This window comes from Pleurodeles waltl, chromosome 1_1, assembly GCF_031143425.1.
Source record: "Pleurodeles waltl isolate 20211129_DDA chromosome 1_1, aPleWal1.hap1.20221129, whole genome shotgun sequence".
NCBI lineage: Eukaryota > Metazoa > Chordata > Amphibia > Caudata > Salamandridae > Pleurodeles > Pleurodeles waltl.
In genome coordinates this window covers 421,141,324-421,285,502 of record NC_090436.1, presented here as the reverse complement: position 1 = coordinate 421,285,502, position 144,179 = coordinate 421,141,324, and positions in this window count along the sequence as shown.

Sequence of the window (144,179 nt, the reverse complement as noted above, 5' to 3'; positions counted from 1 at the left end):
ATAATATATGCAAAGAGGGGATCGCTCCATTAGGGGGGGCGAAAAAATGGTGCAGCACCACTTTTCTTGCACCCCTTAGTGCCCCCATGTGTGCGCCATATCTAAGATACAGCGCACCATGGCGGTAGTTGGGGAACTAGCATCAACATTTTTGACGCTAGTTCAGAGCTTTGCAGGATTAGCGTAAAAAATGTAGACGCTAATCCTGCAAAGCCCATTGAGGCCCATTATGAATAATGGTGTGCCTCCTTTTAATACCTGCTCTGAGAAGGCATTTAAAGTGGCGAAAAAAATTACGCAAAGAAATCTCTTTGATTTCTTAGCGCCATTTTTCAGCCCCCCTTGCACACATTATGCCTGACGCAGGCATAATGTGGCACAAGGGGTTACAAAGTGGCACTGTGCATGCATTGCACCACTTTGTAAATTTGGCGCAGCAATTTTGGCCGCGTTGGACCACATTAACGTTTTAAAAAATGACGCTAATGTGGCGCAAGGAGGCACTCGGGGCTCTTAAACCTGCCCCATGGTTCCAATGGTTCCTGAAATATTACATTATCACTGCAACACATCCACCATATTTAAAAATTACGGGCAGAAAATTTCAGGCTGGATCAGCTATGTCTACCCAAGCTAAATTACTTCTCTAATGATCCAAAAACACTAATTAAAAATGAAAATCTCTGGACAACTATTTTTTTACGGAGGTATATCAGGGGACCATGATTAACAAGGAAATGTACTTGGTGTTCTGCAGTTCTTCTGCATGCCCCACTGCACACACTCACACACTCATTTGAATATAGAATTATAGATGGGTAGCTGTGATTTACAGAGATGGTTTTTACAGAGGGGTTCTGAGTGACATCAAATAGACAACAACTGCAAAACTCAAGTTGTCTATGAAAATATCCCTGTAATTCACTTTTTACCCATCTATGATTTTATGTCATATATGGCCCTCAAAACCAACCCCTTTCAGAGCAGAGGAGTAATGGGAGAGGAATACAAACATGGCTTATTTTCCATGTCCAAATTATAAGAAATAAATTGGCCTCCTGCCACTCAGCCCCACCGCTCTCTGTGCCCTATCCTCCAGAAACTGTGAAAACGCAGCTCTGATAAGTTCTTAGAAAGCCCAGTCAGAGAAGCCTGGAATTACTTTATGATGTATCAACAACTTTTGTTAGCAACTGTTACTATATCATAGCACTGAGTTGATAGATTTGAATGCAGCCTTTCACACTAGTGCCTCTCTGCCAGCACCATACATAACATATATATATTCATTGAAAAAACACAGCTAAAGTGCAATTATGGTGAAGACAAAATACTGAAAATCACTGCATAACAAATGCCATGCTCATGACGTTATCCTTGTGGTAATAGCTGACTTCCCAAATGTTTTACATGATATCACTAGTGACGACACATTACCTTACCATCTACATTACGAATGAAAGCTATAGATACAGTTGATCTCTTTGTGTGTGCTGTAATTCTAACATCTTGCAAAGCCATTTTCCTCATTATTATAACACTGGGAGGCCTAAACATTGCATTTGGTGTGTGAGTTTTGGTTTGTACATCAAAACAACAAATTTACCTTCTTTCTCTTGTTATGTACTGTTAGAAATGGGGTCTTTGGTTGGCAGTCAGGTTACCCCCTGTCTAAGCAAGGACCCTCACTCTAGTCAGGGTAAAAGAGAATCGCCCTCAGCTACCCCCACTCACCCCGATGGTAGCTTGGCACGAGCAGGCAGGCTTAACGTCAGAGTTCTGGGTGTAAAGTATTTGTACCAACACACACACACAGTAACTCAGTAAAGACACTACAAAATGACACAACACAGATTAGAAAAATAGGAAATATTTATCTAGATAAAACAAGACCAAACCGACAAAAATCCAACATACACAAGTCAAGTTATGAATTTTAAAAGCAAAAGAGTCTTAAATCCTTTTGTAAGCAGGTAAAACACTGTTAGGTTTGAAAAGTACCTTGGTAGCGTCAAAATAACATGCACAGGCCAGTGTGCGTCAAAAAACGTAAGAGGTGCGTCGATTTCTCAACCGCCAGTGAGATTGTGCGTTGTTTCTCTTTCTCCGATCGGGTTGGCGTTTTCCTCTCCGCAGGAGAGCGATGTGTCGATCCGGGCAGCACTCGGGTCTGATCAGGCGTTGCGTCATTTTTCTGCGCCCAGCAAGGTTTGCGTCAAAAAACCTGTCGCAAGCGTTAGCAAAGCCGCACTCTGTGGGTTGCGGTGTTACCATCCTCCGTTAGCAATGTGGCGCATCGTTTCTCCAGCCGCGTGCGTCAATCTTCCAGCCGTGCTGCAGGCTGTGCTGCGATTTCAGCCACGGAGCCTGGGGTGCATCATTTCTTCAGCCGTGTCTCAGAGGTTGCATCGGAAATTTACCCTCATGGTGGTCGGCGCGTAGATTTTCAATCTTGGTCTGCCAGCTTCACCTGTCAAGGCACTAGGAACTGGATAGGGCACCACTTGGCAGGGCAGGAGTCTCAGCAGAGAGTCCAGGTGCTGTCAGGGGAATTCTTTGATGGCCCTGAGACTTCAACAACAGGAGGCAAGCTCAGGACAAGCCCTTGGAGATTTCTTCACAAACAGGAATGCACAACAAAGTCCAGTCTTTGTCCCCTTTCACCAAGCAAAAGCAGCAACTGCAGGATAGCCCCACAAAACACAGTCACAGGCAGGGCAGCACTTCTCCTCAGCTCTTCAGCTCTTCTCCAGGCAGAGGTTCCTCTTGATGTCCAGAAGTGATCGAAAGTCTGTGGTTTTGTGTGTCCTTCTTATACCCATTTTGGCCTTTGAAGTAGGCCTACTTCAAAGGAAAGTCTCTCTTGTTTGTGAAATCCTACCTCGCCCAGGCCAGGCCCCAGACACACACCAGGGGTTGGAGACTGCATTGTGTGAGGCAGGCACAGCCCTTTCAGGTGTGACTGACCACTCCACCCCTTCCTCCTAGAACAGATAGCTCATCAGGATATGCAGGCTACACCCCAGCTCCCTTTGTGTCACTCTCTAGAGAGAGGTGCAAACAGCCCAACTGTCAAACTGACCCGGACAGGGAATCCACAAACAGGCAGAGTCACAGAATGTTTTAAGCAAGAAAATGCTCACTTTCTAAAAGTAGCATTTTCAAACACACAATCTTAAAATCAAATTTACTAAAAGATGTATTTTTAAATTGTAAGCTCAAAGACCCCAAACTCCACAGTCTATCCGCTCCCAAAGGGAATCTAAGCTTTAATCATATTTAAAGGCAGCCCCCATGTTAGCCTAAGAGAGAGATAGGCCTTGCAACAGTGAAAAACTAATTTGGCAGTATTTCACTGTCAGGACATATAAAACACGTTAGTATATGTCCTACCTTAAATAATACAATGCACCCTGCCCATGGTGCTACCTAGGGCCTACCTTAGGGGTGTCTTACATGTAAGAAAAGGGAAGGTTTAGGCCTGGCAAGTGGGTACACTTGCTAAGTCGAATTGGTAGTTTAAAACTGCACACACAGACACTGTAGTGGCAGGTCTGAGACATGATTACAGAGCTACTAATGTGGGTGGCACAACCAGTGCTGCAGGCCTACTAGTAGCACTTGATGTACAGGCCCTGGGCACCTCTAGTGCACTGTACTAGGGACTTTCCAGTAATCAAATATGCCAATCATGGAAATCCAATCAACAATACAATTTACACAGAGAGCATATGCACTTTAGCACTGGTTAGCAGTGGTAAAGTGCTCAGAGTTCAAAAGCCAACAACAACAGGTCAGAAATTATAGGAGGCAGGAGGCAAAAAGATTGGGGGTGACCCTGCATAAGCAAAAAAAAGTCCAACATGTATGAAGAGAAGCTATTGGCCTGATTCAAGAAACGCATTATGGAGTACATAACATAGCACTTTAGTAGAACTATTTAAGACCAACCAAAATGTAATTCAGAAACCTATGGCTGGAGAGCTCCACCTCTCCCGTCTTTCCTGTGTGGAGATATTTGCTCTGGAAATCTCCCTGCACTCATAAGTATAGGATTTAGTAGTAAATATAGGAGGGACAGGGAGGAGTGGTGGGACTTGAGGGAGTAATTTGTACACAATTGGTGGGGTTAAGGGAAATTTAAGCAAGGGTTAGGGAGGGACATGTCAATGCAAAACAAACATTCACATAGAAGTAAAACAGTTACTGTTTACAAGATACACTTCTAATTCTAGTACAGCTCCAATAGCGAAACAAGCATTGGTAATATCAAAAGGTCTGGATTTGAAAGAATGTTTTATGGTATTGTGAAGCATTACAAGTAAATAGCATGGGTATGAATATGTATTTGTGTGGAAGCATAATACTGTAGAGACATATTTGTATAGGTAAAAAAATCATGAGACCGGTGCTCTCTCAAACCAGACCTGGCAGTCAGTGTAGGCTAATGACTGCCCTCCTTCAATCTGTGCTGTTCCTGAGAAAAACAGCAAAAAATATCTAGTTATTAAAGACACTTTTGATAGCATTGTAATGTCATGCTTGTTCCCCTGAAAGTTCATGCTCAGGCAGCTGGATAAACAAAATGATCACAGATGAGTGGAGAGCAAGCACTTTATTGTGGAAGAACACAACTTCTGCCCAATCAAAACATGTACTCCTAGCCCCAAATGTGGGTGGAGCCAAAGCCCCTCTCATGGTGAGCCTCACATAATTGTATGTTGATAGGTGCGCTGTCAAGCCACACCATAAAAAGATGAAAGTGGGCTTAAATGTGCTCCAGACCAGTCTTAGAGTAAATAAACCACACATGTTCAACCCTTGGTACTGCAACACACCCCCATAGAAAACAATGGAGACTGGCTACAACACTAACACCCATAGAAAAGAATGTACACTAAATGAGGTTTAATTGCCATTATATATATATATATAAATATATATATATATATGACTTGATCATTCATTTACTTTTTTGTAAATATTTTGATTGATGGTAATACTTTGAAACATACAGCACTTATATTGTTCAGTTATTTTAAAGTGATTTTGTCTATATTGCGTCAGCAGTTTTCACAGTCTGAAAGCAACATCAAACAATACTTACCAAGAACAAGTCTCTGCAACCACACCTATTTTGTTGTTGAATTTTTATGTCTTCATTGACTGCACATTTTGCTCTTGGATATGGGCTATCGGGTTAGGGGGCGTCACAGTTTCTACGGGTGTGTGCTTAAATGTTGAACTTGAGGGCTAACCCCCACCTGCTGTTATCATTTTATGTTTACTCCTCTGCTATTATGTCTAATTCAGGAGTGAGGGGCATAACTCCATCTGGGATCCCACCAGTTGGCAGTGAGGGACTCAGCTTCCCAGCATTTGGGACTCCAGCATATATAAGTTCCATATCAGGGTCTGCCTAGTATCTGTTCAGCCGGGTTTCTCACATATTTTCTTCAAATCTGTGCGTAATAATGTGTTCTGAAGAGTGTGAGCTGTGTCATTCCTATTGTGCCTTGATTCATTAGAAAAGGTAGCATTTTTAGCCTTTGCCCATAAAAAAAATTCTGTCCACCAAATGAGGATGTGCGGAGCATTGGTAAATGTCCACATCCTAGCTGTGTGACGTCTGTGCTATATAAACACATCTACATTGTTTTCTTCTTTTTTGATCTGACTGTCAGGCAAAGTGAACATGTCCCGGGATGCACATGTTTGGTCTTTTGGTTATTTTAATGGCCTCTTCTGTAATTGTAGCCCGCTGCCAATTCATAACTGAGCATGACCACATCATTGGAAAACCTTTCATTTTGGGCAGGTGTCTGACACTCCAGGGACTACTCTGTGTAGCCTGTGTGGGCTTAGATATGTCATATGCTGGATACTGTGGTGGATTACTTTAATCTGCCGTTCGTGGACTCTGCTGCTGGGGATGCGAGGACTCTCTCCGTTTGGAGTACAAGTCTTTTTTTATGTGAGTACACATTTCTCTCAATGAGTCAAGTTGCATTTTAGACATCCCTTATAAAGCCCAGTGTGTTAACTGACTGTCATATTTCAAAATCTTAGTTACGGATCTTGGGGCCAGATGTACCAAGAAGGCCTTTTGCGAGTCGGGAATTGCGATTTTTAAGAAATCGCTAGTTCTGATTCGCAAAATGCAATGTATCACATTTGCGATTCGGTAATAGCGATTTCTCAAAAATCGCAAATGCTATTACCGAATTGCAAATTGCGATACCGGCCCCATTCGCACCTGTAGGCCCATATTTGTGAATTTTTTGCATTTCCAAAATTGCGATTTCTTAACTGGGAATCGCAATTTTGGAAATGCAAAACCCCAGGGTGCTGGGGGCCTAAGGCCCCCTCTGCTGCACCCCCAAAAGTTTTTTAGGACATGTAAGGTGCACACATGCCAAAAGGGCATGTGTGCTTTACATGTACATTTGAAAAATGCATTTTAAATGCATTTTTAAAATTTGCACATGGTTACCACCAAGTTTAACTTAGTGGTAAAGAGCGATTCCTTAATGCCCAATTCGCATTAAGGAATTGCTTCTTACATGTGCTTAGAAATCGCAAATAAGGAATCCTTATTAGTGATTTCTTATTTAGGAGTCGCAATTTGTGACTCTCTAAACAGGGTTGCAATTTTAAGGAATCGATATTTTAGCGATTCCTTAAAATTGCTTTTAGAATGCCTTTAATACATTCTGAAATGGCTTTTTGCATTCGCGAAAGCAAAAAGCTTTCATACATCTGTCCCTAAGCTCCCAGATCAGCATTTCTTTTTGCAACTATGAAACTCCAGCAGTTGGAATCTGATGAAGCGGCCACTACTACAAAGCGCATGTCTACTCAAGAAGCAGTTGATAAACAGCTAATTGCTCTTCAAGATAGAAACGATGATCTGGGAAAAATAGTTAAACATTAAAGTTCTCTTCCAGGGGATCCTCATCAATAGTCATAAACATTGAATATTCCCGCCCTTGTGCGGGGACATTCAATGTTTATGACTTTGATGAGGATACCCCTGGAAGAGAACTAGGATTTACAGGTAAGTAACTTATCCTGATGGCAGTATCTGAGGGTGCTGATGTGGGGGCAGGTTTTTTTAAGATCCGTATTATTCAGCTATTGGTCTGTGTCATTTCCAATTGGACCCTTCAGTATGAAACATAACAAATCAATCAGATTGCATTTTGTTTAAAAATCTAGGGTGAACTTGATGTATTGTGGTAATTTCTTCTTAAAATAACATATGCTTAAACTAGCACATTCCATCACACCGGCAAACCAGAGGTCTCTCCAAGATATTTAGGTCTCACATAAGTCGTGCAGTAAGAATAAGAGATGGATCCAGAATAATGATAATTTTGAAGGCCTAAGATTTGGGTTTCATGGTATATCTCCATCAGTCCCTTTCATTAAAGATTTGAAAGGCACTGCACCTTACTCCCTTTTTCTCAGAAAATGTTGTCTTGAAATGAGTAGCCAAGATATGAATATTAGAAAATGTTATTGATTTGGAGAATGGAATGGGGCTGATAATATCAGGTCATGGAAGGTGTTCATGAGCTTTCAGAGTCATTGCAGGAGGACCCCTCAGTAGGTAAGGGTCAGGCTATATTTCAGAAACGTGAATGTTCAAACCTTATTCTCAGTTAATATTTTCAATAATGGAAAAGAATATCTGTAGGGAAGAGGATAGAATGATTATGGAAAGTTTATTGCAGCACATGTTTGTGATAGAGCAGTCCTTGCTCTGTTTGCTCTAGTATCATTTCTAATCTGTGACAAGATGACATTGTGCATGTCCAGTAAGACCGGATGCAGCTTGAAGTGATCAATCACTATGCAATATTGGTACATTCATGGGTTAGCTAGTTAAAAGAAATAGGACACCGTCCACGAATAATTAAAGACTCCACAGGCATATACTTTTCTCTTATATGGGTCACATATATAGCCCTTTGGTAGTCATATTTTACAGTTTTCAGGAAGAGTTGTGTTCAACAGAGTAGCCATCTAGTTAGCCACAATTTAAATGGATAGAATTTACATTGTCTAATAAATTGTTCAGATTGATTGGCAATTGCAGCTATACAAAATGGAGAAACCAGAACAAAGTTGCCAGTTGTTATAGTCTCTATTTACATGGTGCATCAATTTCTGCTAAATAGAGGTTGCTACTATCGTTTCTTATGCATCCCTATTATATTGGATGGACTTTAATGTTTTACGATGAATAACAAAGTGAATACAATGCATAATTACCATAAAACCTGGAAAGGAATTTCACCCATCATTAAGGTCTACCACTATGGGAAGAAATCGATAGGTAGCTTTGCATTGTGGTGAAATCATCATCCATATTTTAAAATATGTACCTGTCATTAACATGGATGTAGGATGTTCAATGTTCTTAGGATCAGATACAATACTTAAATGTTTCTCCTACCTTGTCATCCTATATTGAGGGCATTTATTGGCTACTGTTTGGAATATTAGAACACCTCATATTCAAGCAGTCCTAAGGATCTCCTGCACAGTCTCCAGAGGGACCAAAATGTGGCAGTTAAGGTAAACATGTAGATTCTTTAAAAAAAAATAAAAAAAAGATTACATTTTGTTCAGTACAACTATGAAAAAATGAGCGCCATTTAGAATATCTTTCGTACCACCCCAGTACAATGGAGAAAACATAATAAACAGTAACCTGTGTGAACTAACTACCCCTCCCACCACCCTCCTCCAACAGCTCAGACATTTGCCAGCCAGCCTCAAAGCGAATCAACAGGAAAGAATAGAATCAATGGCTTTGTTACAATCCACCTCAAATCAATGCCAACCACCAATGCCCTTCTTGACTCTTGACTCCTGCCCTCCCCCAGCAGTTCCAGAGAGTAGTATTGCATCCATTCTCCCCACAACTGCAAAATTTCTGGGGGCACCTGTAGGAAAGTACCATCTTGCCTAGCATGTTACCCCCATTTTTCACTGTATATATGTTGTTTTAGTTGTATGTGTCACTGGGACCCTGGTAACCCAGGGCCCCAGTGCTCATAAGTGTGCCTGAATGTGTTACCTGTGTAGTGACTAACTGTCTCACTGAGGCTCTGCTAACCAGAACCTCAGTGGTTATGCTCTCTCATTACTTTCAAATTGTCACTAACAGGCTAGTGACCAATTTTACCAATTTACATTGGCTTACTGGAACACCCTTATAATTCCCTAGTATATGGTACTGAGGTACCCAGGGTATTGGGGTTCCAGGAGATCCCTATGGGCTGCAGCATTTCTTTTGCCACCCATAGGGAGCTCTGACAATTCTTACACAGGCCTGCCACTGCAGCCTGAGTGAAATAACGTCCACGTTATTTCACAGCCATTTTACACTGCACTTAAGTACCTTATAAGTCACCTATATGTCTAACCTTTACCTGGTAAAGGTTAGGTGCAAAGTTACTTAGTGTGAGGGCACCCTGGCACTAGCCAAGGTGCCCCCACATTGTTCAGAGCCAATTCCCTGAACTTTGTGAGTGCGGGGACACCATTACACGCGTGCACTACATATAGGTCACTACCTATATGTAGCTTCACAATGGTAACTCCGAATATGGCCATGTAACATGTCTATGATCATGGAATTGCCCCCTCTATGCCATCCTGGCATAGTTGGCACAATTCCATGATCCCAGTGGTCTGTAGCACAGACCCTGGTACTGCCAAACTGCCCTTCCTGGGGTTTCACTGCAGCTGCTGCTGCTGCCAACCCCTCAGACAGGCATCTGCCCTCCTGGGGTCCAGCCAGGCCTGGCCCAGGATGGCAGAACAAAGAACTTCCTCTGAGAGAGGGTGTGACACCCTCTCCCTTTGGAAAATGGTGTGAAGGCAGGGGAGGAGTAGCCTCCCCCAGCCTCTGGAAATGCTTTGTTGGGCACAGATGTGCCCAATTCTGCATAAGCCAGTCTACACCGGTTCAGGGACCCCTTAGCCCCTGCTCTGGCGCGAAACTGGACAAAGGAAAGGGGAGTGACCACTCCCCTGACCTGCACCTCCCCTGGGAGGTGTCCAGAGCTCCTCCAGTGTGCTCCAGACCTCTGCCATCTTGGAAACAGAGGTGCTGCTGGCACACTGGACTGCTCTGAGTGGCCAGTGCCACCAGGTGACGTCAGAGACTCCTGCTGATAGGCTCCTTCAGGTGTTAGTAGCCTTTCCTCTCTCCTAGGTAGCCAAACCCTCTTTTCTGGCTATTTAGGGTCTCTGTCTCTGGGGAAACTTTAGATAACGAATGCAAGAGCTCATCCGAGTTCCTCTGCATCTCTCTCTTCACCTTCTGATAAGGAAACGACCGCTGACCGCGCTGGAAGCCTGCAAACCTGCAACATAGTAGCAAAGACGACTACTGCAACTCTGTAACGCTGATCCTGCCGCCTTCTCGACTGTTTTCCTGCTTGTGCATGCTGTGGGGGTAGCCTGCCTCCTCTCTGCACCAGAAGCTCCGAAGAAATCTCCCGTGGGTCGACGGAATCTTCCCCCTGCAACCGCAGGCACCAAAAAGCTGCATCACCGGTCCCTTGGGTCTCCTCTCAGCACGACGAGCGAGGTTCCTCGAATCCAGCGACTCTGTCCAAGTGACCCCCACAGTCCAGTGACTCTTCAGCCCAAGTTTGGTGGAGGTAAGTCCTTGCCTCACCTCGCTGGGCTGCATTGCTGGGAACCGCGACTTTGCAAGCTACTCCGGCCCCTGTGCACTTCCGGCGGAAATCCTTTGTGCACAGCCAAGCCTGGGTCCACGGCACTCTAACCTGCATTGCACGACTTTCTAAGTTGGTCTCCGGCGACGTGGGACTCCTTTGTGCAACTTCGGCGAGCACCGTTTCTCGCATCCTCGTAGTGCCTGTTTCTGGCACTTCTCCGGGTGCTACCTGCTTCAGTGAGGGCTCTTTGTCTTGCTCGACGTCCCCTCTCTCTTCAGGTCCAATTTGCGACCTCCTGGTCCCTCCTGGGCCCCGGCAGCGTCCAAAAACGCCAAACGCACGATTTGCGGCTAGCAAGGCTTGTTGGCGTCCTTTCAGCGGGAAAACACTTCTGCACGACTCTCCAAGGCGAGAGGGATCAGTCCACCAAAGGGGAAGTCTCTAGCCCTTTTCGTTCCTGCAGAAACCTCAGCTTCTTCTGTCCAGTCGAAGCTTCTTTGCACCCGCAGCTGGCATTTCCTGGGCATCTGCCCATCTCCGACTTGCTTGTGACTTTTGGACTTGGTCCCCTTGTTCCACAGGTACCCTAGATTGGAAATCCACAGTTGTTGCATTGCTGGTTTGTGTCTTTCCTGCATTATTCCTCTAACACGACTTCTTTGTCCTTAGGGGAACTTTAGTGCACTTTGCACTCACTTTTCAGGGTCTTGGGGAGGGTTATTTTTCTAACTCTCACTATTTTCTAATAGTCCCAGCGACCCTCTACAAGGTCACATAGGTTTGGGGTCCATTCGTGGTTCGCATTCCACTTTTGGAGTATATGGTTTGTGTTGCCCCTATCCCTATGTTTCCCCATTGCATCCTATTGTAACTATACATTGTTTGCACTGTTTTCTAAGACTATACTGCATATTTTTGCTATTGTGTATATATATCTTGTGTATATTTCCTATCCTCTCACTGAGGGTACACTCTAAGATACTTTGGCATATTGTCATAAAAATAAAGTACCTTTATTTTTAGTATAACTGTGTATTGTGTTTTCTTATGATATTGTACATATGACACTAAGTGGTACTGTAGTAGCTTCACACGTCTCCTAGTTCAGCCTAAGCTGCTCTGCTAAGCTACCATTATCTATCAGCCTAAGCTGCTAGACACCCTATACACTAATAAGGGATAACTGGGCCTGGTGCAAGGTGCAAGTACCCCTTGGTACTCACTACAAGCCAGTCCAGCCTCCTACATTGGTTGTGCAGTGGTGGGATAAGTGCTTGAGACTACTTACCACTCTTGTCATTGTACTTTTCATAAGAGAAAAATATACAAAACAAGGTCAGTGTATATACACATAGCCAAAAAGTTTTGCATTTCCTCTTTTCACTCTTTTCTAAGTGCTGAAAAGTACTTCTAAACTTTCAAAAAGTTCTTAAAAGTTTTAAAAGTTTTTTTCTGTCTTTCCAAAAAGTTCTGAAAACTTTTGTCTCTTTCTCTATCACTTTAACTCTCTCTAAAAAATGTCTGGCACAGGCCAAAGTGTTGATCTGTCCAAACTTACATATGACAACCTTAGCTGGAAAAGAGCAAGGAGTCTCTGTATAGAGAGAGGTTTGAGTGTAGGGAAGAATCCTGCATTGGAACTGTTAATTAACATGCTTAGAGAACAGGATAAGGCCAGAGGTGGCCCATCTGTTGAAAAAGTACCTAATAGTTCCCAATCTGATTCAGGGACTCCCCCAGGAAAAGATTCAGGAAAGAAACTTCCTAGCCTGCCCATTACTAGACAATCTAGCATAGATGGTAATGATGTTGAGCCACACCAAAGAAATAGTGTTGTCTCACATCATAGCAAAAGCATTTATTCTCACCATACTGGTAGTAATGTTTCTGTAAACCAAGCTGTTAAGTTGGCTTCTGTAAGGGACAGGTCTCCTTCTGTTCATTCCCATCATAGCTCTGTTTCTAGAAATGTCCCTCCCACCAACCCTGATGACAGAATGTTAGAGAGGGAACTCAATAAGTTGAGGGTGGAACAAACCAGACTGAAGCTTAAAAAGCAACAGCTGGATTTGGATAGACAGTCTTTTGAATTAGAGAAGGAAAGACAGAAGTTGGGTTTAGATACCCATGGTGGCAGCAGCAGTATTCCCCATAGTCATCCTGCAAAAGAGCATGATTCCAGGAATCTGCACAAGATAGTTCCCCCTTATAAAGAGGGGGATGACATTAACAAGTGGTTTGCTGCACTTGAGAGGGCCTGTGTTGTACAGGATGTCCCTCAAAGGCAGTGGGCTGCTATCCTATGGCTATCATTTAGTGGAAAAGGTAGGGATAGGCTCCTTACTGTGAAAGAAAATGATGCCAATAATTTCCAAGTTCTTAAGAATGCACTCCTGGATGGTTATGGCTTAACCACTGAACAGTACAGGATAAAGTTCAGAGAGACCAAAAAGGAGTCTTCACAAGACTGGGTTGATTTCATTGACCATTCAGTGAAGGCCTTGGAGGGGTGGTTACATGGCAGTAAAGTTACTGATTATGATAGCCTGTATAACTTGATCCTGAGAGAGCATATTCTTAATAATTGTGTGTCTGATTTGTTGCACCAGTACTTGGTGGACTCTGATCTGACCTCTCCCCAAGAATTGGGAAAGAAGGCAGACAAATGGGTCAGAACAAGAGTGAACAGAAAAGTTCATACAGGGGGTGACAAAGATGGCAACAAAAAGAAGTATGGTAAGTCTTCTGACAAGGGTGGGGACAAAACTAAAAATGAGTCTTCATCAGGCCCACAAAAACACTCTGGTGGGGGTGGTGGGTCCAAATCCTCCTTTAATCAGAACAAGGAAAAGAAACCATGGTGCTATTTATGTAAAATAAAAGGCCATTGGACAACAGATCCCAGTTGTCCAAAGAAAGGCACCACAGCTCATACCACTACAACCCCTACTGCTACACCTAGTGTCCCTACTAATAGCAGTGGTGGTGGGAGCAAACCTACTAATAGCCAATCCAAGGGAGTAGCTGGGCTCACTTTTGGTAATTTAGTTGGGGTTGGTCTAATTAGGGAGACCACAGAGGCTACTTTAGTCTCTGAAGGGGCTATTGATTTAGCCACTTTGGTTGCTTGCCCCCATAACTTGGAGAAGTACAAGCAACTAACCCTAATAAATGGTGTTGAGGTCCAGGCCTACAGGGACACAGGCGCCAGTGTCACAATGGTGATTGAGAAACTGGTGCACCCTGAACAACACATACTTGGACACCAGTACCAAGTAACCGATGCTCACAACATAACACAAAGCCACCCCATGGCTGTTGTAAATCTCAACTGGGGGGGGGGGGTAACTGGTCCAAAGAAAGTTGTGGTAGCTTCAGATTTACCTGTAGACTGTCAATTAGGGAATGATTTGGAGACATCAGCTTGGTCAGATGTGGAGTTGGAGGCCCATGCAGCAATGCTGGGCATCCCAGGGCATATTTTTGCTTTGACAAGGGCTCAGGCCAAAAAGCAAAAAGGACAGGGAAGCTTGGATCCTGGAACAATGGACCAAGTGCTCCCTAAAACTAGGGCTAGTAGAAGCAAACCACTTCCTACTATCCCTCCCTCTACAGTGGATTCTACTTCTGAGGAAGAAGAATTCCCTCCCTGTGCAGAACCTACACCAGAGGAGCTGGAAGCAGACACTGCTGAGCTTTTGGGTGAAGGGGGGCCTGCCAGAGAGGAGCTGAGTGTGGCACAGCAAACCTGTCCCACATTAGAGGGTCTCAGACAGCAAGCTGTCAAACAGGCTAATGGGGATGTCAGTAACTCTCACAGAGTTTACTGGGAGGACAACCTCTTGTACACTGAGCATAGGGATCCTAAACCTGGAGCTGCCAGGAGATTAGTGATTCCTCAGGAGTACAGAAAGTTCCTCCTAACACTGGCACATGACATTCCCCTAGCTGGGCACCTGGGTCAAATGAAAACTTGGGACAGATTGGTTCCATTGTTTCATTGGCCTAGGATGTCTGAGGACACAAAGGAATTTTGTAAGTCCTGTGAAACCTGTCAAGCCAGTGGCAAGACAGGTGGCACTCCAAAGGCACCCCTTATCCCACTGCCTGTGGTTGGGGTTCCCTTTGAAAGGGTAGGGGTTGACATAGTTGGCCCCCTTGACCCTCCTACTGCTTCAGGCAATAGGTTTATCTTAGTGGTAGTGGACCATGCCACAAGATATCCTGAAGCAATTCCTTTAAGGACCACTACAGCTCCTGCAGTGGCAAAGGCCCTCCTGGGCATATTTTCCAGGGTGGGCTTCCCAAAGGAAGTAGTATCAGACAGAGGAAGCAATTTCATGTCTGCATACTTAAAGGCCATGTGGAAGGAGGGTGGTGTAACTTACAAGTTCACAACACCCTATCGTCCACAAACAAATGGACTGGTGGAGAGATTTAATAAAACTCTCAAAGGCATGATTATGGGTCTCCCTGAAAAACTCCGCAGGAGATGGGATATCCTTCTACCATGCCTCCTTTTTGCCTACAGGGAGGTACCCCAGAAAGGAGTGGGCTTCAGCCCCTTTGAACTTCTTTTTGGACACCCTGTTAGGGGTCCACTCACACTTGTAAAGGAGGGTTGGGAACAACCTTTAAAAGCTCCTAAGCAGGATATTGTGGATTATGTACTTGGCCTCAGATCAAGGATGGCTGAGTACATGAAAAAGGCCAGTAAAAACCTTCAGGCCAGCCAAGAGCTCCAGAAGCAATGGCATGATCAGAAGGCTGTTTTGGTTCAGTACCAACCAGGGCAGAAAGTGTGGGTCTTGGAGCCTGTGGCCCCAAGAGCACTCCAAGATAAATGGAGTGGACCCCACACAATTGTTGAAAAGAAGGGTGAAGTCACCTACTTGGTGGACTTAGGCACTGCCAGGAGTCCCCTTAGGGTGCTCCATGTCAACCGCCTGAAACCCTACTATGACAGGGCTGATCTCACCCTGCTCATGGCAACAGATGAGGGACAGGAAGAAGACAGTGATCCTCTACCTGATCTCTTCTCTTCCACAGAACAAGATGCTCTTGTGGAAGGTGTAGTTTTGGCTGATTGTCTTACTGCTGAGCAGAAAGATAATTGCATAAATCTCCTAGGACAATTTTCAGAACTCTTCTCTACTGTGCCAGGCACCACTTCTTGGTGTGAGCACACTATAGATACTGGAGACAGTTTACCTGTCAAAAGTAAGATCTATAGGCAGCCTGACCATGTCAGGGACTGCATAAAGCAAGAAGTTCAGAAAATGTTGGAACTAGGAGTGGTTGAGCACTCTGACAGTCCATGGGCTTCTCCTGTGGTACTGGTACCAAAACCCAATTCTAAAGATGGAAAGAAAGAAATGCGGTTTTGTGTAGACTATAGAGGTCTCAACTTGGTAACCAAAACTGATGCTCACCCTATACCCAGGGCAGATGAGCTTATAGATACACTGGCATCTGCCAAGTATCTAAGCACTTTTGATTTGACTGCAGGGTATTGGCAGATCAAATTGTCAGAAGATGCTAAACCTAAGACTGCATTTTCTACCATTGGAGGACATTACCAGTTTACTGTAATGCCTTTTGGTTTGAAAAATGCACCTGCCACTTTTCAGAGGTTGGTGAACACAGTCCTGCAAGGGCTGGAAGCTTTCAGTGCAGCATATTTGGACGATATAGCTGTCTTTAGCTCCAGCTGGGATGATCACCTGGTCCACCTATGGAAAGTTTTGGATGCCCTGCAAAAGGCAGGCCTCACTATCAAGGCTTCAAAGTGCCAGATAGGGCAGGGTAAGGTGGTTTATCTGGGACACCTTGTTGGTGGGGAACAGATTGCACCACTTCAGGGGAAAATCCAAACTATTATTGATTGGGTTCCCCCTACCACTCAGACTCAGGTGAGAGCCTTCCTAGGCCTAACTGGGTATTACAGGAGGTTCATTAAGAACTATGGCTCCATTGCAGCCCCTCTTAATGACCTCACATCCAAGAAAATGCCTAAAAAGGTATTATGGACAGCAAACTGTCAGAAAGCTTTTGAGGAGCTGAAGCAGGCCATGTGCTCTGCACCTGTCCTGAAAAGCCCTTGTTACTCTAAAAAATTCTATGTCCAAACTGATGCATCTGAATTAGGAGTAGGGGCAGTCCTATCACAACTTAATTCTGAGGGCCAGGATCAACCTGTTGCTTTTATTAGTAGAAGGTTGACCCCTAGAGAAAAGCGTTGGTCTGCCATTGAGAGGGAGGCCTTTGCTGTGGTCTGGGCTCTGAAGAAGTTGAGGCCATACCTGTTTGGCACTCACTTCATTGTTCAGACAGACCACAAACCTCTACTTTGGCTAAAACAAATGAAAGGTGAAAATCCTAAATTGTTGAGGTGGTCCATATCCCTACAGGGAATGGACTATACAGTGGAACATAGACCTGGGAGTAGCCACTCCAATGCAGATGGACTCTCCAGATATTTCCACTTAGACAATGAAGACTCATCAGGTCATGGCTAGTCTTATTGTCCTTCGTTTGGGGGGGGGGGTTGTGTAGGAAAGTACCATCTTGCCTAGCATGTTACCCCCATTTTTCACTGTATATATGTTGTTTTAGTTGTATGTGTCACTGGGACCCTGGTAACCCAGGGCCCCAGTGCTCATAAGTGTGCCTGAATGTGTTACCTGTGTAGTGACTAACTGTCTCACTGAGGCTCTGCTAACCAGAACCTCAGTGGTTATGCTCTCTCATTACTTTCAAATTGTCACTAACAGGCTAGTGACCAATTTTACCAATTTACATTGGCTTACTGGAACACCCTTATAATTCCCTAGTATATGGTACTGAGGTACCCAGGGTATTGGGGTTCCAGGAGATCCCTATGGGCTGCAGCATTTCTTTTGCCACCCATAGGGAGCTCTGACAATTCTTACACAGGCCTGCCACTGCAGCCTGAGTGAAATAACGTCCACGTTATTTCACAGCCATTTTACACTGCACTTAAGTACCTTATAAGTCACCTATATGTCTAACCTTTACCTGGTAAAGGTTAGGTGCAAAGTTACTTAGTGTGAGGGCACCCTGGCACTAGCCAAGGTGCCCCCACACTGTTCAGAGCCAATTCCCTGAACTTTGTGAGTGCGGGGACACCATTACACGCGTGCACTACATATAGGTCACTACCTATATGTAGCTTCACAATGGTAACTCCGAATATGGCCATGTAACATGTCTATGATCATGGAATTGCCCCCTCTATGCCATCCTGGCATAGTTGGCACAATCCCATGATCCCAGTGGTCTGTAGCACAGACCCTGGTACTGCCAAACTGCCCTTCCTGGGGTTTCACTGCAGCTGCTGCTGCTGCCAACCCCTCAGACAGGCATCTGCCCTCCTGGGGTCCAGCCAGGCCTGGCCCAGGATGGCAGAACAAAGAACTTACTTCCTCTGAGAGAGGGTGTGACACCCTCTCCCTTTGGAAAATGGTGTGAAGGCAGGGGAGGAGTAGCCTCCCCCAGCCTCTGGAAATGCTTTGTTGGGCACAGATGTGCCCAATTCTACATAAGCCAGTCTACACCGGTTCAGGGACCCCTTAGCCCCTGCTCTGGCGCGAAACTGGACAAAGGAAAGGGGAGTGACCACTCCCCTGACCTGCACCTCCCCTGGGAGGGGTCCAGAGCTCCTCCAGTGTGCTCCAGACCTCTGCCATCTTGGAAACAGAGGTGCTGCTGGCACACTGGACTGCTCTGAGTGGCCAGTGCCACCAGGTGACGTCAGAGACTCCTGCTGATAGGCTCCTTCAGGTGTTAGTAGCCTTTCCTCTCTCCTAGGTAGCCAAACCCTCTTTTCTGGCTATTTAGGGTCTCTGTCTCTGGGGAAACTTTAGATAACGAATGCAAGAGCTCATCCGAGTTCCTCTGCATCTCTCTCTTCACCTTCTGATAAGGAAACGACCGCTGACCGCGCTGGAAGCCTGCAAACCTGCAACATAGTAGCAAAGACGACTACTGCAACTCTGTAACGCTGATCCTGCCGCCTTCTCGACTGTTTTCCTGCTTGTGCATGCTGTGGGGGTAGCCTGCCTCCTCTCTGCACCAGAAGCTCCGAAGAAATCTCCCGTGGGTTGACGGAATCTTCCCCCTGCAACCGCAGGCACCAAAAAGCTGCATCACCGGTCCCTTGGGTCTCCTCTAAGCACGACGAGCGAGGTCCCTCGAATCCAGCGACTCTGTCCAAGTGACCCCCACAGTCCAGTGACTCTTCAGCCCAAGTTTGGTGGAGGTAAGTCCTTGCCTCACCTCGCTGGGCTGCATTGCTGGGAACCGCGACTTTGCAAGCTACTCCGGCCCCTGTGCACTTCCGGCGGAAATCCTTTGTGCACAGCCAAGCCTGGGTCCACGGCACTCTAACCTGCATTGCACGACTTTCTAAGTTGGTCTCCGGCGACGAGGGACTCCTTTGTGCAACTTCGGCGAGCACCGTTTCACGCATCCTCGTAGTGCCTGTTTCTGGCACTTCTCCGGGTGCTACCTGCTTCAGTGAGGGCTCTTTGTCTTGCTCGACGTCCCCTCTCTCTTCAGGTCCAATTTGCGACCTCCTGGTCCCTCCTGGGCCCCGGCAGCGTCCAAAAACGCCAAACGCACGATTTGCGGCTAGCAAGGCTTGTTGGCGTCCTTTCAGCGGGAGAACACTTCTGCACGACTCTCCAAGGCGAGAGAGATCAGTCCACCAAAGGGGAAGTCTCTAGCCCTTTTCGTTCCTGCAGAAACCTCAGCTTCTTCTGTCCAGTCGAAGCTTCTTTGCACCCGCAGCTGGCATTTCCTGGGCATCTGCCCATCTCCGACTTGCTTGTGACTTTTGGACTTGGTCCCCTTGTTCCACAGGTACCCTAGATTGGAAATCCACAGTTGTTGCATTGCTGGTTTGTGTCTTTCCTGCATTATTCCTCTAACACGACTTCTTTGTCCTTAGGGGAACTTTAGTGCACTTTGCACTCACTTTTCAGGGTCTTGGGGAGGGTTATTTTTCTAACTCTCACTATTTTCTAATAGTCCCAGCGACCCTCTACAAGGTCACATAGGTTTGGGGTCCATTCGTGGTTCGCATTCCACTTTTGGAGTATATGGTTTGTGTTGCCCCTATCCCTATGTTTCCCCATTGCATCCTATTGTAACTATACATTGTTTGCACTGTTTTCTAAGACTATACTGCATATTTTTGCTATTGTGTATATATATCTTGTGTATATTTCCTATCCTCTCACTGAGGGTACACTCTAAGATACTTTGGCATATTGTCATAAAAATAAAGTACCTTTATTTTTAGTATAACTGTGTATTGTGTTTTCTTATGATATTGTGCATATGACACTAAGTGGTACTGTAGTAGCTTCACACGTCTCCTAGTTCAGCCTAAGCTGCTCTGCTAAGCTACCATTATCTATCAGCCTAAGCTGCTAGACACCCTATACACTAATAAGGGATAACTGGGCCTGGTGCAAGGTGCAAGTACCCCTTGGTACTCACTACAAGCCAGTCCAGCCTCCTACAGCACCCCCATGTTGGCATAGGTTTCTGCTACCATCCATGGCCCGTTTCCACTCCTGGATCGTTGGGCTATCACTCACCCCCCAGTACTGGGCTACGTCCCTCTTGCCCACTACAAGCCCTAGGCCACAGAATAACATCTTGGTCCTCGGCAGTTTGACATCATTAGGGATCCCCAGGATGATACATTTAGGGTCCGGTGGGATCTAATCTGTATGGACTTTGCGAAGTTTCTTGACTCTTGACAACTGCCACCCAATAGGTCTGGATCGATGGGGAACTCTAGATGGTGTGGAAATAGGAACCATCTCTGCTGTGGCACGTCAAACAATGTGGGTCTTGTGCTTTACCCATTGTGCGGAGTTTTCACCTATGGTAGTACCCCCTGTGAAGGACTTTGAATTGTAGTAAGCGTAGTCTTGATTTTATCGCAGCTTCCCTCGGGTCCATTAGGGCCACCTCTCAGTCTATGGGCCTGATTTAGATGTTATCTGTGTTACTGCCAAGCCATGTTGGCTGCGGGCCAGAGAAGACCATCAAGCTGGTGGTGTTCCGACCGCGGTATTTAGATGTTACAGTCCTGCAGTCGGTGTACTGATGGCGGTTCGCTGACAGCAGGAGACCACTGCGGGACCCAGTGGACGTCATACAATGGCAGTGGCCATGAAAGGGAGGTAAGTGACACACACACACTGTCCCTTAGCCATAGGTGCACCCCCGCACGACACACTACACAACACCTACACAATTACCCATTGCCAGTCCCACACAACACAATCCATACATACTGAAAACATACATTGAAACACATCCATGACACAATGCACACACCAATGATATTGCACCCACACAGCACACAATCACAACAAACAACAAACTCAGCTACAAAAACACTCCCACACCTCACCTAGCCAATCGCACTGCATACACACATACACAAATTTACTCACACACTCACCTTGCAGCACAACATGTACTGGTCCCAGGCAATGTGCACACATGGACACAGTTGACAGGTGTGAATGTGCCATCATTGTGATGCCAGCATTCATTTGACAATGAATACTGGCACAATAATGACAGATGTGTATGTGTGCACAATATGTTGTGTGCCAGTGTGTCCCCACCCATGTCTGACCTACTTGTGTCCCTGACATATGCAAATCACAGTGATTAAAAAACTTAGGCCCATATTTATACTTTTTTAGTGCCGCATTTGCATCACTTTTTTACACAAAATCGGCGCAAACTTACAAAATACAATTGCATTTTGAAAGTTTGCGCCAAATTTGCGTAAAAAAACGACGCAAATGCGGTGCTAAAAAAAGTATAAATATGGGCCTTACTGTGACATATATATGTCTACAGTGGTCCACACCTCCCACGCAGTTCCCACCCAACCTACCCTGGCAATGCGGCGTATCTACCTTCTAGTCCATCAACGTAAGGGGGTTGTGTTTTCTCTGTGGGTCGGTGGCAGCAGCGAGGGCAGGTGGGGTCCAGTTGTGTCCGGTTGACGACGGGGAGGGAAGTGGTAAAAAGGAGTTTTTACCCCGTCCCTCCTTCCCCAATCCACCAACTAAGTAGTGGAGGTCGGACTGCCTATTTTTCCTTGTGGGTAATGCACATTTAAATCTCCACTGCTGGAAGGCTGACTGCGGCCCCACTGGCATCCCCTTTTCCCTTTCCTGCCGTCAAAGAGGCTGATGTTTCTTAGCGGGGATGGCAGTTGGAATGCAGTGTTTTATCTATGTGACTGCCAACATCTAAATATGGTGGGCAGACCGCCGCGTTGGTGGGTGAGTTTACAGTTGTAAAGTTGTTGGTGGGACCATTACTGCCAGCATCTAAATCAGGACCTCTATCCTCCAAGTCTCCCATGTATTTCACTCATTTTACTTGTAATCTAAGTAGTGTCAGGCATGTTATTATTGAGGGTTTTGTAAGTGAGGGAGATCACACCCTTTCCAATTCTTCTGTGCGTAAAATTCTTGTAGGCCAGCCCCAGAAAGTCCCTCAGCCTGCCAAGCAGGCAGTACCTGTGCATACTTCAAAACTGATTGGTGTTCATTCCATATTCACGCTGTAGTGAGGAAAATGGCAGTAAGCCCCCATTCTCCAGCAGATCCTCAATCCTAGAGATTCTCAGAAGATCCCAGCTCTCAAAGCCCCATAGTTTTTTTATCCCCGGGAGCCAAGCCCCCTCCAATAGAAGTGTGACCCTTGGGGTCTGCAGTGACAACCTATACAGCTCATTGCTCTCTCCCAGGCCACCACTTAGGTGGCTGGGAGGAGATGCTGGATCCCCTTCCCCCATACAAGTAATTTTAGAAAGGACTGCACCTCCCTTTGTGTCCTCTCAAGCCGAAAGGTGGGATGATCCCATGGGGCAAACAGCCAATCATTAATATTATTGAAATTGGCTGCCCAATAGTATGCCACCAAGTCTGGGAGGGCCAATCCACCATTGTAGGGGTTGCACTGTAGCATTTCCAGGGCAACTCTGGGGTATTTTCTGTCCCACAGGAAGGTTCACAGGTCACCCTTCAATTTAGTAAAGACCTTCGGGGGAATCTTGTAAATTGTGTTCTGCAACACATAAAACAGTTTTGGAATCAAGATCAGCTTAAGCATAGTTATCTGCCCCAAATTTCGCTCAAAAGAGAGATCCCTCTGCAGCATCAGTAATATACCTAGCTATGTAAACCCATCCTCTGCTTGGATCAAGCTGCAGGGGAGCAGGGATGTTCAACCCCACCCCTTGGGGGGTAGTTTACTGACTGGTCCCAGTTCATGCTATATGCAGAGTATCTGCCATATTCCTCAAACAGGTGGAATAATAGAGGGAGGGTCGTGGACAGTTTTTGTAATATATAGGAGGATGTCGTCAGGGTAGAACAAACTTTTCTCCTAGTCTCCAACTACTCCCGCCCATCGAAAACCCATGACCCCAGAGTTGTTCTGAATGATGTAGGCCAGTGATTTTATGGTAAGGAAGAACAGGAGAGGGGGCAGCCCTTCCTTGTGCCCCTACAAATAGGAAAGTCAGAGGGCAACTTTCCATTAACTTTAACTGCTGCCACTGTTGTTTGGTAGAGTAACCACACCAATTTGTGATATTACTCCACCAAACTTTGTTCTAGAAAGGGCTAATTCACCGCATGAAATGCCTTCTCTGAATCCAGCGCAAGGAGGGCATGAGCCTCCGGCCGGTAGCAAATTTCGTTCAGCCAATTATCTGCCCACCAAAAATTATTTCAAGTAGACCGGTCGTGCATGAAGCCTGACTTATTCCTGTTGATCAAGGAGATGACCTTTATGAGTCTGAAGGCCAATATTATCCGCAAGATTTTGACTTTGATAGTGAGTAATGAAATTGGACGGGATGGGTCACTCTGCTATTTGGGTTTACCATCCTTTTGTAATACCATTATGACTGCCTGCCAGAGATCTGGTGGAAGGACACCCTGTTGGCCCAACTCCAAGAACATATTCAATAAATGGGGGCCAAGTAGGCTCACATATTGCTTGAAAAACTCTGCAGGTAGCCTGTCGGGGCCAGGTGCTTTATTGGACTTTAACTCTGCGATGGCAGCCTGCACCTGCTTTAATGTAATCCCCACTACTAACACCTCTCACGCCTCTGCGTCTAGCATGGGAGTAGTGACTGATGGCAGGTAATGGACTATGCATGACATGTCCTATAGAGGCTGGACTTTGTAGAACTGCTTTAAGTGGTGAGCAAGCCCTCTGCAATGGAGACGTCTGTCTCAAAACTGACTTGCACGGTCCCGTTGCCCGGGGCACCCATCTGGCCTCTACTTTCTTCCTACCCAGCCATGCAAGGAGCTTCCCGGCTCTATAACCAGAATCGTAGAGCCTTTGCAGCATGACAGCACTTGCTTCTTCACTCCTTCCTGAGCTTGCTACTGATGTTCTGCCCTCAAGAGCTCCAGTTGCCTAAGCCTGGGGGAATCCATCTCCAGACCTGGGTCCTCTTGAAGCTCCAAAAGTTTGTTCTCCAACTGCTCCTGGGCGCCCACCTCCCATCTCCTCCTTTGGGCAATCAGGTTCTGGTCTCTGTCCTGAAGGACAGTGTTATCAGCTTCCCAGAGTGTCTCCTTGGATTTAACTGAAACTTCATTCTCTTTAAAGTAGAGCTCGGAGTCCACCAGTAACCCAGTGGCCACCTCCCAGTCTCTAAAATCCCACGCATTAAGGGGTAGACTTAAGAGCCCCTAGCACCTCCTTTCGCCACATTAGCATCTTTTTTTTACTCTAATGTAGCCCAACAAGGTCAAAATCGCCATGCCAAATTTACAAAGTGGTGCAATGCATGCATTGCGCCACTTTGTAACCCTTTGCGCTACATTATGCCTGCACCAGGTCACGTGTCAACCCCACCTCTTGGGAGGTAGAGTAATGACTGGCACCAGTTCATGCTATATGCAGAGTAACTACCATATTCCTCAAACAGGTGGAATAGTAGAGGGAGGGTTGTGGACAGTTTTGTCATATATAGGAGGATGACGTCAGCGTAGAGCAAAACTTTCTCTTAGTCTCCGACAACTCCCACCCATCCAAAACCCATGACCCCAGAGTTGTCCTGAATGATGAAGGCCAGTGATTTTATGGTAAGGGAGAACAGGAGAGGCAACAGCCCTTCCTTGTGCCCCTACAAATAGCCACCTGCTCAGAGCAGGCGTTAAAGGGAGGCACACCATTGTTTACAATGTGCCTCAATGAGCTTTGCAGGATTATCATCAAAAAAAATTACGCTAATCCTGCAAAGCTCCGAACTAGTGTCAAAGATTTTGACACTGGTTCCCCTAACTACCGCCATGGTGCACCATATCTTAGATGCGCGCACACATGGTGGTGTTAGAGGGGTGCTAAGGGGCACAAGAAAAGTAGTGCTGCACTGGGGACAGTGCCACTTTTCTTAAATCAGGCCCTAAGTCTCCAGCCTATATCATCCCTGGCACCCACCTACCCATTTTCACCAAGAGGAGGCAGTGGTCGGAGAGTCCCCGGCTACATATTCTGCCTTATGTATGGCTCCAACCTCCCCAGCTGGGGCAAATATGTAGTCACCCGGTTAGCCCTAGAAAAGTACGAGTAACGCCACTCATTGGGGTGTGCCCGTCTCCACAGGTCTGAGAGGCCTATGGTGTGAACAAAGTGTGAAAGTAGAGTAGTTTAAATGGACCTCCCTGGTGTCCTGGTCCTATTCATTTCTATTGCCATCACATCGTTAAAGTCCCCTCGCATGATGTGCATTGAGGAGTTTACCTCCAACAAGATTTCGGAGAGCTTTGCCATTGTGTGGGCCTGTAACCTAGGTGATGCATATACGCTAAGTAGAGTGACATTGGTCCATTCTAGGAGTCCCCGGACCCCCACATATCTGCCAGAAGGATCTACTAATGTTTTAACCACCTGGAAGGGGGGGTTCTTTCTAACCAGTATGGCCACCCGAGGTGTAACCAGCATGAACCAGAGTGGTGTAGGCCCCCCTTTCCAGGAATTTACACGGTGCCCCCTTAAGATGGGTTTCCTGTAGGAGCACCACATCTGGTTGCAACCTCTGAATGTATTGGGCCACCAGTCCCCTCTGGACCTTATCACCCAGACCTTTCATGATCCAGGAAAGGACCCTACTAGCCCTGGTGTTGGGTGAAGGAATCCCAATTGAGGATCCACTCTCAGATCTGCCTCAGGTAGCTGACATGACTCTGGTGACTGGGAATTTGGTGTAATGGCCTGAGCTGCAGACTTCAGAGCTGGGGTAACCAGGTTCGAGTCTCAGTGTCGGCTAAAAAACCTGTGATTCTGGGCAAATCACTTAGGGCCTGATGTAGAACTTGGTGGAGGGGAATACTCCCACAACCCACAAATGTGATGGATATCGTGTTCGCTGTATTACGGACCCATTATATTCTACGGAGATCGTAATATGGTGGAGGGAGTATCCGTCATGTTTGTGATATAGTATTCCATCCGCCAAGTTCTAAATAAGGCCCATAATATTCCCAGTGCCTGCAGTTCAGCGCCTTGAGACCCTCATGGGTGATTTGATGCGCTTTACAAATCTTGGATTGTTTTATTTTTTATTTATTTATTTAATTTGGTACTTAGGGTCCTGAACTAAGCCACATAATGGCTGGTGTGTCAGGGTCTGCCCCTTCCGAACCATGAAACCCCTAAATTCCACACCATGTGTCCTCCCCTCCCCTCATCCCACCCCACCATAACCCCTGTGAGTGTATGCCCCCATGATACAACTAGTGCTACTCAACAGGGTAAACAGGGTAATAGAGAGGTCTGAAGCCCTCCCCCACCCCTTAACTCAGCCATACCAACACATTAAACCCCAGCTCAATCAGCAACACCTATACATAGTGTTCCTGCTGAGGTGACCTTCCCTGCCACATCTTGGAGATCCTCTGAGTACACTTTGCCCCGTTTCACCTATAGGGCCTCCCAGGAAGACTGTATCACTAGGAGAGGGGCACCTTTGTTTGGCATGAGTGTGGAGTGACCATCGGCAGTGGTGTTATGACTTTTGTGTAGTGATCCAGCTTCTTCATGTGCAGGGGTTTGGGTTTCTTGTCTTTAGCCATCCCCTTAGCTCAAGTGCTTCAAGCAGTATATCTCAAGACAATAAAGTATCCACACAGTTATGTGGGGTCCGAAGCAGGACCCAGAGGGTTGAGCATTATCAACCCCCACAGCTCACCACAGTATGGTAAACTAGGCCGAAGGTCATCAAAGGAAGGGTAACAAGGGGAATCCAGGCTTTCAATCTGGCCAGATCTGTGATCAAGTCATCCAGTCATCCTCACCACGTGGACATGCGGATTCCAGGCTGTGGCTCAGAGATCAGGGCCCCAGTCACAGTGCACAAGGGAGGCGCGGTGTCACTGGGACAGCAATTACTCCTTCTCCTATGGCTCCCCCCAGGGCGTAAGTCACTGGTCATAGTCCTTCATCCGGCCCTCAGAAGGATCCAGCTGTGCCTCTGCCCTTAGGCAATGTGGGATGCTCTCACCCGGGTACCGTCCACACCCACAGCAAGACCTCACCTGTGAACCCGGTTCCCTCCCCTCAAGGGCTCAGGTGGGCCCCACCAATTACCAGCTTCAGAGTACCAATATAAATCTAGGCCTAGAGGAGGGGGGAGAGGGAGCCAGGAGGCATAGAAGAATGTGACCACACACCTTCAGGGCCCACACAGGACCATGATCTCGATTCTGCTCGCAGCACAGGCCCACTCCAGCAGCCTCCCCTCCTCATATCATCCGTGTGAGCTAGGCCTCACTACTCCATCATTCCAAACCTCCGCCTCCCACTTTCTAGAGTCTACCTCCAGTCCCCAATGGAAATTGGCAGAGGAGCTCGGAGCACTGCACCATGAGGCCTCGATCCCACATCTCCAGCGACCTAATCACCTCAGATAAATGTAGGCTCGGCAGTCGACTAGAGCTCTGCCCACCCACTGTAAGGCCTTCAGAAGCTCTCTCACCTCTCACCGAGTGACCCGCTGGGGACATAAGCGTGGTCCCCTCTTCCAAGGGGTACATCTAGGCTGCAGTCCTCTGGCAGGATTTGCCCTGGGCGGAACTTTCTCAGTGGTCCGTGGACTGAAGACATAGCCCCTCATTATAACACTGGCGGTAAATCCCGTTTACAGCCACGCTGATGGCCGCCAACTTACCATGGCGGATATCCGTTCACCATATTATGACACACACACACCAATCCGACAGAATACAGACACAAATCCGTCAGACTAAAGGTCAGTGATAAACTGGCGGTATCAAAACCTACACCATTAAGCCAACAGAACAACGCCCACCACATTATGACCCACGAATCACCATGGTGGACATTTAATGGCGGTAAACCATTGGCAGTACACACCGCCGCGCTCACAATGGACACCCACATACAAAACAACACCACATTGGACAATTCAAACAACACACACCTGACACCCATAGACACACCACACCCACACCACTATAAAATACACACCCACCTTACCCACAACCCTTTACTAATACAAATCTTTGCCACCAGAGACCCACCAATACCACTGACTCAACTACATACACACACCACATACACCCATACATACCTCACGCATCCCACTTCACACACCCCAACACATTACCCAACACACCCTCACCAACACACATCACATAGCACCCATGGCACCACAAAGGCTCCCCCGTTTCACTGAGGAGGCGTTAAGGGTCATGGTGGAGGAAATCGTCAGTGTAGAGCCACAGCTGTTTGGAGCACAGGTGCAGCAGATATCAATAGCAAGGAAGATGGAGCTATGGCAGAGAATTGTGGAGAGGATGAACGCCATGGGACAGCACCCAAGAACAAGGGATGACATCAGGAAGAGGTGGAATGACCTACAGGGAAGGTACGTTCCATAGCAGCGAGACACCAGCTCGCTATCCAGAGGACTGGTGGTGGACTGCCACCTCATCCCCCACAACTCACAGCATGGGCGGTGCAAGTCTTGGCAATACTGCATCCTGAGGGCCTGGCCGGAGTCAGAGGAGGACTGGACTCTGGTAAGTCAACTTCCAAATATTATCACCCCCCATACCTGCATGCTATCACATACCCTCACCCTCACTCCCATCACTCCACTCCAACCCACACACTCCACCATCACATCTCACTAATCCCAATCTCGAGCCCTGCATGCTGTACCAATGCATGGACATCCCTCACAGCCCTGCATGGCCACTCATCACTAAAGCATGCACAGCGTAGAGAATTAACAATCCCACTATACACCAACATACGCAAATAAAAGCTGGCAGGGCAACACCAACCATAGAGGGGAAGCCAGGGATGTACGATATGTCATACACATTAACCATAACACATCATTTACATCCCCACAGGTACCCCAGCCAATGTCACCGGAGAGGAGGTGCCAGCACTATCCAGTCCCCCAACTGAAGAGGCCCAGAGTGATGACTGTAACTCTGGTCTTCAGGATCTGGACGATCTACCTGGGCCATCAGGGACCACTGGACAGCGGGATACCCAAGCCCAGTCACAGTCCACCACAGAGCCTCTCTCATCAGGAAACAACACCACAGCACCCACCCAGCATCCCCAAACCTCTGTCCCCAGGACACGTCAATCGGCAGTGTGCCCACCTCTACAGAGATCCCAGGCCACACCTAACACACAAGACAACCAGGGACCTGGGGTCAGTGGCAGTGGGCATACGTTTCAGGGGACAGAGGGACAGGCCACCAGAGACAGTGGGAGGACTGCTGTCCGCCAGGGGGAGGACAGGACCAGGGAACCGACTCTAGGAGGCACTCTCCAAGATCCTGGGAGCCTATCAACATTCCCAGGACACGATGGGCCAGACCCTAGACAACGTGCAGGAGAACAGGCGGCTGCCGGAGGGACAGTACCAGGGGATCAGGGAGGACTTGCAGGCCATCAACAACACTCTGATCTCCATAGCAGGGGTGCTGGCAGACATGGGCAACATTATGAGGGAGGCAGTGTCACACTAGCCAGTCATCTGAACAGCCTTCTACTTCCGCTGCTGCTAGTGGCCAGGAGGCCCCGCCACAGGACTCACAGGCCACCAGCATCCCTCCCCCTGCAGAAGGTGAACCACCCTGCAAACATTCTCTGTGATCCAGACAGATGCCAGAGACACTTGCCAAGACCCCCGCCAGGAAATTAGACTCTCCTGATTGTTCCCCTTGTGTCCCACTCAGTCACCCTGTCCACCTTGAACCGCCATTGCTTCCCTTCCTATGTCCCCTTGGACAATGCACCTGTGCTACAAACAGACTGGAACAGTCCCCTGGACTTTCCTCCATCATCACCCCATCCCATTGCACTTTCCCCTCTATATATTAGCACTTCAATAAACACCCTTTGATACAAATCGATTTCGAGTATGTCATGTATTTCAAAGATATGGATTGATTGAAACAGGTACAACCATTGCAAATGAACTGTACATAGAATGAGCATCGAATTAATGATCTGTAGCTGGCTGTTGGGATCACACCAGGAGTATTTGTCAAATCACCAACATCTGCAAAATGAATAGCCAGAGGGAACAGTAAGTGGGCATAGAAGTTGGAAATACCAATGCCACACAGAATACAACCAAAGTAATTGAAATGGAAAGTTGCACTGTCTCAGCTGTGTGTCATTGGAAGTACTGATGGAATACAGATGTTCTGTTGTCCTCATCCTCTTCCTCTGCCTCCTCATCCTCACTGTCCACAGGGTCCACTGCTGCCACAGGGGCATCTCCAGTCCCCTCCTCCTGCAGAAAAGGGACATGACATCTGAGGGCCAGGTTGTGCAACATGCAGCATGCCACCACTGTCTGGCAGACCTTCTTGGGTGAGTAGCACAGGGATTCACATGTTAGATGGAGGCACCGTAACCTGGCTTTCAGGAGGCCAGAGGTCCTTTCTATGATCCTTCTGGTTCAGCCATGTGCCTCATTATAACGTTCTTCTGCCCTTGTCCTTGCATTCCTCATAGGGGTCAGCAGCCATGATAGGTTTGGGTAACCAGAGTCACCTGCAAATATTGAGGGACAACATTTAGCCACACACTATCCTATATGGCCAACACCATAGCCATACACCAACATATACTGGGTGAGAACTAGGGCTCGCCTATTAGTCACACCCTGTGCCTCTGTAGTTGGGCCATCACATTTGGGATGCTGCTATTCCTCAGGACAAAGGCATCATGCACCGACCCAAGATACTTAGCATTGATGTGGGAGATATACTGGTCCGCCAAACACACCATCTGCACATTCATTCGATTCCTGAACACCTGTTTATTCTGGGGGGGGGGACAAATGCAATATGTGTTCCATCAATCACTCCAATTATATTGGGGATATGTCCCATTGCATAAAACTCGGCCTTCACAGTGGCCAAATCCTCAACCTGGGGGAATGCAATGTAGCTGCACATGTGTTTTATCAGGGCAGACAACACTCTTGTCCGCACTTTCGAGAACATTGGCTGTGACATTCCTGCTGCCAAGCTCACTGTCACTTGGAAAGAACCAGGTGCCAGATGTAGGAAATTCCGGCTTTGCGACTCGCAATTTGCGAGTCACAAAGCCGGATGCAGGATGGTGTCCCTGACACCATCTGCAAGTCGCAAGGGGGTCGCGAAGGCCCAACTCATTAATATTAATGAGGTGGGTCGCAATTTGCGACCCCATTGTGAGTCGCAGCACTCACAGGGATGGTGGCCTGCTGGAGACAGCAGACCACCATGTCTGTGACTGCTTTTAAATAAGCAGTTTTTTTTTTGTAATGCAGCCCGTTTTCCTTAAAGGAAAACGAGATGGATTACAAACTAAAAAATTAAACGTGTCAGTTTCATTTTTTCAGGTCCATTCACAAAGGGGAAAGGGTCCCATGGGGACCCCTTCCCTTTTGCGAATGGGTTACCACCAGTGTGACACTGGTGGTAACAGCGAATTGCTTTGCAACTGCGTTCGTGGTCACAAAGCAATTCTGCATCACGATGCGACTCACAAATAGGAAGGGGAACACGCCTTCCTATTTGCAACTCCCATTCCCATTTTGCGAGTAGGTAACCAGGTTACCGACTCGCAAAATGGGAATGGGCATCGCAATGTGGCTTTTGCGCCTCGCAAACAGCGATTTTTGCTGTTTGCGAGGCGCAAAAGCCTTGCTACATCTGGCCCTAATTGCCAGGAAATGGAGCACTGATAGCACTTGCACAAGAGGGGGGATCCCAGTGGGATGACGGATGCCAGATATCAGGTCAGGCTCACAGCTCTATGATTGTGGCCCTGTCCAGTCTATATGTGAGTATTGTGTGCCTGTCCTCCAGTGTAGCCAAATCCACCAGGGGTCTGTACACGGGGGTATGTCTCCATCTCCTATTCATCTGCAGCGGTGGGAATCTAAGGGACAAAAGAGTGAGGAGGCTGCCACAAACTGAACAACGGAGCCACAACAGTAGTCTGCAATCTGTAAACATGTAATGGGTCAGTTCAGTGATTTGTCCAGTATGTGCCTATTTCTCCGGTGAAGCAGCATTTTTCCATAGCCCTGCCCCCCCTGAAATGACGTCCGCCTATCGTGTGTGGAGGGACAGGTGGAAGTGAGGTAATGTCGCTGACATTGTGCGCCATCGCGGGGGGCGGTCGGGAACTGTCGTGCATTTCATCATTCCTTAAAATTGGGCCCTATGGGGTACAATGGTCAATGGTGATCTACGCCGGTGGTGACGGTATGCACCGCCGCGGACGTGACTGCCATTTTGTATCTGATTCCTCACTTGTTTCCTGACCTTCCATAGGAGAGGACCTACACTGCATGTGCTGCTGTGACCTGTGTCTGGAACCTACCATGGCCCGTGTGACCGGGGAAAGGGCCCCAGACTTCACTTCTGAGGAGTTGGAGCGACTGGTGGATGGGGTCCTACCCCAATATGGACTGCTGTATGGGCCTCCAGACCAACAGGTGAGTACACTGTGTGCACGATGCATGTGGCATGAATGTATGGAGGTGTGTGTGAAGGCATCGTGTAAGGGGGAGGGATGTCCCCTTGGCTGGGTACACGTTGAGTGCAGGGCTATGTGTGTGCCAATAGTGATGGAAACGGGTATGGTGGGCCATTCCTGCTACAGGCTGGACTGTTTGTCTAATGCTGTTCTCCTGTCTGTAAACTTCGCCTCTGGGGATGGCCTCCCAACAAGAAAAGTGTGCCCGTCAAACCCTGAACCCCTGGTGGCCCGCATACTGGCGGTGGCCTATCCAGAGCTGGATGGGCACTTGAGGGCATCACAGCAGCCACAAGGGGGTGAGTACATTGGCCCTAGGCCAGGCCAGACATAGCAGCGTAGGTTCTCTGGTGGCTAAGGGTCTGAAGGGGAAATACTGTCTACCTAGCTTGTAAGCATCCACCACTGGTCATGGCTGCATGGGTCCCAGGTGTGCTGCAGTTGGCGGTGTGTGCTCCTCCTCATGCCTTGGTGGCTAGCAATAACACTGGTAGTGCAATGCATAGTGTGTAGGCCTGTTCCCTGTGTGTGAGGTTGCTGTGTACACCAATGGTGGTGTTGGTGCAGTCATTGACCCAGTGTATCCTTTGTCTCTCTTCCCCCCTTTCTTGTTTTGTCATCCTGTCCTTATGTGCATTAGCATCATCTGGCGGAGGAGCAGAGGCACCGGCGACAGAGGGAGCTGCATCCCACAGGACTCAGGAGGCAGAGTCCACTGACACTGAGGGCACCAGTGGGACGGAAGGCGAGGGGAGTACCACAGCGGAGACTGAAGGGGACAGTATAGACTCAGACACCTCCTCTGATGGGAGCTCCCTGGTGGTGGCGGACACCTCTGTGACCACCCCAGCTACAGGTATAGCCGCCACCCCCGTACCAACACCGCCCTCCCAGCACCCCCTCAGCGAGATGCCCGTGCCCGCTCACCCAGGAGGGTGGGATCTCCTTCGCCCCAGGCACCTCAGGCCCTGCCCCAGTGAGCCCTGCTGCCCTGAGTGAGGAGGCTATTGACCTCCTGAGATCCATCTCTGTAGGGCAGTCAACCATTGTGAATGTCATCCAGGGGCTGGTAGCCCAGATGCATCAATCTAATGCATTCCTGGAGGGCATTCACAGTGGATTGCTGGCCCAACAGAGATCGATCCAGGCTCTGGCCTCCTCTCTGATGTCAGCCATTGTCCCTGTTTCAACCGTCCCACCTCCAACTCCCACTTCCCAGTCCCATTCTCCTCAACCCCAACCCATCCCAAGCACACAGCCAGACAAGCATGCACACAGGACAACACCAAAGAGTTTCACAGGCAAACACAAGAACCACACTTCATCCCACAGGCACTCACACAAACACCATCCAGTTGCAGACATAACAACATCCACTATTTCCACAGTCTCCTCCTCCTCCTCCACCTTCCACCCAGTTACATCCACACTCAGACCTTCATGCACTACATCATCATCCACTACCTGCATCATCACCACACCAAGCAGAACACACACCTCACTGGCAGACACCTCCACAACTCCCATGCACACGTCCCCTGTGTCCTCTCCCACTCTCTCTGTCCCCCCTCCTAAAGTACACAAACGCAAGCACTCAGACACCCAACAGCCATCCACCTCACAACAGCATACAACCCATGCACCTGCACCCAAATCAAGCAGACAAACACCTCCAACAACCACTCCCTCATCCTCCACTCCAATTTCTTCTCCCTCTTCCCGCCCCAATGTCCCTAAAAAGCTTTTCCTTTCCATCATTGACCTCTTCCCTACCCCTCCCCCCGTCCTGCACGTATGGCCAGGGTATCAAGAACCCAGCCAAGCACCTCAGCCAAGCAGTCCACGGGCCCAGTATCATCAGCACCTACTCGTGGTGGATAGGATTCCAGGCCACAAATACTGAAGGGGAAGGAGTCTGCACCAGCCAGCAAAACGGGAAAGGAGCCTGCACCAGCCAGCAAAAAGGGGAAGGAGCTTGCACCAGCCAACAAAAAGGGTAAGGAGCCTGCACCAGGCAGCAAAAAGGGTAAGGAGCCTGCACCAGCACCTGCCACAGAGCCCCCACCGCCAGCCATGGTTGTGCAGCCATCAGTGAGTGCAGAGGCTGCGCATGAGCCTCCCACAACCACCATCACCACAGTGCAGCCATCGGAGGGTGCAGGGGTTGAGCAGGAGCCTCCCACTACCACCACAGTGCAGCCATCAGAGGGTGCAGGGGCTGAGCAGGAGCCTCCCACAACCAGCACCACCACAGTGCAGCCATCTGAGGGTGCAGGGGCTGAGCAGGAGCCTCCCACTACCACCACCACCACAGTGCAGCCATCAGAGGGTGCAGGGGCTGAGCAGGAGCCTCCCACTACCACCACCACCACAGTGCAGCTGTCACCGCCGTTCGACGCCATTTGATCCAGCATGTTGCCCCCTCCAGAACCAGTGGGCAAGTCACCCACTCGAGAAACTGTGGCCTTGCACTCCCCAGGACTAAGCACAGGGCATGTTGCCCCCTCCAGAACCAGTGGTCTTGTTTCCGCATCCTGCTGAGGTCCCCCTCCTTTCCCCTGAGGTGCCTGCTTATTTGCCAACTGATGCCCCTGCAGTGTTCTCTCCGTATTGGTGCAGATAATGAGTGGGGCCTTGGACTTTACCCTGTGGCCTTGTGGCCCCTGTGAACTGAGGACTGGGCAGTGTCCCTTTTTTGTACATTTGTACATATCTGTTGCATTGCCAAATCTAATTATTAATTTTGATGCTGATCTTATTATAGTCACTTTAGTCAATTCCTGGTGTCCTTGCATTATTCAGCCGATTTACGGGGATAAATTGTGTTTTTGGTGCAGCTGGTTGTGTGTATGGTGTGTGTGTATGGGGTTTGTGTTTTGTGTGTGTGTGTGACTTTCATTTTCCTCCCCCCCCTCCCTTGTGTGCTAGGCAGCTGTACTCACCATCGTCGTCTTCGCTGGTGTTGGTGTTGGTGGTGGAGCATAACATAGAAGATCCTCGGAAAGACTTGCAGTTCTGGTTCCATTGCGGCGTGGTTCTTCCCTGTGTCTCCAATGATGAGTCCTTTCACTTCTGAGCTCTGTTTCCACCAGGCTTTTGATGGCTTTGGTACCGCCCCAGAAAAGGTGGCGGTTTCGCATGTCATAATATGGTGGGTGGTACTTTGTCTTCCGCCTGGCTGTAGGCGGCTACCGCCCTGTTGACTGTTGTTTCTGCCCTGGCAGTTGTGTGGTACATTGGCTGTCTTTCGGAGATATCACTGCCATGGTCATAATTTGGCTGTAGTTACTGCCAGCCTGTTGGCGGTATTACCGCCACTTTATCACAGACCGCCAGGGTCGTAATAAGGGCCATAGTCTCATCCACCGGCCGCAACTGTTGTCACTGCCTTGCAGCTTGGAGGTCCGGTCCACCGTGGCCCATCAAAGCTACCCGACTGTCCAGGCAGCCCAGGCTCGAAATATTGCTTGTCAACATCAGCAGTGGCAAGGATGGATCAGGATTTAGTAGGGACCAGTGTGGAACTCACTTCAGGAGCATCTGACCCAGTCACCATTTTAGCCATGCCCCCTGGAACATGCAGATTCGACCGTCACCCCTTTATTAAAATCTCTTCAATGGTTAGTAAATTAAATCAGAGCAGGACTCAAACAACCCTGGGCCTCATTTACAACAAACTGTGCCTCCCTAAAGACACCATGGTAGCTCTTTATTTAGAATACAGTGCACCACAGCAGTCTTTAGCACATCTGCGACAGAATTTCTGACGCAGTTGTGGTGCTTTGCTAGACTAGGATCAAAAAAAATTATGCTAGTCCAGCAAAGCTCTTTAACGCCTGCCCTGAGCGCCATTCCTTCAGCCCTTTTTGTGGGGGAACACCTCCCTTGCATACATTATACCTGGCACAGGTATAATGTGGCGCAAGGGTTTATAAACTGGCACAATGCTACCATTGCACCAGTTTGTAAATATGGCATGGGGTTAGGTACTGTTCTGCGATGCCGCAGCAAGAAAAAATGATGCTACGGTGGCACTAGCGGCTTGTAAATAAGCCCCTCTGTTTTTTATCATTCTGTTTCTAGCTGTGTGCAGCTTTTGAGTTATAACATACTCCTCCGTTAGATGTCCAGGCAAGTTCTATGTTGCTTCATGAATCTCCTTTCTACCCTCAATGAATTGCATCATTATACATCTTACTTTTCATAGGAGAGTAACAATAGGATTTTGCCAAATATTTTTCCTAATAACAGATGGCCTGTTAAAAACTAGTTGAATAACAAAGAAGCACAAAATCCTTTCACATGAATGTGTGCTATGCAAGTAACCACCCTAACTTTAACTAACCTATCTAACATATATCACATATTACCCCGAAGGATATTCTGCTGCTCATCCTAAACTGCCAAATATGAGATGATATTTGTCTTAGTGTAATGAATTTAACTTTGCAGGTCCTTCTGTTTGAGAACTGTGGCTACTTAATGACTTAAAACTGTAACCTTTCTCACCCATAGTCTGACAATCAGACACACTGCAGCATGCCTGTGAGAAATTGAGTTACTGGTTGAGGAGGGTTAAAACCTATTCAAGTAGCAACCACAATCATTGTCAGTGTGAAGCACAATCAGACCCCAACCTGTGCTCAACCGTCTGGTGGCTTGGCATAAAGCAGTCAGGCTTAACATAGAGGCAATGTGCGAAGTATTTATGCAGCATGTCATACAGTAAGAAAGTAAGGATAATAGAGTACAATTTAATAAATAAATCAGGACCAAAACAACAAAAATCCAATCAGTAGAGATGGGTCGGATAGGGGGTCCAGATTAGTCCTGCTATAAAGTCACCTTCTCAGTCCAGTGCAAAGAGCCCCGTTCATGGTGAAGAGGGCAGTGAAGAGCAGGGCAGCATCGCAGACTGTCCCCGATGTAGTGCGAACAGGAGGCCTTGCGTCATAAGCGGTCGTCTCCATAGTAAATAGCAAAGATTCTGTTGTCATCACAGGCGGCCGAGCTGGAGCGGCGCAATAGGGAATGGTGCAATAGAACGTTTCAAGTACAGGTTGCCATTGTTTGAAATTACCCCTTTTAGTAATTCATGCCAAATTTCATCTTTAAAAATGTAGGAAAAAAACGTAAAAGCTTGTTGTTCCACCAATAGTTCTGTCATTCCTCCATAACTGCTATTTATTGGAGATGGTTTGGATAGCACCAAATAACTTCTCACGAGTGAATGATTGCCCTAAACAAAGACCATATAATAATGATAATGATTATTACTATTATAATAATAGATTCACATGCTTTGTACCACACTGCCCCTTTTGAGATCGGCTTTATTCCGCACTGCCCCTTTTCAGACCAGCTCAGGCTGGCTCAGCTGGTTGAATAACGGCAGCTAGAAATTGTGTGTGTGGGGGGGGGAGGTAGGTTTTGCTGCTGCTGGGAAAACTCGGCACAACAAATAGAAGCACTCTGATGAGGCCCTATAGTTTCTATGCTTATCAAGTTACACAGAGGGAGAGTAGTAAATGTGAACATGTGGGCTGTCATTAGCCTGCACAATGAAGACAGCCATCTTGTTCAGCACCCTCAAATGGAATGCAATTGACATCAGTCTATTTACATACAATCAGTCCACGTGCACTCAACCTTCATCATAGGTACTTTGTATACATGTCCCAGACGTGATAAGAGCTAAAGAGCCATGGGGTACTCAACAGAAGTTTACAGCGGAAAGATGACAGGCAGATCCCCCAGATTTTCCCGGGTAAAATAGCCTGTACTGCTGGCTACAAAATATGTTTCCACCATTGTCAGTCTCCACAAGGACTGGGTAGAGAAGCCAATAGTCACTCTCTGAAAAAGAGGGTACCATTTGGGCGCCCATCATGGCATCAGAGTCCACCTCCGTTGTCTGGCAGCTGGTTATTGTTATTTATTTATTCTTTATGTTGTAGTATTACATGGCATGGATTACACCCAATGAGTGGCAGAGCACTGCACATAAGAATAGCTCCAATACATGAGCACTTATGCTCCGGTACATTTCATTTGCTGGTGACAGGGTGTAGCATTGCAAGTTATAATCTGTCTTGAAGTTAATGATCCAATTCCTAGGCCAAAAAGAAGGTTCCAAACAGTAGGATGCAGGTCCCAGGGCATGTGCTCTGACCCTTTGATAGGCAGCAATAGTCCGTCACTGTGAAGCCACCACTAGTTCTGTCAGGCTCACCTGCTGCCCCGGTAACCAGGTGTGGCGCAATCCAGGTTGCGGTCCAGCAGACCTGGGCCCCACATAACTGCAGATCGAGGCCCCCTCTTGAAATATATGGTGCAGGTTTTCAGCCTCCTTTGCTGGCGAGAGGTTAGAAATACCCCTAAGAGTATGAGAAAAAGAAGTTGATAGGGAACAACTGGCAATTTTTACCTCAAATATGGAACTGCATTTTGGGTAAAGTTGCAAAGTTCTGGGACCTGAAGTGCAACTTAGGTTGCACCAAGGAATGCTGTTGGCATCCCAGTTCATTGCTAGCCCCTGTGGTGTGCTCCCAAGTACCACTGTGAGGTGAGGCAGCGGAATCATAAGTGTGACACTGGTGGTTCTGAGCGCCACAGTTTAAGTTGATCGGTGGGACCCAGAAGCAAACGATTAGGCTGTGTGGAAAGTCACACCACCATGCAGGAAGCCTCTAACTGGCGGGAAACAGCGAGGGTCCTCCCACGTTACAGTTACATTTCGAATTTTTCAGGGTTTGGAAGGTTAAATGAGAGTATGCCCAGTGGCCTCACAGCATGGTCAAATTCACTGAGGGAAAAAGGGCACAGCTGCACCAATTTCACAAAGTCAAGCTGATAACTTTGTCCGAAAAATTAGCCTGGAGAGAAATTAGATTGAAAAAGGTGAGCATTGAGTACGTTTTCTTGGACTTAATTTCTTCAGAACTCTCTCCTGTATGCAAAGCAGCATAACAAAAGCAATTTCTGGAGAAGTTCCACTGAACGTCTTTACATTGTGCCCACTCAGACGTCCTCTTTGCAACCATGTGCTTGCAAGACTAAGATGTGGAGCAAAAGAGGAGCTTTTTAACAACAAATGAATGTGCTTAAATAGAACCATTGCACCTGTTTCGAGATGTATGGTTTATTCGTATTCATGACCCAATGGCAAGCTGCTTTCTTTCTCTTCTATGATGATTGGTAGTTCAGTGGAACTGATGAAGCAGAAAAAGAAAGGCTAACAAACATTCATATATCATGTAACAAAATCGTATAAGGCAATGTTGTAGGAAAGTACCATCTTGCCTGGCATGTTACCCCCATATTTCACTGTATATATGTTGTTTTAGTTGTATGTGTCACTGGGACCCTGCCAGCCAGGGCCCCAGTGCTCATAAGTGTGCCCTGTATGTGTTACCTGTGTTATGACTAACTGCCTCACTGAGGCTCTGCTAATCAGAACCTCAGTGGTTATGCTCTCTCATTTCTTTCCAAATTGTCACTAACAGGCTAGTGACCAATTTTACCAATTTACATTGGCATACTGGAACACCCTTATAATTCCCTAGTATATGGTACTGAGGTACCCAGGGTATTGGGGTTCCAGGAGATCCCTATGGGCTGTAGCATTTCTTTTGCCACCCATAGGGAGCTCTGACAATTCTTACACAGGCCTGCCACTGCAGCCTGAGTGAAATAACGTCCACGTTATTTCACAGCCATTTACCACTGCACTTAAGTAACTTATAAGTCACCAATATGTCTAACCATTACCTGGTAAAGGTTGGGTGCTAAGTTACTTAGTGTGTGGGCACCCTGGCACTAGCCAAGGTGCCCCCACATTGTTCAGGGCAAATTCCCCAGACTTTGTGAGTACGGGGACACCATTACACGTGTGCACTATACATAGGTCACTACCTATGTGTAGCTTCACAATGGTAACTCCGAACATGGCCATGTAACATGTCTAAGATCATGGAATTGCCCCCCCAATGCCATCCTGGTATTGGGGAGACAATCCCATGATTCCCCGGGTCTCTAGCACAGACCCCGGTACTGCCAAACTGCCTTTTCAGGGGTTTCACTGCAGCTGCTGCCAACCCCTCAGACAGGTTTCTGCTCTCCTGGGGTCCAGCCAGGCTTGCCCCAGGAAGGCAGAATAAAGGACTTCCTCAGAGAGAGGGTGTTACAACCTCTCCCTTTGGAAAAAGGTGTTAAGGCAGGGGAGGAGTAGCCTCCCCCAGCCTCTGGAAATGCTTTCATGGGCACAGATGGTGCCCATTTCTGCATAAGCCAGTCTACACCGGTTCAGGGATCCCCCAGCCCTGCTCTGGCGCGAAACTGGACAAAGGAAAGGGGAGTGACCACTCCCCTGACCTGCACCTCCCCTGGGAGGTGCCCAGAGATCCGCCAGTGTGCTCCAGACCTCTGCCATCTTGGAAACAGAGGTGCTGCTGGCACACTGGACTGCTCTGAGTGGCCAGGGCCAGTAGGTGACGTCAGAGACTCCTTCTGATACCCTCCTCCAGGTGTTGCTAGCCTATCCTCTCTCCTAGGTAGCCAAACCTCCTTTTCTGGCTATTTAGGGTCTCTGCTTTGGGGAATTCTTTAGATAACGAATGCAAGGGCTCATCAGAGTTTCTCTGCATCTCTCTCTTCACCTTCTGCCAAGGAATCGACTGCTGACCGCGCTGGAAGCCTGCAAAACTGCAACAAAGTAGCAAAGATGACTACTGCGACCTTGTAACGCTGATCCTGCCGCCTTCTCGACTGTTTTCCTGGTGGTGCATGCTGTGGGGGTAGTCTGCCTCCTCTCTGCACTAGAAGCTGCGAAGAAATCTCCCGTGGGTCGACGGAATCTTCCCCCTGCAACCGCAGGCACCAAAGAACTGCATCACCGGACCACTGGGTCTCCTCTCAGCACGACGAGCGAGGTCCCTTGAACTCAGCAACTCTGTCCAAGTGACTCCCACAGTCCAGTGACTCTTCAGTCCAAGTTTGGTGGAGGTAAGTCCTTGCCTCCCCACGCCAGACTGCATTGCTGGGAACCGCGTGTTTTGCAGCTACTCCGGCTCCTGTGCACTCTTCCAGGATTTCCTTTGTGCACAGCCAAGCCTGGGTCCCCGGCACTCTAACCTGCAGTGCACGACCTCCTGAGTTGTCCTCTGGCGTCGTGGGACCCTCTTTCGTGACTTCGGGTGAGCTCCGGTTCACTCCACTTTCTAGTGCCTGTTCGGGCACTTCTGCAGGTGCTGCTTGCTTCTGAGTGGGCTCTTTGTCTTGCTGGGCGCCCCCTCTGTCTCCTCACGCAATTGGTGACACCCTGGTCCCTCCTGGGCCACAGCAGCATCCAAAAACCCTAACAGCGACCCTTGCAGCTAGCAAGGCTTGTTTGTGGTCTTTCTGCACGGAAACACTTTTGCACGACTCTTCACGATGTGGGACATCTATCCTCCAAAGGGGAAGTTTCTAGCCCTTGTCGTTCTTGCAGAATCCACAGCTTCTACCATCCAGTGACAGCTTCTTTGCACCCACAGCTGGCATTTCCTGGGCATCTGCCCACTCCCGACTTGATCGTGACTCTTGGACTTGGTCCCCTTGTTCCACAGGTACTCTCGTCAGGAATTCCATTGTTGTTGCATTGCTGGTGTTGTTGTTTCTGGCAGAATTCCCCTATCACGACTTCTGTGCTCTTTGGGGAACTTAGGTGCACTTTGCACCCACTTATCAGGGTCTTGGGGTGGGCTATTTTTCTAACCCTCACTGTTTTCTTACAGTCCCAGCGACCCTCTACGAGCTCACATAGGTTTGGGGTCCATTCGTGGTTCGCATTCCACTTCTAGAGTATATGGTTTGTGTTGCCCCTATCCCTATGTGCTTCCATTGCATTCTATTGTGACTATACATTGTTTGCACTGTTTTCTATTGCTATTACTGCATATTTTGGTATTTTGTACATATATCTTGTGTATATTTGCTATCCTCATACTGAGGGTACTCACTGAGATACTTTGGCATATTGTCATAAAAATAAACTACCTTTATTTTTAGTATATCTGTGTATTGTGTTTTCTTATGATATTGTGCATATAACAATAGTGGTACTGTAGGAGCTTCACTCGTCTCCTAGTTCAGCCTAAGCTGCTCTGCTAAGCTACCTTTTCTATCAGCCTAAGCTGCTAGACACCCCTCTACACTAATAAGGGATACCTGGGCCTGGTGCAAGGTGTAAGTACCCCTTGATACTCACTACAAGTCAGTCCAGCCTCCTACAAATGTGATTTTAGAAAAGAAAAATAATGTGTGTAGAAAATGTGCCCACGAAGTAGGTTGCCATTAGTATAAACGAGCTTGATTAATCATGAAGAATCGACAATGTAGTAATCCGTCATAATTGCAGATGTATTTTATGATTTTCTCGTTAAAACTGTTATATGCTTAGCTTACATTTAGCAGAGGCTTTGGCCTAGTTGCCTGGCCTCAATTTTAACTGCGTAGTTTTCACTTGTATTAACAAAGACATGTTTTAAACTTTAAAAGCTGTATTTTTCCAGTAGAATGACTAATACACTTATCTCAAAAGTTGCGTGCTAGGCAAGTTTCATCCCCTTTGAAGCAAGGTCAGTTTCTGCAGGTGCAGACAATAAAGACACTGATACAGAATTAATTGGCAAACTTTGTTGCTACTTGTGTTCCAAAACTCCAAGGACACCTTATGCGTAAGTGAACATTGAGAAAAGGACACTATTCATTGGTTAAAGAGAAACCACCCCATGGACCCTCCAATGGAAGACCCTGAAGAATTTGGAACGTTTTCTTACTTAAACCCACCGGACAAAGAGAATCCAGCCATTTTCTTTGATGCCATTTTGAAGCCAGATCTGAGAAGCCATTTTGATGACACTTTGATGCTTTTTCTCTATCCCAGAGAGGGACTTTAAAGAATTCTCACCCTAGAGACTTTAACTTTAACTTTACCCCGTCTTGCCCATACGATAACTTTTGCCCCATTTTCCTTGCTGTTACAAGGAAAACTTGACTTAAACTTTGCCCCTTTGAAATCTGCCCCATGCTGATCGAACCGGTACCTGAAGGACGAAGACTTACCTTGAATGCTGATTGTACTTGGTAATTATGAAAGAATAAATGTATTATTCATTGTATTTTCCTTCTTAGGTACCAACTGCTTATTTTGACAGAGCCTAAGCTAGAAGTTTTCTAAATTTATGTTGGTTAAATTCTTTTGCATGAAGCCCCACATGCCAATGCTAATCTGAGGTTAGTTGAGGTATTCATTTGATGCACCATGCTGAATTGAAATCTTGTTATGCTGACCAATGTATGCAATTAGTCAAATTCAGTTACTTTTATTGGTGATTTGCATTGCTATAACCGAGTGCATTATAATTCAGATATTGCATAGATTGCGTTTCTTCCGTCGTTATGGACAGCTAGTAATGTTCGTATATGTATATCATTTGATTTTGAGACTTACTTATATTGTATTAGCTTTGTTAATATAGGGAAATAAACTCATTAACCTTTAATAAACAGGTGTGGTTATTCATGACTGAAAGGTCATGGTGTGTCTAATTACTGATTTTCAGTTTAACTAATTAGTTGCTTGATTACTAATCGAGTATTGGTTATTGGTTATAAATGATTATTTATTTGAGGGATCCGACAATTCTTTGGATGAGGAGAGCTCAACCCGGTCAAAAGGTTCACCGACCTCCGGCGTGTCCAAGCATAAGTAATATATAAGGACTGGACGCGCTATCAGTAGATGGTAGCAGAGTTTGATGGTTTGGCCCTTCGGGACTCCATCCGAACAATAGACGGATTCAAGTTAGAATTTTCTTTGATAAAACAAGTTGGAGAGATGATGTTGCCCTAAATCCCCAATGACTTTCCTGGAATCTCGGAGCTTGCGAATGGAGGAAATGGAGGTGTGAGAATGTTTTCGGCGTTTCTAGTGACGGTATGAGTGAAGTTAGGGTTTTGCGCTTGCATAGCTCATGCTGCAGATGAATTGTGAAGCTTGTGAGGATTTTAGGGGGTTACGAACTCCAATTAAATTTTTTAGAGGAGTGGTACTCCAAAGTGTGAAAGTAGGGAAGTCATTGAACTTCACGTGTGTAGCGCTTTGTGCAGAAAAAATTGTCCACGTGGTTGTTGATGTTGAGATGGGCCCTGCGAGGTCAAGAGACTCTGGAGTATGTTGAAAAGTGTATGAGACACTTGATTGATGTTGTAATTTGTTCGGTTTAATAGGTTGATCGGGCGTGGTCAACAAGTCGGTACGAATGTTGAGGAATAAAAGAACATTTTCGACTTTGAGATTTGACGAATTCTAAGGTGCACTAGAATAGTTCATTGAGCAGTTGAGAGTAAAGTTTGCAGGTCAAATTTTGCTTGCGAAAGTGGGAAGCCGAGAAAGATGGAATAACTGCAGAGGCTAGTGAAAAATCCCTAAGGTTTCTGAAGCAATTGTATTACCTTCCTGTAGTAAACCGACAGATTTGTTTTCTTCTTTTTGGTTAGTGCTCGCGATATATTGCAGAAATTAGTTTTGAGTGAAGCTGAATGAAGACGGACAAGCCGCGAGACTTTGTCAGCCGCAGTGTGTGAGTGTGACGTCACTAGGAGCCGCGCTGGGATAGGTTGGTTGGTGAGAAGGGTTGCGCACGAATTGAACGCAGTCCGTGAAGCGCAATTGGTGGGGAAAGGCAAGCGAAGAGTATTCCGGGAATTAAAGTCACTTATTGATTACATTTTGAGAAAATAAAGGACGGAAAGATTAAATTTTTCAAAGCATTTAAGAGTGCTTTGAGGGGAGATGTATACATTAAAGCAAATGTAGGAGAAGAAACACCGCCTGAGGGTACACCAGCTTACATCGTAATTGAAGAAAAGGGTGTCGCACCATGTCTTTGGTTAAAGCAATGGTGTAAATTAACAGAAAAGCATGGAAGTGTAGCGTTTCCTATCCATGGGACGTTTAGTTTAAGAATCTTGGAGAATTTAAGATTTGCGCTATATGACATGAAAATACCTCCAAGACCAGCACAGTTTGAAGCATTAGCAATTTGGGAACAAATGGCTAGAAGGCAACTACAAAAGAAATTTGAGACAAGAATAAGAAAAGTAGAAAAGACACTAGCGGATGCTAGATGTGATAGTACTCAAAAGGTTTGGAGATCAGATATATTGCAGGGAATTAAATTGTTTCCAGCAATTACTGACGAAGCAGAGATGGAAGGAAAGAAAGCTACTCATAAAACAAACAGGAGTCAGTCCAGAGATAGAGAAAACAAGAGAAACTCGAAAAGGTCAGACGAATCAGACGACGAGGAGTTCATTCTGCAATTGCTAAATGACCGTCCACCACCATATGTGGAAAACGAAAATGGCCCAAGCACTAGTACTGCCCCTCCAGAACCAATACAGGGTACTGTTGCCCCGAATTTGAGAATATTGCAGAGGCAAAGTAGTCCCGATATGCCTTTTACACCAGAAATACCACAAGTTCAGAGAATATATCCTGACATGACTAAACTGAAACCTGTTAATGATTATCAGCCACAGGTTCAAAGACGCTTTTATGATGAGCATAATTTGGAAATGACTTCTAATTTAATGGTGCAGGGAGGACAGAATTACCAAAGACCGACATTGATTCAAACCGAATCGACACAAATTTTGATGCCTCTAAAACAGACGCAAGAAGTGCCAAAGTACATTCAAACAGCAGAAACGCAGTTAGACATGCCAGCAATGATGCACCATAATATGGGAATTAATATGCCACAGAATTTGGGTAACAGACAGAATCCGGATGCAATATCTTTGCCTATCACTGTAGGTCCGCCAGTACCATTATATATACAGGCAAAGCCAAGTGTATGCGATCAAGGTGTAATGACGCAGAATGAGACAGGAAAAAGATACATAGAAAATACCCAAGAAACGACTCCCGTAGGAACACTGTCAAACAGATCTGGGTCTTTGTTGGAATTTAGTCCAATTCCAATATGTGTTCCGTCAACTGTGGTAAGGTCAAGTCCACCACTGATAGTACTGCTAACTACAAAAACAGAAATATTACAGAAACCATCAGTAGACGTAGACGTAGATGCCACATTAATGGGACTAAACGCACAACAGTTAACACAATGGTTGAACAGTCTGAATTCCCCACAGAACACAGCCAAGGGGAAAGGAGAAGAATATTTGAATCAAATAAGATTGGGCATGGAAGCAGGTGAACTCGTAGATGGAACAATGGGTTTGTACAGGTTAGAATCATACACAGAAGAAGAGCTGAGATACATTTGCCCTAGAATTACAAGAGAAGTAAGCAGCATACATAAGAGGTTACAAGAAATTGCAGACAGACACAAAATAGACATAAATAAAACCAAGCATTTGAGCAGAAGTTACAGGTTAGACTTTGAGACAAAAGATTTTGAACACATGAGGTCTGCAGGAATGAAAACACACCTTAAAGAAATATTGCAAAGCGCGCAGGTTTGGAGATGTTTAGACAAGTGGGAGAGTAGGTGGGTTAAGAAAAAGGATAAGAAGAAAGAAAGTACCCCAGATCGGAATGAGAAAGTACAACAGAATGATGATCTTATAACCATGTTACCAATGAGAGAAACAGCAGGAGGAAAACGTATCCATGTACCATGGCACAGGTGTGACATTCAATCTTTTACGGATGATTACACTAAGTTAAGAGAGAAACCGATCGAATGGTATCAACAAACAGATAGATTTGTGAAACTTGCAAAATGTCTTTGGGAAGACCTGAATACTTTATTCGAAATTGTAGTTCCGGCAGATTTGTGAGAAGATTGTAAAAGGGCTGTAGATTGGCCAACAAGTGAACCGGAAAGAGATAAGGACACAGGTGCACCATCGCCTAGGTTAATCAGCATATACCATAAAGTGATTGAGTATTTGAAAACAAAAGTTGCGTCGAAAAATGTAGATTGGCAGAAAATTGACAGAACAGCACAGGAGGTTAAGGAGTCGATACATGCATACTATGAGAGATTGTTGAAAGCATTTAAAAATTACAGTGGCACGGAAACGATTGAGGCAAAGGACATGCTCCATTTTGTATTCAGATTTGTGGAAGGATTGAGACCCGAAATTAGCCAAATGATTAAAATGCATTTGATTTGTTGGCAGTCAAAATCGATCGATGAAGTGTTGAACTATGCAAAATACTGCAGTGATGAAATTGAGACAAAGCAGAAAAGGTTGAAAGAAAAGGTGATGGTGATGCAGATTAGAGCAGCTCAGACAGGTTTGCAAGGTTTCCAACAACAGTTGCCGCAGCAGCAACAGCAGGGAAATGCTATGTTTCAGCCACAGATGAGATGCAGAGGCCGAGGAGGTTTTGTGAATAATGGTCCTGATTTAAATACTGTTGTGATTCCTAATGGTATACAGGCAATGAAGAAAGTGATGCCATGTCACACGTGCGGAATCGTCGGACATTGGAAACGGTAGTGCCCAATGTTGGTGCAGGAAGGTGTAGGTCAGCAAAACAATGATGTCAATACATTTCAGAATATGAGAGGACCAAAATTGAAAGGTCCAAACCCAAATTTCCAAAATAATGTAAATCAGATGCAAGGTCTACAACCCATGCAACAACAGCAGGTGCAAATGCCCTGTGTACAAATGGCACAATCACAGCCAATGCAACAGCAGTTTCCTATGGTACCTAATCAGCAAATGCAAGTACCCTTAGCACCAATGAGTGCAACAAGTAATGCTTCCTCAACAGGTAACAGGTCAAGGAATGAATCAAAGTAACACAGTACACCAATTCCTGTTACACAGTGAGAATGGAATAAACAATGAATGGGAGAATGAAAGTTCAGATGAGGAGGGAAATTGTATGATTGCAGCATCTTTGGAAGTTGATCAAAAGGGACCATATGTGGAAGGAAGAGTTATGGGTCACAGCGTTTCATTTTTGGTTGACACAGGAGCTACACGCTCTACAGTTAGAAGTATCGAAGTACCAAATTTGCCACTTTCAGGGAGAACAGTTCAAGTAGTGGGAGTAGCAAATCGGTATCTGACAAACCCAATTACAGATCCAGTGCAAGTCAAAATTGGTAACTTTCAAGGGTTACATAAATTTGTGGTGTGTGACTCAAGTCCGACATCCTTATTAGGGAGAGATTTATTATGCAAACTAGGATGCTCGATTATGTGCTCACATGATGGAATTACAATTCAAACAAACAGTGATGAGGAAAAAGAGGACAGTTTAGAAGAAGAAGAAATGGAAACTGTTGAAGAAGAGTATCCCCTGATTACTCTTTATCCTATGCTCACTGAAGCAGATATTCCAGCTGATTTACAAGAAACAGTTGAAAAGGAAGTGTGGGATATGACAGGGAAAGAGGTAGGATTGGTCAAAGGAGCAGAACCAGTGAAAGTGACTGTAAAACCTAATGTAAATTTTCCTCAGACTCCGCAATACCATATGTCACAAGACACTCTCATGAAAGTCGCCCAACTCATTGACGAATTTGTGAAACAGGGAGTACTGAAAGAAGTACTAAGTAGTCCATGTAATTCACCAATCATGGGACTAATAAAACCAAGTGGAAAGGTCCGAATTGTTCAAGATTTGAGAAAAATAAATGACATAATAGTCAAATGTTGTCCCGTAGTACCAAATCCAGCTGTAATAATGTTTCAAATTCCCTGTGATGCAGAGTGGTTCTCAGTCATTGATTTGTCACAAGCATTCTTTTCTGTGCCTCTTCATGAGGACAGACAATTTCTCTTTTGTTTTAAATTCCTGGACAGAGTCTACAGTTGGTGTCGAATTCCTCAAGGGTTTTCGGAGTCGCCATCAATTTTCAATCAGATTCTAAAGAAAAATTTGGAATCATTGGAATTACCTTTTGAATCAACCTTAGTACAGTATATTGACGATTTACTGATTGCATCCAAAACAGAAAATGACTGTACAGTTGACACTATTGCCCTACTGTACCATTTGGGAAGGAATGGATACAAAGTGTCTCCTTCGAAATTGCAATTCTGCCAAAAGAAAGTGAAATATGTGGGTCACCAAATAGGAAAAGGGTCGAGAAAAATAATGAAAGAAAGAATAACGAGTGTACTTCAAATGAGTCCACCCAAAACGAGAAAAGAGGTGAGAAAGTTTTTGGGAATGGTGGGCTACTGTCGCCAATGGATTCCCAATTTCTCAACTCTATCCAAACCTTTACTGAAAGTGACCCAGAAAGATGCGCAGGATGAAATAATGTTGAAAAGAGATGAAATGGATGCCTTTATTGAATTAAAGGAATGCATGTGCAGAGCTCCAGCTTTAGGTATGCCTGATTACACAAAGCCTTTCACATTGTTTTGTCATGAACTTGATGCATGTTCCTTGTCTGTCTTGACTCAAGCCCATGGTGGCATAAACAGACCAGTAGCATATTTTTCAGCTACTTTGGATCCAGTCGCAGCAGCCTTACCAGGATGCTTGCGTGCTGTAGCAGCAGTTGGTATGAGCCTAAATCAGAGCGAAGGAATAGTGATGGGACATCGTTTAACAGTTATGGTCCCTCACTCAGTTGAAATACTTTTGACACGTTCCCGAACACAGCACATGACTGGTGCTAGGCTTACAAGGTACGAGACAATAATTTTGGGATCACCTAATGTGCAGCTGAAAAAGGTGCACTACGTTGAATCCAGCAACTTTGTTTCCCAGTGAAAATGTTGAAATTGAAAATGCTGATGATATTGAGCATGACTGTCTTCAAGTGACTGAGCTAAAAAATGGTGAAAGGACCCACACAAAAATGTCAATTAGTCAAGTTCAAAGTTGTGTTTATTTTAAGGAAGAACTGAATATTTATACTTTCTTTTTCAACACGTAGATAGTTCAATCGGGATACTTGGAAGTAACAGCCAACACGTGTTTCGCCCCCTGATGGCTGTTGAGCCAGGGCTTTCTCAAGGCAGTAGTCAGATGCATAGGAGTACTTCAATGGTATATAAAACAATTCATCGATCGTAGATAAGGTAAAGTCTTGTTACGTGTCCCGTAAGTGACTGAATTTTGTACCAAACCAAGACCTGATATCAAAGATACTCGATTGGAGAAAAATGATCAAATTATTTTTGTTGATGGTTCATGTTTAAAAGATGCACTAGGAATATTGAAAGCAGGATATGCTGTATGTACAATAACTGGTGTTCTAGAGGCATCTTGGCTTCAAGGAGTTTATTCTGCACAGGTAGCGGAACTAGTAGCCCTTACTAGGGCTTGCCAACTTTCCGCATTAATGAAAGTCACCATATACACTGACAGTCAGTACGGATTTGGAATAGTGCATGATTATGGACAATTGTAGTCACAAAGAGGCTTTATGACCTCTTCAGGATCACCAGTGAAAAATGGTGAAAGAATAAGAGAATTGTTACATGCTATCCAGTTACCAGGAGAAGTAGAAGTGGTAAAATGCAGTGCTCACTCGAAATCACAAGACTTTGTTTCTTTGGGAAATGGATATGCGGATCAAGTCGCAAGGTTTTGCGCATTGAACTGTATATTGCTCAGAGACTAATGGAATTTGATAAGTGAGCCAGAACTTGAACCAAGTGAAGCCTTTGCTCTAAAAGTTGTAGACACAATCGAAGAATTAAAATTCCTACAAAATAATGTTAGTAAGGATGAAAAACTCTCATGGAGTAAATTACAATGCGTAAAAAAACCAGATGATTTATGGGTTTCAAGTTAAGGGAGATTGGTTTTGCCAGACAGTCTTTTGACGCAAATAGCTAGGCTGTACCATGGACAAGCACACATTGGAAGGGATGCCATGATTAGATTATTCAAAATTGATTGGTTTAATCCCAAATTTCACCAAGTTGCTGAATCAGTTTGCCATTGTTGCATTATTTGCCAACAAATGAACGCAGGGAAGGGAACCGTAGTAAATTTGAGCCATATTGGAAGAGCAGGTGGGCCGTTCAGCAGAATGCAAATGGATTTCATTGAGATGCCTATGCATGCAGGCTTGAAATATGTGTTGGTGATTGTTTGTATTTTTAGTCACTGGATTGAAGCATACCCTACACGCAGAAATGACAGTCTCACAGTTGCAAAACTACTCTTGAGAGAACTAATACCACGTTTCGGATTCCCGATCTCTTTAGAATCAGATAGGGGAAGTCACTTCAATAATGAAGTAATAAAATTACTATGTGCAGCACTGAACATTGAACAAAAATTGCATTGTAGCTACTGACCTGAAGCATCAGGACTAGTGGAGCAAATGAATGGCACGCTGAAATCAAGAATGCCAAAAATATGCGCATCCACAAATTTGAAATGGCCTGACGCGTTGCCCTTGGTGTTAATGTCAATGAGAAACACACCTGATAGATAAACTGGACTATCACCACACGAAATTCTCATGGGCAGCGTCATGAGAGTTCCAGCAGTTCCTGCAAATGCTCTTGTAAATATTACAGATGATATGGTATTGGACTACTGCAAAGGTCTGGCTGATGTGGTCCGCTCTTTTTCTCACCAGGTGGAGGCAGCCACCTTGCCACCGATCCAAGGTCCAGGACACGCCCTGAAAGCAGGAGACTGGGTTGTGATAAAGAAGCATGTGAGGAAGTCGTGTTTGGAACCCCGTTTGAAAGGACCTTTCCAAGTGATTCTGACAACTACCACCGCTGTGAAGTGTGTGGGAGTTCCCAACTGGATTCACGCCAGTCACACGAAAAGGGTGATGTGTCCCACAGAAGAGGAAATTGAAGCACTGAAGTTACCAACAGCTGACAGGAAAGTACCAGACACTGAGACAGAACGAAGAGAGCCTGAAAGCGAACAAGAAGAAATTGAGACAGAAGAAATATTCTCTGAGGAAGACAAAGTCGATCCTTTTGAGGACAACAGAAAAGAAGCCTCGGGAGGTGACAAAGATCCTATCTCAGGTGAAGAAGCAGGAGAGCCTCATAAGAGGAGGGCTTTCCCAGAAGCAGACGATACAGGAAAAGAAGGAGAAGACCTGACTGATCTCCCAGGTGACGGAGACAAGACAGAGCAAAGTGAAATTGTTCCAATTCTTACAGAACCAATTGCAGGTCCATCAGGTGAAAACAACACGAAACGGAGACAAAGCGTATCAAAGACTAAAGAAACATTGAACGAAAACAAATGGCCAAAATTGAAGGAGAAGAGAAAGGAAGTGTCTATCATAACCACATCGAATGAAGAAAAAGACACAGCCAAACAACAAGACATAAGCGAAAGGGAATCGAAAGGAGATGCAAAATTGAAAAGGAAAAGAATACCGAGCAGAAGATATTCTGGTCCAGAATGGGCATACACAGCCACTAACGATTGGTCAGACGAATTTCTATCTCTTAGTCTTGAAAACGAAGAAGCAGAACGACACTTTGGTACTTGAACAGTGACATTTCATGAACATTACCGAATAAGACATTGATAACCGATTTTGAGACAAAGCTGCTAAACCGATAAGAGACTAAGCTGCTAAAGAAAACCGTGTGAACTTTGACCTCGTTCATCCTTTTTTTTATATATATATATCTGCGAATTTGATTTGATAAAGTGTCTTCAGCTTTCTGATTCTATATAGATCATGACAGACAATACTACACAAGGACATAAAATGAAATATTGTAAATACATGTGTATAGGTCTAATAATTGCATGTGTACTAATAATTATGGCAATAATTCTTGGAATGCATGGAGGGAATGAAAGAGACGCGAATGATGCTTCTATTTTTAAAACTGCTACTGAATTAACTCCTTTGAAGAAACTCGAACAAGACGAAAAATATTTACACGACAAGAAAGAACTTTCTTCTAATGTCTTCTATCGCTTGCTGAATGAATATGTTGAGACAATGGACGCGAAATATTGTTATGTATGTACACAAATACCTACATCAGTAATAGAAGGGGTGACATATCATAGCATGCCTCTTACGTATGGAATAACATGTAGTTTGTTACTAACCAGATTTTATGGCCAAGAGTATATTCAATACTTCTATTCCAATCATGATGTTGTATTTTCATATGTCCCCATAATTGAGTACTTGAGTAAAGTAGCAAGAGATTATTATATAAAATTAGTTAGGGGTTTCTTTGAACCATTATCACCTTTTTCCACAGTTCACGCTCATAAAGAAAACCTTACATGCTTGCTTTCACCCGTAGAGAAAAGCTTTTTAGATCACACTGAAGATAGAAGGAAAATGGTAAAGGAAAAATTAGAAAAAGAATTACATAAAAGGACATCTGTAGATAACTAAGCTTTTGCTGCAATAAAGACACAAGGGAAACTAGCTTTAGACGCAATACATATAGGGAAACTTTGTATATATAGACCTAAATCATACTATGACACAATCTTTGTAGGAACGAGTGAATGTAAACACGTGTTTTTATTCCAGAGTAAATGGACGTTCATGTTAAATGGCCTAGATCCAGCTACTCCGGGAGTATATTATATTTGTGGACTTAATGCCTATTATCGTCTTCCAAAAGGATGGTATGGGAGATGGTATTTGGGAATAGTATTTCCAAAGATTTATCAACTAGACGACTTAAAGAACTTTCCAAAGCTGTCTGAATTACATCGTATTCAGAAAAGGGAGACAGCTTCTGGTGTGGTAGGAGACATATTTGGAGCAATGATTCCTTCATTGAATTGAATTCATGAATGATTGAATTCAATCAAAATACGAAAGTTGTCTACTATTGTGGATAAAATGCTAACAAAATTCTCAGGAGCAATGATCCTGATGGATACTGAACTTGCTGCAGAAAGAGCTATGACTCTTCAAAATCGGCTTTCTTTAGACATTCTTTTAGCAAAGAATGGCGGCGTTTGCAAAATGCTTAGTGCACGTCACTGTTGTTCATATATACCAGACAACAGTAAACAAATTAGAAATATGCTTACGAATTTAACTAATGATAGTACAGATTTGAAAGAATTGAAAGAACCAGGAGTATGGGAAAAGGTTGGAAAAGGATTTGCTTCCGTGGGAAATTGGCTCAGCAACATTTGGAACGGAATATTACTGAAAATAGTAAAAGGGATATTAATAATATTAATTTGCTTAATAGGTATTTGGGGAATATGGAAAGCTATTAAAATATTAAAATCAAGAAACAAGAAACAAGAGAAGAATAGAAAAGAAAGAACAAAAGAGAATGGTAGAAATTTACAGGGAAAAATCAAAGGGAGTGAAGAGAAAAAGGGAAATGACTGAAATGTCAAATTACTAAAACAGACTTTTAATGAAATAAAATTTGTGATGGAAGATTTAATGTGATGACATAATTAGTCATCAGAGGAGGGATTGATGAAGCAGAAAAAGAAAGGCTAACTAACATTCATATATCCTGTAACAAAATCGTATAAGGCAATGTGATTTTAGCAAAGAAAAATAATGTGTGTAGAAAATGTGCCCACGAAGTAGGTCGCCATTAGTATAAACGAGCTTGATTAATCATGAAGAATCGACAATGTAGTAATCCGTCATAATTGCAGATGTATTTTATGATTTTCTTGTTAAAACTGTTATATGCTTAGCTTAAATTTAGCAGAGGCTTTGGCCTAGTTGCCTGGCCTCAATTTTAACTGCGTAGTTTTCCCTTGTATTAACAAAGACATGTTTTAAACTTTAAAAGCTGTATGTTTCCAGTAGAATGACTAATACACTTATCTCAAAAGTTGCGTGCTAGGCAAGTTTCATCCCCTTTGAAGCAAGGTCAGTTTCTGCAGGTGCAGACAATAAAGACACTGTTACAGAATTAATTGGCAAACTTTGTTTCTACTTGTGTTCCAAAACTCCAAGGACACCTTATGCGTAAGTGAACATTGAGAAAAGGACACTATTCATTGGTTAAAGAGAAACCACCCCATGGACCCTCCAATGGAAGACCCAGAAGAATTTGGAACGTTTTCTTACTTAAACCCACCGGACAAAGAGAAGCCAGCCATTTTCTTTGATGCCATTTTGAAGTCAGATCTGAGAAGCCATTTTGATGACACTTTGATGCTTTTTCTCTATCCCAGAGAGAGACTTTAAAGAATTCTCACCCTAGAGACTTTAACTTTACCCCGTCTTGCCCATATGATAACTTTTGCCCCATTTTCCTTGCTGCTGCAAGGAAAACTTGACTTAAACTTTGCCCCTTTGAAATCTGCCCCATGCTGATTGAACCGGTACCTGAAGGACGAAGACTTACCTTGAATGCTGATTGTATTTGGTAATTATGAAAGGATAAATGTATTATTCATTGTATTTTCCTTCTTAGGTACCAACTGCTTATTTTGACAGAGCCTAAGCTAGATGTTTTCTAAATTTATGTTGGTTAAATTCTTTTGCATGAAGCCCCACATGCCAATGCTAATCAGAGGTTAGTTGAGGTATTCATTTGATGCACCATGCTGAATTGAAATCTTGTTATGCTGACCAATGTATGCAATTAGTCAAATTCAGTTACTTTTATTGGTGATTTGCATTGCTATAACCGAGTGCATTATAATTCAGATATTGCATAGATTGCGTTTCTTCCGTCGTTATGGACAGCTAGTAATGTTCGTATATGTATATCATTTGATTTTGAGACTTACTTATATTGTATTAGCTTTGTTAATATAGGCAAATAAACTCATTAACCTTTAATAAACAGGTGTGGTTATTCATGACTGAAAGGTCATGGTGTGTCTAATTACTGATTTTCCGTTGAACTAATTAGTTGATTGATTACTAATCGAGTATTGGTTATTGGTTATAAATGATTATTGATTATTGATTTGAGGGATCTGACAATTCTTTGGATGAGGAGAGCTCAACCCGGTCAAAAGGTTCACCGACCTCCGGCGTGTCCAAGCATAAGTAATATATAAGGACTGGACGCGCTATCAGAACCAATCACGATTGAGTAACGACAGCGGGGATAGATCAGAGAGCATGTTTTTCAAGCTTCCAAATGAATAAACACCTGCTTCCATGGTGAGACTTGTGACTTCCATTTATTCCAAGGACAGCACCCAATTCCTCACACAAAATATAGACACACATAACGAGGGACCAATGTTATGGGTTTTACTGTAATTCTAAAAATAGAATGTTTCCCCTGGTGATGCATGCAGGACTCCATGGGAGCACAGAGGTCTGCAGGCTGAAGAGGTCTTGACCGGCCTTTCGTTATTTCCGTGTATTTACTTATTAAACCTCAAATTAATACAATCAATAAGTGATTCCTCTACAATGAAGTTCACACAATTTATGTGTGGATTACCATATACCATCAACAGCTAAGGCAATATCCAATGGTTTCAAATGTTCAATTTATTCTTGTTTCCCCCAACCTTTGGCAACATATAGGACAGGATGTCCTGAATTCAGGGGTGAAGGAAAAGGCAAGGAGGGTCAGGAGTCACAAGACCAACACGTCTGAATAATAACATGCAACAAAATTAACACATTAGAACCACGAGCATTCCTAACTTAACTTATCATACATTTGAGCCAGTTTAGCAGGTTTAAAGTAAACAATGAAATAAGATATCTTGGGCCAGATCTACAAGAAAGTGGCCCATCAGTTCTGATGCGCCACTTTTCTTGCGCCGCCCTTAGTCCCCCTAACATCGCCATTGTAGCACTGTATTTACAATACAGCGCACACTAGCACAATGGTGTCTGAATTCATGACGCTATTGTGGTGCTTTGCTAGATTAACGCCATTAATCATGGCGCTAGTCCAGCAAAGCACTAGGGAGGCCCATAGGTTATTATGGACCTGTCACTTTAACGTATGCAATGTGCAGGCGTTAAAAATGATGGAAAAAATGACGCAGTGAAATCTTGTAGATTTCACTGCGCCATTTTTTGCGGCCTCCCTGCCTTGCGTACATTATGCCTGGGGCAGGCATAATGTGGCACAAGGGGTTACAAAGTGGATCACTGCTAGCACTTGCAAGCATGGCGTGTCAGAAATGCCTTCCTAACAGCACATTATCGTCAAGGGCTTTGTAAATCTGGCCCCTTGTCTCAAAGCAATAAAGAGAAGGGGTGTTATTTAAAGTTTGCGGATGGTCAGCCTGGCCCGCAGATGAGCAGACACAATCGTCTCCATCTTCCCGGTGAAAGACTGCCCACCATAATTAAAGATCCCCCAAGACAGCTGTAGATCTCTACATCTTCAGTAGAACTGTAGTTCCATTGATGTTAGTGAAGTGCACCTTGGGAGGATGGTGAGTTTACTCTTTATAAAAAAAAAAGTCAGTTACCCCATTTTGCAGGAAGTTTTCTCCCTGGGTATGTTGGCCATTGAATGATTTTGCTGCCGGGGACTGCCGTGAGAGTCATGGTGGTCCCTGGCAGGGGAACCTATTGAAGGTTCCCACTACGAATAAGGTAGGATGTCTGACCCTGTGACCTGAAGGCTCCATGGTGCATAGGCATTATTGCCAGAGATTTTAGACGGCAAAGACTCTGGAGGATCCACTGTTGGAGAACCAGTGCTTCGATGACTACATAGAGCACTATTTATGCCAGTCCTGCCTAACTAAACAAACCCCAAATATGTTAAATATGGCGATCTATTTGTATTGTTTGTTCATCAGACTTATATTCTTAGGCACCTTATCAGAAACAGGAAGAGAGACAGCAGGAATGACTGGCAGGGATTCATAACCCAAAGTTGATGAAGGTGACATTTGCAGCGCTTGCTTTTCAAAGCAGCATGACAATCGTAAGAATCAGCATAAGTCTAATCATCTTTTATGACTTAATGAAGACCTTTATTAAGAAGTATTACCTACCTGAATTTCTATACACATAATTAGTCTCTGTTGCATATTGATTCAATTGTGTTATGCATGCTTTGACTTGCTGTCAGAAAAGCAACCTAGGGATTCAGACATGGACCATTATAAGTAAAATGTGAGCGGGCCCATAGGACCGGTCCAGCTGTTTATTAAATACCTCCTTTGGCCTGGCCATCATTAAACTGCATTTAACAGAAGATACATTGTTCCAAGAAACAATACAGAAAATCTTTCACGTTACCCGAATCGCAGGAATAGTGGGACCTCTGGAATTGAACAAAGGGGGATCGTGAGGTCTCTGTGAATAGTTTTCTTAAGCCATCACTCACCTTCTGTAATGTTTCTATCTGAGTTACTCTGTTTTTGACACTAATCATCAGCTTGGGAAGTACTTGTGACAGAAGAGTTGCAAGACTGTAGGAGGGACAACTGCATGGAAGGAGGCAAAGGGAGAGTCGCTTACAGTAATCAGGACAAAGATAGGTAAATACAGGACAGTTTATGAAATAGGAATCTTAACTTTATTACTGTTCCCAACCAGTGAGGTACTTTTAGAAAGAATAAAAGAATGAGGTAATTTCTGTCACTGGTGTATTGTTTAGGACAGTGGTTCCCAACCTTTTGGTTTCTGTGGACCCCCACTTTAACATTAATGGAACCCAGGGAACCCCACGGAATCATCATGGGAATCCGGGGACCCCCGCCTGAGTCATTACTGGACGCTGGGGACCTAATTTGTCAATATTTGTTAATATTTTTTAATTTTCTAGGCTCTCGCGGACCCCCTGAGAAGGATTTGCGGACCCCCAGGGGTCCCCGGACCACAGGTTGGGAACCACTGGTTTAGGATATACCCATCCATTATCTCAGACTGTGCTGCTATGTGTGTTGCATACTCATGTTACCCGATGGTCTCAAGCGGTTGTGTGACACTACAACATATGCATTTACCACGCATGCCTTTTCCCACACATCATTTACCATGCACTGCAATTACCACACAATGCCTTTACCATGCATGCCTATAACACACAATGTAAGTTAAGGTAAGTTAAACACTTACATACACACACACACATATATACACATGCCCATATTTATATAAATATATATATATATATATATATATATGTATATATATATATATATATATATATATATATATATACGTACATGTATATGTGTGTGTGTGTACATGTGTGTGTATATGTGTGTGTTTAAGTGTTTAACTTCCTTAACTTACATTGCATGTTGAACACTTGCATATATATGTGTGTGTATAAATGTAAATTTTTTACATTTTATTTTGGGGGGGAGGCCTCCAAACCCCTCTATTTTTATTTTTTTGATAAACATTTTTTATTATTTTCAAAGGGAAGGGAAAAAAAGAAAGGGTACAAAGCAAGGGGCGCATGCATCTTACAAAATGTTTATCATTTCCATCTTCATAGTAATGTTTAGACAGCATTGTTGTTGTTTGAGGGGCTGACAATTGTTGTAGTAGCCTTCCATGCCTCTTTACCATATTACAATCATGCAACAATACAGTATTTTTAGTATTTTTAGCCATGTGATCTTTCTGGTTTATGTCAATAATTCTAACCATCGTCCCCAGATCTTTCGGATTTTTTGTGGGCATCCTCTGGTTTCGAATACTATTTTCTCCTGGTTAGCACACCAGTCCACCCCTCTCTTCCATTTTTTGAGAGATGGGCCCCCAGGGAGACTCCAGGCTGCTGCAATGTCTCTTTTGGCAACTAGCAATGCTGTGGCTACTTGGGCGCGTTTTGCACGTGTTCCATCCATTTCTTCCTAATAAAGTACATTTCGCTGACTTGTGTATATCCTGCCCCAGGGCTCTTTCCAATTCCTGAAATACCCCATCCCAGTACTTCTGTATTATTGGGCAGGTCCATACCATATGGAAGAAGTCTGCTGGGTCGCTCGGGCATCTTGGGCATCTGGGAGAGGGGCGGGCTCCTATTTTGTTAAGTCTGGATGGTGTCAGGTATGCTTCGTATAGGTAATAGAATTGTATTACACGGAATCTAGTTGACACCGCCAGTACCTTGGGTGCCATCAGGGCTTCTCTCCATTATGCCTCTTCCAGGGTTCCCACCCAGGTTTCCCACTTGGTCCTAATTGGGGCTAGTTTATCTGGAATGTTATTAATTAGTGTCTTGTAAATTTGAGAGATGCCTTTCCCTTCTAGGTTTCCCATAAGTAGTTTGGCTTCGAGTGAGTTAAATTTTGGCATATGGCCTGTGGTGGGCAAGTGTATTCTCAGGGCGTGTCGTAGTTGGAGGTATCTGAAGAATTGTGTCGCGTTTAGTTGAAAATCTGTCTGGAGTTCCTGAAATGATTTCATGAATTTCCCTTTCCATATGTCTCCCACCAAGGAAATACCTATTCGGTCCCATTCTGTAAATCCCTTTAGTGCAGCTGAGGCGCTCAGCCATTTCCCTCTCCATAACGGGGTCTGGAGGGTGAAAATGGTGTTCCAGTTGGTGTACCACAGAGCTGCTCGCCAAGCCAGGAAGGCTGCCTTAGTTACGTCCTCCATATCTCGGGGGAGCGGCGAACCGTATAGCATGTCAAGAACACAAGGGAAGCCCAGGATTGTCAGTTCTGTTTTGTAGGCCGGGTCGTCCCAGCCCCTAGTGAACCAATCGTGGATCACAATTAATTGGGTGGCCAGATAATACAGATAGGGGTCTGATGCGCCTAGGCCACTGTCATATACTCCTTTCCGACAGTGGTGTATTGCAACTCTGTGTCTGGCACCTTGCCAAAGGAACTTCCCTGTGATACCTTTGAGGTTTCTGAACCAGGAGTGAGGGATAGGAAGGGGAAAGTTCTGAAATATGTATAGTCTTGGTAGGATCATCATTTTATATAGGGCCACTCAGCCCATCACGTTTAGTGGCAAGGTTTGCCATTTCTGTAAGTCTATTTTAATTTGTGTTAGCAAGGGGGATAGGTTTTTAGCCCATGTCATTTCAGGCAGGAGGGATACCCAGATACCTAAATATTTGAAGCTGAGCCTACGCAGGGGTATTGTGCTTTGCCAGTCAAAGCAATCACGTGAATTCACCAACAGGATCAGAATTGATTTAGTAGAATTCATCTTGAGTCCTGATATTTGTCATATTTTCGTAAAAGATCAAGACTTCTTGGGCCGGTTATGTTGGGCTCCTCCATGCATAGCAAGACATCGTCAACGTACAGTGATATTCTATCCTCGTGAGAGGGGCCCCATCTCCACCCGTGGTAGATTGCGTCGGTCCTGATCATCTGGGCCAAAGGCTCGATGGCCAGGGTAAACAAGAGAGGGGACAAGGGGCATCCCTGCCGCGTTCCCCTGCGGATATCAAATGCAGAGGACAGTGTCCCGTTGACTTGCACCCGAGCCGTAGGGTTAGTGTACAATGCTTGGACCAATCGACGGAATTGTGTTCCAAAACCTGTGCTTTGGAGCACCAAGAGAAGGAAGCCCCAATCAACCGAATCGAATGCCTTTTCGAAATCGATGAGCAGGAGGGCAAGGTTTCGGGGCAGTCGGTGTCTCTCCGTCAAAGCCACGTGTAGTCTGAGGATGCAGTGCTGTGTACTACGGGTTGCCATAAACCCACATTGATCTGGGTGTATTAGTTGCAGCAGGACCCTTTTGAGACGAGTGGCAAGGATGGATGCAAAGATTTTAATTTCAGTGTTTATTAGTGATATTGGTCTATAATCTGCACAGTGTGGCGAGGGGGGTTGGGTTTTGGGGAGCACCACAATCGTGGCAGTGTCTAGCTCCTGGGGGGAGGACCCTTTTTCTCTGACTTCCGTGTAAAGTCGCAACAGGTATGGGGTCAGTTCTTCCATGTATGCCTTGTAATTCTCCGAAGGGAACCCATCCGGGCCTGGCGTCTTGCCCGTGCCTAGAGTTGAGATTGCTTCTCCAATTTCGTCTGCCCCGATGGGTTCTTCCAATATTTGTATTTCTACCATGGGCAGTTGTGGGAGGGGGGTCCCTTCTAGTGTTTGGCGGGCCTGATGTAGGTATATTTGTGTGGATGCCTGGTATAGAGCAGTGTAATATTTGGCAAAGGCATTTGCAATTTCGGAGTGCCCTGTAACCAGGGTGGTTCCCTTATCATAGACTTCGGGGACAATTCTGGAGGCATGTTGATGGGAAATTAGCGAGTATAGCATTTTGCCGGTTTTATCCCCCCACCCATATAATCCCCCAGTGTTTGCCCTCCATATGTGTTTTGCAGTTTCTAGGGAGTGGTCTCGGATTACCTCTCGGATTAGAAGGAGTTGCCTCCTTTGCTTCTCACTTGGGTTTGTTGTGTTTTGGTTTTCAAGGGCGATCGCCCGAGTTCTAGTTGTGTGATTAGTTGGGTTTTGGTGCGTTCTTGATTTCGTATCAGATTTTTCGCTACCCCTCATAGTACCGCTGTACCCGCTGCCCATAGAGTGCCTGTTGAGGACACTGATCTTTCATTTAAGTGAAAGTATTCTGTTAATGCCTGTTGTATTTGTTCCCTGTATTGTTTGTCTTGAAGGTACCATGCATTTAGTCGCCATATCGGGTGGAGCTGGGTTCGGGGCTGGCCCAGAGTAAGCCGGAGTGGAGCGTGATCTGAGATCCCTCTTGCTAGAATTTCCACGTGTGTAAGGGCTGCACATTCAGTGCTTGGGAGAAGCACCAGGTCTATTCTAGATTGGGAGTCATGAGCTGCCGAGGTGTGAGTGAATTGTCGCTTTCTAGGGTGCCATATTCGCCAGGCATCGCATAGCCCTGTCGCTGAGAGCCAACCATTGATTTCTGTCGCTAATGTGGACCTGTGTGTTGAAATTGGTCCAGTTATGTCAAGGGTTGGGTCTGGGGTTGCGTTGAAGTCGCCACCTAGTATAGTACATCCCGGGGGTAGGTCAGAAAGGAGTGTGGTGAGTGCTTGGAGTGGTTTGCTGATCAAGGACGGAGGAGTGTAGACACTGAGTATATTAATTTTGGCTCCTTCAATTTTGCCGGTGAGGGCTATGTATCGACCTTGTTTGTCTCTCCTTACCTGGATGTGTGTCATGGGGAACGTGCGGTGTAGTATTATAGCTACCCCTCGTGATCCGCGTTTAAATCCTGCATGATACACTCTGTCAAACCCGCGGCGGGCCAGATAGGGGCAGCTATCACCTAGCAGGTGCGTTTGTTGCAGCATAAGTATTTCTGGTCGATATCTCTGTATATATGAGAATATTGCGGTGCATTTGATTTTGTCAAGGAGACCATTGACATTCCATGAAATAATCTGTGTCTGGCTCATGGTGGATGGGTGGTTTTGAGTAGAGTTTCACAATGGCTGACTTTGTTTTTAGTTAAGGAGGCATGCATTTTTGAGGGGCTTACGTCTTGTTTTCCCTTTAGCTGATTTTGCGCCTCAGTTGTGTTAATAGTGTTTTTAAAACCCTTGCTTTGTGTGTTAATTAACAAATAAGAACATGAACATTGCAGTAACAGAACCGATTGAACAGTGGCCTTGGAAACTAGGCCTGAACCCCTTTGCTCCCCAACTCCCTCCCCTCCCCATACTTCCCCCCAGAAGCATCTGTCGCCCATAGACACCTCACTTCTATAACTGGTGAGGTGGTTTTCAACTGGTGGGTTGTGGTACTGGTGGCGGTGGACCCCTCCGTAATGTCGGATCATCGAAGAATGCATAATGAATAGTTAGTAGGTGTTCAAGTTCGGCCTTGCTTTCACTCATCGGTTCAATTTCAATTTCCCCCCTCGGGCAGTTTTTGGCCTGTGGTTTCATAGAGTCGGGCTGCGGGATAGATCTGTGTCCTCAGGTGTGTCCCTTTGTGTCTGGGTGGCCCTCCGTGGACTCCGGTTCTCTGGAGTATTTACAGAGTTTTCGGGCGACCGTGATTCCCTCTGTCCCGGTCGGCGAGTCCCCATAGGGGAGCTCGAGCGAGATCCGTGTCTGTCCTTTCTTCGCTGTGAGCGAGTGCGCCGGCACCGACCGGGCGGTCGCCCTTTTGAGTGGGTTGGCATTGTTTTGGGTGTGGCCTTCGTCCCGGTTTGTCTATGTTCAATGGGATCTCTTCTGTCAACCACGTCCAGGCTGTGTCTGGCTGTTCAAAAAAGTGTGTCTTGTTTTTATAGATCACCTGGAGTCTCGCTGGAAACAGGAGGCGGTATGGATATCCATAGATCTTAGTTTTTGTTTTACTTCGATAAATGACCGGTGTTGTTGTTGGACTTCATATGTGTAGTCTGGGAAAAGGAGGACTTTGGTTCCATTATAGAGAAGATCTCCTTTGGAGCGTGCCTCTTGCAACACCATATCTCTGTCTTTAAAATTAAAGAGGCGGATTATTACCGGTCGGGGTGGGGACCCTGGTGGGGGTCTGGCTTGCAGTGATCTGTGGGCCCTTTCAATCATAAACCATGGTGTGAGGTGGTCTGTGGGCACCCAGGTTTTAATCCATTCCTCCAGGTGGGTGGCCAGGGATGATTCTGCAGTGGTTTCAGGGAGCCCTACCATGCGGAGGTTGTTGCGTCTCGATCTGTTCTCGGCATCTTCGGCTCTCCTGTGTATGTCCGATGTGCGCGTAGTTAGCAATGAGACCTGGGTTTTAAGAGCAACTATCTCATCCTCTGTTGTGGAGATCCTGGATTCGGCTTCTGTGATTCGGCCCGTGGCGTTACGCAGGTCTTGTCAGACCAGGGCAACATCCACCGTAACCTCTCCAATTTTGGATTCGACCACCACCTGGGAGGCCTGGATTGCCTGAAGGATTGCTGCCAAGTCGCCAGATGTTGTCTGCGGTTCGCCACCCTCCTTTGGTTTCGGGTCTTCCAACCGGGGGCCTGTCGTCCCTGTAGTGAACTGGTCTATGCGAGTTTGTGCTGTTGCCTGTTTGGCAGATTTGTCTTTGCCCATGGTGTTTGGTGTTGGTCTTGAGCTTACAAGGGCCGCAATGCTCGGCTGGTCATATGTTTTATTGAAGTTGTCTTGTTTTACTTGAAGGCCAAATGATATTCTCAGGTTCGGAGCTTTAGAAATTTATAGTGCTTTAGTGTCTAGATTATATCCTTATTGTTGTTCGGGTCAGCCTTCAGTTTTGTGGTATTTTGAATTATTTGCAAAAATGGTCTTGGGTCTGATCCCTTTCGTATTTTAGGGGGATCGTGAGGCCAGAGGGAGAGGAGAAGACATTCTCAGGAGGAGGAAAGGAGTCGAGGAGGGTCTGCCCCCCCCCCCCGGATATGCAGTGCACTGATTTGGAGTTGGGTCTTCCTCCCGATGAGAGAGCAAACGGGGGGAAAGATTGTGAGGTGCAGTTGTCTCGTCACCTTATGGCTTTGGTTCTGCGCCCTATTCTCCACGCACTCACAGCATTTTATGGCCTTCTTCCCATCGCGTGCCTCCTCTCAAGGTGATTCTTCGTGATGACCCGTTTGTCCTTTCATCTTATGTGGCCCGCGGATTCTCTGTTCTTTAATTTTTTTATTTATGGGTGGGGGAGGGACCTCCAATCAGTGTCTGGGTCCTATGCCGGATCCATGAGCTCTGACTTCGAGGAGGCCCAGTCTCGTGCAAGGGTGCCATTTTCAGCGTATCCGTGATATCCCCGCTTTTCGGTCCCCAGCTGCGGCTCACCTTTCAGGGTTTTTGCAGAGTTGTATAATCTCGTTCGGCTCCCTCTGTGCTCCACCATTGGTCACTAGCTCCACGTTGCCGGGGTGCCACAACACCCCAGCCACGATCCCAGGCCGGAGACCGCACCTTCGCCGGGTGCCGCCTCCCAGCCCGATTTCGGATTTCCCTGCCGCCGGGGCGTCACCCGGCCCCAGCCCCGATCTTAGGCCAGGGGGATATTCCGCCCTTTCTTCAGTCTCTGCCGGCAGCAGAGCGATGTCAGCAGGGGAGAGGGGGGAGGAGGGGACAGCGGGCCGCACGGTCATCGATCCCTGGCCAGGGGCCCCCTTCAGGCTGATCCCGGGCGCCGCGCCCCAGATCACCGGGCACACCTCCTAACGCCGGGGACCCATCGCCAGGCACCCAGGTGTTCCGGACCGCCGCCGACTTCCCGTTCTGGGCATCTCGTCTCCCAGCCTTACTCCCCAGCTGCCATCTTGGCCTGCTGCGATTCCGGCCGGATTGTCCAATATCAGGGCCGGGGAGGGTCGGAAAGTTTGCCGCTGGTGTGGGGGTGAGACAGCGGGACCCTCAAGGATCGATCGCAGCACCGATGAGAACAGATGGCCTTTCCCTACTTTAGGCAGATGACGCAGGGGTCCGGAGCACTACTAAAGTGCGACCTCTATCTTGATGCCTTGGCCACGCCCCCAAACCCCTCTATTTTACCTTACCAACCTATACCACTACCCACCCCTAAAATGTAAACCACCCTTACCACCAATACCTTTACCCATGCCTAAACTCTAAAATACTCTTACACACTCTATACCCCTACCAAACCCTAAACTATAAAAATACCCTTAACACATTATACTCCCATCTGCCCATAAACTCCTAAATACTCTTATCACCCTATACCACTATCCACCACTAAACCCTAAAAGGACCCTTACCACTCTATACCCCTACCTACCCCTAAACCCTGAAAATAGCCTTACCACCTTATACTCTTACCCCCTAAAAGCACTGTTACCACCCTATAACCTTAGCCACCGCTAAACCCTGATTTATGTATTTATATGTGTATATATACATATGTATATAAATATATATATTTATAATCAATATAAATGGGTGTATATTTACACACACACACAGACACACACATACATATATATATATATGTACATATATATATATATATATATATATATATACACACACATACACACATATGTATACACACACACACAAACATACACACACATATATATATATATGTATATGTATATATATATATATATATATATATATATGTATATATATATATATATATATACATATATACATATATATATATATACATATATATATATATATATATATATATATATATATATATATGTATATATATATATATATATATATATATATATATATATATATATATATATATATATAAAATAACATCTCAAAGCCACACCATTTCAACTTCAATAATCCTGGTCTGGTTTAAAAAGAAGGGCGGGCAGCACAACCAGAGTCCAAACCAATTATATTTTATTTCATCTTATTCTCCAGTGCAGGAAACAACACGAGTGGTGACGCATTTCAGCCGAAGCCTTAGACTGGCCATAGAGTTGCTGTCAATCCAGAGTGCTCTTAAAGGAGAACAATCCCTTACTCCCAACACCAATAAATGATGTGCAAAAAAACAACAGAAACACTGTGAAATACAATTGCTTAACAGTTCCTCCATATTGGAGAGAAGCCCACAGAATATAAACAACTAGATGTCATACAAGATTTCTTGTTCAACGTGTTTCCTCTATGTTATAGTACATATTCACCTTCTCTCTCTTGACAACCTTCCTCTCGTTCTTTAACACATAATTCCTTTATTTCATACCATCTAATTTTCATTTATTTATTTATTTATTTTGCATGCTCATATCTCTGTTATGAATTTTCTGAAGTGAATATGCAGCCATGTTACCAATCATACCTACTCCTATTCACTCTATTCAAATCGTGCATGCCCACTTTGTTAGTCATAGTTCATAAGGTGCATTTGTGCCCATCATAAAATTGTAAAACTTCATACCTCTGAGAGGCATTAGTAATCAATACAGAGGGGCCCTAATACCTTCTATTTGGAAAGTACCAAGTCATATTTATATATATTACCTACTGGCCGTTACCAGTAGGTAGTTATAGGTCCTAGTTTCCAAAGGATAAGCATTTTTTGTTTTGCTAAATCTTCACAAAATTTTCAAAACTAAAATGACAGTTGGTTCAGCTGCTGTCGGTTCAGCTGCTGCCTTGAAAGTTTTGGAGTGATCCACTAAGGGGGGGATCCAAAACATGTTTTCCCCATGCAATTTCTCTTAGGAATTTTGAACACGACTACAGCCTAAACCGCTGGACGTAACTACATCACATTTGACAGAAAGCTAGCTCTTTGTCCAGAAAGCATCCTTTTTGTGATTTGGTGTAAATCTGTTTAGTAATTTTTGAGATATTGAAGGAAAAAGAAATATAGCTATATAGGGACATGGATCCTTCGGGTATCCAACAGTCCCTGTGCTCATATCTGATTGACTGCCAAAACTTCAACCAGAAAGTGTTGCAGCCATTTTGGGACTCGGCTGCAGCTGAGTCAAAAAAAAAACATTAAAAAGAAAAGGCGGCAGGGTAGGAATACCTTAACTATTTTGTCTTGGTGCTGGGGATCCCCCTGGACCCTACCGGGGCAAAAAGTATTTTTTAAATGGTGGACTTGCAAATTTTGCAGAAATGAAAAAAAATAAAGTTTGCTTGTTCTTCACTTAGCCCCGAAGTGGGCCGTGTCCTGGGGCATGCAAAAACTCGAGAAAAGGAGGAGGCACACGAGGCTCCCCTCCAAGGGCATTGTTGAGCACTGGGGACCATCACCTCCCCGGGGCTACATAAAAAAAAATATAGGGGGGGGGCGCAGGAATCCCCCCGGACCCTGGGAACCACCACCTCCATGAGACTTTTTGAATTGTAAGGAAGGTGGCTGCACAGACCCCTCTCTTGGGGCTTTCAGAAGCTCTGGGGCCCACCAACTCCCAAGGGCTACAATAAATGTAAAGGAGGGGGTCCGTGTGGATGACCAGTCCCAGAGACCATCTCGTCTCTGGGGCCAATTACTATTTTACAGGAAGGGGGTTGGCCATGCGGCCCCCTTTGAGACCATATATTGTCCCAGGGACCACCACTTCCACCTGGCCAGCCCACCTCCTGGGGCCATTAATGACCCTGGGAACCCCTCCCTCTCAGAGCTGGCTACTTCTATCTCTTGAGGTGTCCACCCTCTGAAGATAGATGTTTGCTTTTACTTGGAGGGAGCAGATGTGACAGCTCCCACCGAGCAAAAGCAAACACTACAGGTCCTGCAGTCAGGAGGTATCAAAATGTTCCTGCTTGCTGGAAGCGGAGTTTTCATCTCTTTCCCTGCCCTCAGACATGCGGGCAGGGAAAGAGATAAACGTATTTGCTCCCGTACGCAGGGAGCTGCATTTCCGGAAACTCCCTGCATGCAGGAGCAATGCCAGCTCCACAAAAGAGGCAGGGAGCTAGCTGGGACCACGGGACCCTTAGGCTCCTCCCCGCAGCCCCCAAGAAGTTTAAAACAAAAAAATGGGAAGCACTTACTGATAGAATTAAAGCAGGTGTTCAAGTTGAAGATCCAAATCTGTAAAGTGCTAATCATCCGAACTTCTTGCACATGGTTGAGGTAAAGCAAATGTTTTTTCTCTGCATTTCCATCTTGAAAAGTTATCTGATGAAGATACTCAATGAACAATCACATTTGCAAAGTTACAGACACACAAGGTCACTGGAGACATTACCTTGGCGTTTTTTACGCAGTTGTAGTATAGGATCTTTACTTAACATATACCAAACAAGGCAGCACTTACTAATTAGCAAGTGGAAGGTAGTCCAGTTGGGTAGATAGTCTGGACAAAGCGGTGGCCTTGTTTTGGATAAATGTGCAGGGCAGGATTCATTCCTGCATGATGTCATTTCACAGAGATCAAACCTCAACGGGAAGTCATTACATGTATAAAAAACGCAGGTGCCCAAGTTGAAACTCCACTTCTGTAAAGTACTAATCATCCTAATTTATTGCGCATGGTTAAGGCAAAGCAAATGTGTTTTCTCTGCATTTCCATCTTGATATGTTATTTAGAATCTTTGATGGAGGTGTTTGCATCCTTGCTTTTTTCAAGCAAAATATCTCATGTAGAGACTGTGATGAGTGGGTTCTTTCTTGTCATGTGCTGCTAAGACCAGAGATCATGTTCTAGCTTTTAAAAACTGCAAGTATGTAAATTGGCCTAGAAGCCTTGTCCTTTTGGCCCCAGCCCTTATATATTAGTGGTATGCACATCTTCCTGCTATTTTCTCAGTATGATATACAGCTTATTAAAAGGACCCCCCCAAGCATGTTTCCTGCCGATTTTGGAGATGCACTCTTGATGCACAGGAATATGATCACATCTCCACCAAACAGAGAACGTCATGAGTGGTGTTGTGTTGGGTGGTTATATGGGGTAGGTGCAGGGACTGGCTGCAGGCCATTCTTTGTGGCCAACCCCTGCCATGCACGGTTGAAGGCTGTGTGTGGCATGGGGTTGGGTGGTTATAGGTTGTAGGCCACACCGCCTGGCCACAGGCCAGGCCCTGCAGTCAATCCCTGCTGTGTATGGTCGAGGGCCGTGCATGGCACGGGATTGGGTGGTTATGGGGGGTTGGTTGCAGAGCCTGAGGCCAACCCACACGCCGAAAGGCTGTGGTTGGATTAATGTAAAGTAATAAAAATTACTTTACATTTTAAAAAAGCATAGAAATTCACTGAAAAAACAAAGGTTACAGGGGCAATATAGTTAGAAAATAGACTTGAAATATTTTTAGAAATTCACTTAAAAAACCAAAGGTAACATGAACATTATAGTTAAGATGACATTTCAAACATACAGAACCATAGAAATTCAGCTGTTACAGTTAGAACTACTTCAAGTAACTATAACTCGTGCCCTAAGGTAACTATAACTTGCGCCCTTGCCATGCACTGCTAATTACTCCACATATTACATCTGTCATGACATCTTCTGTGGCATCACTGAAATTATCACTGCAATATTTTCAATAAAATTATTAATAAGGAAACTGTGCATGGCAATGGCGAAAGTTATAGTTGCCCTAGGGCACGATATATATATCCTAAGGTAACTGTAACTTGTGCCTCCACCATGCACAGTTTTCTCATCAATAATTTGATTGCAAATGTTACAGTGATATTATCAATGATGTCACGCAAGATGTCATCAGTGATGTAATATGTGAAGTAATTAGCAGTGCATGGCGAGGGTGCGAGTTAGAGTTACCTTGGGTCATGAGTTATAGTTATTTAGTTTTTTCAGTGAATTTCTAGGTTTTTTTAACATAAAGAAATATTTTATTATGATACCTAGATCCGACCACCACTACACAAGGCCTTCAGATGTGCGCGGTGGGTAGTTGGCTTCACGGCCTGTGACATACCCTGCAGCCAAACCTACACTGTGCACTGCCATTGGCCACTAAGCTGGGCAATGTAATTATTGTTTCTCTTTGGTTGATTGTTGTGTTCTGAGCACTTGCCCCTCATTCTGCCTCCCTGAGAAGTCTTTGACTGCTCGCCTTCATTAACATGACAGTAACATGCAGAAAAGGTTGTACTAGGCCTATTTAGCAGAGCGTTGCAGGGCAGACCCCTTCCAGGACACAGTGATAAACTACCTCAACCACCAATCTTGGGGTCCAGTAGCCCTTATCTGCCCCGTAGACCCCAAAGAGGATCTGGTACATTTTTCAGAATTCTTTCTATGACGAGTTATGCTGATGCTAACCATTATTGGGCTCTGCGATGGTGCAAAACCCTAATATGTCGCTGCCGATGAGTGTTATCTGAAGCAGTACAAGACTTCAATTTATGTTTTCCTAATGTGTAGTAACTATTTTCTGCTTTAGGTATGTAAAAATATTAAATCATCTAATATCCAATGGTTAAGTGTGTGCAACGGTTAGAGCATTGTTAGTAACATCCATTCATATAAAAGAAAAGTCTTCATAGTTCTGTTTTACACTCCCCCATTAATAAGCCAGGAATTAAAAGGCATTTAACAGTTAGAATCTGTCATTTCTTTTATTATCAGAGCCCAAAAGCCTAGTTTTGCTTCAGCTGTATTACAATCCATGGCCTCGAGAACAATTATACTTGGCTTATGAGACAATATCAGTTGTTAAAAGTTTCTTGTTTGCACCTTTCGCAAAGGTTTATGGAAATACTTCATTTTCGTTTCATCTACTTTAAAATCTTAATTCTTGTGGCATTTTATAGGACATATATTTTTGTTTTGCAATAAAATTCTTATGCAGAGAATATATTTGGTAAAGAACAGTGTTCTTTTACTCTGCAATGTCAAAGAGCAAAAAATTGCAGTAATACCCCAACGTTTTGTGAAAATTCTACATACATTTGCCAACATTAAATATATAGCGCAAATATGCAAGATGAATGAATTGCACACCATGGGTTCCGTTTGACTGGGTTGGGTTCCATTAGTGTGAAAAGTATTTTGTTATGTGGAGAAATACAAAGGCAACCCAAAACATATTCTAGACAAACTGCAAAAACTGAAAAATTCACAAAACTTCATTTTTGATTATTGGAAAACTTTAGAAATGTTCTCCGTATGCTCTAGGACAGTGTGTATCCCCTGACCTTCCAAAACCTCCAAACATCCAAACAGAAGTCATGCAACTACATGTGACAAGCCTTGATGGCTACATCATTGCAGCACACATCCGCTTTTCCTGCTCCCTTCTTTAATTTCCTAGAATAGTTCTCTTCCGAATTGCCAAAAAAATATATTAACAATATTTGGTAGAAGTTACATTGCTTCGAAGTGTTGGCTTTCCGGTCCGCAGTACTCTGCGGCTCACACTCTGTGAATTGCATATGTTCGCCATTTACATTCCCTGTGCTCACACTGCTCTTTTATTACAGAAGGTCTGCCTCGTGCAGGTGCCATGCATGAATGTCATTTTCAATTTCGGAGCGAGGCTTGGAGCGCAGCTGGAGTTTGCAAGTCACAACCGGTTACATCTGCTGCGTGGGTTTTTGATTGCCAGAAACAATTGTAATTACAATTACCCTAGTGTGTGATTTTTATTTTTATTACTGCAAGAGTGCATACTGGTTTAGAACCTGATCACCTGTGCTTCCGGAAATATTTAAAAACAGAATTGTTCAGACTGGCTCTGGACTGAATCCCGGCAATGAAGAGTATAGTAAAAGAGTAATAGTTGGTGGGACGCAATAGTCCTTCTCTCTTTTGTATATTCCTGCTCTCCAGAGTAGCCTTGGAGTGATGCGTAGTGCTCGTCAAAGCTCAGTGGACAGAGAAATAAACTTCCCTGCGCACTGGTTCACAGCTATGTGTAGAGGACGAATGTCCACCAACATATTCGAGCAAAGACCACCCATTGTTGAGGTGCTGTCGTCTGGGTGCTCTCCAGTGGAGGTTGTATTAAGAAAATAGAGCAAATTCGTTTTTTGAAACACATTTGACATTTTTGATTGAACAAATCAAGTTGGATTTAATTCATACCGCTAGAAAATGTGCGTTTTTGGATTCGTTCCCATATTTTATTTTCAAAATGAACACATTTTTCATATTCTTGGTTTAAACAATAAGGATTTTGGACAATCTTCTAAAAAGATGAAGTATGGTCACCCCAAATATTTTGTCAAATGGGGGACGTACTGCAGATGAAGTGCAACTCTTCCAATGTAGCTGTTGACTTGGTGTCTCTAGACAATGAAAGAGCTCCAGTCCATGCAATTGGGATGACCCAGGAGGCCTCTGTGATGCTCCAGCATAAGTGAACAAAGCTCTGCTACTGCCAGCTCGTGCGATCGATGCTGGTGGCATAGGTGGTGTCATCACCCACACATATTCCATAGCTGACAGAATGAGAGCATGTAGATCTCAAATTTCGACTCCATGGTCAACTCCAAATGTAAGAGTTATACTGTTGATAAGGTAAAAAAAAAAAACTATCCCCTTTCGAAAGATGCAAGTCCTAAGCCCCAATACTAATTCTTTCAGCCGAATGTCTCTGGACTGCGCCTTCTAGAATGACCTATAAACTCAGGTTACATTGTAGGTGAGGTTATGCACCGCCATTCAAAGGCCACATTTCTGCTCCCAGGCAAACAAAGTACATATCGATGTAACTTTTTGAATAGGGGCACGACTGTTGCCCTGAGATTGCCCTACTGCTCTATGTGTTAATTCTGAGCTGAAACAGAAAAAGAGCATATCAACTGCCTGAAAATAACTGTATGAGATCTAACGTGTGAAGTAGAAACTCTCTTCCTTCCAAAAACACTTTTCAATACCTGAATACCACCAGTATATTTGGGTGGTTGGGGGTTTAACCGGACCCTTTTAGCCTTCCTCCTCACATTCCAAATGTGCTTCTGTGGCCTTTGGTTTCTTACACCACTAAGAGGAACCTTCTCTAACCATCTTAAAAATAATGTATGACAAAACTAACCTAATCGGTGAGTAGTACCTTGGTCCAGCCTAATCTTGTCGGGGGGAGGGGGGAGGACAGAATGGTTCGGAAAAAGAAAAAACACTCTGTTCAACTCAAACTCAGCTTAGCCTCTACTTCGTAGTCTCCCAATCAGTGATAAACAAAGGTATTTTGGAAGTTCAGAAGTAGAGAAAATAGAAGATATCTCCGACTCGGAGAAAGTAGACTCATACGCAAACACCTGTTGATGAAAAACATAGAAGTAGCAAAATCATGGATAACCAGTCCTCATTGTCTCTTTCCCCATTGCGTGATACTCCATGTGTTAATTCCCACAGATTGAAACATAAGTCCAAAAATCCTATGAATGAACCCATCTAAACACGTCTGGGAAAACTATCACTGTTTGAAACTCTTGCTTAACCAAAAAAAATCCTTCCTAACCTTCTTCCTACCAACACTATGCTGGTCGCTTATCTACCAAATGATAGACAGTACCCTAGCCACAAATCACGTTATCAATTCCCTCCAAAAGTACTCAAACAGACTACATTTCAAATAACACTGGAGCGTCTATCATCACTATTGGTAACATGTAAACCCAAAGGCAGATGAAACAACAGAGATATCAGTTTCAACTACCCAGGGGCATATATACAAGCAGCTTGGGCCGCCGGTGCTTCACTTTTTTGATGCGCAGGCTGCAGGCCCATATCTAAAAGGCCACACAAAGCTACTCTGCATGGCTTTTCATGGCCTTGTAGCTATGGAGTAAGGCAACGCAGCGCAAGTTGCTGCATTGCCTTACTCTGCCTCAAAAAGGTGTTCTATGGGTGTTGCAGTGGCTTTTTCCATGCAAAACCAGTGGATTTTGAGGCATTCCCAGATTCACAAGGATTCGTAAACCAGGGAAGGCGTACTGAGGAGAATCAACATTATTTCTCCTTGTTTGTCCCCTTTCTATGTGTGCTGAATTCTGCAGCACACATAGAAGGAGGAAAACGCTACCATTGATTGTTTTTATGCAGGAAGGTATCGCTTCCTGCGCAAAAACAACAATCATTCTTAAAATGCAGACACCCTTGCACCATGGCATAGCAGCTAGTTATGCTCCAACGCAGTGGAAGAGGATAGGAATGTGTTGTATCTTATAGATACGGCAAGTTCCTGCCCTTTTCTTTTGACGCAGGGCAGCACAGCAAGAAGCCTTGTAGCGCTGCCCTACGCCAAAATATTGTAAATATGCCCCTCAATTTATATTAACCCTTTTGCTGCCAGGCCTTTTCCCCTCCTGTGTCGAGCCTTTTTTTGGCTATGTGGGGCAGTTTGCGCTTAGGCCCTCATAACATTTTGTCCACTTAAACTATCCACGCCAAATTTGCGTCCTTTTTTTCCAACATCCTAGGGATTCTAGGGGTACCCAGAGTTTGTGGGTTCCCCAGGAGGAGACCAAGAAATTAGCCAAAATACAGCAAACATTTCTTTTTTTTCAAATATTTTTTTATCAAATACACAACTTCCTATTTTTGCAGGGGGGGGGCACCTGAGTTTTTTTGGTCCTGGGCTCAGCAGCCATCTAGGGAAACCCACCAAACCCAGACATTTCTGAAAACTAGACACCCTAGGGAGTCCAGGGAGGTGTGACTTGCATGGGTCCACCAATGTTTTCTTTCCCACAATCCTCAGGAAGCCTAAAATTTAGCTAAAAAAATCTAATTTTTCACACATTTCTGTCTTGGATCCCTGCACCAGGACAAATTTCCTACCGCCCAACGTTCCCCTCAGTTTCCCGGTAAAAATTATACCTCATTTGTGTAGGTGGGCCAAGTGCCTGTGACAGGGAAGAGACAAAAACATGTCGAAATTGAGGGGAAACCAATGCAGGTTAAAAATGGCAGTTTGAAAAAAACATTTTAGGGTGACAAGTGCAGCAGAATTTTTATCGGTATAGATGAAACAATGCTGGGTGGTAGGAATTTTGTGGATTCCTGCAGATTCCGGAAGGTTCCATCACAAAAACGTGGGAAAAATGTGTGATTTCCAGCAAAGTTGGAGGTTTGCAGGGCATTGTGGGCAAGAAAATGGTGCGGGTGCATGTGAAGCACACCACCCTGGAATCAACCAGATGTTTAGTATTCAGATGTGTCTAGGTCTGGTGGATTTTTCTACATGGCAGCATCCCAAAGTCCAAAAAGTGCAGTCATCACCATTCCAAGTGGGACGATTTTGAGAGTTGGCCAAGCTCTCATGGCCCAAATGTAACACCAAAACCCCAAATAATCACATTTCCTCTTGCTTGCCGTGGGATAAGATGTACGGGGGGAGAGCTGAAATACTGTTACCCCCTTCAGTTGGGGTGGGAGCATAACCAGGCCCATATTGGTTGGTAGCCACCACCCCACTATTTTTTTTTTTTAATTCCGTGGCATCTAGTAGACTTTCTGCCCCCCCCTCGGGGTGTGGATCGGAGGTAATTGCCCCATATGCTGGTGGGCAGAACAACTTTGGCCCTATTTATTTGGGGTGAGGGTATGGCCACACCCCCACCCTCTTATTTTGAAAAAAAAATCTTCCCTGGTCTCTGGTAGACTTTCTGCCCCCCTTGGGAGCAGATGGACCTCCCAAAAATAGGCCGATCTGCCCCCAAGTGGGGCAGATATGGCCAACAGTAATGTGTCCCCATGAGGAGCGACCCTTGCCCAAGGGGCTGCCCCCAAACAAAACACACACATACACACACACCATTCCCTGGTGGCTAAGAGGTCCCCCCCCCCCGGGGGCAGATCGGCCTAATAGAAATAGCCGATCTGCCCCCAAGGGGAGTAGAAATGGTCTAAAATAAATTTGTCTCCTGCCCCCAGGAGAGCTCCCCTTGCCTAAGGGGTCGCTCACCTTGCATGAAATTCTCAAAAAAAATCCCCGGTGCCTAGTGGTTTCTGCCCCCCTTGAGGGCAGATCGGCCTAATAGAAATAGGCCAATCAGCCCCCAAGGGGGGGCAGAAATGGCCTAAAATAAATTTGCCCCCAAGGGGAACGACCTTTGTCTAAGGGGTCGCTCCCCTTGCGTGAAATTGATGAAAAAAAAAAAAAAGCCCCGGTGTCTAGTGGTTTCTGCCCCCCTTGAGGGTAGATTGGCCTAACAAAAATAGGTCGATCTTCCCCGAAGGGGGACAGAAATGGCCTAAATACAATTTGCTCCCCAGGGGAGCGACCCTTGCCTAAGGGGTCGCTCCCCATTCATAAAAACATAAAGTAAACCAAAAAAAATATTTCCCTGGTGTCTAGGGGTTTCTGCCTCCCCTGGGGGCAGATCGGCCTAATTATAATAGGCCGATCTGCCCCCAGAGGGGGCAGAAAAGGCCTACAAATATTTTGCCGCCCTGGGAAGCGGCCCTTGCCCAAGGGGCCGCTCCACTAATGCGCAAGTATAAAAAATAAAAAAAACCTGGTGTCTAGTGGTTTCTGCCCCCTTTCGGGCAGATTGGCCTAATAAAAATAGGCTGATCTGCCCCCAAAGGGAGTAGAAGTGGCCTAAATACAATTTGCCCCCCAGGACAGCGACCCTTGCCTAGGGGGTCGCTCCCCATACATAAAAACATAAAGTAAATTAAAAAATATATATCCCTGATGTCTAGAGGTTTCTGCCCCCCCGGGGGCAGATCGGCCTAATCATAAATCTGCCTCCAGATGGGGGGCAGAAAAGGCCTAAAAATATTTTGCCCCCCCCTGGGGAGCAGCCCTTGCCCACGGGGCTGGTCCCCTTATGAGTGAGTCTGAAAAAAAAATCCCTGGTGTCTAGTGGGCATTTCTGCTGCAAAATCGTATCGCGATCGGGCAGCAGAAATGCTTGCAGAGACATGAAATGCTCCTTTCATGCCTCTGCCTGCCACCTCCTCCCGAGTGGAAGAGAAATGCTCAGCATTTCTCTTCCGCATCACGCTGGAAGCATGCTTCCAGCGCGATGGGAGGTGACCTCTGATGAGGTCAGGACTGATGAGAGATTGCGTGCTGATGTCATCAGACGTCACTGGGGTGGGGTCGGAGGTGGTTGGGAGTGGAAGGGGAAGCAACTCTAGCGCTCCCTCCGAGCTCGGGTGCCGGGACGTAATGGTTACGTCCTCGTCACAGAAGCACTGTGCCGCTGGACGTAACCATTACATCCCCGGCACAGAACCAGTTAAAACAAAACAGAATCTCGCATACCCACACCATTTACAGTAAGGCATTTTTGTTGCCTCCAGGGTTGCCTTCTTCAGAATGGACATAACAAATAGAATTTGAGGCGACAGAGGTCTTTTCATAGAAATATCTTTAAATGGAAGTTTTTCAAGGAGCCTAACGTTCAATGATCCAAATGTTTTGTAATGGAAATAAAGCCTAACTCCAAAACTGTCATCACCGCATTGCTGGTCAGAATAGCCTCTTTCTAGAGGAACTAGTGGAATTTGTCCTGCTTAAAAATTTGTAAGAATCCAATTATATTTTATTTGCTGATTTAAACATTCAGGCCCTCATTACGAGTTTGGCAGTCCAAGGACCACCACGGTGGAGGTGGCGGTCGCACTGCAGCAGGCCCGGTGGAGAAGACCGCCGTATTATGACCCTGGTGGTGTACCCGATGGGATACAGCCAATAGACTGGCAGTACCACCAGTGTGGACGGACTGCCGTGGCCAGAGGCAGGCATCTCCCGTCCCCAAGCATATTATGAGGTTTCACACCGCCAGGATTTCTGACGCGGTCGGACTGCCACCAAAACCCTGCCGGAAACGAACACTAAAAGGAGACACTCACCTTCAGGAACACAGACACAACCGGAGCCGCCATGGAACATGAACTTGAATTCTTCCCACTGCTCCTAATCGCCCTGCGACTCTAAAACCACCGACGGCGACAAAGTCAATAACTGTAAGTACACCCACCTAGCACACACTAGAGGGAAAGGCATTACTACACACCCACACACAACACACACACACCCGGGAAGGCTAGGGATGGCCAAACACATGCAAACTAACACCCGTGCCAACACACATACACACAAACATACACACATGCACAAACTACACACAACACGGTCAACATGCACATGCCATCCACACACCACCCCACACAAACACATCACCACCAATGTCTAAACCAAACATACACAACAACACAGACTCACACAATGACATCACTACCACAAACACACAAAAGCATTGGCAAGGAACAACACTGCACACCTCCACATGAAAGCACATACTGACGGCAAAACGTAACAACCACATACAACCAACTCGTACCAAAACACTGCCACACAACGTGTCAGATGTCACACCATGTCCACACAACACACATGACAAATCCATCACCACACACATGCACGCACACACAATAACCACACAATGCCACACAACACAATCACATACATCACACCGAGTATAATGCACAAGGAAACCACACAACACATGCTGCAACACAATCACATCACATACACTAAACTAACACAAACCAAATCGTACTAATTCAACACATCCATCACAAAGCAAAGGCAGGACACGTATGTCTCCATCGAGACCAACAGGCAGTTGGCCAATATATATTAGGCATGTATAAATACAACTTATCAAAAAGTACAGAATGGGCTAACTGGCCAGTCCAAATAGTCCAAGTGCCACCAGGCACATATGACACTTGTGAATGCCCCAACTTGACTGCTGACTCAAAGTGGCCTCCGCATGGTAGGGGCATCAAGGGGGCAGGCAGGCACCTCATGGTTGATGGGGTGGTGATTGGGTGGGGTTGGGTTTGGAAGGGGGGGCCCTTGGGTTTGGGGGAGGGGCTAGGGTTTGGCTTTCGCCTTAGTGTGTGGCTCTTTAGGTTTGTCCTTGGAAGGGGGGAGCTTGGGTTTGGGGAAGTTGATTTATTTTCAGGGGGAGGGGCATGGGCAACACCAGGGGGTGCAAGGGAGGATTGGGAGGTGGAAGGGCTGGGGCCAGGGAGGGACACAGTGTGCTTTGGGGGATCACAGGGTGGGAGGGTGGTAAGGAAGAGGGAAAACGCATATAGGAATCTTTTCTTAGGGACACAAGGGCAGTCATGGGAAAAGTGTTTGGGATTGGAGGGAGAGGGAATGGTTGTGAGGTGTGTCCATGTAGATGTCTTGGGTGCAGTTGCATGGGTGGAAGGCATGTGTGTGCTGGGTGTCTGTTGGGTGTGGTACTGCGGGCATGTCGGTGTCTTAGGAGTAGGGGGAGGAGGCGCAGGGAGATGCCATGGTGAACGGGTGACTCTCTGTTGGGGTGGTGTCTGCAGGTAAGGTGGATGTGCTGCATGTGGGGATGTTGGTAGTTGTGGTGAGTGCGCATGTGGTGAATGTGGTGGATGTATGCGGGTTTGGAAGCGTGGTGACTGTGGGTATGATGGGACTAGTGGCTGGATCAGGGAGTGTTGGTGTTATGCCAGCAGGTGTGAGTGGTGTAGTGTCTGTGAAGGAGGGGATGGTGTGAGGGTCAGTGTATAGAGTGGATGTTGTGTGTGCAGGTGGGTGTTGCCTGTGTGCATGCCAGTGGTGGGTCTTGTGGTGGCTGTGTTTGTCACTGGGAACCATGTCTGTTGAGGTGGATGAATGGTGGTCTGACTATGTGCTCTGGATGGGTGTGGGGAGAGGGGTATGGGATTGGGCAGAGGTAGCTGGAGGGGGGACGGAAGAAAAAGGGACACTGGCTGCCATCAGCGAGGAGGCCAGAGCCTCAAAGGATCTATGCAGGCCAGACAGGGCACTGTGAATGCCTTCCAGGAATGCATTGCTCTGCTGTGCCTGAGCTGCCAGTATCTGGATGGCATTCACAATGGTTGTCTGACCCACAGAGATGGACCTCAGGACATCAATAGCCTCCTCACTGAGGGCAGCAGGGCTGACAGGGACAGGGGCAGATGTGCCTGCGGCGAAGGAGGGCACGGGCAACTGGGTGGGGAGCAACAGGGAGGGCAGTGCTGGTAAAGGGGGGTGGCAGACAAGGCTGGTGCTGGGCTGGTCCCAGATGGGTCTGCCACCTCCAGGGAGCTTCCATCGGAGGATAAATCCATAGATGATGCAGATGACCCCATCTCCCCGTGGCACTCCCCTTGCCCTCCGTCCCACTGGTCTCCTAGGCTTCGCTGGTATCAGCCTCCTGGGTCCCATGGGCTGCTGCTCCCCACTCGCCGGTCCCCCTTCTCCTTTGCCTAATGATGCTGATGCACACAAAGACAGAGGAGGAGAGGGAGGGAGGGAGAGAGCGAAAGATATGGTGGAAAAGGATCAATACCTATCCACCATTAACACAGACCAACATGTACATCCCTCCAATTACATTATAGCATGCCATACCATTACAATGACACTGAATTTTGGAAAATACACATTGTGAATTGCAAGATACAATGCTCATAATCAAACTATTGTGGGAACATTTTGACTCAGTGAATTGGCAAGGCTGAAACACTGCATAGCAGCATTGTGATTGCCAGGGTGATGCCATGCATGTCATTTTAACAATAGGGTTAGACTCCAGGGAGCTCCCAAGGGACTTACTACGTCTACCTCCATAACATAGTTGGAAAGGCTAGACCACAGAATGATAGTTGCTGCAATAGATTTTGCTGTGTCATTTGCACACATGGGCCCTGATTTATACTTTTTTTGTGCCGCATTACTGTCATTTATTGACGCAAAAACGGTGCAAACTTACAAAATACAATTGCATTTTGAAAGTTTGCGCCACTTTTGCGTCACAAAATGACGGTAGTGCGGCGCAAAAAAAGTATGAATCAGGGCCATAGAGTCACATGTAGCAGAATGCCATGGTTGTTTCACTACACATATCCTACACACTAAGGTCAACACATGTCAGCATGGTAAGGAATCATGTCCAAAATACTGTCCCATTTAGGCCGTGTTGAGGACCCCTAATGCCACCCCACCATCAGTCCATGACAGCTACTGTGCAAGATAGAGATAGCCTCAGTCATAGTGGGGGAGACATACTGATGTGAAATCACTTACACCTCAGGTACATTGATGCAGATGGAAAAAGCTCGTCTGACACAAAGCGTACGGTGTCCACGCTCACCCAACCATTGAAATTGTCCACTCGATATACACTGACAGCATTGTATTGCCACACATGACGAATCCGAGCCTGGCAGGGTGACTGTTAGACTTTTCATCCTTGGCGTGGTCTCCCTTAACTTTTTGCCTCTGTTCCCCAGGTTGTTGATGTGTGCTGGACTCTGATTTCTCTGTTTTTGTTACTCTGGACACTTTACCACTGCTAACCAGTGCTAAAGTGCAAGTGCTCCTTTACAAAATGTGTATGTGATTGGTTTATCCATGATTGGCATATTTGATTTACTAATAAGTCCCTAGTAAAGTGCACTAGAGGTGCCAGGGCCTGTAAATCAAATGCTACTAGTGGGCCTGCAGCACTGGTTGTGCCACCCACATAAGTAGCTCTGTAATCATGACTCAGACCTGCCATTGCAGTGTCTGTGTATGCAGTTGTACCTGTAAATTCGACTTGGCAAGTGTACCCACTTGCCAGGCCTAAACCTTCCCTTTTCTTACATGTCAGACACCCCTATGGTAGGCCCTAGGTAGCCCCAAGGGCAGGGTGCAGTGTATGGTTAAGGTAGGACATATAGTAATGTGTTTTATATGTCCTGACAGTGAAATATTGCTAAATTCGTTTTTCACTGTTGCAAGGCCTGTCCCTCTCATAGGTTAGCATGGGGGCTACCTTTAAATCTGATTAAAGTGTAGATTCCCTTTGGGAGCGGATGGACATTTGGAGTTTGGGGTCTCTGAGCTCACAATTTAAAAATACATCTTTTAGTAAAGTTGATTTTAAGATTGTGCACTTGAAAATGCCACTTTTAAAAAGTGAGCATTTTCTTGCTTATACCATTTCTGTGACTCTGCCTGTTTGTGGATTCCCTGTCTGGGTCAGTTTGACAGTTGGGCTGGTTGCACCTCACACTAGACAGTGACACAAAGGGAGCTGGGGTGTAGCCCGCATATCCTGATGAGCCATCTGTGCTAGGAGAGAGTGGAGGAGTGGTCACTCGCACCTGAAAGGGCTGTGCCTGCCCTCACACAATGCAGTCTCCAACCCCCTGGTGAGTGTCTGGGGCCTGGCCTGGGCAAGGCAGGATTTCACATTCCAAAGAGACTTTACTTTGAAGTAGGCCTACTTCAAAGGAGAAACTGGGTATAAAAAGGGCACCCAAAACCACAGACTTTAGAACACTTCTGGAAACAAGAAGGAACCTCTACCTGGAGAAGAGCTGAGGAGAAGTGCTGCCCTGCCTGTGACTGTGCTTTGTGGAGCTACCCTGCAATTGCTGCTTCTGCCAGAGTAAGAGGGCAAAGACTGGACTTTGTGTGCCTTCCATCTTGTGAAGAAATCCCCAAGGGCTTGATCTAGAACTAGCCTCCTGTTGTTTAAAATCTCAGGGACAGCAAAGACTTCTCTCTGCCAGCACCTGGAGTCTCTGGAGAGACTCCTGCTCTGACAAGTGGTGCCCTATCCAGTCCCTGGGCCCTTGAAAGAAAAGATGGTGGAAATCCAAGGAAATCGACTTCGGACGACACCGGACCGACGCCGCTGCTGAATCCGGAGACGCCTCCTGCACCCGACGCCGTGACCTTCGCTGGAACGCGACGCTCTTCACAGGCCTGACGTCGCTGCAGCCCCGCTGAAGTCCGCGACTTTGTGGAAGTCGCCGCACCATGTCGTGACCGACGCCGCTCGAAGTGCGTGGATTCAACATTTCGCACAGACGCCGCGATCCCCAACTTCGTACATCGACTGGTTTTCACTCTTCACCAAAGGTACTGTACTTGGGGTCTATACGACTCCGTGTCTGGCGCCGCTGGTGTTGGCTTGTAGAGAACGACTCCGTCACGACGCCGTGTTAACACCTCATCGAAGCATTTTTGTTTCTAAGCGCTGTTTTTGAGTTTAATCTTTAAAAATTCATAACTTGACCTGTGTATGTTGGATTTTTGTCGTTTTGGTCTTGTTTTGTTTAGATAAATATTTCCTATTTTTCTAAACTGGTGTTGTGTCATTTTGTAGTGTTTTCATTAAGTTACTGTGTGTGTTGGTACAAATACTTTACACCTAGCACTCTGGAGTTAAGCCTACTGCTCTGCCAAGCTACCAAGGGGGTAAGCAGGGGTTAGCTGAGGGTGATTCTCTTTTACCCTGACTAGAGTGAGGGTCCTTGCTTGAACAGGGGGTAACCTGACTGTCAACCAAAGACCCCATTTCTAACAGTGACTGATACTCATTGTGGATTTACATCGATCACTGATCACATGCACATCTGCCCACAAGCTAGCCACCCTATCCCAAACAAGACCTATCATGTGGGAAGTAGGAGCCTGTACTTACCCCCTTGTGGCTGCCGTGCTGCCCTCAAGTGCCCATCTACCACAGGGCAGGCCACCACCAAAATGCGGGCCATGATAGGGGTCAGGGTCCGTGGGTCAGGGTCTGACGGGCACCTCTCCCTGTTGGGAGGATGTCACTAGCTGGGCCTCTGCGGTCTTGCTGGCCACGCGTCTCAGGTCCTCCCACTGCTTTCTGCAGTAGGTGCTCTGCCGGCTATGGACGCCCAGGGTCCGCATTTGCTTGGTGATGGCATGCCATATCCTCTTCTTCTGATGGATGCTGACCTGCATGGGTGACACAGACAGAAGGAAAAAGTAATGTAGAGAGGCAACACATCAGCAGCAGTGGAATTCTCACATCATACACATCACATGCCCGCACTAATGTGTCTTCACTGCACAAACGCATGTACTACATGGCCACTGCATGCATCCACTCCCTGTGTGGCGTGGAAACGCCTTACAGCCTCACACACCCCTATCGCGCAGGCCAATGGAATTGGGCTCACCTGCTCCTCTAGTGCACCATGCAGCTGTACATACAGGGGTAGGACCCCATCATCCACAAGCTTCTCCAGCTCCTCCTTGTTGAAGGCTGGGGCCCTATCTCCTGCAGGACGTGGCATGGTGGCTCCCAGAGACAGTACACAGCAGCTAACGTAGTGGAGGTCTTGACTGCACGAGTGTCAGGAGTCAAGTGAGTTAGGTGGCAGGAAATGGTGGTTACTGCTGCCGCACACATGACCATCACGGCGGTGATCATCACTGTCTCCAGTCCCCCATAGGCAGCAGTGTGATCCAATGAGGAATTGCACGGCGGTTGCGGCCACATACCGCCATGTGGACATAAGCCGGCGGAATTAGGTCACTTGCATCTGTTCAGTGCACGCAGGACAAGCATCTGCTATTTTAGGCACATATGATGGTTTGTAAAGAAATAATAAGTGCGTCATGCTAGACATATGTACCAAATGCAGTGTAGGGCTATGTTTAGCCATAATGGCTTGGTCCATTAATGCGATTATCATGCTACAATGGGCGGGTGTCAAATCCAGCACAGCTTCATCAGGTTCCCTCAACGAGTGGATTTGTCTACAGTAAAGGCTGACTTCTATCATATTGGATGTATCCCTCATGTGATTGGAGCCATAGAAGGCACTAACATTGTTTTGGTCCCTCCCAGGTCCAATGAACAAGTCTATAGGAACAGAAAAAACTACTACTCCAATAATGTACAGGTGGTGTGTCTCGCGGACCAGTACATGTCTCAAGAGTCTGCCAAGTATCCAGAATCTATGCATGACTCCTTCATTCTGAGGAACATCAATGTCCCACACATCATGGCACAACTACAGAGAGAAAGAGCGTGGCTCATTGGTATTTTTTCAATAGGATGTGGGTCACTGTAATGTCAATTGTCATCCCATTCAGCCCTTTGCCTCTAACAGTATTGTGACATGTCCTACCTTTGTGCACACAGGTGACTCTGGCTATCCTAACCTACCCCGGCTGTTGGCACCCGTTAGGTACCCTACCATGGACGGGGAACACCATTTCAATGAGCCACACGGCACGATGAGGCATGTTATTAAAAGAACATTTGGGCTCCTGAAGGCCAGATTCAGATGCCTCCACGTCTCTGGAGGTGCCCTCCTCTGCAGTCCCCTAAAGGTATGCCAGATCATAGTTGCCTGCTGCATGCTACACAATCTGGCCCTGAGATGACAGAATCCATTACTGGCTAATGAGGAGGAAGCAGCTAAACCAGTGACTGATGATGGGGACATGAAAGTGATGAGGAGGCTGATGAGGAAGGTGAAGCTGAATCTAGGACTGAGCTGATCACTCAATACTTCCAGTAACATACAGGTATGTTGTGTGTGAATTGTCAGGTGTATTATTAATAAATTGCCTTATGACAGTGCTGCTCATGGTGAGATACATCATTGGAGATGTTCAGTGTACCTATTCCTCGGTGTGACTTCTGGTGGGAAACAGCCTATCAGGAGCTGTGTTACTGATGAAATCCCACTGACGTGTGGTGAATGCAGATTGGTAGGTTGACAATTCCTATGTACAGGCATGTGGTGTGTCATTTATCCTGCAAGCTCCTGTGCAGATGTGTTTCCAAATGAAATTGTGTAGTGTGTCTCACTTCCTATCAAAACTGTTGGCTGTGGCATTCATGGACATTCTCCTTTCCTAACAGTAGTATGTGTAGTTCATTGCCAATTTCAGCTGTGATCTACTGCATAATAGTCATGTGATTCCTGATCTTGTGGGTGTGACATTGTCTTCTGTTGTCTCCTGCGTAGTTGCAAATCCACACTGTGCACAACAACAATGTACTGCATATGTGCTTGGGCTCCCACCATGCCTACTATCCTGATGTGAGTCCTTGTCTTGGTCTATTTGCAGGTTGGAATTGTGGAACTACTCCTGTGTGTGGCTGGGCTAGTGACTTCCTTGCACCTGCGATTCCTCTGGCAGGGCCTCCATTCCACTAGTTGAGGCTGATGTTGAATGCTCAGTGGGTATCTGGCTAGTAGAAGGGGCCTGCTGGTGGGTGGAGGTAGCATGCAGGATGGTTGTGAGCTCCTTGGGCACCTCTGCAATGGAGGCCATGGTGGCATTGTGGTCTTGCCACTGCTGCATGGCCTTCTGGTGGTATTGCCTCTGCAGCCTTTGGTTTTCCTTCAGAATGGTGAGTATTTGGCCCATCTTGCCCTGGGGTTGCTGGTATGCTCCAAGGACTTGGGAGAATGTATCCTGGCCAGTCAGGTCCCTTGGGGGCCTCATCCCCTGTCCCACAGCTGCCCTCTCACGGCCCCTGAACCCCATTGCTTGTGCCCCTGGCATGGTGTGCCCACTCCCAGTTACCCCAGGACCGTCATTGTCTTGGGTGTGAGGGGTCGACTCATGTCCCTGTGCTGTGGGGCACACTGCTGATTAACCAGTCGTTGGGACACAGGTTTGGGGAACATGGTTTGACTGAGATGTAGATGCCAAAGATTGGGAGGTTTGGATGTGGGCAGGGTGAGGCTGGGAGTGGTGGCCTGACCAGGTATCCCAGATGGGCCGGGTAAGTTGTCTATGTCCAGACATTCAGTGGCATTTTCGTCACTGGGGCCATCATCCTGGGAGGGCTGGCTGTCTCTGGCATCCTCTCCATGGTGTTAGTGGCAGAGGTACCTGTGAATTAAGTGGGAGAGTATCACATGTCAGAGATGTGAATGTTGGTCTCTGTGCCTGATGCATAAAGTGGCTTAGCTCGATTCCCAGTTATGCCAATGACAGATGCAGCACTACAGACATTGTTTGTGGTTAAGGTACAGTGATATGGGTAGCATGTTCCATTGAGGGAGCTGTATGAGGATTGCATTTCTGTAATTACCATGTATAGGTCCTCAGTTGTAGCATCCTGTTGGTGTTTCAGGTGGGATAGTTGTACATGCAGGTGTTGCACTGTGATGTGGACAGATCAGCTTTTCGTGTGGATGCGCAGGTGCAGTGTGAGAGTCATAGTGATGGTGTTTGGTTGTGCTATCCATGCAGTGGCCAGGGACTGTGTGGCCATTGTGGCTGGGTGGTGGGGTGGCATGCAGGGGAGGGGCTTTAGGTGATAGTGTGGGAGGTGTAGTGGAAGATACGGTGACTTGGGGAGTGATAGGGTGGCGTAGTAGCATTCTGGAGGGCCGAACTAGTGCTAGGGGTGTTTGGGTACATTACCAGTGTCCAGTCCTCCAAGTACTCCAGTCAGGCCCTCAGGATGCAGGATGTCCAAGACCTTCTCCTCCCACGATGCGAACTCTAGGGGAGGAGGTGGGGGCCCACCTTCATCATAGCAATTTGGTGCCTGGACACCATAGAACGCACCATCCCCCTAAGGTCATTCCACCTCTTCCTGATGTCCTCCCTTGTGCATGGATGGTTGTCAACTGAGTTGACCCTCTCGACGATTCTCTGCCACAACTACATTTTACTGGCTATGGATGTTTGCGGGACCTGTGCTCTGAGCAGTTGTGGCTCTGCCCTGATGATTTCACCAATCCTCACCCTCAACTCATCGTCTGTGAGGCGTGGGTGTTTCTGACGGGACATGGTGGTTGTGTTGTGAGTGTGTGTGTGTAGTGTGCAAGGGTGCAGTGTAGGGTGCTTGGTGGGGTGGGGTGCTTGGTAGTGTGTCCTGGTTGTTTGTGGTGTTTGTGTGGTGTGATGATGTGTATATTATATCAATGGTGCAGTTGTGTGGTGTGTGCCGAGTGTTGTGTGTGATTGTGCGTATGGTGTACTTGTGCAGTGTTTCTGATTTGTGTGGTCCTCGCTGTCGTAATATGGATGGTGGTATTTATTCGGCATGGCGGTGCTGGTGGTGGGACCGCCTCTATCCTGTCCTCGATCATCCTGGCGTTGTCTGATTTGTGGCTGATTTTGGGCTAAATATTTTGTAGACTCAGTATGGCGGGCGGGATCTTTTGGCGTCCACAACTGTGGCAGTCTTGCTGAAAGACCGCCAAACTCGTAATGAGGGCCTCAGTGTGGTGACAATGCAACACCTGTACCAGCTTATCAATTGCTGACATATGAAAGATGTTAATAAGGTAGCATGTAGCATTCTGCCTAAATCTTGCTGTAGAACATTCGTGACAAGGGCATACACCAAGATTCCAGAGGATGGCAATTTGCCCTGGTCTCTTTATATAGTAGACGTGTTTTCTGAGTTTCATAAATTAAGGCCTGCCTACATTCCTTATGCAAGACTGCATTAATTTGATGCTGAAACAGGGGAAACAAGGAAGGGATTGTCAAATAAGAGGCCTGGAGCTTCACTGGAAAGTGCTGAATGCTAGCAGAACGTGTCTCATCTGGTGACGTCATATCATCAGCAGTTAGAGGTGCACCAGCCCAGCATGAAAAGAAAACCTGCATGGTGAGGAGATTTGGCACCGCTAAGTCTGCAGTTTGCTTGAGTAATTGTTTTGGTGGCATTTGGCCAACACCTTCAAGCAAGGCAAGTGCGTATGTTCCAGCACATATCGTGTAGCAGTGGCTGGCCAGCAGCCATATTGAGAGTAGGCATGTGAATTTAGTGCACATCTCAAAGCATGCTCATTGGCTACTGGTTTCTTGGTGGCCATATTGGGTGTTGGAAGCATTACACCTGACCATTAAAGTATTTACAGTTGATGGCTATAAAGTGTGGGTTATTTGCAGTGATTGCACATCTAGCAACATTTAATGCTACGTTTAGTGCCCATATCATATGTATTGTGTGGATTTCATCCAGTGATTCGCACAGCACTCTTTAAAAAAAAAAAAAAAGACGAAATATATAACCAAAGGATAAAGCAGATCAGGGATCTGTTCTCCCATTAATACAAATATAGCTGGGTATACAGTTCCATGTTATTAGATTTAAATACTTCATTATTCCATCAGTGCTCCCAGCATGGAAGGGATTGCTGCTCCCATTCTGGTTTTATCTAACCCTGGTGAAGCTCAACTAGAATGAGCAAAGTGGAAGGAAGGTTTTGAAGCCTATTTGGAAGTGATTGGTGGGGTCATTTACAAAGACAAAAGAAGATTTTTCTCCCGCCAATCTAGGCATTGTGCAATAAGATCAAGCCCTTTCTTCAAGGGTTTGTTTACAATCCTAAACCAAGGACACTGTAATCCCTCCTTTAACACTTTTTCCACCTGCCATTACTTTGTGGATAATGCACCAATGTGCGAATGTGTTCAATACTATAATCAGACAAGAAATTCTTCATCTTCAAAGAGATACATTGCACACCATTATCATTAACACTGCTTTTGGGAAAGCACTTTCTCACAAAAACATCTTTCATAAAGTCAATTTTTGGTGGCCGAGAGTAGACAGGCAGGTGGAGGACAAAGTGTGGTCATGAATACTGTGCCACAAGTGATAAAACTCAGAAAACGTTAGAGGGCCTAATTTAAGGAAAGTGGTGCTACACCCAGTGCAGTGCCACTTTCCTTGTGCCCCTTAGCGTCCCCTACTGCCACTATGTGTATGTTGTATTTAAAATATGGCACACCATGGTGCAGGGCAGGAGGCAATAGCATTAGAATTCCTGATGCTATTGATGTACTCTGCAGGAGTAGTGCCAAAATGTTGCCACTCCTCCTGCAGAGTAAATAGGGGACCATTGTATTCAATGGCATGCCCCCTTTATAACACTTGCTCTGAGCAGGAGTTAAAAGTGCCGAAAAAAACGGCTCAAGGAAATCTCTTAGATTTCCTTGTGCCATTTTTTCGCCCCCCCTAACAGGGGAATGCCCCCCTTGCATGCATTATGCCTGGTGCAGGCATAATGTGGCGCAAGGGTTTACAAAGTGGCACAATGCATGCAATGTGCCACTTTGTAAATATGGCACTTGTAAAAAGCCACTTTAGCGCCACCTTAGCGTAAAAAACAAATTACACTATTGAGGTGTTAAGGTAGAGTATGTTAAATTACCGCAGTCAAGTCACATCAAAAACATTTTATTAGCTTTATGAAAGATGTTTTTGTCAGGGAGAAAAGAAAATTGATGATTTCTGGAAAGTAAATGACATAAAAGCAAATCCCGCCCTAACCTAAATGCTCTAAAAGCAATAAAGATGTAGAAAAAGAATCCTAAAAGTCAAGTCCTCCTTCTTGTTCACTTGGCTTATTGAGACAAAATCATGTCAAAGAAACTATTCCATTTCCTCAGCCAAACTGCCGGAACACAGCAGCCCCTTCTCACCATTGCTTCAGAGAAGAATTGCAACATTTTTTGTCAAATTCTTTTGTATCAATACTAAGAATGCCAGGAAAGACATGCTAGCAAAACAAGACATCACTCTGCAAAAGACGGTAAAGGAATAGTCTCTAACAAAGGTGAAACATTTGACTTTTTCCCAGAGGGATCTCATAAAAAAGAAACAAAACCTACTCCTGTCCTCACATGGTAATGATCATGTACTCTCCTCTTTAACCAAATCACACATCTGGCACCCTCTTGGTTGCAGATTATTAATCTGATCCTCTAATCCATATCATTCCCAGATAGTCCATAAAAAAGGACAGGTCTAGTCCATACAAAAGAAACAATCATCAAACATGGATCAATCAGTCAGGATTTATAAAGCGTGGCAAATCACCCTGGAGGGTCTCAAGGCAATGAAGTTACTAGCCGCTGTGAATGCTCTTTTCATTCAGACAGCCATGTCTTGAGTCCTTTCCTAAATTCCTGGAGTGATGCATAATTCCTGAGGTGCAGGGGCAGAGTGTTTCAAGCTTTGGCCACCAGGCGAGAGAAAGAGAGTCCTCCGCTGTTGGATTGGTGAACCCTGGGGGAGGGTTCTGCGAGGAAGAGAGAGGTGGATCACAGATGTCTGGTCGATTAGTGGAAGGTCCTTTGTTTGTTGATGTATATGCTGGTCCTTTGTTGTGCAGGGATTTGTATGCTTGGGTCAGCATCTTGAACTGGCATCTCTGCTAGATTGGGAGCTAGTGTAGCTTTTTGAGGTGCTGGGTGACGTGAGTCCAACTGGGCAGGTCAATGATGAGTCTTGCTGCTGAGTTTTGCATTGTCTGTAGTCTCTTCAGGAGGTGTGCAGTGATTCCTATGTAAAGAGAGTTACCGTAGTCCAAACTACTGGTGATGAGGACTTGAGTGACGGTTCTTCTGGTGTTAATTGGGAGTCATCTGAAAATCTTACAGAGCATGCATAAGGTGTGGAAGCAGGCGGACAAGACGGAATCTACCTTTTTCTGAATAGATTACTTGCTGTCCAAGATGATGCAGAGATTGCAGGGCAGGGGAAGGGCCGAGTTCAGCAGGCCACCAAGTGCCATCCCATGGCGAGATGTTGTTCCCAAAGATGCAGAGTTCTGCATTGCCCATGTAGAGCTTGAGACAATTGTCCTTCATCCAGTCAGCGACGTTCATCATACATCTGTGGAAGCTGTCTCTGGTGGTGGAGGGGTTTTCCGACAGCAAGAGCATGAACTAGGTGTCATTGCATAACAGATGATGTTGAGTCTGTGCGATCTGACTGTGCGGGTCAGGGGCATCATGTATGTGTTGAAGAGGGTGGGGCTGAGGGACGGTCCTTGTGGGACACTGAAGATGATCTTCTTGGGTTCTGAGGTGAATGGTGGGAGTCGGATTCTCTGGGTTCTTCTGGTGAGGTATGAGGTGATCCATTTGAGGGTGTCTCCCCTTACTCAAACTTGGTGGTCTGTTGATTAAGATGTGGTGAGGGATGGTGTCAAATGCACTGACAGGTCCAGGGGATGAGGGCTGCTGTTTCTCTGTGGTCTAGGAGGGCCCTGATGTCATTGGTGGCTGCGATCAGGGCTGTCTCTGTGTTGTGGTCGGCTCAGAATCCAGATTGAGAGGGGTCTAGGAAGTTTAAGTGTTCCAGGTGTTCAGTTGATTTCCTTTTTGAGCACCTTTGCCCAAAATGCGAGTAGGAAGATGGGCTGATAGTTCTTCTAATTTGCTGCTTCAGCAGATGATTTCTTCAGGAGGGGCCTCACTTCAGCGTGTTTCCAGTCTTCAGAAAAGCAGGCAATAGTGATGGAGGTGTTCAGGACTTTATTGATCTTGTCGCCAATTGTCTTGCTATCGAGGTTGAAGATGTGGTGGGGAGATGGGTCCGTGCATGCTCCTGAGTGTATGGAGTTCATGATGGAGATTGTGGCTTGAGTTGTGCGACTCAACAAATCAATAACTACAGGCCAGTGACAGAGTTACCCTTCATTGGCAAAACATTAGAACCTTTTGTGAGAGCCCAAAGAAAAAGCTTTATTAAAAGAAATAAAAAAAACATCTTGCCTTAAATCAATCAGACTGTGGTGAAAGGTGTAGCCTCAACAATAACCCAAAAATCATGGGCAAAAGGGAAACAGGCATCCTAGTTCTCTTGGTCCCACTTACAGCATTTGTGCTATGTTGTTATCTGTATTTGTAAAGCACACTATTACTTGTGAGGGTATCCTGGCGCTGAGCAGGTGTGTGTTCCTAGCCCTTCCTATGATAGGTTGGTTAATACAAAAGCGATATCTTCAACTTTTTGTGGTATTCAAGAAGAAAGGTGGAGGCTCTTAAATGGAGTGGGAGGTCATACTTTATGAGTGATGTAAGAGAACGCTTGTCCTCCTGTTCTGGTTCTGTCTATGCCTGGGATGAGTGTCAGTAGGGGTCCCTCAGAGCGTAGATGTCTGGGTGGTAGGAGGAAAGAGATGTGACTGTTCAGGTAGGTGGGGCCTGAGTGTATAGCACCTTGACTATCTATGCGAGGAGTTTGAATTGAGTGTGTTTGTGTATCAGGAGCCAGTGTAGTTCCCTGAGGTGTGTTGAGATGTGATTTCTGATAGGAGGTTGAGAAAGGGTCTGGCAGCTGAGTGCTGGATTGTTTGTAGTCTTCTACTTAGTTGTTTGGTGATTCCGGCATGGAGAGTGTTCCCATAGTTTACCTTACTGGTGACTAGGGTATGAGTGACAGCATTTCTACTGTTGCTTGGGAGCAATTTGAAGATCATCTGCAGCATCTTTAGGGTGTGAAAGCTGGATGCGGTGATGGCATTGACTTGTGTAGTCACATCCAGTTTGCTTTCAATGATTATGAGTTTGGCAAGCCAAGAACTTTAGTCCCATGGTGAGGTGTTCTTGCCGAAAATCACTACTTTTGTCTTGTCAGTGTTGAGCTTCAGACAGTTGGCTTTCATTCATTTAGTGACTTCAGTTATGCATGTGGCAAATTGCTTCTTGTGTTTGGAGCCTTGGCTGAGAGGGAGAGTATGCATTGTGTGTCATAAGTGTAGGCGAGGATGTTGAGGGCATATGTGCAGATTATGGCGGCCATAGGGATCATCTATGCATTGAAGAGGATGGGGCTGAGCGAAGAACCTAGATGCACTCTGCAGGTGACTTTGTGGGCTTCCGAGGAGTAAGGTGTAGACTGACAGCTTGATTTCTATCTGTTAAGAAGGAGTTGATCCAGAAGAGAGTGAGCCCTTGCATGCCAATCTCACGCAGGTGCCTGAGGAGGATGGAGTATGGACAGTGTCAAATGCTGCAGAGATGTCCAGGAAACTGAGGGCTGCTGTGTCAAGGATTATGTGAATGCGAGTGCTGTTTCTGTACTGTGGTTGTGCCTGAATTCAGACTGCATGGTGTTGATCAGCTTGTGGTTGCTGAGATGGTTCATGAAGTGACATGGTGAACCATGGTACAAATTTAAATACATATTGAAGCATGGCTTTCTAACCACTTTCAGTCTCCAAAACTGGACAAAACGAAGAGTTTGCTCCGTTCTCCTAAAAACAACTGCATTTTAACTCATTACCTTGTCCTAGGCTCAATCCCTCTAGGAAACAACTTGGTTATTTTAAATCAACTAAAGTTCCTAGTTTTCATTTTATGCCTCAAACTGTCTTTAAAGGGTCACATAAGACAAACAGATGACAATGCACAATTGTAGCTATGACTACTGAGCAACATAAGTATGGGTTCTAACAGAAGGTTGTGTGAAGCAGAATTCCCCATTGTAAATTTCTTTTGAGTCAATTGCAAGTGGGATAGTGTTTCCACAACTAGACTTCCTGGGTGCCCAAGAACACCAGACCCAATTTATCAGCTGAAGATTCCATAAGGTACAATCACTTTGGGAAGGGGCTTCATTGCAGCCTGGACCAGTTTCCTGACCGCCGGCTCAACCCTCAGCCAAGACAACATCTCCCACTGCTCTCTCTGCCAGGCAACATCATCCCTTTCCCTCTCTCGCCCTCCCTCCAGCCCCCCCCCTCCACCACCCAATCCCCACACAGAGCAGATAGACATGTCTGCCATAGTCTCCATGGAAACTGAAGTTCTGTGCAGAAAAACGGTTTAGCACAGTTTTCCCCATTCCCTAGGGCCAGAATCAGAATGATAGAAATTCTATGTGGAGAATTAAGCCAGTACTGGTAATTTCAGATGCTTGAAATCTCCAGCTTAAATTCTACATTAACTGTAATTGGGCCTTAGCCCCAAAGAACGATTTTAAGAAACAGGCATAGCAATGCTTGATTCACGCAGAAAACCCTCCTTCATGATAACGCGTCTTATTATTTAAGATAGAAAAACAATTCCAGGAAAAACAGAAACTCCAGTAAAACTAAAGTAATTCTTCCTTAATAAATACAGAAAGTCTAATAGCAAATTTTTTAGGAGGGATGTCAAAGATTTGGACCCTAATTCCCCCAGCCTCATGACCAAATAACCTTGTCAAAGGCCTTTAAGTAGAGGAAGAAAGAGATCTTACTAGACTCTACAATCTTCAAACAATTAAAGAATGCATCTATTTCGATGATTGAAGGCCGCGTGTTATTGGCATAACATGAGAAACAAAAAGAGCAAATATTCCTCTCATAATCTGTTACTGTCACCTGACTCATCTATGGACTGTGGGAAGCGATGCTCCCACTTTATGTGCATATTTATATGTCTTATGCTTTTACTTTTAATCGATCTGATTTTATTATACATTTATGTAAATACTTTTGTTTGTTAACATCTTTTATTCAGTTTGGTAATATATAGGGATAGTAGTTCATTATCAAATATAAGGTTTATATGAAACTTTGTAAAGTGCCCTTTTGTGATCCATTAAGTCCGCGCTATATAGAAAACTTTTAAAGTAAAATAAAAAATACATGTGAAAAAGTTCCCATAAAGAAAGAGCTTGCTTCCGGCGGCAAAGTGCTGCCAGTCCCGCTCTCGGCGTCCCCTGAAAAAGCGCGTAATTTGTCTTCCATTTATAGTAGTGTTCTTGCATTTGACATCATTCCGCCCTACAGGTCCAGTTGTGGGAGCTCAGATAACATCCACCCGAGCGCACACAAAGCGCTGCACTTGGAAAGGGTGAGGCTGATGAGAAGAGATGAAAAGCGCCCTCTAAATTAGAGAGGCCTCACGTCTGAACAGAAACAAGGACACTTGTCATTGCCTCCAGCAATGTCTTACAAGCACGTGTCCCTTAATGCAGGTGTTTGTCGATGTGCAGGCACACACCTGTACTTTTAATGACAGCTTCCCATTTCCATGTGTGTCCCGGACTTTCCTCTCTCGATCGCCGCAGCAGGCACGGCCTGTGCATGCCTCTCGAGGTCACACTAGGGCAGAACGGCAAGTATTCGCAAAGCCCTTCCCGGCTTCATTCTCTGATCCTATTCCGCATCCCCTCCGCCGACCGCAAACACTCAGCATCCCATACAGATCACCATTGTAACCCGCTGACTTAATACCGCAAACTGGACTGGATTTTAAATGAAGGCCCAGATGCCCAAAAAGCAGCGCTGCGTGACAAGGAGAGAGCAGGAGAGCGCCATACTCACAGAGATAAGACTCTCTCCTCCCCTCCCCTCCCCCTAGCGCCCGCACTGATTTCAGCTGCCCTGCACCATGCACACACCTTAGCACCATAATGGAAGGGTGTGTGCGTGAGCCTAGCATAGGTTTTGTACATTAAGGGCCATATTTATACTTTTTGACGCAAAACTGCGCTAACGCAGTTTAGCGCCAAAACAATTAGCGCCGGCTAACGCCATTCTGAAGCGCCATGCGGGCGCCGTATTTATTGAATGGCGTTAGCCGGCGTTAGCCGACCGGCGCTGCCTGGTGTGCGTGAAAAAAAAACACGTACACCAGGCAGCGCCGGCGTAGGGAAAAATGGCGTTTGGGCGTCCAAAAATGGGGCAAGTCAGGCTGAGGCAAAAAAAACGTCTTAACCCGATTTGCGCCATTTTTTTTTGGCGCCCAGACGCCATTAACATGACTCCTGTCTTAGCAAAGACAGGAGTCATGCCCCCTTGCCCAATGGCCATGCCCAGGGGACTACAGTCCCCTGGGCATGGTCATTGGGCATAGTGGCATGTAGAGGGGCACAAATCAGGCCCCCCTATGCCAAAAAAAAAAAAAAAAAAAATACTTACCACAACTTACCTTTTCTTCCCTGGGGTGGGTCCCTCCATCCTTGGGTGTCCTCCTGGGGTGGGCAAGGGTGGCAGGGGGTGTCCCTGGGGGCAGGGGAGGGCACCTCTGGGCTCATTCTGAGCCCACAGGTCCCTTAACGCCTGCCCTGACCCAGGCGCTAAAATCCAGCGCAAATGCGGGTTTTTTAGACCCGCCCACTCCCGGGCGTCATTTTTGCCCGGGAGTATAAATCCGACGCAATAGCATCGGAGTCATTTTTTAAGACGGGAACGCCTACCTTGCATATCATTAACGCAAGGAAGGTGTTCACGCAAAAAAATGACGCTAATTCCAGGAACTTTGGCGCTAGACGCGTCTAACGCCAAAGTATAAATATGGAGTTAGTTTTGCGTCGAATTTGCGTCGAAAAAAACGACGCAAATTCGGCGCAAACGGAGTATAAATATGCCCCTAAGGGTACACATCCTGTACAGAATACTGTGCCTAGACAAGTGAAAATGCTTTTCCTACTTTGCATGTGTGCTGTACAGTGCAGCACACATGCAAAGTTGGAAAAGCAGGGAGAAATAAAAACATTTCTCATTTCAGAGCCTGCTTTTCCAAGGTGTTAATTTTGGGCACGAAGGCCCATATTTATACTTTTTGACGCAAAACTGCGCTAACGCAGTTTTGCGCCAAAAAAATTAGCGCCGGCTAACGCCATTCTGAAGCACCATGCGGGCGCCGTATTTATTGAATGGCGTTAGCCGACCGGCGCAGCCTGGTGTGCGTGAAAAAAAACCACGTACACCAGGCAGCGCCGGCGTAGGGAAAAATGGTGTTTGGGCGTCTAAGAATGGGGCAAGTCAGGCTGAGGCAAAAAAAACGTCTTAACCCGATTTGCGCCATTTTTTAACGACGCCCATCCCCCATTGAAATGACTCCTGTCTTAGCAAAGACAGGAGTCATGCCCCCTTGCCCAATGGCCATGCCCAGGGGACTTCTGTCCCCTGGGCATGGTCATTGGGCATAGTGGCATGTAGGGGGGCACAAATCAGGCCCCCCTATGCCACAAAAAAAATTCAAAAAATACTTACCTGGACTTACCTTAATGTCCCTGGGGTGGGTCCCTCCATCCTTGGGTGTCCTCCTGGGGTGGGCAAGGGTGGCAGGGGGTGTCCCTGGGGGCAGGGGAGGGCACCTCTGGGCTCATTCTGAGCCCACAGGTCCCTTAACGCCTGCCCTGACCCAGGCGCTAAAATCCGGCGCAAATGCGGGTTTTTTAGACCCGCCCACTCCCGGGCGTCATTTTTGCCCGGGAGTATAAATACGACGCAATAGCATCGCAGTCATTTTTTAAGACGGGAACGCCTACCTTGCATCTCATTAACGCAAGGAAGGTGTTCACGCAAAAAAATGACGCTAATTCCAGGAACTTTGGCGCTAGACGCGTCTAACGCCAAAGTATAAATATGGAGTTAGTTTTGCGTCGAATTTGCGTCGAAAAAAACGACGCAAATTCGGCGCAAACGGAGTATAAATATGCCCCTAAACCCTTTCTTCTGATGTTTCAGAATAGGGTTTAGCGTCAAAAAGCATGGGTGGTAGCACGGATACGCCCATGTAACGCCCCCTTGACACAAAGTAATGCAAAGCGAAATTTTGTGCTGCTTTGCTTTACTTTGCTACACAAACCAACGCAAATACCTATTTGTGAAGAGTGTAGTGACAGTTTAGCGTTACAAAAGCAATGCTAAACCGATGCTATACCTTTGAGAATCTCAGCCTAAGTGTGTAATAAACTCAGGGGCATATTTATGAAAAGTGGCGCTGCACCTAGTGCAGCAGTACTTGTCATGCGCCTCTTAGCTCCCCCCTAACGCCACCATGGTAGCGCCGTATTTATAACACGGTATACCAAGGCAGTAGTTAGGGTGACTAGCGTCATAATTTTTTATGCTAGTCCGGCGCTTTGCAGGACTAGCATAAAAAATGATGACGCTAATCCTGCAAAGCACTCAGAGGCCCATTGTAATCAAGGGGAGCATCCTTTTAACGCCTGCACTTAGCTGGTGTTAAAAACTGCAGATAAAAATGGCGCCGGAACACCCCCCTTGCATACATTATGCATGGTGCAAGCATAATGTGGCGCAAGGGGTTACAAAGTGGAGCAATGCATGCATTGCGCCACTCTGTAAATATGGCGCTGTTTTTTCCCTTTCCAATGCCACATTAGCGTAAAAAAAATTACACTGTGGCTTTGGAACGGCGCAAGGGCTCCGTAATTGTGGCCCTCTGTCCTTAAAAGTAAATATTGGTGCACCATTTACAAAACATATTTCACTCATACTTCACACAAAAACATGGCTGTTTCTGGAGTATTTGCTACCTTAGACGAAAATGTGCAAGTATGCCCCAACACAACTCTCGTCTTCAGCACATGCATACTTTCTCGAATGCACACAACACAAATTCAGTACCTTTTCCATCTATTCCAAATCACACTTAAACTAATACCAGAGCTAGAACTCAAACAACGTGAGTACATGTGGAAATAAACTGCAATCCTTGGCATCTAAAACATGCACTTTTCACATTTAATGGGTAACTGAAATGTGCTGCTTGTATTATTATTTTTTTTTTTAAAGTTCATCATCTTTGTGTGTCAACAGTGAGATAAGTACCAAAATCGATAAGCTTTTTAAAAAACCCAAGCCGCACACACTATCAATAATATTAGCCCATTGGTTTACTTGAGTGTGATATGCACGACTGGTGCAGTGGTGCTTGTTTTCATAAAATGTGTAGCTTCAAACAAAAAACATTCACCAAAAAGAACTGGCAAAGTCAAAAGCTCAGCAGGCAGCGACAAATCTATTGGTTTTCCTAAAGTTTGTTTACGTGATGACAACACCCTCAAGATGCTCTTATTGAGACGGATACGTACATCTACATAGCATCATTTTAATTGTTTTATTAAAGAGCCACCTTGGCAATAATACAATCAAGCTGAGATTAGTTATTTTCCTTGGATGAAAGGATTTTGCGCCCAATACCTGCCTGACGCCCCAGGCAAATGTGTGGGTGTGCCAGCAATTAGGTCGGCCACTGTCATACTTTGGAAATAAAGGAAAACTCTACACACAGAATCCAGATCTGAGATGCTTTGCCACGTGTACATTTCATTTATGGATGTAGAAATTCTTCCACATAGGTCGATTTCCACATTTTAAGCAAGTCACACGCAAAAGTTGAGTTTGTTCCAAGAGCAGAGTCACAAGAATGGGATATCAAGTGAGTTGGAGACCCACAGAGTCACAATTTAGTGGATATATATGGCAATGCCTTTTTGTCACACATACCTGTCCCTCAAAGCTCACTCTTGAAAGCTCTACGAAGAAGAGAAATATTGCATGAACATATTTTAATGTGAATTTTAAAAGCAAGGATATTTGTGAAATGTTGCACGTCAGTAAATCGGTTAAAAAGCTATACATCACTACCATTTGTAGTTGTATGTCTTCGCAAGTGGACACATCCCAGTTTTCATACAGAGTTTGGCAGATGCAGCATCCACTAAAAATCTTGCCCCAAAGCACACAACTAAGTAGAGGAAATGGAACTTTAGCCAGGTGATAAGTTTGTACTTATAAGTTGCAAATGCAAGATAAAAAAACACACGATGCCGGGTGTAGATTGACAAACTCTCTGCAGTGCACTACTCTGTCTCAGTCTCACCCTATACCTCTCTCAGTCTATCCTCTATCCCTACTCTCTGACTCATCCCAAACCACAATCTACTGCTATGATCTCCAAAATAACCCTTCCTAGACCCTTCTCGCCTCTATCCCTGATAGTTGACCCCAAACGTCAGTTTACTACTATGATCTCCAAAACAACCCTTCTAAATTCTCTTTCATGTACCTCTCCTTTGACTCATCCCAAACCTCATTTTACTACTATGATCTCCCTAATCCATTTCAACAGATTCTTCCATTCTCCATCTCTCCTTTACTGATATCAAACCTCATCATACTATTATGATCTCCCAATTAACACACTCTGGATTTTTTCCTCTTCTATCCCTCCATTATTCTAATCAAACAGACTTACATGTCCACCTCTCAAATTTGCTCATATTTCACTATACTAATACTATACTCATATTTCCTTAACTAATCCACCACTAATCCTTTGGGATCCCAAAGTAGTGTGCTACTCGCCAAAAAGTGCTTCGACACCTCGTGAGGGGTAGTAAGCGCTACATAAATACAATTGCAATTACAACTACAATTACTCTGGACGTACCCCTTACTGCACAAAAGCTATCCTTACCTTAACACATTCAATCTTGCACCATGGCACAAGTATGCCAGCATTGGCTGTAGGCTGATGCTAGATAGGGAGAGACTGTGCCATGTGTTTTTAAATATGGTGCAGTTCTGCTCTCTTCCTTTCATGCAATGGATTGCAGCAACTTACCTTGCTGTGTTGCATTGCATGAAATCTTAATAAATCCGGGCCTAAATGTAGTATTCCTGGTGATTAGGCCCTAGATCCCTGCCAGTGCCACCTGCCCCTTTCCAATGTGTGTTGGATCTCTCGAGGCAATACTTAAGAAGCAGGACACTTTTGTACCTTTCCTCTAGACAGGGACTGAATCCATGGTAAAGTGGAAAACTCAGACTAAAGCCCCTTCTTGGAAGATGAGAAACCAGACTTCACAGTATGGGTGGAAGCCTCCCAGATTTAGACAAAGCCAAGACCAGCTAACTGAGGCCTGCATAGAGCACTGACTGAAGGAGAGAGTGAGCAAAGAAGAAATGAGCTCAGTTGACCTCTACCGAATCTGAAGTATGTCTGCATCCTCTGCATAATGAGAGGGTGACGACCATGCAGAAAACACCAATTAGCTGCACACTAAAATACTTGCCGTGACTGCCCTCTTGACCAGCATCCCTGTACACCTATCCTATTAGCTAGCAGTGCAAGCATGCCATCCCAATTTGTGATGATCCTTAGGGGCTTATTTACAAGCCCTGTGGTGCAGCGCAGCACTGCGCCGCGCCACCCTGCGCCACCAGGAAAGGGCAGAAAAGCGCTGTATCCAGAAGATACAGCACATTTCTGACCTCTCCCCCTGTGCTGGTGCACAAATTGCTGCCTAGCGCCAATGCAGGCACCCTTGCATCATGGTGCAAGGATGCCTGCGTTGTGGGGATGATTGTTTTTGGACAGGAAGGGACACCTTACTGCACAAAAACAATTACAAGAGGTGTTTTCCCTCTTTCTATGTGTGCTGCAGACTGCAGCACAAATAGAAAGAGCAGAAAACAGGGAGAAATAAAGATGTTTCTCCTCGTTGCATAACTTCTACACCACCTCTGAGATGGCGAAGGAATCTGATACATTCCCAGACTTGGGGAATGTGTCAGATTCCTTAGTGGTCCATGGGTGTTGCGTGGGAATACCCACAGCAACACCCATGGAATGTCCCTTTCATGCAGATTCATGCGTCAAAGGGGCCCATATTTACAAGGTCATGAAAAGCCAGCAGGGAGGCTTGGTGTGGCCTTGTAAATATGGGATGCCACACTGCGCCACCAGAGTGTAAAATAGAAATGACGCTGTGGTTGTGCAGTGTGCTGATAGGGTCTCATAAATGAGGCACTTAGTTTGCTGAACCTAACTGGAATAAGTCTAAGATTTAACACCACATAATAAAATGATGGACGGAGTGTTAAAACTTTTCAAACACTCACCCCCAGTCAGAGATCTGGGTTTAATCCATCGTTATTTTGCTCGCCACATCACCCACAGTTTGGACCCAGCCATATGAAAATCACTCTTGACCCTGCTCCACATTGCAACAGTCCAGCCCGAACTGCCAAGCCAGGTCATCCCTGGACTGGAAACAAGCATCCTGGGACCGGTTTTGGGGTATCAACCCCCTTCAGCCAGGCTAGCTTAAATCTGGTGGCTCCGCGAGCAGGGGACTCATGTCTGGGCATACCCTGGCCACTTAGAGTGAACATAGGAACGCCACAAAATAAAATGATGGACGGAGTGTTGAAACTTTTCAAACACTCACCCCCAGTCACAGATCTGGGTTTAATGCATCATTATTTTGCACGCCATGCCACTCCAGTTTGGACCCAGCCATATGCAAATCAGGCTTGACCCTGCTCCCCATGGGAATAGTCTAGCTCGAACTCCCAGGCTATGTCCTCCCTGGACTAGAAAAAAGCATCCTGGGACCTGTTTCAGCGTATCACCCCTCATAAGCCAGGCTGACTTGAATCCAGTGGCGCAGTGAGAAAGGGACACACATCTGGGCATACCCTGGCTACTTAGGGTGAGTATAGCAACACCAGAAAAAAAATTATGGTCGGAGTGTTGATACTTTTCAAACACTCACCCCCAGTCACAGATCTGAGCTTAATCCATTGTTATTTTGCTCGCCACGCCAACCCAGTTTGGCCTCAGCCATATGCATTTCAGTCTTGACTCTGGTCCCCATGGGAACAGTCCTACCCGAACTTCCAGGCCAGGTTCTACCTGGACCGGAAACAAGCATCCTGGGACCGGTTTCGGGGTATCAGCCCTTATCAACCAGGCTAGGTTGAATTTGGTGGCACAGCGAGCAAGGGACCCATGTCTAGGCATACCCTGGTTACTTAGGGCGAATATAGCAACACCACAAAATAAAACGATGGACGTAGTGTTGAAACTTTTCAAACACTCACCCCCTAGTCACAGATCGGTGTCTAATCCATTGTTATTTTGCTTACTACGTCACCCCAGTTTGGACCCAGCCACATGCAATTCAGTCTTCACCCTGCTCCCCATGGGAACAGTCCAGCCCGAACTGCCAGGCCAGGTCCTCCCTGGACCGGAAACAAGCATCCTGGGACTGGTTTCGGGGTATCAGCTCTCATCAGCCAGACGGCTAGCTTGAATCCGGTGGCACAGCGAGCAAGGGACCCAAGTCGGGGCTTACCCTGGCCCTTTAGGGTGAACATAACTACACCACAAAATAAAATGGTAAACGGAGTGTGGAAACTTTTCAAACACTCACCCCCAGTCACAGATCTGGGTTTAATCAATTGTTATTTTGCTCACAACGTCACCCCAGTTTGAACCCAGCCATATGCAATTCAATCCTGACCCATCCCCCCATGGGATCAGTCCAGCCTGAACTCCCAGGCCTGGACCAGAAACAAGCATCCTGGGCCAGTTTCGGGGTATCATCTCTCATCACCCAGGCTAGCTTCAATCCTGTGGCGCAGCGAGCAAGAGACCCACGTCTGGGCATACCCTAGCCACTTAGGGCGAACATAGCAACAACACAAAATAAAATGATGGACTGAGTGTTGAAACTTTTCAAACACTCACCCCCAGTCACAGATCTGGGTTTAATCCATCGTTACTTTGCTCACCACGTCACCCCAGTTTGGACCCAGCCATGTGCAATTCAGTCTTGACCCTGCTCCCCATGGGAACAGTCCAGCCCGAATTGCCAGGCCAGGTCCTCCCTGGACTGGAAACTAGAATCCTGGGACCGGGTTTGGTGTATCACCGCTCATCAGCCAGGCTAGCTTGAATCTGCAAGGGACCTATGTCTGGGCATACCCTGGCCACTTAGGGGGAACATAGCAAAATCACAAAATAAAATGATGGACAGAGTGTTGAAACTTGTGGAGCAGGGTCAAGACTATTTTGCATATGGCTGGGTCCAAACTGGGGTGACATGGTGAGCAAAATAACATTTCACCACTGTCCTCCGTCTCACTTCTTGAATTGCACAAAAAGCTTTAGACTTGGCTTTTTGAGTAGCTCCACTAGGACCTAGGTTGAGCTATACTCACACCTACTCAGCACTAGGATACCCTCCCCGGTGACAGTTCACTCTACAAATCTGCATAACATAACATGACCCTGAATATACTGTGGCCACTGATGCAGGTCTCCGTTATTAGCATTAGAATGCTAGGGACATGCCGAATGGTCCTCAGTGTCTCATCTGAAATGCTAATGACGTGTCCAGCTCATCCTAGGACTTAATGAAGGGGACGCATAGAAAAGGACTTCCCCTGTCATGCATTTGTGGGAGTGCAGTCAAACATGGAAGCCATCAGAGCCTCTCAGAGCTGATGGCAGGTAGCAGAAGTGTTTTTTGAGGAATTACTCAGACCCACATCATCTAATTTGGCATGAGAGGTGCTGTTAAAATGTGGAGATGATGCAGGGAGGTTCCTTTGCCCAGTAGCTTGATGCATGATGATTGGCACTCTCTGAGCAGGAATCCACCACTACACGAACACTTTATTGTTTTTCTAGAGGGAACACAACCCCTAGCACAGAACATGCAGCTGTAACGTTCATGCTTTTCACCTTGGGTTGGATTGGTGGATAAGCCTCAATGTACCAAAGCTACCACTCTGCAGTGCACAGAAAGAAACACTCAATACCAATGGGCAAATTTAAGAGCCCCTAGCACCTCCTTGCACCACATTAGAGTCATTTTTTTTTACGCTAATGTGGCCCAATGAGGCCAAAGTCACTGTGCCAAATGTACAAAGTGGCGCAATGCATGCATTGCGCCACTTTGTAACCCTTTGCGCTACAATATGCCTGCACTAGACATAATGTATGCAAAGGGGAGGGGGGCGGCAAAAAAATGGCTTAAAGAAATCTAAGAGATTATTTTGTGTCATTTTTTGGGCACTTTTAACACCTGGTCACAGCAGGTGTTAAAACAAGGCACACCATTGTTTACAATGGGCTTTGCAGGATTAGCGTCTACATTTTTTACGCTAATCCTGCAAAGTGCCGAACTAGCATCAACAATTATGGCACTAGTTCCCTAACTACCGCCATGGTGCGCCATATATTAAATATGGCGCACACACATGGTGACTTTAGGGGGGTTCTAGAAAAGTGGTGCTGCACTAGGTGCAGCGCCACTTTTTGTAAATCTGCCCCCAAGGGTTATAAATTGATGAATGAGGTGGGGAGCTGGGCCCTCCTGGCATCTACTTGCTCCACTCCATCCCCCACATAATCAACAATTTTCTACTCTATTGGCCCGCTGTTGAGCCTGAAGAAGACGGTTGAAGCTGCTTCTGGAAGCTGCAGTAACTCAGGCCCTCAACAACGTGAGGTGCAAGTGATCGGAAAGAATAGGAGGTGGCACTAATTGTACTGGACTGCATGACTGGGCTTATAAAATCATTGAGGGCTAGGATTAGTTGAGAGTGGCCAGAGAAAGAGAAGAGTATGGTTGTGTGAGTATGTGTACCTACTTCTGTGTATGTGCGAGCATTTGTGCCTGGTTGCTTTCCGTGTCATTTGGTGGCAGTCACTCCATGGCCCCTGGATACTTTTTTCTCCCTTACCCGAGTATGATGCTCTGGCATGAGATAGCCCTTGCCTGTTTAGTATGGCATTTTATTCCTACCTATTCTTGCTTCCCTTTGCATACAGAAGCAAACAATGGCTTCTGATGGTAATCCTGCTATAAACTAGACACCCATTACATTTGGTAACTTTCACTTGATTTTGGTGGGCATCTTTTCCATGTGGCTAGATACTTTGGCATGTAAATCTAGTCGTAGCACACACCTCAGCAGTGACATTTACTGAGTGAACAGGCTTTGTGTGGAGTGATGTAATGCCCTTTTATGATAATATACACGTATGTTCTTCTTGTGCACAAACTTCACATAATGTTGGACGTCTACAAAGGGAGACAGTGATGCTAATGAGTAAATGGAAAGCTTTCTGGTTTTCACTAAGGCTGGATATGTAGACATTTTGAGATAATTTCTGCAGGGTCAAGGGCAGGATGATTGTTCGATTTAAGTTATTTGCGAATTGATCTGTTAGTTCATATTACCCATGAGGTTCTAGTTGTCTCAAAGTATAATTAACTGATTTTGAACCTTTATTTTTCTCTATTTCCACTGCCCCCTACAAGCAAAACATCCACCTACACATTAACTTAGAACCATTCAGTGTTTTTTTAACATTTTCATTTTACACATTCTTTGTGTTTTCTATTATTATTCATCTTTTTAAAGTATTAGAAAGCGTTAATGGATTATTTTGTAATCTGAAACTGCTCCAATATAGATATCAATGAATCGTTGCTGGAGTAGGGGGCTTGAAAACGACACAGTTTTTCCTCTGTACAAAGCAGAAATATACATTTTGGTCCATACGTTGTAATAATGTTGATCATAACTTTGTAAAGTTGAGGCATGTGCTCGAATAAAACAAATGAAAATGTATTATACATTGTAAAACTGACAAGTCACCACAAGATGGCAGCATTGCTCAAGCGTGAAACCAATACATATTACGTTTTTTTCTTTATGAACTTTATGCATGTTTTGATGATCATTAGAGGGTGTTTACTTCACATTCGATAATGAATGAGTGAATGAAGGCATTAGCATAGCGAAAATCTGGGATATTATTCTCTTTAAGGCTGTGCTTGACTAAAGGTCAATTCTAAAGGTCATTCAGTACGGCCAGTTGATAAACATAGTTAAATGTTCATACGAGTGCTAGTTGTCAATACATCAGAACAAATGAATAAAGAATACACAAATGGCACGTGAGTGTGCGCATCAGTATGCTAAACTGATCCTTCACATGTTAAGCGAAGTTCTTACTAACAGGACGTGCACGTGAACACAGATTCTAGGGCCTCATTTACAAGGCCTTTGCGCCACCGTTGCGTCTTTTTTTTTTGCTCTACAATGCTCCACATTTACAAACTGACGCATTGAGCCCAATGCGTCAATCTGTAAAGGCTTGCATTACATTATACATGCGCCCGGCATAATTCATGCAAGTTGGTAATTCCCATGGGAAAAGTCACACAGAATTGACACATACAATTTACAACATTTCACTGTGTCATTCTACGACGTCACTGCGTCAGAATTTTGCCGCCTGCTCAAAGCAGGCATAAAACCTACGCAGGGCTGTTCTCAATTGGAGCCTCCTTGCATTGCTGGATTAGCGTAATTTTTTTTTCAACAGTCCAGCAATGCGTGAGTTTAGCATCACAGATGTATCAGAATTTCTGAGGCATCTGTGAAAATGTGCACCAAGGAGCTCTGTATTGTAAATGGCATTGTTAGGGGGTTGTAGGGCAACGCAAGAAATCTGCCGATGTGTCAGATTCTTGTAATGTAGATTTTCCTAGTAAATTTATGAAGGAAAGTCTTAATTTTATTAAAGACACAGAGGTGAGTATTATGCTTATCTTTTCTTGTTTAATTAAATAGCAGCTGCAGTCAAGACAAAACTACAACTCCCATGAGGCTAGAGAAAGTGGCCAATGGGAAGCAAGAAGTAGTCACAATAATGTACCAATCACTAACAGGCTGCCCCCATTATACTTATCTTGACTGAGAACAGTCCTCTTTTCTTATGCGAGCTTAAAAGGTAACAAACAAAGGAAAAATGGAACAACATATGCATAATGCCATGAACACTGACAAAAGTTCCTGAATAACAATCAACAGTCCAGAAATAGAACTTGGAAGGGTCTGAACATTCGGGTCAGATGATTGACTTAAAACGCTGTAGACGTGGTGGCTCCAGTAAGGTGACATTGAGCGAAACAGCCCTTAAGAGGAAGTCTGTAGAGTCGTTGAAGGTGCTGCTGGGAGGGAACAAAGACAACAAATAACAATTTGTAGACGTAGGATAATACACGCCTCTGTGTCTTTAATAAAATTAAGGCTTTCCTTCATAAACTTACTAGGAAAATCTACATTTTATGAAAAAGACCGGAGGCTCCTATTATGCTATTTTAAAGCGAATCAATCACATTTAATGAAGCATCTTGAAAAAGTTTACAATAAAGCACTTTGAAAACATTATCATTAGGCCAGTCAGCCGATCTGAGAATGTCCTCTAGACAGGAACCGGCCCAAAAAGCTTTGGAAGCCATAGCTCCCCTAGCAGAATGGGCCTCAAATGCAGAAGTATCAATACCCGCTAAAGCCATGATCCATCTGACCCAACAAGCTAAAGTAGGGGAGGAGACAGGTTTGAAAGGATTTCTGAAAGAAATAAGGAGTTGAGATGTGGAGGAAGCTCTCAAATCGGCTGTCTGTTGTTCGTAAACTTTTCAACATTGGCCCACACATAATTTGGGGTGGTCAGGAAAGTAAGGATAAAAGACTGAGGAAAGGTTAGTTTTTGTACGCCTGTGAACATTGAACAGAACACCTGTTGGGGTAAAATGATGAGCGGTAACATCCAAAGCTCTAACATCAGAGAGACATTTAAAAGAAACAAGGCATAGCAACATGGTAAGCTTGGCAGATAATTTCTTGAGAGGAAGCGAAACATTGTCCGGCCAAGAAACAAACAAATTAAATACAGCATTCACGTCCCACAACAAACTATGGGGGTCATTCTGACCCCGGCGGTCATGGACCGCCGGGGCCAGGGTTGGCGGGAGCACCGCCAACAGGCTGGCGGTGCCCCGCAGGGCATTCTGACCGCGGCGGTTTGGCCGCGGTCAGATGTGGAAAACCGGCGGTCTCCCGCCGGTTTTCCGCTGCCCAAATGAATCCTCCATGGCGGCGCAGCTCGCTGCGCCGCCATGGAGGATTCTGACACCCCATACCGCCATCCTGTTCCTGGCGGTTCGCCCGCCAGGAACAGGATGGCGGTATGGGGTGTCGTGGGGCCCCTGGGGGCCCCTGCAGTGCCCATGCCATTGGCATGGGCACTGCAGGGGCCCCCGTAAGAGGGCCCCAAAAAGAATTTCAGTGTCTGCTTTGCAGACACTGAAATTCGCGACGGGTGCAACTGCACCCATCGCACCTTCCCACTCCGCCGGCTCAATTCTGAGCCGGCGTCCTCGTGGGAAGGTAGTTTTACACTGGGCTGGCGGGCGGCCTTTTGGCGGTCGCCCGCCAGCCCAGTGTAAAACACAGAATAGCCGCAGCGGTCTTCCGACCGCGGTGCGGTATTCTGGAGGGGGGAAGTCTGGCGGGCGGCCTCCGCCGCCCGCCAGACTTAGAATCACCCCCCAAATCTAGGTTTAGGAGGATTGGAAAATTTTACTCCCTTTAAGAGATGACACACTAACGGGTGTTCTCCCACTGGTTTGCCGTTGATGTATGTGTGTGAAGAAGAAATGGCGGACCTGTATGAGTTAATATTATGGTACGTCTTCCCTTTGCTGGCTTCCACTGCCAGACAATTTACTATGAAATGTACATCTGCTGTAAAGGGATCAATGTGTTTTCCCACACACCAGCTATGCCAGAGAGACCAGGCTGATTTGTGCACCTTTTTAGTTACTGGAGCCCAGGAAATTTCGATGAGGTTTGAAGCCTCTGTCGAAATAGGAGGGAAAGGCTGAAAGAGTTAGGAGATTGTCTAGGATGGCGGTTGTGAGGAAGGCCAAGGGGATTGGAGAGTAGATCTGGAAAGGAGGGAATAAGAAAGGGGGGGGTCTACTGATAGTTCCAGAAGAGTGGGAAACCACACTTGAGATTGCCAAAAGGGTGCGATGAGGAGCAACGTAGCTTGTTGACCTTGTACCTGAGCTAAGACTCGGGCTATCATGATGAAAGGAGGGAAGGCATAGTTGAGGGAGGTTGACCAATCTTGAGAAAAAGCATTGAAGGCTAAAGCTGAGGGATCCGGGTGCCAACTGAAAATCTGCAGAAGTTGAGAGTTGAGATGAGAAGCGAAGAGATCTATGCGAAAAGGATCCCATTTGAGAAGGATGGTGTGGAAGACTTTGGGATGAAGCTTCCAGTCGCTTGAGTCTCGAAAATGGCGAGATTGCCAATCCACTACTGAATTGAGATTGCCTGGTAAGTACTCTGCATGGACTGAAATTCTGTTTTGAAGACAAAAATCTCCAAACCCTTTCACTAATTCCGCTAAAGGTTTGGATTTTGTGCCTCCCAAATGGTTGATGTAACAACCGCTTATATATTGTCCATCCTGAGAAGGACTGAACAACAAACCATGTCTCTTGTGAGGCTTTTGATCGCAAAGGAACCGGCAAGCATCTCTAAACAAATGATGTGCAACCTTGACTCCTCTAGAGACCATGTGCCTCCAGTCGAGATTGGACCACACCGGTCTCCCCAACGCAGCAGACTTGCATCTGATTCGAATACAAGATCTGGGGCTGATGCAAAGATAGTCCTGCTGTTCCAAGTATCTAAATGGTCTATCCACCATTGCAGTTCTGTACGGGAGTCTTGATCTAGGGTGATAGAGTCCGAATAAGCCAGCCCTTTTTGAAGATGACAAATTTTTAATCTTTGGAGAGCTCGATAATGTAAAGGACCTAGAAAAATGGCCTGGATTGAAGAGGAGAGAAGACCTACTATTCTTGCGCAAAGTCTGAAGGATTTCTGACTTGATAGATTTTATCTTTGCTGATGGTAGAAAAAGGGTGGCCAAAACGAAATCCACTACGAAACCTAAAAACTCTATTCTTTGAACCGGAATTAGGGAAGGCTTCTTGTCGTTGATAATGAAGCCAAGATCTGTGAAAAGAGAGTAGGTTAGATGAGCATTAGAGAGAAGGGCCAAACAACTTTGGTTCGTGAGGAGGATGTTGTCTAAATAGATAATTAATCTGACTCCCCGAGCTCTGAGAAAGGCTACAACAGGTTTCATAAGTTTTGTGAAACACCAAGGGGCGGGAGACAGGCCAAAAGGGAGAGAAAAAAAATGAAATGTTTGATTGAGCCATTGGAATTGTAAAAACTTTCTTGAAGCTGGGTGCATGGGAACTGTGAGATAGGCACCCTGAAGGTCCAACCAACCCATCCAGTCGCCTTGGAGTAGAGAATCTCTGAGGTGTAGGATGGTCTCAATTTTGAAGTGACGGTAAACTACAAATTGATTGAAAAGTTTGAGATTGATAACGGGACGCATCTTCTTGTTTTTCTTCTGAACTAGAAAGACGGAACTGACAAAACCCGAAGGGTTGAGGAGGCAAGGGACAATAGCTTGTTTTTGGAGGAGAGATTGCATTTCTGTGGAAATCAGGTGTTTCATTTCCAATGGAAACTGGGGAGGATGAGGGAAAATTGATTGAAAAGGCTCTGAGTAGAGCTCGATAGTGTAACCCTGAACTGTGTTTAAGACCCAAGGATCCGCTGTGAGTGACCGCCAGTTTGGGAGGAACAATGCAAGACGACCCCCCACCGCAGGAAGGTGAAGAGGATGACTTACCGGGCTGGGAAGAGAACATGGAGTCTCTGCTGCGCTTGTTTCTGAAACCTCAATTCCTTTGGGGATAAAATTGAGGGCTGTACTCTTGATAGGAGTGGGAGTAAGTTCCACAGGAACCTTGGTTATTATATGTTTGGCCGGCAAAGCGGTTCCTGCCTCTACCGGCCCTGGCAAAAACCTGACTGGAGAACACCTTTTTTAGTGATTGTTGCGCCTTGTCTAATGATGCGAACGTAGCAACATATTTGTTGAGTTCTTTTATAAATGAATCTCCAAAAAGGAAACCTTCCGCTTTGACCCCTGGATCCGCGGTTGCCAGACTGACGAGCTTGGGATCCAGCTTGAGTAAGAGCCCTTTCCTGCGTTCATGGGTTATAGCACAATTTGCATTACCTAATAAGCAAACTTCTCATTGCACCCATAATGACAGCTCTGCAGGATCCAAACTAGCATTTTCCAAACGGGCTGCCTCTGCCATATAAAAAATGTGGGTCAAGGGGCCCACAACATTCAATAGTTTGTCCTGGCAAGTGGACCAGGCCTTATCGACTCCTTTGCGTGGGTCTTTGCCAAATTTGGAGTAAAAGGTAATGAGGGAAGTGTCAAAGACTGGGGTTGCTGAGATTTTTTAATGGAGGGAAGGATGAGGACATTCCGATTTTAACTTCACTCTGACTTGCTTGTCAAGGGGGGTACACAACCTGGAGGTCATATATTCAGCCACATGGTCCGCGGGTAACCAATCAGTAGAGTACGGATGCTGAATATTATTGGGATCAAACATGGGTTCCCCATCCGTATCTGTAATTTTGCATGACTTGGAAAGCTCAAGGGTATCTAGTTTGGCGTTTTTAGGAGGAGGAGGGGAGACAAAGTATCTATTATCAATGGCGGAAGCATCCGAATCAGGTCATTGGCATGCAATTCGTCGTCGTCAGTGTCCAAAAATTTTGAAATTACTATAGGAGAAACATGTTTGGCTTTGGTTACGCATTTTTTAGATGATTTAATTGAAACTAACCCCTCCCTTAAGGGAGGCCTTTGAGGAACCACGTCCTCTGTCTTGTGTGAGGAACCCTCACCACTCAATAGCCTCGTTTTAGTATTCTTGGAAGCACAAGGTCGCTTTCTGCAATCCCCCGCAGATTGGGCCAAAATCGTCTTGGACACTAATTTTACTACAGAGTTTTCAAGTGTTTTTGACAATTTGTCCAAAGAAGCAGAGACTGCTTGCTCAACTGAGGTTTGAATGAAATCATTAACATTTTCTTTAATAATCTCCTCCTCCTCAATGGCAGCATGAGAAATAGGGGAGCTGTCCATTGTACTGAAGTTGTAAGCTGAGGGAAGAAAAGGGACCAAAAAACAGTGAGGAAGGGGTTAATTTTCCTTCACCAGAGTCAGAGAAAAAACAAGGATCCGCCTAGGGGCGGAGAAACCACAAAGGAACGAAGGCTGGGGACTGGCACGGAAAAAGGAGAGCTGTCGGAAGGTTCGACGTGAAGTAATGGAGAAATTAGCTGGTAAAAGGAGAAAATGCTTATTTGTATGTATTTTGGTGACCAGAGTGAGGAGTTGCTGTTAATTCGCCACGACCGTCAAAGGAAAATGGCAGTCGCGCTGAAGAGAAAAACAAACTAAATGTGCTTGGGGCGCGCTCGTTGCGAGGGAGATGTGTGGCTACAAGCCGACTGAGGGAACAGAAGCTCGATACAGCTACGCGCAAGCCAGCAACTGTAAAATAATACGCTAGGAACAGGAAAGTATAATGAATGATAATACTTATCTTGACTGCGAGCAGCAAGAAAAGAGGACTGTTCTCAGTCAAGATAAGTATTATAGGGGCAGCCTGTTAGTGATTGGTGCATTATTGTGACTACTTCTCGCTTCCCATTGGCCATTTTCTCTAGCCTCATGGGAGTTGTAGTTTTGTCTTGACTGCAGCTGCTATTTAATTAAACAAGAAAAGATAAGCATAATAGGAGCCTCCGGTCTTGTCATATAATTGAGATCCCTAGTGTGCTGGTGCGATGCTAATGTGCGCTTCTATTTGTAGTGTTATATATGTTTATGGTTTTGTCTTTTTAATAACTAGATATGCTAAAAATATACAACACACAAAACCCCTTACTTTCCTAAACACAACCCCAGATATCAAACTCCTTCACTGGGTGTTCTTCCTCCACTTCGGAGATAAAACTAAAAGCTCTCCACTCATTAGAGCTTTTGGCTTTATGGCTGAACCAGCCATCTGGTGTATGCTTATGCGCCAGTGAAATTCCAGTTGGACATTGAGAAATTGTTACTAACAGATCTATTTGTTGGCTGCTCCTGTGAGAGAGAGAACAAGGCATTGTGTGCGAAAAAACAGAGCAGCACAATGTAGTCCAACCTCCTTGCCAGTGCACTTGAGGCAGTAACCGGGATAACTGCTGCAGAAGGCAGATGTGTGCATGGGATATGCCTCCTTAAGGTTAATCCTGCCTAACCATTACACTTAAATGCCTCACTTGCTTCCTGCCCAGGAAACCATCTGACTGGCTGTTTGACATTTCAACACGTTTGAGTGTTTTGTGCATTCATATTTATGTGCATTATTAACAGCGTGCAGAATATGGTTTTCACTCAAATACACATGTGCGCACTGATGAATGTATGAATGAATGAATTAACCTGTAGAGAGCTGCAATGCCAGGAGTCGTCTTGGTGCTGTGAGTGACCAAAAGTAGGAGTCTCACAGTTTTTTGAATAACAAAGTTTTTAAGGATTTCCTAAATGCAGGTAGGGAAGTGGCAGATTTCAAATCCGAAGGGAGTCTATTCCAGTTCAAAGCAGTGCAGATAACAAAGCTACTGCCTCCCCATGAGGAAAGTTTAAAGGAGGAACCAACCAGATTTCTGGAGAAGCTAGACAGCAATGTTCTGCTGGGCAGGTACCATTTAAAGCTATGCTTCAAATAATCAAGTCCTTGTCCATGCAGCCCTTTAAATTTGATACATAGGGCCTTGAAAGTAATGCGCTGCTTTACAGAGAGCCAATGAAACCTGCTTATAGCCTGGGACATCGACTGGAATCTGGGAACATTCAGGAGTATCCACGCTGCAGAGTTTTGCAAAATCTGAAGTTTGTTCAGGGATCTCTTTTGCAGGTTTTGGTAAAGATCATTGCAGTAGTCTAGCCTACACATCGATTGGAATCTGGGAACATTCAGGAGTATCAGCGCTGCAGAGTTTTGCAAAATCTGAAGTTTGTTCAGGGATCTCTTTTGCAGGTTTTGGTAAAGATCATTGCAGTAGTCTAGCCTAGACAGAACTAATGCAGAGACAACTGTCTTCAATAGGTCAAAGGAAATGAATTGGGCAATTTTCCTTATGATTCTAAGGGCCTAAGTTATACTTGTTTAGCGCCGCATTTGTGTAATTTTTTGATGCAAGAGCGGCGCAAACTTACAAACTTACAAAAAAGTATAAATCAGGCCCTAAGAGTATAGAATTAAGCAGAAATAACCGTATTGACGATCTTTAAAAGTGAGTTTATCGTCAACTATGACGCCTAGATTTTGTACCTTGTTAACTGGCTTAAAGAGAATCCTTACCTTATGCGGCAATCAAGAAGGGGACCAGAAGGAGACATTGTTGCCAAATAGGATGACCTGAGCCTTGGAAGAATTCAATTTAAGACAAGTATCGTTCATCCAGTCGCTGACTGCGTTCATGCAGTTCCAGAATGACACATCTGTATTCTGGTTAATGCTAGAGAGTGAGACCATGAAATAGGTGTCGTTGGCGTATGATACCAACGGGAACCTAAAAGATTTAATCAAACTGGCCAGGGTTGTAACATAAAGGTTAAAAAGGTTGGGGCTCAATGATGAGCCCTGGGGAACCCCACAGGGCAGGAGAAAGGACTCGGGTGTAAACGTCTTAAGCATAACCGATTGAACACGATTAGACAGGAAGGAACAGAGCAAGACCAAAGCACCATCTTTGATCCTGATGCTCTGCAAATGGTCAATCAATAAGACATGATTTACCTTCTCAATTGCTGCATACAAATCAAGTAAGATAAGGGCAGCCCTGCTGCCCCTATCTAGTGTCGACCTGATTTCTTCAGTGGCCACAATGAGCGTTGTTTCGATGCTGTGGCCACTACGTAATCCAAACTGAGTGTCATCTAATAGATGGTTGTTCTCTATGAAAGAAGCAAATTGCAGAGTCATGGCCTTCTTCACCAATTTGGCTGGAAGAGAAGAGAAAGCCTGGAATTGGGCCGATAACTGTTTGGGTCTAACAGATTTAGATTAGGCTTTTTAATTAATAGGAGGTCCGAGGCCGATTTCCACTGATTAGGAAAGTGTCCTAAGATAAACATGGCATTAAAAATCTTAGTCAAGTGAGAAGCCACAAGGTCAGGTGTTAATTGGACCATTGATGGTGGACATAGGTCCAACCGGGATCCCAATTTAATAGTCAGAAAAGCCTGTTTTACCTGTTCTACTGTGAGGTGATTAAATTCCTCAAATGTAGTTTTTCCAGAGATCACAGGTACAGTGGCGTTACTCATAAGACGGGTAGGGTTGTTTGTGAAAAACCTATTGAAAATTTCCTCCATTTTCGTCCAAATCGCAAAAGAATTCCAAAAAGCCTGACTGTGTCCTGCAGGGTTATAAGTGGGCGTCATCAGTGAGATTGGTAACAGTTTGAAAATGTTCTTTAGTAGAACAGTCAGTGGCCTTACCTGATACATTAAGGGTCAGAAGGTCGGCTCTGGAGTAGGTGTTGTATTCGGGGGGCTGGAAGTTAAAACGGCCAGGGGGACTGGCTCTGAGCGCAATCTGAGTGAGGATGGGAGCTAACGGACTTGCCTTAGGCGTGCCTTCAGTGAGCTGGTGGTGCGCCCGCTGCACGGATGCACTCTGTGGTTCAATCGGAAGCCCACCATGGAAGAGGGGATGTGCCCAGGGGGCGTGTCCTAAGCACGGTGCGATTTGCAGCACAAGGAAGCTAAAAACAGGTGGGTGAAATTAACGGTGAACTGAGGTCCAGCAACCCCTTTCTTCAACCTTAGGCTGAGGTAAGAGAATACTGGTAGATTAATACTAAGGCAACATAAAATGGGAGAACAGTGAAACCATGAATCTAGCGAAAAAGGGACTAGCCCTGTGCAAGATGGCGCCCATGGGGTAAGGTGCCAGGAAACTCTGAAACGGCACCAGGGTGCCTACAAGGAAACAAAAGTGGGCTGCACCAACCTTGTTACAGACAGGTTCAATAAATAGCCCGTCATGAAAGAGGGGCGTGTCTGGGGGCGTATTCTAAGCACATCGCTTTGCAGCACCAGGAAGCTAATAACAGCTGGGTGATATTAACGGTGAACTGGGGTCCAGCAACCCCTTTCTCTAGCCACAGCCTCCCCTGAGGTAAGAGAATACTGGTAAAATCATACTAAGGCAATATAAAATGGGAGAACAGTGAAACCATAAAATTATTAAAAAGAGACCTATGGGAGAAGGCGCTCACAGTGGAAGGAGCCTAGCAACTCTGAAACGGCACCTGTGGGCTGTCATGGAAGAGGGGCATGTCTGGGGGGGGGCGCATCCTAAGCACAGGGCTTTGCAGCACGAGGAACCTAAAAACAGGTGGGTGAAATTAACGGTGAACTGAGGTCCGGAACCCCCTTTCTCTAACCGCAGCCTCCCCTGAGATAAGAGAATACTAGTAAAATAATACTAAGGCAACATAAAATGGGAGAACATTGAAACCATAAAATTATCAAAAATGGACAGAGTCCTATGCGAGATGGCATCCAGTGGTAAGGAGCCAGGCAACCCCGAAACGGCACCAGCATGCCTACAAGGAAAGAAAAGTGGGCAGCACCAACCTTGTCACAGCTGATGTAATGCTATTGTCTTTAAGAATAATTTCTTACGAAGTGCGTCCTGGCCCTTGGTAAATAGGCCTAAATTTGGGCCTACCAGCTATTTTATTTAAAAATGGATGTCTCTCCTGCTGTCTTCTCCCTGCGCATTTCAATGTGTTATTTCTGCAGCTCATAGTAAAGCAGAATCATGTTTACTTCCATTGTCATTACTAATGCTGTTCTCAATAAATCTTCCCCAGCCCAATCACAGAATCGTGACTTTACTTCAAGGCCCTTCCGCTAGCTCACTGCACCCTATTTCTTTATAGTAGCTTGTTGTTATTCATGTATCTCATTTGTTCTACCATCTCTGGATGGCATTTGCATAGAGTGGGCAGAATCAACATTCATGTAGTGGGATAGTGCTTAGGTGTTAAGGCAATATGAAGTTTCATGAAATTGTGCTCTGATTTGCTGCAAATGTAACACACTTAATCGCACCACAATGAATTTGTAGTTTTAGTAAGTTTATATGCTACAAAAAAATTATAAAATCCCATCACTTTCGGGGTGAGCCAGAGATCTTTCCTGTGCTACTAGTTATGTTGTCTGATTCATTCCTGATTTTGCTGTCCACTTGGGACTTAGAATATTTTTGATTTTGATTTTCTCTGTAATGCCCTGTTTGCTGAGAGCTCTCATGGCATCTAATCTGTACTGCATTTCCTTTATACCTTTGTAGTAAGTCCTATTCCATCAATCTAGAACTCAGTTATTGAGTATGCCCTTTTACTTTATTGACATTTTTTCTGATATTTGGATGTGTGAGAAGGCGCCTTACTTCAGGGCCACATTGCCTCACGAAATTGAAGTTTAACATTGTCTCTGATTCATTGAACTGTGGGCGTTCTGTCGAGGTAAAGTTTTGAGGTGTCAGATTTACAGGGTTTCCCCACATCCACACACACAGTCACGCAAGGAGTGCCAAGATGATCTCAATGGCCGAGTGAGAGAAAAAAGTAATTACTCACATAAAACACATCACTCACTCCACATTTAGATTAGCCCTAATGCCTCTTTGTCATTCGAAAATGGGGACCTTTTTCCTGTGAATCAAAGTTCTCTTTCAACTTTTCTGGTGCAAGTGGTAAACACACAACTAATTGAACCAAGCTAAGTCTGTTGCTTGCTACTCCACAATTTTATTAGTTGTTATGCATTGCAATGATCTCTGGGAGCAATACAGAATAAACCCTAGCTATATTCCAGGTTGGTGGACAAAAGATGAACAACCCTCTGCTGGACAACAGTGAAACTCTACCTAGCCTATTGCCACCCAGTTGGGACTGTGGCCAACAGTGGAAACCATCTTGAGTTGCCCACCTATTATCATGATAAGAGTTTGAATACCTGGATTTTTTTTACTTACAACATCTCAAGCAAGTTCTTGAAACCTGTAGACGCAGTGAAGGTACCAGGAGTCCTTTGATTATTTTGCCCATTGGTTTCTCAAATCAGCCTATTGCTGGGTCATCCAGTCCTTGCAATTCCAAACATCACATTCCGCCTCTGTTTCCAAGGTCTTCGAAGACAACATTTTCTCCTGGCCCTCAAACTGTGAGCCTCACTCACTCAACTTCTGGAACATACTTATTTCAAGAATACAGTGCCACTCACCTGCAGACTCTCAGCTAATCAGTCTCTGATGCGTGTCATAAAACATCTAGACTCTGTCTGCCCCTCTGCATAATCCATTTTGGTACCGCCTAAAGGGCTACAGGCTCATTACTTCCAAAGGGATAAGGACATTTTGTTCACTTTTTTTCAACTTTTCAAAACTCTCTTCTCTCCACCCTTCAACAGTGCATATCAGTGGACTCTTTAAAAGCTTTATAAAAGCATCTCCCTTAGGTAATTCTCAAAACTTGTTTCAAACGACCTTCAGGTAGTGAGTAAGTGATCAAATGTAATCCATCAATTAATCAGTCACATTACAGTAACATCATACACCCCTTCTATGATACCAAAAGAGAAGAGGCAGCTGTAACAAAATCTACCAAATGGCTTTTACAACAAAAAACATCAAATCCTCAGATTTTTGGAAAATATCACATCAAGTAAACATACTACTAGGAGGCAGTCACACAGTAACAGCCAACAGAATAGGGATGCAAATTTAGAGAAGTAATGTCATGTTTACATGACCAGTAGTGGCTGGTGACATTTGAAAGTCCTGTGGTGTAAATATCATCTGAGGTTGATCCGAGCAAGAAAATAGAGAGAGGCAGGCATCTTGACCATGAGTATTTTTTCTTTCCCAATAACACTTTGAAATAAACAACTACAAATGGTGCATTCACAGCCCAATTTACAAATACATTGACTTAAAAGCCACAGGTTTTATAACCTTTCTGAAGGGGCATTTGAGAATGAATAAACCAGACCAAGCATATATGTCATGTGAGTTCATCACACAATAAAACTTTAAAATATGGTTGCAGCCACGTGCACGATGGCCAGTTTCTAAAAGAGCTCCGGGCCCCCCTGCCTTTAAGAGATTATAACGAAGTGATCAGTTGGTCTTTTTGGGGCATTCTCACCCATTATGTGAAGCACAACCTGAGGAGTATAAATGTTTGCTGTGGGGAGTGCCCTATCCTTTGTGGATCTGAGGGCTCTCCACTGCTGTGACACAGCCGCATCAGCTGAGGTGCACGGCACTGAACCATCTTGACTCTCTGGGGATGCAGCTGCACCCCGGGCCTTCCATCGGGTGACTGAGGTGCTGGTGCTGCCTCTCCCAGAGGAGAGATATGCCACCTCTTCAACTTTCAGATTTCTCACGGGTGGATGCAGCTTCTCAGGCAAGCAGGAGGCGTCTCCAAGCTGCCACACACCTATCTGTGACTTTGGTGGTGGGACACACCTGAGACAGCATTGTAGGCAAACCTTTGCTTTCTTTTCAGACAGTTGATCCATTAGAGTCCCCCTGCCTACCACCAAACAGGATCAGCCATCTTGGAACGGGATGGATGAAGCTAGATGACATAAAAAGGGCCTACTGGGAGCAGCCATCTTTCTTCTCGCTTTAACTTCTGTTCCTCTGGGTGACACTAGCATCCTTTGCTGTTGTCCTGTTTTCTCTTCCTGGTGACTGTTCCTCCTTTTCATCAAGACCTGTTGCCAACCCTTCTTCTGCAACTTCTTCCAGATACGTAATCTCTGATTAACATTTTACGTAATCTCTGATTAACAGCTTCCTGAGAACCCTGCTGAGTCCCTTTATCATGTACGATTATGGTGTGTTTGTTTTCCCGAGTCAGTTAAATAGCTTACCACCACAACTTTATTCACCTCATGCCTGACTATAAAACATCATGCCAGATCCTCTTCTAAGGGGCGATTGCTGGCAGGAACATCAAAACAAAGCGACAGGCTGCCATGGATGTGGTAGCATTGGAATCTCTCATTCTTGAACTGAAGGGCTTCAATTCCTCCAGAGCAACTGTGGAATCCACCACGGATGTCACTAAAAGGGAACTAAAGCTAATTCATGATGAAATGGCGAGCTTCAAACTGTAGCTATCCTGTAGGGCAGAGTTCTGTCTATACCAAACTGGGGCACAGAAATCTGGAATCCTAAGAGAAAAGTAACCGACCTTGAGGACAGAAGCAGGAGATATAACGTACACATTTTTGGCTTACCAGAGCTGGACAAGGGTGCAGCTGTTGTCTGTCATCTAACAGATCTTCTACTCACCCTGACTGGTCTCCCATTTAAGCCTTCATTGGAAATTCAGCGAGAACACTATCTGCAGCAAAAGTCACGTCCTCCAACTACCCTAACTCCCACAGTCATTGCTTGCCTATTTTGACACCAACATGTGCAGCTGCTTCTCAGTGCATACAAACAATATGGCCGTTATCAACACAAAAACCCTTGATATCTTTCACTGAAGACTACTCCTATGATACAAATATCACCAGGAAAAGGTTTTTGTTATTTCACCCCCCTCCTTATAAAACTGAATGACCATTATAGCCTTTTGGAACCAGCCAACATGGTTGTGATGCATCATGGGAGAACTAGGACATTTTAAGATCCTGAAGAATTAGAACGCTTCCTTTCAACCTTGGTAGACACTGATTTGGAAACATCTAGCCCCTAGTTGAATTAAGATGGCAATTGTCCCCCCAACCCTTCTCCCATGTCTTCTCATACTTATGTTGCCCCACAGTCTAAACCACTGCATCTCAAGGACTCTTACAAGGAGAAAGAAGCTGACCCAGAGCCCATAGAACCTATGGATAAGTCCAGATCACCTTAAAACTATGACTTCCTCTGCTCCCCCTGAATATTACCCACTGTGAACAATGTATTACTCCTCATTTACGTTGTCTTCTAGTTCTTTGCCATGAGAAACCCCTCTACTTGAATATCAGCGACGGGCAGACTCAACTGGTTGGTTAAACTTGTTGCTTGTCCATGTATTGAACGCAGCATCTGCTTCCGGTCCACCTCCACCGCCTGGTCAAAAAAACTGTTTGGCTTGAGCCATTCTTTTCTGAAGCAAAACCCATCAAGTATGGAGGGCCTCAGAGCTCTGCCCTGAGCCACACACTTTTCAATATTTATTTAGCCCCACTAGCGTATCTGATTGAGTCCTTAGGCATTCAGGTTGTCTCCTACACTGATGATACCCAACTATTGCTGACTTACAACAACAATGAGCCAGAGGCTAAACATTAATTTGCAGCTTGTCTGACAGCAGTTATGGGATGGCTTAAAACTAATTCCTTACAATGCAAACCAGGAAAGATGGAGATACTGCTTTTTGGAGCTGATCCCTTACCTGGATGGATAGGGGCATGGCCAGCGTGCTGTACTACACCTCCCCCTCCTATCGAGCTGGCTAGGAATTTAGGGGTTCTTATTGAAACTCGTCTTTTGTTTCATTCTCAGATTACAGCTGTGGTTAAGTCTGCATGCTGGATTCTAAGGATGCTGAGGAAATTTCTCAAATTCCTGCCATAGGAGACTCAGAAAACAGTGGTACATGCCTGAATTCTGTCAAGACTGGACTATGTCAATGTTCTAAATATAGGACATCCAGACTACCTTATTCATAGATTGCAAAAGATTCAGAACATGGTGGTACACCTCTTATTTCATCTTCCTAAATATGCCCCGATCACCCTGTACCTCAACAAACTACACTGGTTACCAGTAAAGAAAAGGACCATTTTTATGGCTTTAACTATGGCACACTCTGCGTTCTATGAAACTGGACCCTCATACTTGCACAAATGGCTAACTGCTTACCGCCCTCAAACTGAGTCTGCTCATCTTCTGACCATCCCCCTCACCAAAAGGAAGAAGTGGGGTGGCTCTGCTTTCTCGGTATTAGCTGCCAAATAGTGGAAAGATCTTCATTTTTCTCTCAGAAACATTTCCGAGAAAAATCCGTTTCGGAAACAATTGAAAACCCATCTGCTTACAAACTAATTGATGCCGTTCCTTCTCTTGGCAGCTCTGTGCCTAGCTGGACACTCTAGTAATAGCTCTGCGCTCTATAGATCACTTCATTCATTCATTTATTCATTCAAAAGGAACATGGTGAAAAGCAGGGAGACTTACGGCCTTGCAACTGAAATAGAAACAATCTCCCTAATATCAGCAATACAAGATTCTAAATGCACTTTATTGACAAATCCCAAGTCCATCACAAAAGAATTTGCTTCTTAATATTTCTGCCTATAGTCATTTAAAGCACCAAATACAGAAGATGAGTGTAGTGTTGGTAGTAGAGAATGCCCACCGTTCTCGAATGCCGTGCGCGGGGAATTCCACACGCGCTTGTATGTGTTTGAGGATTCGAGAACGGATGAGGAGAGACGGTTTTGAACGGCGGACGGAGCAACTGCACGTCTCCCTTTTACATGTATCCAAAGAAATAAAGTAATTCCCCAGACACACTCGGTGTTGGAGATTCTTACAATTGGCGACGAGGGAAGAATTAATCCGATCGCGTCATCGCGATGAGTGTGCTGCACAGTGGATAGCCACTATTCCGGTGAGTCAGGGGCTGTGAAGCATTTTTGCTGCAGCCGAAGATCGTCTTTTCCACACTGTGAGTCAGGAGCTGGGCAACATGTTCGCAGCAGTCTAAGATCATTGTTGAGTGAAGCAGTGACTGTGTGGGTGTGTACTACTACCGGGACTGCCTCCAACTGATACGTCATTCTGTTTCTGCGGCCATTTTGGATTGGTCAAGACGTGACCATGCATCATTTCTAAGTGGCAGCCATTTTAAGTTGGGACAGTTCTACTAACAGAGTGGCAGCCATTTTAATTTATACGTCATTTGTGCGGCAGCCATTTTAAATTGGGACAGTATGTGCTACCAAATTGACTGCTAGCTTGACTAACATTAAAAACTGCCTTTGGTTTTTTATTAGTTTAATACATCATTTAAACCATCTGTAACCAACTATTAGCAATTATAGTGGTTACCTCTACTTAAGTGGACAATTTTAGAAGGGAGACAGTGCAAATACATGGCGGCGAACAACCCATGGAATTTATCACCTCCACAATCATTTATTCCTGTTGCTGGTTCACCTATATTAAAATGGGAGGAATGGAGTGAATATTTCAGGAATTATATCTCCGCCATTAAGGAGGAAGAAGAACTTTCTGCTGAAAAGAAATATAGGATCCTCTTACATTGTTTAGGACCAGGTGGTCTGAAAATTTTCAAAAACATTAATAAGAAACCTAGGCAAGCGGGTGATGGCGATCTGTATAAGAATGCGCTTGAAGACTTAGATAACTATTACAGACCTAGAGTTTGCATAGCTGTGGATCGCTATAAGTTTTTTCCTCGGAAACAAGGGAAGGAGGAACCAGTAGAGGATTACGTGTCTGCCTTAAAGAATTTAGCAATAAATTGCAGATTTGGTGATTTACATGACAAGCTCATTCGTGACCAGATTGTTATGCAATCGTCAAACTCGAACATTCAAGACAATCTGTGGACCAAAGGAGAAAGCTCCTTGCAGGAGGTCATTGACATTGTAAAAAGGGCAGAACTGACAGGAAGGTGTGCGAAAGAAGTTTTAAATGAAAATAAAAGAGAGGAGACCATAATTGCAAGAGTGAAAGAAAAAAAACACACTAAAGATTTTAAGAAGAGAAGCACAGGGAGAACAGGAATAGAAACTAAGAATTTTAAGTCTGATGATAAAAAGAAGTGTTACAGATGTGGCAGTTATGACCACTTGGCGAATGATAAATTGTGTCCGGCAAAGAAACAGAAATGTTTAAAATGTGGAATTGTAGGCCATTTTCAAAAAGTGTGTCTGAGAAAGAATGGAGGTAGCAAAATCTTGGATCTGGAAGACACAAACTCTTCTGAGTATGACGATTTGAACATGTGTATTTTGTGTGTAAATCCTTCTGACAAAGACACTATTCTTTGTACGAAACAAGAAGAGAAAAATAGAATGGAAAAACCAAGTTGTGAGATTATGTTGGGAGGTGTGACTTTGCGCATTGTAGTAGATTCAGGGTCTCCATACACTATTATTAATCAAAATGTGTGGGAAAGAAGTCTCAAACATGTTGTGGGTGAAGAGTTATGCTCACCAGACATAACAATCAAGACATTTACTGGGGAAATTATCGAATTGTTAGGCTACAAGGAATTGAAATTCCAGTATAAGAACAGACAAATGATCGGAAAATTGTATATTGCAGTCACTGGCCCTTCCGTTTTGGGATGGATTGATCAGAGGAAATTGGGTATAATATTGGACCCCAATAATCCTGAACCGGTATTGTCTATAGAAAAAGGGTTAGGAATTGGTCAACTGGTTCTGCAGAGATTCTCCAAAGCATTTACGGGGAAGATTGGAAAAATGAAAGGCTTTATGCACCTTATTCATTTAAAAAAGGATGCTGTGCCACAGGTGCATAAAGTAAGAAATATTCCCATTCCCTTAAAGGAACATGTTAAACTGCAATTGGATAAATTACAAGAAGAGAAAATTATAGAACCTATTGAATCTTCTGAGTGGGTGGCCCCATTAGTCGTGGTGAAGAAAGCCAATGGGGGTTTACGATTATGCATCGACTTGAGAGATCCTAATAAGAATATACTAGTTGATCAATTCCCTTTACCACATATTAGTGAAATGTTATCACGCACTAGAGGAATTAAATGGTTTTCCACCATTGATTTAAAAGCGGCCTATCATCAGGTACGGTTACATCCCAGTAGTAGGGACTTGACTGCTTTCATTACACCCTTTGGATGTTACAGGTTTCGGCGAGTACCATTTGGTTTGGCGTCAGCAGCAGCCATGTTCCAAAGGTTAATGTGCTCAATTCTTGCAGGAATAGATAATACGATGGTCTTCCAAGATGATATCCTGGTGATGGGGAGGTCAAGAGATGATCATTATCAGACTTTATTAAAAGTATTGAATACGTTGGATGAAAAGGGTCTGACGGCAGAATTTAGTAAATGCAAATTTGCTTGTGACCATGTCAATTACTTGGGGCATGTTGTATCTGCTCAGGGAATTAAACCTAAGGAGGAGTTATTGTCTGCAATAAGCAAGGCACCTATTCCTCACAATAAGTATGAGGTCCGTGCTTTTCTAGCTTTAGTAGAATTCTATTCCAAATTTGTTAATAACTTTTCAACGAAAACATATGATTTAAGGCAATTGCTCAAAGTAAGGAACAAGTTTTTGTGGACAGATGCGTGTCAAAATGCTTTTGACATGTTGAAAAATGATATTTGCAAAGCTCCACCTTTGCAAGGCTTTGATCCAAGTCTTAGATGTGCCATTACAACTCATGCTAGTTGCAAGGGAATAGGAGCGGTTCTCACCCAAATTAATAAGGAGGGGTTTGAAGACACTATTGCTTTTGCCTCACGTTCATTAACTCCTACTGAAGAGAAGTATTCAGTTATTGAGCGTGAGGCACTTGCATGTGTATGGGCATTGGAACATTTTAGACAGTATGTGTGGGGTACTACAGTCATATTAAGATGTGACCACAAACCACTTGTGCAGGTTTTAACCACAAAGGGGTTGTATAAGGCTTCTCCTAGGCTTGCCAGAATGTCTGTACGTTTGTTTGATTACAACTATGTGGTGCAATACTTACCTGGAGTGAAGAATACGGTTGCAGACTTCTTAAGCCGCATGCCTTTGCCATCCAAGGATACGGATGAGTTTCAGAATTCCGATGAAGATGGTAAAGATGACATGTGGGTGGCTATTGTAGAGGAAAGTGTATGCAATGGTATCATGCGAGATGAATGGAATACAGAGCAGAACTTGGATGAGGCGATGAAAGAATTGAGTGTCATGATTACTAAAGGGTGGCCGTTAAAGAAAATGGTTAATAAAAATGTGTTACCTTTTTGGGAAGTAAGGGACGAATTAACTATGGAAGAAGGTCTATTTCTTAGGAATGGAAAGGTTATACCTCCCATCACCTTAAGGGGGAAAATTCTTGAGATTTGCCACGAAGGCCATCTTGGCATTGGTAAAACTAAGAATAGAGTGAAACATTGGTACTGGTGGCCGGGGTTAGATAAGGAGGTAGAAAGAATGGTGAGAGATTGCCATGTTTGTGAAAATGCAGATAAAACACATGTGATGTTGAGACCGCCTTTACATCCCATTCCTTCTCCCAAAATGTCATGGGAAAGAGTAGGTATTGATGTCATGGGATCAATTGGTGAAGTTGAAGAACAAACCTTCCTGTTAGTGCTTGTAGATCACTTTTCCAGGTGGCCAGAGGTAGGAATTGTAAGGAAGGCTGATGTAAGCAGTATCATCAAATTTATGGATACAATTTTTGTAAGAGAGGGTTTACCAAAATGTATTGTGTCGGACAATGGGACACAATTCACGTCTTCTGCTTTCCAAGATTATGTGGGAAGGAATGGAATAAAACATCATACTACTTCAATTTACAATCCTGCAGGTAATGGTTCTGTAGAAAGATTTAACCGTGTACTTAAAGGAATGATTCAAAGGTCTAATTGCAACAATTTAGTTTGGAAAACGGAATTATGGAAAACCTTGTGGGCCTTTAGGATTACTGCATGTAACAGTACAAATGCCAGTCCGTTTGAACTCATGAGGGGTAGAACTCCCATGTCAAAGGATAATGTTGGTTGGCTCAAAGCTGCTAAAAGAGTAGAATGGTGTCCGGAGGAGGTGAAGACAAATATTGAGAAAGCTCAGGATAAATATAAGAAGTATTATGATGACAGACACAAGTGTAAGGAGGTTGAATTTCGTGTTGGAGATGTTGTGAGAGTTAAGAGTAATAAACACACTATGAAAGGCCAAAGTAAATTTTCTTCCCCCATGAGAGTAATTGCTGTGTACAATAATTCAGTGCGACTCAATGATGGTAAAGTGTGGCATGTATCTGCTTTGTCACTATGTAAGGGTACTGGAGTTGTCTTGGGAACAGAGACTAGTATTCTGAAGAGTCATATGTGGAAAGAATGGTTGGAAGAGAAGAATGAGGAAAGAGAAGAACATGTTCATCAATGTCAATATAGAGAGGATTCAGGGAGTACTGATGATTGTCATCTTCCATCAAATGACCTGAGGTCATCTAACAGTTCCAGTGACTCTAGTAGATTGGAGGGAATCCATTGTAGGAGTGGTAGGTGGAGTAGATCTGGCAGGAGAATTGTAAAACCAAACAAGTTAAAAGATTATTATCCATGGTAATGTTCTATAGAAACGGTTTATTGGGATGTGTTCAACTGTTTTATTTATAGGTTTATATATGGTTATTTTCATATTGTTTCAACATATATATTGTTTATTTTCATATTGTTTCTACTGTAAAGAGAGAAGATATGTAGTGTTGGTAGTAGAGAATGCCCACCGTTCTCGAATGACGTGCGTGGGGAATTCCGCACGCGCTTGTATGTGTTTGAGGATTCGAGAACGGATGAGGAGAGACAGTTTTGAACGGCGGACGGAGCAACTGCACGTCTCCCATTTACATGTATCCAAAGAAATAAAGTAATTCCCCAGACACACTCGGTGTTTGAGATTCTTACAATGAGAAAGCTGGGTTTTCTCCATACTGCTCCTTCCGAAGGTTCCCTGCGCCTTTTCAGCCCGAAATGGAGTAAGAAATAACATTCAAAGAGGTAGCTAAGGCCATAAAGGACAAGCCATCCTGGAAAGCACCTTGGGTGTCCGGTTTCCCTATCCATTTCTATGAAATCACTGCACATTTTACGACCCCCTTGTTTACGTGAGTCTTTCAGGAAGCTACGGAACCTGTAATATTCAGCTCGGAATTCAGTAGGGCAATTATCCTTCTGCCTAAACCGGGATGAGACACTCCTCTGATGTGTAAATTACAGGACAATGGGGGTTATTCTAACTTTGTAAGAGTGTTAATCCGTCCCAAAAGTGACGGTAAAGTGACGGATATACCACCAGCCGTATTACGAGTTCCATAGGATATAATGGACTCGTAATACGGCTGGTGGTAAATCCGTCACTTTTCCGTCACCTTTGGGACGGATTAACACCTCCTCCAAAGTTAGAATAACCCCCTCTCTCTCTTCTGAATTATGATGTCATAACCATAAAAAGATCCTTAGAAACAGACTCAGAAAGGTGATAACCCACATCATATGCAAAAACCAAGTGGATATCACTCCGGAGAGATCTTTGAGAAACCCCTTACGGACCATACTGCTAACGTTCTATTGAGTGGAGTGAGGCCACTTCTTTCACACCATGACAAGAATGGGGTTTGGCCTATGATTTTGGAAAAGACTGCAACTTCTGCACAGTTCCCCATCTGCGCAAGTCAACTGAGGTGGCTTTCTCTTCCACATGATGGTTCTGGGCAGGGGCACTAGCCAAGGATGTTGCCTCTCACCCCTACTGTTCCTCATCACCCTAGGACTACTGGTGATAGCCATTCCGAGTGATCCACGCATTTCTGGGATTCAGGCACCGGCTGGAAATCTGATACTTATGCTGCACACTAACGACAACCTTACTCTTTCCTCTCCAAATGCCTCCCTGGATGCCTTGATGTCATTGATCACAGTGTCCACATTCTCAGGATACTGCATTAACTGGACTAAAAGCGAAGTTATGGCTGTGAAAGGAGCGACCACTGAGAGCACCCTTACTGCACTTCCTTTCAAAAAAGCTCTCTTGTAGAATGAAATACCTGGGGACCTTGCTCAGTGGCAACATTTCCGATGTGATATAGAACAACCTGAGGTCACTAAGTAATCAAATGCAACACAACTTACTGTAATGGCAACATCTTCAACTCTCATTATGGGGCAGGATCCGGACTGTCAAGATGACGTTAGACCCTAGATTTAACTACGTTTTCAGTATGTTACCACCCTACTTGCCGCTGATGTGCAGATCAAAACGTATATACGGGACAAGGATTTACAGTTCTGAACATGATCGAATTACACATGGACACAGCATATGGCGGCCTGAGACTCCCTAAAATTGAGAATTAGTACACTTTCACAGCTTGCATATAACTTCCAGGATGAATACATCATCCTGAGTCATTATAGAGCTGTATCTTCAGAGGCAGGGACCCAAGTGCTTTACAGGAGGCACTCGGGTACTATAGTCCCTGCCAAACCAATACTTCTATCATCAATCCCAACCTGGAGATCCATCCACCATAAGCTTTATTGCACTGGCTTCCTTCACCTGGAGGTGCCTTCCTGGTTTAATGTAGAGCTGAAAATAGATAATAATGACCTTTCTCTTGGTCTGATTGAGTCACAAAGGATATTTGCACTGTCCAATATGTCACTGCGAGCGATAAAGTGTAATTCTTTCCATGCTATGTGAAGAATTTCACCCAGTGACGTCCCAAATCTGGAGATACTCTCAACTGAAAAGTTGCCTTGACAGTAAATTACATAACATGCCCGATGTTCTGCAAACTTCACCTATACATAACTACCTGGTGAGATAGGGATTGCTAGCACGTCGGTCCTTAATAAGTAAACTTACAAGGGGACGCGTATAGGTCGATGAACCTTTTGATTCATATAGGGTGTTCTTACCATAGTCTCAGTACAGAATCAATAATCAACACACAATAACCAATAACCATTAGTCAAATCAACAAACAATGGAGTAAGTAGAAATTCACACACCATGACTCTTCAGCCGTGAATAGCCACACCTTAATTATAAGTTTAGTACATTTATTTTCCTTATATTAACAATACTAAGTCATAAATCATAATCATTGACTCAATCCAAATTTTTTTAGTAATGCTTGTTAATCAGCAAGTCGCAGAAGGCGTGATCTAATCAAAGCTTGAATCAAAAGACATTCTAAGGCATCAACAAAAAACATTAGTAAAACCCAATATGAGGTCCATCAAGTTCAGAAAAATAGTTTGTCAATCTTTTGTCTCTGTAATTCGTCAGTCGTCATGTGAGTAACTTTAACTAACACAGATTAGCATCAGCATGTGGGGCTTCATGCACAACAATTTAGGACACAAATTTGGAAAAACATCTATCTAAAGATAAGTATTAAGCCATTGCAGTTGGTACCTAGAAAGGAAAGGCATAAAATGCAATTCAGTTATTGTCATATCTACCTATCCACGGTATGGGTCAGCAAACAGAATCAGTCTTCGTCCTCAGGTCATCAATCGATCAGCAACACATCAGGCTCTCAGTCAGAGAGTATGAGCCCAATGACAGAATCTCGAATCTCTTCTTCTCAAGATCGCAGTAAATCTCAATAAGTCTCTCTCTGCCACGTTGTTATATCAAAGTTCCCCACACTATCCCCCAATTTCCAATTGGTCAATTAATCGTACGTTATTACTCTGTCCAATGATGTCCATACACCAAATCTATGAATTCTAATATTTCACAGTTCACACTTTCAAACGTGCACATTACGTTATTCATTTTTCTACATAAGTCATTATTCAAAATACATAAACACTCATAATTTTTTTTTCTAATTAATATATGTGATTCAGCAGGGTCATACCGGAAACCGATTTCTGGTTTTACAGCCTGATAATTAAGGAGCTTTACTCGAAGATCACATGATTCTCCTGCACCACCAATGGTCTTTCTTGCTCCAAAAAGGCTACACAGAGGAGGACTGACCTCAACTTTTCTCCACACATTACCTTGGCCTCATGGAAGCGCTACTGAAACTGGGATACCTCAAACTGCTCCACCTTTGGCACTGATCACCAACCCAGCTCCATAGGACTGGCCCCATCTATGTCCTGCTGGAGGTTTTGACAACTGGGATGTGATATTGTCCTCATATTGTGGTCATGCGCACATCTGGCCAAATACTGGAAATCCATCTGGCAAGCATTTCAGCATCTGGGCATGTACACTATTCACCTGTTTACTCAGTGAGGGTTCACTTTGCGGGGTGGTCCTCTGTGAGCTCCCACAATTGAAAGATGTCTGACCTATCTCTACGATACTGAGTAACGGGCATGAACCATAGTTACTTAAAAACTATGCAATGTTTTTCTCTTTTTTCACATTTTGTGCCTATGGTTGCCTGTCCCTTGGTTCTCACACTGTACGGGTTCTGGTCTCATTTCCGTCTCATTATGTACAATTTTATTGGTATTCTTTACTGTTGTTCTTGACCCAAGGGTAGGTCGCTCCCCCTGCCGCTGCAGCTCCTCCAAGTTCCCGAGTTCCTGTGTTCCTGAGACCCACCTAACTGTAAGTACCCCCCTCCTCCCAGCCCCTCGCCCTGCCCCGCGCCACTCACCTTCTCTCCTGCTCCTGCTTCTTTTCCTCCTCTCTGTCTCTTCCTCCTCGCTCCCCCTCTGCAATCTTCTTCTGTGTTCTTCTGTTCTTCTGTTCTTCCCTTCTGTTCTTCTGTGTTCTTCCGGTCTTCTGTGTTCTTCTTCTCTGTTCTTCTCGGTGCTTCTGTGTTCCTCTTCTCGGTTCTTCTGTGTTCTTCTCTGTTCTTCTCTGTTCTTCTCTGTTCTTCTGTTCTTCTGTTCTTCTGTCTTCTGCTCTTCCGGTCTTCTGTTCTTCTGTCTTCTGTTCTTCTGTCTTCTGTTCTCCTGTCTTCGGCTCTTCTACCTCCTCCGTCTTCTTCCCCCGAGCCTGCCCTCCTGCTCCTTCCTCATCCCCCTCCCTCACTCGCCTCCCCCTCTCTCACCCCTAGCTAACCCGTTCGCTATCTACCTCCCTCACTCCTCCTATCTTCCTATCTCTCTAGCTCCCTATCTCACTATCTAACTCCCCCACTCTCCACCTCCTCCTACCTACCTATCTGTCTATCTATCTATTTCCCTATCTATCGACTTCTCTATCTATTTTCTCTATCTATTTCTCTATCTCTCCCCCCCTCCCGCCACCCCCTCTACTACCTATCTCCCTATCCTCTCACTCTACCTCTCTCCCTCACCCACCTCTACAACCCCCCCTCCCCTATCTTCACAACCCTACTCCTATCTCTCTCCCTAATCTCCAAACCTCCTAACACTCACCCTCCTCCACCCTAAACCCCCTCCCCCAGCTCCTCTCACTCTACCTGTCCCCCCCCCTCCCTCGCGCTTTCCCGCCGCGACCTCCTGCACGCCCCCGCCCCCCAGCTCCCATTCGCCCCCAGCTGACCCCTCCCCCCCCTCCTACCTCTTATGGCGGCCGCTGCGCGACAGTGGTAGCGACCCTTGACCGAAGGGTAGGTCGCTCCCCCTGCCGCTGCAGCTCCTCCAAGTTCCCGAGTTCCTGTGTTCCTGAGACCCACCTAACTGTAAGTACCCCCCTCCTCCCAGCCCCTCGCCCTGCCCCGCGCCACTCACCTTCTCTCCTGCTCCTGCTTCTTTTCCTCCTCTCTGTCTCTTCCTCCTCGCTCCCCCTCTGCAATCTTCTTCTGTGTTCTTCTGTTCTTCCCTTCTGTTCTTCTGTGTTCTTCCGGTCTTCTGTGTTCTTCTTCTCTGTTCTTCTCGGTGCTTCTGTGTTCCTCTTCTCGGTTCTTCTGTGTTCTTCTCTGTTCTTCTCTGTTCTTCTCTGTTCTTCTCTGTTCTTCTGTTCTTCTGTCTTCTGCTCTTCCGGTCTTCTGTTCTTCTGTCTTCTGTTCTTCTGTCTTCTGTTCTCCTGTCTTCGGCTCTTCTACCTCCTCCGTCTTCTTCCCCCGAGCCTGCCCTCCTGCTCCTTCCTCATCCCCCTCCCTCACTCGCCTCCCTCTCTCTCACCCCTAGCTAACCCGTTCGCTATCTACCTCCCTCACTCCTCCTATCTTCCTATCTCTCTAGCTCCCTATCTCACTATCTAACTCCCCCACTCTCCACCTCCTCCTACCTACCTATCTGTCTATCTATCTATTTCCCTATCTATCGACTTCTCTATCTATTTTCTCTATCTATTTCTCTATCTCTCCCCCCCTCCCGCCACCCCCTCTACTACCTATCTCCCTATCCTCTCACTCTACCTCTCTCCCTCACCCACCTCTACAACCCCCCTCCCCTATCTTCACAACCCTACTCCTATCTCTCTCCCTAATCTCCAAACCTCCTAACACTCACCCTCCTCCACCCTAAACCCCCTCCCCCAGCTCCTCTCACTCTACCTGTCCCCCCCCCTCCCTCGCGCTTTCCCGCCGCGACCTCCTGCACGCCCCCACCCCCCAGCTCCCATTCGCCCCCAGCTGACCCCTCCCCCCCCCTCCTACCTCTTATGGCGGCCGCTGCGCGACAGTGGTAGCGACCCTTGACCCAAGGGTAGGTCGCTCCCCCTGCCGCTGCAGCTCCTCCAAGTTCCCGAGTTCCTGTGTTCCTGAGACCCACCTAACTGTAAGTACCCCCCTCCTCCCAGCCCCTCGCCCTGCCCCGCGCCACTCACCTTCTCTCCTGCTCCTGCTTCTTTTCCTCCTCTCTGTCTCTTCCTCCTCGCTCCCCCTCTGCAATCTTCTTCTGTGTCCTTCTGTTCTTCTGTTCTTCCCTTCTGTTCTTCTGTGTTCTTCCGGTCTTCTGTGTTCTTCTTCTCTGTTCTTCTCGGTGCTTCTGTGTTCCTCTTCTCGGTTCTTCTGTGTTCTTCTGTGTTCTTCTCTGTTCTTCTCTGTTCTTCTCTGTTCTTCTGTTCTTCTGTTCTTCTGTCTTCTGCTCTTCCGGTCTTCTGTTCTTCTGTCTTCTGTTCTTCTGTCTTCTGTTCTCCTGTCTTCGGCTCTTCTACCTCCTCCGTCTTCTTCCCCCGAGCCTGCCCTCCTGCTCCTTCCTCATCCCCCTCCCTCACTCGCCTCCCCCTCTCTCACCCCTAGCTAACCCGTTCGCTATCTACCTCCCTCACTCCTCCTATCTTCCTATCTCTCTAGCTCCCTATCTCACTATCTAACTCCCCCACTCTCCACCTCCTCCAACCTACCTATCTGTCTATCTATCTATTTCCCTATCTATCGACTTCTCTATCTATTTTCTCTATCTATTTCTCTATCTCTCCCCCCCTCCCGCCACCCCCTCTACTACCTATCTCCCTATCCTCTCACTCTACCTCTCTCCCTCACCCACCTCTACAACCCCCCCTCCCCTATCTTCACAACCCTACTCCTATCTCTCTCCCTAATCTCCAAACCTCCTAACACTCACCCTCCTCCACCCTAAACCCCCTCCCCCAGCTCCTCTCACTCTACCTGTCCCCCCCCCTCCCTCGCGCTTTCCCGCCGCGACCTCCTGCACGCCCCCGCCCCCCAGCTCCCATTCGCCCCCAGCTGACCCCTCCCCCCCCCTCCTACCTCTTATGGCGGCCGCTGCGCGACAGTGGTAGCGACCCTTGACCCAAGGGTAGGTCGCTCCCCCTGCCACTGCAGCTCCTCCAAGTTCCCGAGTTCCTGTGTTCCTGAGACCCACCTAACTGTAAGTACCCCCCTCCTCCCAGCCCCTCGCCCTGCCCCGCGCCACTCACCTTCTCTCCTGCTCCTGCTTCTTTTCCTCCTCTCTGTCTCTTCCTCCTCGCTCCCCCTCTGCAATCTTCTTCTGTGTTCTTCTGTTCTTCTGTTCTTCCCTTCTGTTCTTCTGTGTTCTTCCGGTCTTCTGTGTTCTTCTTCTCTGTTCTTCTCGGTGCTTCTGTGTTCCTCTTCTCGGTTCTTCTGTGTTCTTCTCTGTTCTTCTCTGTTCTTCTCTGTTCTTCTCTGTTCTTCCGATCTTCTGTTCTTCTGTTCTTCTGTTCTTCTGTCTTCTGCTCTTCCGGTCTTCTGTTCTTCTGTCTTCTGTTCTTCTGTCTTCTGTTCTCCTGTCTTCGGCTCTTCTACCTCCTCCGTCTTCTTCCCCCGAGCCTGCCCTCCTGCTCCTTCCTCATCCCCCTCCCTCACTCGCCTCCCCCTCTCTCACCCCTAGCTAACCCGTTCGCTATCTACCTCCCTCACTCCTACTATCTTCCTATCTCTCTAGCTCCCTATCTCACTATCTAACTCCCCCACTCTCCACCTCCTCCTACCTACCTATCTGTCTATCTATCTATTTCCCTATCTATCGACTTCTCTATCTATTTTCTCTATCTATTTCTCTATCTCTCCCCCCCTCCCGCCACCCCCTCTACTACCTATCTCCCTATCCTCTCACTCTACCTCTCTCCCTCACCCACCTCTACAACCCCCCCTCCCCTATCTTCACAACCCTACTCCTATCTCTCTCCCTAATCTCCAAACCTCCTAACACTCACCCTCCTCCACCCTAAACCCCCTCCCCCAGCTCCTCTCACTCTACCTGTCCCCCCCCCCTCCCTCGCGCTTTCCCGCCGCGACCTCCTGCACGCCCCCGCCCCCCAGCTCCCATTCGCCCCCAGCTGACCCCTCCCCCCCCCCTACCTCTTATGGCGGCCGCTGCGCGACAGTGGTAGCGACCCTTGACCCAAGGGTAGGTCGCTCCCCCTGCCGCTGCAGCTCCTCCAAGTTCCCGAGTTCCTGTGTTCCTGAGACCCACCTAACTGTAAGTACCCCCCTCCTCCCAGCCCCTCGCCCTGCCCCGCGCCACTCACCTTCTCTCCTGCTCCTGCTTCTTTTCCTCCTCTCTGTCTCTTCCTCCTCGCTCCCCCTCTGCAATCTTCTTCTGTGTTCTTCTGTTCTTCTGTTCTTCCCTTCTGTTCTTCTGTGTTCTTCCGGTCTTCTGTGTTCTTCTTCTCTGTTCTTCTCGGTGCTTCTGTGTTCCTCTTCTCGGTTCTTCTGTGTTCTTCTGTGTTCTTCTGTGTTCTTCTGTGTTCTTCTCTGTTCTTCTGTTCTTCTGTTCTTCTGTCTTCTGCTCTTCCGGTCTTCTGTCTTCTGTTCTTCTGTCTTCTGTTCTCCTGTCTTCGACTCTTCTACCTCCTCCGTCTTCTTCCCCCGAGCCTGCCCTCCTGATCCTTCCTCATCCCCCTCCCTCACTCGCCTCCCCCTCTCTCACCCCTAGCTAACCCGTTCGCTATCTACCTCCCTCACTCCTCCTATCTTCCTATCTCTCTAGCTCCCTATCTCACTATCTAACTCCCCCACTCTCCACCTCCTCCTACCTACCTATCTGTCTATCTATCTATTTCCCTATCTATCGACTTCTCTATCTATTTTCTCTATCTATTTCTATATCTCTCCCCCCCTCCCGCCACCCCCTCTACTACCTATCTCCCTATCCTCTCACTCTACCTCTCTCCCTCACCCACCTCTACAACCCCCCCTCCCCTATCTTCACAACCCTACTCCTATCTCTCTCCCTAATCTCCAAACCTCCTAACACTCACCCTCCTCCACCCTAAACCCCCTCCCCCAGCTCCTCTCACTCTACCTGTCCCCCCCCCTCCCTCGCGCTTTCCCGCCGCGACCTCCTGCACGCCCCCCAGCTCCCATTCGCCCCCAGCTGACCCCTCCCCCCCCTCCTACCTCTTATGGCGGCCGCTGCGCGACAGTGGTAGCGACCCTTGACCCAAGGGTAGGTCGCTCCCCCTGCCGCTGCAGCTCCTCCAAGTTCCCGAGTTCCTGTGTTCCTGAGACCCACCTAACTGTAAGTACCCCCCTCCTCCCAGCCCCTCGCCCTGCCCCGCGCCACTCACCTTCTCTCCTGCTCCTGCTTCTTTTCCTCCTCTCTGTCTCTTCCTCCTCGCTCCCCCTCTGCAATCTTCTTCTGTGTTCTTCTGTTCTTCCCTTCTGTTCTTCTGTGTTCTTCCGGTCTTCTGTGTTCTTCTTCTCTGTTCTTCTCGGTGCTTTTGTGTTCCTCTTCTCGGTTCTTCTGTGTTCTTCTGTGTTCTTCTCTGTTCTTCTCTGTTCTTCTCTGTTCTTCTGTTCTTCTGTTCTTCTGTCTTCTGCTCTTCCGGTCTTCTGTTCTTCTGTCTTCTGTTCTTCTGTCTTCTGTTCTCCTGTCTTCGGCTCTTCTACCTCCTCCGTCTTCTTCCCCCGAGCCTGCCCTCCTGCTCCTTCCTCATCCCCCTCCCTCACTCGCCTCCCCCTCTCTCACCCCTAGCTAACCCGTTCGCTATCTACCTCCCTCACTCCTCCTATCTTCCTATCTCTCTAGCTCCCTATCTCACTATCTAACTCCCCCACTCTCCACCTCCTCCTACCTACCTATCGACTTCTCTATCTATTTTCTCTATCTATTTCTTTATCTCTCCCCCCCTCCCGCCACCCCCTCTACTACCTATCTCCCTATCCTCTCACTCTACCTCTCTCCCTCACCCACCTCTACAACCCCCCCTCCCCTATCTTCACAACCCTACTCCTATCTCTCTCCCTAATCTCCAAACCTCCTAACACTCACCCTCCTCCACCCTAAACCCCCTCCCCCAGCTCCTCTCACTCTACCTGTCCCCCCCCTCCCTCGCGCTTTCCCGCCGCGACCTCCTGCACGCCCCCGCCCCCCAGCTCCCATTCGCCCCCAGCTGACCCCTCCCCCCCCTCCTACCTCTTATGGCGGCCGCTGCGCGACAGTGGTAGCGACCCTTGACCCAAGGGTAGGTCGCTCCCCCTGCCGCTGCAGCTCCTCCAAGTTCCCGAGTTCCTGTGTTCCTGAGACCCACCTAACTGTAAGTACCCCCCTCCTCCCAGCCCCTCGCCCTGCCCCGCGCCACTCACCTTCTCTCCTGCTCCTGCTTCTTTTCCTCCTCTCTGTCTCTTCCTCCTCGCTCCCCCTCTGCAATCTTCTTCTGTGTTCTTCTGTTCTTCTGTTCTTCCCTTCTGTTCTTCTGTGTTCTTCCGGTCTTCTGTGTTCTTCTTCTCTGTTCTTCTCGGTGCTTCTGTGTTCCTCTTCTCGGTTCTTCTGTGTTCTTCTGTGTTCTTCTCTGTTCTTCTCTGTTCTTCTCTGTTCTTCTGTTCTTCTGTCTTCTGCTCTTCCGGTCTTCTGTTCTGTTCTTCTGTCTTCTGTTCTTCTGTCTTCTGTTCTCCTGTCTTCGGCTCTTCTACCTCCTCCGTCTTCTTCCCCCGAGCCTGCCCTCCTGCTCCTTCCTCATCCCCCTCCCTCACTCGCCTCCCCCTCTCTCACCCCTAGCTAACCCGTTCGCTATCTACCTCCCTCACTCCTCCTATCTTCCTATCTCTCTAGCTCCCTATCTCACTATCTAACTCCCCCACCCTCCACCTCCTCCTACCTACCTATCTGTCTATCTATCTATTTCCCTATCTATCGACTTCTCTATCTATTTTCTCTATCTATTTCTCTATCTCTCCCCCCCTCCCACCACCCCCTCTACTACCTATCTCCCTATCCTCTCACTCTACCTCTCTCCCTCACCCACCTCTACAACCCCCCCTCCCCTATCTTCACAACCCTACTCCTATCTCTCTCCCTAATCTCCAAACCTCCTAACACTCACCCTCCTCCACCCTAAACCCCCTCCCCCAGCTCCTCTCACTCTACCTGTCCCCCCCCCTCCCTCGCGCTTTCCCGCCGCGACCTCCTGCACGCCCCCGCCCCCCAGCTCCCATTCGCCCCCAGCTGACCCCTCCCCCCCCCCTCCTACCTCTTATGGCGGCCGCTGCGCGACAGTGGTAGCGACCCTTGACCCAAGGGTAGGTCGCTCCCCCTGCCGCTGCAGCTCCTCCAAGTTCCCGAGTTCCTGTGTTCCTGAGACCCACCTAACTGTAAGTACCCCCCTCCTCCCAGCCCCTCGCCCTGCCCCGCGCCACTCACCTTCTCTCCTCCTCCTGCTTCTTTTCCTCCTCTCTGTCTCTTCCTCCTCGCTCCCCCTCTGCAATCTTCTTCTGTGTTCTTCTGTTCTTCTGTTCTTCCCTTCTGTTCTTCTGTGTTCTTCCGGTCTTCTGTGTTCTTCTTCTCTGTTCTTCTCGGTGCTTCTGTGTTCCTCTTCTCGGTTCTTCTGTGTTCTTCTGTGTTCTTCTCTGTTCTTCTCTGTTCTTCTCTGTTCTTCCGATCTTCTGTTCTTCTGTTCTTCTGTTCTTCTGTCTTCTGTTCTTCTGCTCTTCCGGTCTTCTGTTCTTCTGTCTTCTGTTCTTCTGTCTTCTGTTCTCCTGTCTTCGGCTCTTCTACCTCCTCCGTCTTCTTCCCCCGAGCCTGCCCTCCTGCTCCTTCCTCATCCCCCTCCCTCACTCGCCTCCCCCTCTCTCACCCCTAGCTAACCCGTTCGCTATCTACCTCCCTCACTCCTCCTATCTTCCTATCTCTCTAGCTCCCTATCTCACTATCTAACTCCCCCACTCTCCACCTCCTCCTACCTACCTATCTGTCTATCTATCTATTTCCCTATCTATCGACTTCTCTATCTATTTTCTCTATCTATTTCTCTATCTCTCCCCCCCTCCCGCCACCCCCTCTACTACCTATCTCCCTATCCTCTCACTCTACCTCTCTCCCTCACCCACCTCTACAACCCCCCCTCCCCTATCTTCACAACCCTACTCACTATCTCTCTCCCTAATCTCCAAACCTCCTAACACTCACCCTCCTCCACCCTAAACCCCCTCCCCCAGCTCCTCTCACTCTACCTGTCCCCCCCCCTCCCTCGCGCTTTCCCGCCGCGACCTCCTGCACGCCCCCGCCCCCCAGCTCCCATTCGCCCCCAGCTGACCCCTCCCCCCCCCTCCTACCTCTTATGGCGGCCGCTGCGCGACAGTGGTAGCGACCCTTGACCCAAGGGTAGGTCGCTCCCCCTGCCGCTGCAGCTCCTCCAAGTTCCCGAGTTCCTGTGTTCCTGAGACCCACCTAACTGTAAGTACCCCCCTCCTCCCAGCCCCTCGCCCTGCCCCGCGCCACTCACCTTCTCTCCTGCTCCTGCTTCTTTTCCTCCTCTCTGTCTCTTCCTCCTCGCTCCCCCTCTGCAATCTTCTTCTGTGTTCTTCTGTTCTTCTGTTCTTCCCTTCTGTTCTTCTGTGTTCTTCCGGTCTTCTGTGTTCTTCTTCTCTGTTCTTCTTCTCTGTTCTTCTCGGTGCTTCTGTGTTCCTCTTCTCGGTTCTTCTGTGTTCTTCTCTGTTCTTCTCTGTTCTTCTCTGTTCTTCTGTTCTTCTGTCTTCTGCTCTTCCGGTCTTCTGTTCTTCTGTCTTCTGTTCTTCTGTCTTCTGTTCTTCTGTCTTCTGTTCTCCTATCTTCGGCTCTTCTACCTCCTCCGTCTTCTTCCCCCGAGCCTGCCCTCCTGCTCCTTCCTCATCCCCCTCCCTCACTCGCCTCCCCCTCTCTCACCCCTAGCTAACCCGTTCGCTATCTACCTCCCTCACTCCTCCTATCTTCCTATCTCTCTAGCTCCCTATCTCACTATCTAACTCCCCCACTCTCCACCTCCTCCTACCTACCTATCTGTCTATCTATCTATTTCCCTATCTATCGACTTCTCTATCTATTTTCTCTATCTATTTCTCTATCTCTCCCCCCCTCCCGCCACCCCCTCTACTACCTATCTCCCTATCCTCTCACTCTACCTCTCTCCCTCACCCACCTCTACAACCCCCCCTCCCCTATCTTCACAACCCTACTCCTATCTCTCTCCCTAATCTCCAAACCTCCTAACACTCACCCTCCTCCACCCTAAACCCCCTCCCCCAGCTCCTCTCACTCTACCTGTCCCCCCCCTCCCTCGCGCTTTCCCGCCGCGACCTCCTGCACGCCCCCAGCTCCCATTCGCCCCCAGCTGACCCCTCCCCCCCCCCTCCTACCTCTTATGGCGGCCGCTGCGCGACTGCGCAGCGGGCACGCCGCTGGCGCGCCGGAGGCGCGCCAGAGGCAAGCCCGTCTGCGCCCGTCCGCGCCTGGCCCGCGCCCAGCGCCACGACCCCTGGTCCCCAGCTCCCCCAAGCCCCGCTGATCCGCTACGACCCCACCACCCTCCACGCCCTCAACCCAGGGCGCTCCAAAACCTGCTTCCTAGCTCACCCCAAACGCACCCATGGACCCTTCGCCTGCAACTCCTGCAAACGCATCTTCCACCACGCAACTACCACGACCACAAGCCCACGCGCCATCAACCACCTCAAGTGCATCCTGATCAACGCTCGTTCCGTCCACAAGCACGCCGTTGAACTTTGGGACCTCCTGGACTCCACAGCCCCGGACGTCGCCTTCATCACGGAGACATGGATGAACGCCTCCTCTGCTCCAGACATCGCTACCCCGCCATCCCCGAAGGCTACAAGATCTCCAGAAAAGACTGCACCAACCAAGTAGGAGGAGGTGTCGCCATCATCTTCAAAGACTCCATCAGCGTCACCACCTCCACCGAAGACCCCCCCTCGCCGCTGAACACCTGCATTTTCAGATTCGCACCGAC